Below are 144,179 nucleotides of genomic sequence, written 5' to 3'. Positions count from 1 at the left end.
TACTGTGGAATGATAACAGTCTGTCCTCTGGAATGAAAATGTGAATGAATCCCTGAATGCAAAAGAACTCTCACGTTTCTGAAGCTGTAGACAAAACTTCTGCGGCCTTTGGGTGCCTAAGCAATGTAAGACTAAGTACTCTCTACAAAAAATAACCCTTTGTGAAAGCCTTACTGAACTTGTGTTGAGAAAATATTATAGAAGTGACTTCCTGTAAGTCTGTTCCAATTGCTGAATGATCTTAAAGTTGATGGACAGTGCCATACGTAGGTCTTATTTTAAAAAAGCAAAAAAGACTAAGAACTTTGCAAATGCGTGTCTCAGAGCTTGGGTTTCTCTTCTTGCTTCCTCTCAAATCAATAGACATTGTGCCATAGGTTTGAATGGGAGCAGAATTGGATTAAAAAATGAGCAGCTTTGATGGGGAAGTGTTTGTACACATACAAATCTGTTTGTAGCAATGCTGATTTACATAGTAAAGTATCAGTTTGTGTAAAGAAGCATATTTAGACCCAGCTGTTCATAAATATTGTAAGGTGCATGTAAGTCTCCTGTTCTTCATTGCTGTTTGAGGTAGTCTGCTTCCATCCAGCTACAGCTGAAAACTAACACGATCTCTTTTGTCTTTATCTTCACCGCCCTACACCCCCACACCCAACAAATCCAGTGGTTTGAATAACTATGAATTATGGAAACTATCGTGTTGCTCTGCTGGTAAATCTTTGGTATCTACAGATAGCTTGCAGATAAGGTTCTCTCTCTTTTTTTCCCATGAAGTTGAATGGGTCAAACATTATTAATAAACTTACTTTATCTTTTTGTTTTGTAGATGGTTATAGTTGTTGTTTTTTTTCCAATGCATTAAGATGTATTGGTCAACATCTGTATATTTCTTGGGGGGTTGTGCAAGCATTTAGTTTGTTTCTTTCATTGGACACATTTTTAATTTTGAAAGCTCAAGTCACATCTAGTAACAAACGGGAATGATGCCATCATTGTCTTTCCAAGACATTCCCAAACTTCTGACTGCAGTTCTACTCTTTGAGCCATTACTAGTAGAAGCACAACTATTAGCAAAAATATCAGATTGAACTGAACTTCTGTTTGACTCTGAAAAGAGCTCCATGACTACATGACTCCACCTGGTGTCATGATCCCTAGTGTATGAGCACTTGCTTAAAATCTGCTTCCTCGTGTCACTCATGGTTATTAGCTCTGGTGTCTGGAAAGGCACATGTGGAGGGAAAGGAGGGAGCACTCTGATTCCCTCCCAGCTCCTTCAAGTGACTTTGATCCTGGGAACTATCAGAATTCAACCCCCTTAATCACCTTCAGTGGTTACAAAGGTGAATATCAGATACCGTACAAATTCCGTTTCAGCTAACCTTCTGGAGACACTGGTGTGGAGATAAATATTAGCTGCAGATTATCAATATTATTTCTATATGGCTAGAAACAGGTTTTATTTATATCAGGATAATGTAAACTAGAGCTGTCTTTCCACAGTCAGTTTGATCCACTTTGAACCTGACAGCTCTTTTTGTTATCTATTGTCTTGCTATAGATAAACCTTGCCATGGAAATAGAGATGTTTGTGTGATTTTGTTTCTTTGTTGTTGTTTCAGTATATGGTATTGGTCATAAATTTCTTTTTTTTTCCTGTTTATTTTGTAAACCACTAAGAAATGTCCCACTCCTTTTGTTTTTAATTCCATGTATAGCGTTCCAGGAGAATGAGGTGTTGCAGAAACATCTCTTTTGATCTGAGCAGATGCTTTTAAGAGCCAACAGAGCAAGGGGTGTGGTGTCCCATTCTCAGCAGCCTGAGTCATGAATCTCAGGAACAGGGCTTCTCTGCTGTATTGATTTGGCAGCATGTGGCCTCATAATGTCTCTGAGAAAAAGACCTATAAAAATCAGAATAAACTTTTGGTGCTTCTCAGAAGATAATGGTTTGGGCTGTGGTGCACTTCTTGGTCCGATCTTTGGAGAGAGCTGTAAAGCTCTGCTTCATTTTCTAGATGAAGCTAAGAAAGAAGAGGTTCCAGGCCTTGTTTGAAAAATGGCCCATGTGCTTTCCTTTGAGACAGGACAGACTACAAAAATGTGCCGTCTGCTCCTACAGTGCCATATTCCAATAGTATCAGTATAATCTTCAGTTTCTTTCCTTTTAGTTTCCTTGTCTTGTCTAATTTCTGGGCAAAGTGTCCTACTGTTCTTTCCTTGGCACAGCCACTGGTTGGAGACACCAACTTGCTTCAACCAATGGTTGAAACATTAGCCATTTCATGTAAAGTCTTAGGCCTCACCTCACTATCCCTCATAATTCAACTGAGACCTTACTGTGCCATTTTGGTGTATCCAGCACAGTTCAACTGATGAAATAATCTGTGAGTTATTTCTGCATGTTAGTATGTATTTATTTTGATGTGTCACTTGAAAAGCCTTAAGAAGTATATGTTTTCTAGCTACCAGTGGTATTGTTCCTGATGCAGGTATTCCCTTCCAAGGGGAGGGACTGAGCTGCCAATTCCTAAAAAGAGCAAGAAAACGTCACTGAAGGTCTCCTAGTAATTTTAGTACAGTTCTTGCTTAGAGAATGCAGTGATGACTTTGCATCTCCAAAGGTCTGAACCACAAACCCTTGAAAAGCTGTACTAGAAAGACTAGTAAAAATACTCCAAGATGTGAGAGAGATTAAATTATTACTGGGAAAATTTTCTGCCTTGTGCTAGGGGACAGCTTTCAAAATGTCATCTAATGATGGAAAACAATCTGTCTTGCCAAAATTCTCCCTATATATTTAACAGGATTTTAGTAAAAAAAAACAAAAAAAAAAACAAAAAAAACAACTATTTCCTATTTAATAACAAAACAGCTGCATTTTGAATGCAAGGTGACTTCACATTTTGCTGTTTGGGAAACTTATATTCAAACACTTCTGCAGTAAACGTAACCTTTTGATATGTTTCTCTCTTTTCCAAATGTAATATTAGTTATTACTGTTACTATTATTTGATGATTTCAGTATTTCAGTTCAGACAAATTAATAGCTGAGAAACAGCCATGTTGAACGTGAAAGTTGCATAAAAGCCTTTTAGATTTTCACCTAGTTCTGGTGTAAGGTAATAATTTGCTTCTAAGAAGTACGTTTTAGGAAAACATGGGGGGGGTACTTTTTTTTTTTTTAACATAATACACTTATTTGTATGAAGGAGGAATTAATAGTGCTGAAGGCATGGTGGTTCTGTATCAGGTAATGTTCCTTTGTACAGGGAATACACCCAATGCACTTGTCCAAAGGTTGCCATTAATTCAGTCTCAGATCCATGGTAGAAGGCTCTTCCTAATGTTAAAGCTATGATTTTTGCACCAGTTTTGCTTGTGCATGTGGATTTTATCTAGTAATTCTCCATGTTGAGCAGCATGTGAATTCGTGAGTCTCCGAAGCATTATAAATATTCCTCTCTGCTTTTGTATCCGAGAGAATAGCTTTTCACACAGGGCAGTTCAAAGTGATTTGACCACAGGGAGTAAGGAGAAAAGATAAATGTTAAGATTAGAGATTGTCAGACATTTTTTCGCTGAATGAAATCTAATCTAAATGTATCACTTTTCCAAAACATCTTTGGGACAAGGGAAATGGGAGAGGAAGCGGTGGGAGAAGAAAGATTGCTTGCGCTTAAGATATGAGAAGCCAAGTACCTGCTATGTCTGAGGCAAAGCAGAATTTCTTGCTCCAGGTCACTCAGAGTCTGGCAAGAAAAGATTTGATTATAGGGGTCCTGTGTCCTAATGAGGTCCCCAACATCTACCTTCTCGCAGGTTTTGATGGCCATTGCTGTTCTTCGAGAGGAGTTGTGCCAAATCATCCATGCTTTGTAGGACTTCTCCTGTTCCTTGTGCTGTGTGGAATTAGGAAAAAGAAAGAAAGAAAAAAAAAAAACGCAGTACAAGATTAAAAAAAAGAAAAAAAGTTGCCATGAAAGGGGTTGTTGTCCTTAATCTGTTCTGATTGGGATTGAGCCAAAATGTTCGTTAGATCTAGAGCTGACTCTGTTCTTTGAGAACGATCTGTGTGAGTGAACAGTGTTTACTGTTCTTGAGAACTTTTGGTTGGAGTAGTCTTGGTTATTTTTCTCTCTGTAAACAGGTGACTTTTTCTCCTGCAAGCCCTGTGTTTATTCTAGTCTTCATCACTGGAAACTTCAAGGAAGAAATTTTGTTCCATTTCACTGTGATTCTGGGGAAACCAGAGAGATGGTGATTATTGGGCTAACTGGTTTTCAAAAGAGTGAACTTAAAGTTATCAGAGGGGCAAGAATTAATGCAAAGAAGATGGCAAGGAAAACAGATGTGGAATAATATCAATTTTGTACTGAAGAATAACTAGTGGTATGTCTCAGCTATGCCTTGCAAGACTTTGTCAGCTATCCTTAACTGAGGGGAAAAAGTGGTGCTGGATGATAACAAGAACATACCAATGGCTAACTGTAACTAAAAACTCTCCCAGATAAGCAGCTCTGAAGTGCTTGCCCCAGAAGTGCTTTTACTATTGGCTTTTTTGTTGTTGTTGTTGTTTTTTGATTGTTACCCAATCAGCTTTCAAATCTCGATTATGGTTTTAAGTGGGGAAATACCACTTTTTGCTAGTATTCAAGAATCAGCTTGCAGGTTGTTGTGGTATCATTTGACTTCTGTGAGGCACTGCTCTCTTAATCCAAGCTTTTGGGAATGGAACAGAGGAATATGCCACTGTTGAAAGCCAAAACTCCTGTGGAAGCCCAGATCAAGGCCTTGTTGGCTGCATCTACTTCTCATGAGTCTCACTTCTAACATTTGCTCAGAATATTCTCGTTTCATTGACTTAAACCAGAAATCCCACCTCCCTAAGTATCAAATGTGTGATTCTCACACATGGTGTGGGAGGCTTAGCAGCTCTTCACTAACGGGGATGGAGATCTTGACTTTGGTTAATCTTCATGCAAAGTTTATTGGCTCTCTGAAGTACAGTCCTTATGTCAGTTTGACTGGCTTTCTTCTTTTAATCTCATCTATGAGTCTGGTCTAGTGTATGTCTAGTGCAAAACATGCTCTCAGTTATCTCACAGGTGGTGTTGTGGATACTATCCTGGAAAGTATACTCATTTTGTTTGAATTCTGTAAAGAAAAAACACATAGAGCTTGTGTTTTAGTTCAGTTTGTTCAGAAACTGTCCTTTAGTTATGCTTACTAACTGCAAGTTCTCTGTTATACAGAGTTGGATTTATGTAAGTACTAAATATTATACATTTACACATTCGTAGTTTTTTTTTTTCTTTTTCTCCCTGGACATCTGTTCCTAAATCTTTCTCTGGTGTCCATCACCACAAAGTCAAAACAGCTCACAGACGTCAACAAATTGTTTCTTGTGATACTACTGGGAGATAGATACTGCTGTTTCAGCTCTATAGATGGGTTACTGAGGATTAAGCAAATTGCTCAAAGAAAGACAGTGAGAGGAACCAGGAACAGAAGTGGAGTGTATTGTACCCGCACTCATATTTCAGACAGAGCTATACAAATGAGCTATCTGTTTATCTGATGGGAATCCACTCTTGTCTATGGCACTGTCTCCCTTCAAAACTTTAAAATATGTTAGAAGGCCAGATATCCCTGGTATATGCTACAAGACTTGGAAACAAATGTCTTTTTGCACTTTGAGCCTTACTCGTTCTAAAAATCTCAACTTTGAAAACTTGTTCTGCACAGAATTAGAGGCTCAAGTTTCAAAATGTGGTTCTCAATTTTTTGTCAATCTGTTGATTCTCTTCAGCTCTGAGGTTTGCTTTCAGCTAGTATGTAGCCATAATAAAATTGCAGAGAAGTCTTTTCAGAATGTGTGCAGGCCTTGGCAAAATGTCCTGCAACATTATGTGAGGTCTTTCCCTAAGAGAAAGAGCTTTACTGCTCTTCATATAATAAATACTTTCATTCCTAAAAGTTGCTATTACTTCTTTAATTTCTTTCAGAATATCATTTCTGTATCTTACTTGTGGAGCAGCAGTGCTTTTTAGGTTACTCTATGTAAATATTGTCCATAAATTCTCTTTCCCATTTAATTATGTGCTCATAGTTTTAGGCTATTAGCCTATTCGGGTTCTTATGATGAATGCTAGAGTAATTATAAATGATGATATATCTGAGAGAGTCAGTTCTCTGATGATGATAGCACCATTATTTTCTTCAATTACCTGGGTAGATTCTCAACAAGTCTGTGGTGCTGTCACTGCCCCAAGGCCACAGCTCAGGAAGTCAAGATTCAGTTTTGCATCCATTCTGATCCAAAATGTCAGCTGCTCCACCAAGTGCGAGCTGGTCAGTCTGGGAGCACCTCGAAAGTTCTTTCAGAAAAAAAATGAACTACTCTGAGACTACAGGGCATTCAGATAAAGAGTGTAGCTTAAAGGATCTTCACAGGCTTTACACTCAGCACAATGCATTTTAGCAAGAACTTCAGAAGATCTGCATACAGTAACTACAAGGATCAGAAAGAAAATCTTTGCACAACTTTCATTGCTATGCCTTGATTAAGGTTTATGCACCTATTAACATCCCTAAAGAAAGCAGATCACACTGCTTAAATTGCCTATGTGCTTCTTTGTTCATTAAAGGCATGTGTTTAATGTTACCTGGCTAGTCTATAGACTCAATGGCTTTATTACTATCTGGATTCCAGTAAGTCTTTGTTTTTACAGTGGAAAATACAAAGGTGTAGCTTCTCCCAGGAGAAGCTGTTCGTGTAGTTGAAATTAGCTACTGTGTTTCCAATCAAAAAAGATTTACCCACTTACAAATATACCCACAGTGATGCTTTTATGGTGAACAGTTCTTTATGACTTCTCCTAGACTCTTCTTTTTTACTCCTTTTTTACTTCATAAAACATCCACACTAGTTTCAATTTCTAGAGTGAGACTCCAGAAGGTCAAGCATCCAGAAACAAACAAAAATGCAGTATGCGGAGTGCGTAATTGGGAATTACTGATTTTACCTCTTTGCTTTGTCTCTAAGCTTTTCCATTCAAATCATCGGGTATTGAGTTATCTTGTGATATGTGAATGCAAACAATTACTGTGCAATAAACTAGGTGGTGCACATACAATCTGTACATATGCTTACACCCTTAGGAACAACCAGGTGGAAGATGTGCATGAAGCTTTTTTCCAGGATGTAGCTAGCTTTGTTCTTCCAGATTACCAGAACATCCCATCTCCAGAAAGTCACATTGGAGGATATAAGCTTTTGCTGTTTTGGAAACATTATCATATTGCAGTCCTACAAGCAAAGAAAGCAAACAGCAACTTCATAATTGCAGGGCTAGCACAGGAAGTATTCTTATCATCTTAAGGACAACATTTGCGTATGGATAGAGTGGTTCTCCTCGTTGGAAACAATGTTCATCATTACTGACCTAGCCAGTGAGGCAAGCTGTGGTGCTCCCTGCTTACCTTCAGGAGGGATGACATGCAAATCTCTGAGGGGAAGAGAAGAGGGATGGGGGGGACCATGTAAATGAGCAAACAATGACAATTGTCAGCCACGAACCTTCTGAAAAAGCGGCTGCAATCCCGGCAGGTCTGGCTTTCAATATTTGGCACTGGCTTGGCATGTTGTTGACATGGGCACTATTCCAGGGATTATCTCTTCCTGAGAACTGTCAAATGTGCTAGGAGAGGTACAAGCAAGCTTTTATTCGGCATCAGGCATCCGATGCATGTCATCTTGGTCATCTCTCTTTTGCAGAAATGTACCTATGGCTAGCGTGAGGTTGTTTCTTTGGCTCAAGTGTGTGTGGCAAAGCAGTAACAAAAAATATCTGAAAAATAAAGTAGGCAGGCATCCAAGCACAAATTCTTGAAGGCTTTGCAACCTCATCTGAAGTCTAAATTTGCATGTGAAATCTTTTTGTGTGTAATTGCCTTCTCGAACATGCAGTCAGTATTCTTGCAGGTTACATTTTCAAGTATTTGTGCTGTAGCTATGTAGACCTTTACACTTGAATTCCTTTCCACTCCCTTGTATCATTGTAGAACTTGAGGCTACAATGAAAAAGAATGTGGAGGGATGAAGTGTGTCTTTGTTTGTTTTTGTTTTTATTCTGCCCAAGCCATATGAAACATTCATGACCACAAAAAGACTTTGGCAGTAATTTGGGGGAAGGATGGGAAAACAAGCCATTTGATCTATTTTAGTTCTCCAAGATGGTAAAATATACCTTCAAAACTGCAACAGTAATCTGGAGGTAGGAGGTTTGCTATTTCCCCCTTGCATGCCACCACTGCTGCTCTAGAGACTTTTAAAAGCCCTGGGTGGCATGAAAGGTAGATGTGACATTGTGCAGGGCGTTACATATATACTCCTCAGAGAGCCTACTATAAGTAAACCTTCTGGGGGCAGCTGTTCTGTGTCACTGCTGTCATGTTGTTTAACTAGAAGCAACAATAATGAGAGGAAAATAATGCCACAGAGAAATCTGTATGCTGCCGGTCTTACGGGGAGTCTTCACTCTAGTTTGGCGAATAAAGAGAGTTTGACAAATATGAAGAGAATCCTAGTCAAAGTGTTAATACATTAATTCAGGCCTCTGCTTGTTTTACATCACTGTACTCTTCCATGGGACTGTCTTTTAGCTGTAACAAGTTACAAATGGCAAACTCCAAAACGGAGGGATGCTCAGTTTGCCACAGCTGCCTAATGGATCAGTAAGAGCCTGCAAGTCTCCTGACAGTCCACCCGCTTCCAAACACCATTGCCTTTCCAGTCTGTCTGCTACTCAGAGGACAAATGCCAGGACTTAGTGCTCAGAAATGTTTGTTGCCCTGTCTGCTAATGAAACCATTCATAGGCTTAAAGTTAAGTTGATGCTTTAAGACCACTTGATATATTGTGGGGGTGGGGAGTACTGTCTTGCATCTGGTTCCATTGGAATTGTCCTTCCCCAGTCAGGCACTTTTTAAGACACGTCTGATAATGCCTTTGTTTGTTCCATGGGTATTATACACAAGCAAAGAACAGTAGGTATTCTAATTTAATAAAATTGGCTGAAGTTTAGCAGGTAAGTTGGAAAAATTTTTCTTCCTTTTGAGTGTAAAGATGGGGATGCTGCTATGTTACAGTCCTTCCAAGGAACTTTGCTGACATTACATATATAAACAAAGATTTGGGGGTAAATTTTACTCTTTGGGTCAGGGTTGCAATTTCTTATTTTTCTGGACATCAGTACTTCAGATTGTATTTCAGAGGAAAAACATTATTTTGTTACTTCTGGAACACAAAGAGAATTTCCACCAAAGCTGATAAGATGGAGGGCTGACAGGCATCCAGATGCCTGAAGTGCATGTAGGCAACTCCGCAGAGTACAGCCAGAGGTGAGTCCACATCACACAAGTGGATTTCAGAGAGAAAACTGGATATCATAACAGTGATATTCAGCACTTGAAAGTAGGGATGATAGAGTCTCTCATTTAAGATTATAAGATTTTTTTCATGAATGTAGTTCAAGAGAACTAACTTTCCAAAAACCATTTTTAAAATGTCTCTCCTGTTTGAGAAAGACTGGATTGTTTGCGGTTATGTTTTATTATGTAACCGTATCTAGGAAATGAAGATTTGGGTTTTTCCCCTGAAATAACTGTTTAAAATACATTAGGAAAATGCTGTAATTCCTATGGGAGAACGTTTGTGGGTATCTCTTTCTGCTTACCCACTGGAATGAGAACATCAGTACTGACGCTTTCATTTATACACCATAATGTTCAATATTACTCTGAAATACTTCTGATCCTTTATCTTGAGGGACCAAATGAAGTGAAACCATTACTGTAAACACAGAAAACATTCAGCCGTGTTCCGAAGCACAGATTTTTGGCAGCAGTAAGCTCTCGCCAGATAGCTGCTTGAGAGTTTACAAATTGATCACGTATGAATCCATTTTGTGAACCTTACTCAAATTTGCACCTGCCTCCCAGAGACGGATGGAAAGGGGAGGGTATAGATACATTACCCTCTGCTGATGCTTCATTAAAGCTGAAGTGGAGTAGCCACGTATAAATGTTCTGATTCCAAACACGTTGGGTGGCAGAACATCATTTTGTTTGCTGGAAGGGAGCGCGCGGTGAGTCAGTTGTGGTTTTTGTTGTTTTTTTTTTCCCCTGGACTGTTGGGATATATTTTTTTTCCTGAATGAAAAGTAACTCTCTCCAGGTTATTTTTGTTGAGAGAGAGGACAAATACTCAAATAACAGACTGAGTCACCAAGTGGGAAAAGGATTTCTGGCACTGTTACATTTTTACCGGTCACTGGAGCTGATACTGGAATAAAGAGGGCAGCAGTGAGTCACGATTGTAGAACAGTTTACTAGGTAAAATTGAATGTTCAGGTAACATTGCAGAAACTTGTTTTGAAAGACTGAATGTTGAATCATGCTAAAAAACACTCCACAAAGCATATTTTTTCAGGTGAAATGTAGGCCATAATAACTTTTCCTGAAAAATTATTGACTTTTTTTTCCATGAAACATGAAGGTTTTTTTATTAATAGTATTTGGCAGGTTGTCCTGTTAACTTCAGCTTCTGTATCTGAATCTGAAACTTAGTAGAGGATTATCAAAAATAATTTATTATTATTTTAGCTCAGCAGCTCTGGGCATGCACTGAAATTCTTTTACGAGCTATATAGTCTTCTTAGATTCACGGCCGTTTCTAATATGCAAGAACTATTTCATTGCTGACTGTGGCAATCTGGACTTGCCATATTATTTGACTGTTACAGGAAGATTGCAAGTTGTTTTGTCTTGATGCTTTTCTAGTCCTTGTTGCAACTTGCTTGATGTGAGCAGCCACATTCTGGTGGAAATTAATGCTCTGTAATAACGAGATGTGTTTGAAGGAGTCATGCTGTGGTAACAACTTTTGGTGGGTACCGGCTAGGTCTGTGTGTAAAGCTTCAGAGTCCCATCCTGACTGTGCAGGAGGTTGGACGTGCGCTTGGCCATACTGTACTCTTAGTGATGGCCCTGCTAGCTTTGGTCAGACTAACCACACATGTAAAGAAGCGAGGAATCGGGGCCCTCACGTTCCTCTGATATGCAGTTTGTTAGAAGAGATCTCCTGAACCATTATATCCCTATGGGCTTTATTAAAAATGTATATGTGCGCATATATTTACATATACACACACACACAAAATAATTTCCTTTTAATTCTTTCTAAAGACCTTTTTTTAAGGCCAGCAAAAACATGAAGGTGAACTGTCTATTTGTTCTTTATTAATTCTAATATCTGTTTCTAGCAGAATGTCTTAAAGTCTTTCTAGGCTTTCTCTAAGTCATGAACGCTTCCAAATACAGTTTATGATGCAGTTTCAGAGAGGCTAATGTTGCTTTAGAGATGCATAAAACATTTGTACACCTGCATGGTGTTTCTTTAATAATAAAGATTTACTTACTTATTTTAAATAAATTGTTGGATTGTTGGATTGTATCAGCTGTTCGCCTTTTTTTTTTTTTTTTTTTAATGGCATGAACATTTGGCTAAAAAAAGATCGATGCAGCCTAGTGCTTTGCAAGAAGGAATGGCGAAGTTCCCTGTACGGTATGTTCTATCTGCATGGCAGTTTACAACAATGCCTCTTGTTTCTTCCCCGTGTTCTTTTGTGTTCAGGTCTCCTGATAAAGGCTTAGTTGTATCTGGCAAGGTATGAATAGCATCTCTTTCACACCTCAGCTAAATAGTTGTTCACATGGCAGCTTTAAAAGCCTCTGGGTTTATCGGTGGAAAAAATGCTAGAAAAGGAGAGATTTAGTACTTAAATTAGTTCTATCGGCACTTTTTTTTTTTGGCTGGGACTCGTTCTCACAGAACTTCAAGCTGGATTATTTGTGTTAAACTTCCTGACTGAATTCCAAGCAAGTCATCTTTCCCCACAACACTGACCTTTAGTACAAGGCCAAAATAATTTTAATTTGTTTCAAGTTTCCCTTATAAGCAAGAGAACAAGGAAAAAGATCCTTCTAAGACCTGGTTAGTTAGCTGCACAGCAAAATATTTTCAAATTCTAAGAGGAAAAAACCAATAAAGTTGGATATTCCAAACTGACATCCAAACTGTACACCCTTCCTGAGCATGGTTAATTCTACAGCCTTCCAGGCAACTGTTGTAAAAGTCTTGGAAAAATAATGGCTTTGAACAGAGATGTTAGGTAACTAACATGCTTTTAACCAGGATTATGCCCTAATGGAGTTGTCGCAGGTTATGCTGCAAACTCCTGGTGGCTGTTTCTGGCCAGCCGTGGCTGGGGGTCAGAGGTAATGTCTTAGGCTTTAGCTTGCTGAATACTTTAGACCATCAGCTTGCCCCCGAGCTACCCCCAGTCTCCTGCTGGTACAAGCATTTGTGTAGCTGAGTTGTGAGCTGGATCAGATAATTCAGCTGGCTGAACACAAATCTTTGTTTTCCTTCTTTTTTTTTTTTTTCCCTTCATCTTTTCCTTGCTGGATTAGTTTTAACCCAGATTGGTTCCATAACCTGCTTCACTGCATGATGCCTGTGGCAGCACAAGGGAGGAGGGGGTATGAACTTAGGAACAAGTGACTTGGAAGGAGCAGACCACGCTTTTATTTTATGACAATGATTAGATATGAGGGCAAGCAGTTTCAGGTCCTGTGATGGCAAGGAATTGCTGAGAGATGAGAAAGATTTGACTGAAGAAACTCTTGATGGTTCTGTGTTGGGAAGAGAGCAGAGTAAGATGGATGGAGAAGATGAGCTGGGTGGGCCAGGAGTGGGGGAGTGCAGTTTGAGTACCTTAAAAATAAGTGGATCTACTTGCTACTTAGCTTAACCCAGCAGCACAGAGGAAACATGCCATAGATAATGATCACTGAAGAATCCCCTGTCAGTATCCATGTCTGTTGTGTTATGTCTTGCATTTTTACCCCAATAAATTCAGATTAAGAAAATAAGTTTCCTGTGTGCAGAATTGATCAGCTGTTTTGCTCTCAGACTTGCTGCTGTCCGTAACTGGAAGTGCACAGTCTTGACTTTTGCAGAGACTTGGCTTTTGTTCCTTCTTGTCAGACACTTAGTCTAAAAGACACATGTTTATAGGACTGCAGAGGACAGTCACAAAAGTAGGGAAGTGATTTTTTTCCAGCACTAGGTGGCTGTATGGAGGCCTGCAGCATTCTGTGGAAAGTTCACAAAAACAGTTAAGGAACGGGCCATTTTCAAAGCAGAAAAGTTGCTGCCTTTTCATGTACCTTCCTCAGCGTGATTTTTCTAAATGTTAGAAAATCAAAGAATTTTTTTTTTTTACACTGATCACTGGCTGCAGACACTGTCATCTGTGGTGTGGAGCCCAGATGGGTGTGGAGCCCACCAGAGAAAGTGACTGGGCCCTGATCGCTTTAGCTGGCGGCTGCTGCTGCTGCTGTTTTTTCCTTAGAGGCTTGGATTCGAGCGTGTGCGTGCGTGTGAGATACTGGGCTCTGAGCTTTCCAAACGCTCGGCCTGCCTTGAGGCCCTGTGCTGTTCGCCGTGCGGCTTGAGGACAGGCGGGGGCAGGCTGCCGGGCGCCCCACGTGCTGAGTATGGGGGCGCAGGGCAGCGGGGTGGGCCCCAGACTTCGGGCGCTTGTCCGCTGCCGGGGCAGTATCTGAGGGCTTCAGCTTTGCTAGGAGGTGGCCTGCAGCTCTCTTGTTCTGGCACAGGATCGTGAGCAGGGTGTTAGACTGAATAATTAACTGCCAAGCCTTCAAAAGGAGAACAGTCTTCTCCGTCAGCCCTAACGAGTGCGAAGTGTGTTACCCGTCCTCATGCTGGCACACCCTGAGGCACTCCTTCCTTCCAGTGGAGCATTTAAATGCGCTGAGCACTGGTCAAGCCGCTGGCTCGGCATGGTCCAGCACGCAAGTATCTTGACCAAACAGCGGAGGTGATGCGCTCCCCTTGCTCGCATGCAAAAATGGCTATAATGGCCTGTGAAGCCAGGGCAGAAATCTGCACAACTGAGATGCGCTTATGAAGCCCAGACCTTAGAAACCTTGTTTTCTTTCCCCCTCGCCGTACTGTCTTCTCTTCTTGCCATTCTGTGGTCTAGTCTTTGTGTGTTTCCCTGCCCAGGAAGCTCCTCATCAGCAGCAAAGAACAAGACTGAGAACTGGTTTCGGCTTAAAAGGGAATATAAAATCCCAGTGTAGTAGCTTGTGCAGCTCTACATTTATAAAACCTGATGAGGCTGTGATTCAGTGGTACTCCATGGTGCCCTCTGGTTATTTCTTTGCAGTTAATTGCTGTGAAAGAACTGTTCGCAGTCTAGATCTTTTATGTGTTTGAGCTTCACCTGAATATTTTGTAGTGAACAGAGCTACTGTAACTTTCCACTTTTCTGGAGCTCTCTGGAGTGTAGTTCATACAGTTTTGCACTGAAAAGATGTAATGACACAAAATATTTCTTTTGCATTCCGATGGCAGCACATCCAATACAATGATACGTATTTTTTAAAGGAAGAGGTCTGGCTGAGGATTAAAGATCTTGGGGTGCTCAAAGGTGGTGTAAATGTTAAAGGTGGGCCATCTAATGAATTAGCAGAGCTGAGTAAACAAAAATCTTTAGTAGACTGTAAAGTCTAGGGACCTCAGTAATAAATTAGGTCTCCATTGTGCGGGGTACTGTACATGTAGAGTAAAAGGTTGGTTTGGGGCCCCCAGATGTTTTCTGTAACTCTCTGCCTAAATGTTTAAGCGATGTCTCTTTGACAGCCTTGTTTCATGCTTGCTTTCTCTGAATGCTCTTGAATGGATATCCCCAGGAAATAACAGTAATGTGCATGAGTATTTGTCCCCGGGTTTTTGCACACTTGATCAGACGTGAAAAGGAGATGCTGCAATGACTCATCTGACCTTGTAGACCCAAGGCTACGAAATGCTGATAGTGGTCTCTTGCTGAAGTCTCCATCACAAAGAATGCAAAGCATTTCAGAAGCGTTAATCAACGCTTATAGATAGTGGCTAGCAATTTTCTCACCAATATTATCTATACTGGGCAGGGAATGCAAAAGACTAATTGGGTAAACTATTGTGAGTTGGTTGTGAATCTCATTAGTTTATACTTGGCAAAGTAAATCCACTGCAGATATGTTACTGCTAGGAGCTGCTGTGATATATTTTTGTAAGAATGGCTTTCAGTGTTAGACTTTAGTAAGAAATATTTCCTATAGCAGAACTGCCATTACATCAGACCAAGACTTTGGCAGTACTGAAAGATTTGGTGGTATTTACTTGTAACCTTCGAGTTGTAGGGCTGCAAGAATGTCTTCCTTGCAATAAAAATAAATAAATAATTTAAAAAAGCTTTTTGCCCTCAGAAGCAAGAATTTAAGTCTAGACAGATGGGTACAAATGGCAGCCATAGTGTGCTACCAGTTCTAACTGGAAAGTTCGTTTCAATATCATGGTAAATGAGGGTATTAAGGGGAGGGGTTTAAAAAAGGATAATGAGGTAGAAAACTGCAGTTCTTTCTAAGCAGCAATACTTTATAATCAGCAAGGTCCTTGTAGGGGAAAGCATGTGAAAACAAGCAGGCAATGGGAGAGGGCATCCTGGTACCCGACTCTGTGGTCTGAGCTGTGTCACAGATGCCTGTGAATGACTGCGGTGTGATGTGAACCTCCGGCCTTAGCCAGGAATATATCAAAATTAAAATGACAGCAGGCGAGGAGAGAGGGCGAAGAACTTAAATACTGACTTATACAATCCAAGCTGCTCATATACATCTAAATTACTGTCTTAGAATACGTTTAAAAGTAGTTGGCTAAGAGTTTGTTTTTTGGGGGGGGGAAAAAAGTCAGTTTGTTTTAGTGTCTAATTTTATGTTGAAAGCAAACTTTCTTGTTTGCCCTCTGAAGTCAGCAGCAAAATGTAATGGGTCTCTGGGGGGGCAGCGGAGCTGACCGGAAGCGGCCTGCCAGTACTGCTCTGGGATTTGTTTTCTTTTGATTATGGGAAAAATAATCCGAGATATTTCTGTGCATGCAGAACATTCTTAATGCCTGAAAAATCTGTTGTCAAGTAGGGACAAGGGGGAAGTGCCATCTTGAAAGACAACACAAATGTGTTTGGATTAGGTTAAAAACCCAAACAAGTTTATTTTTAGTGACTTCCAGAAGCTTCTACTACAGGAAAACTGAGAGAGTCGCACAGCGAAAAGCTGGACTGGCTCTCCTGGAGTTAGTCGGGTTCACGGGCAATTAGCAGCGGCAGCAGGCACGGGAAGGGTTTCCTCCTCTGCCTTGGAGCGATTAATCAGTAATCCCTTGCAGCGTGCGTTGGGCGAGGAGGGCGGCAGAGGTGTTGTCAGGGCTCCTGCGGTCACTTGCACAGCGTGGGGGATTTGATAAGCTCCTGTGCAGCCGCCCAGCAGCCGGGTTGGAAGAGGCGGCGAGGGACAGGCCGTGCCGCGCGCGCCTTTTTACTGCTGGCCTGATAACTGGCCGCTGTTGCTTGCAGAGGGAGGCACCTGGAAGCACTGCGTACGCTCCTCAGGGGTATCTGCTTTGAAATAACTTTGATACTTCCACTGGAAAACTCCCTCTGGTGCCATTCCCGTGTCCTTCAAAGCCGGCACGCTTGGCTCGCGCGCGAGGCTGGCGGTGGAGAGCCGGCTCTGCGGGCCCAGGCGCCAGCCCCAGTGGTGGCGGCCCCGCCGGCGCCCGCGATTTTAGCTCAACGCGCGGCACTTCCATCGGAGCACCTCTCCGGAAGAAACTGGGATGGGTGCCTCTCGCTGCGTGCCTTTGACTGCGCTTTGGCACAGCAGGCGACAGCGTCGCCGCTGGAAAGCTCGCGGCCGGAGCGGCGCAGCGCTCCCATCCAAATAATTTGCCACGGTTTGGCCCGAGCTGGTGCCCCGCAGCGGCTGCGTTAGGCAGAGCTCAGGGGTCCAGTTTCTGCCTCTCTTGCTGCGTGTCTTGAAGCATGTCCTTGAGCACATATCTGAAACTTGAACTGGGAGAGTTTCCTCACTGGTAAAATAGGATATTTAGTAAACTTTGGCTGGAGAGGGAGTAAGAGTAATGTACACTGCCAGATAGGAAAGTGTGATGAAACGTGCTTGTGTACATGCAAGTAGTATTATTGCCTGCCTCCGAAGAATAATATTGGGATACATTTCAAATACATTGCAGTCCTTCGCCAGTGACTATCGTGTGGCTTATTTCAGTCTAAAATGAGATCTTTGCACAAAGCAGCCCTTCAGCTCGCACACCTAGAAGCAGGTTTATTTTTTATGTGTAGCGTAAGTTATAATATAATGTTATATATAATGTACACAATAAGTTTATATATGTGAGGTTTTGGGGGGGGCAGTCAGGGGCTGCTATTAGGACAAGCAAGAGCCGTTGCTGCTTGCAAGAGCAGCTGGAAGGGGCCACCTGCGGCGACAGCGGTGCCACAGTGATTTCAGAGGAAGCGTCAAGACTCCGCTCTGGCTGGTGCAGCAAGAGCCGGTGGGTTGCTCTGCTTTTCCTGTGCAAATAGGGGTGGCAGCCGGCTCCCCTGCCTGCAGTGCCGGTCAGGGAGGTTGCCGAGTCCCAGCCTGCCCACCCGCGCGGCTCTGCTCCCCCGCGGGGCCTGCGTGCTTATGCACGAGCCCGCAGCCGAGGATGCGGCTCAGAGACCAGAGGGCCGAGCTGCCTCCCGGCTCCGCGTTCCCTGGCGGCGCGTGCTGAGCGCGCACAGGAGTCCAGCTGCAGGGGACTCTTAGGCCTCGGGGGCTAACACAGCCACTACGTTTTTGGGAACGATCGTATGGAAATTACTCACTGTAGTGCAGTAGATGCCTGGTTTCAGATTATCATTTGGCTTGTCAGCAAATGAAAAGACTTTAGTTTTGAAGATGTTTTAATTAATGCCAAAAAATATTAAGTTCAAGGTTAGATTGTGTCATGAGATCCAGTATGCGTTATCAGAGTATTGTCTGGCAGCTGCCAGAGCCATTGATTTAGCAGAGCTTTTGCTGCATGTTACAGAATAAAATCAGAAACATTTAAAGGAAACTTTGTTTTGCCCTGCCTCTTTTTTTTTTTTTTAATTCAGTTTGGAAGATGCAATGATACATGCTTAAGGACCTCTGCACTGTTTCAGAGGCATTCCTGGGCTCTTCCATGTAGATATCCATGTTCATTTTTTTCCCCACTCCAGTGGGACTCCTGAAAAACAGTCGGCCAATTGCGTATTACCTGGAAATAAATGCATTCTTTTTTTTTAAATGTTCTTTTCTAGCTTTGTTTTTAATACGTTTTTGATTCATAGCTTTGAAAATGTGCTATGGGTAGGAGCGAGACTACCAGCTGATTGCAGTGGAAGTATGTTATTAAAAAAAAAAAGTTACAAACAATATTTTAAAATAGAGAATAAAATAATGTTTATAAACAACTAAATGCAGATTTTACTACAGCTGGACTTCTGTCTGTCACTTTTACCATTAAGTGCTGTATATTATAGTGCTAAAAGAACAAAGAGCCAAACAAACGGTAGGTATTGTTTTTATGATTTTGAAATCTAGACAGCAAATGATCAAGTCCAAATGATATGACATTGCTAGAAGCAATAGGATGTATCTAAAGTTACAATAATGTTTGTAGGACTCAGACTTGCCACTTTGATAAACAGGATTCAAATAGGATGAGCTGACCATTGGCAAGGGGTCTGTGCTCGGGCAGGGTGCAGACCTTCCTGCTCTCTCTCCCTGGGAAATGCCCCGATAAGCAATGGAGAAGTGAATGGTGCAGAAAGCTGGGAGGCTCCTTTTCTTTTCTTCTCTTCTCTTCTCTTCTCTTCTCTTCTCTTCTCTTCTCTTCTCTTCTCTTCTCTTCTCTTCTTTTCTCTTTCTCTTTCTCTTTCTCTTTCTCTTTCTCTTTCTCTTTCTCTTTCTCTTTCTCTTTCTCTTTCTCTTTCTCTTTCTCTGATGTAGGAAAGGAGAATGAGGAAAAAAACAGGACAAACTCCCAAGTGAGTTCCAAACCAACGCTAGCCAGGTGTGGAGGAGGAATGTTGTCATTGTCATCTTTTTGGAAGACTGTTGAAAGTTCCTGCTGCAGGAAATCAGCTCTCTCTCCCCCCCCCCCCCCCCGACCAGCTACATCTAAGAAACTGTGCAAAATTATTCTCAGATCCATATTCATTGGTAGAGGTAGGTGCTGTTAAATGCATGGCTTGCAGGTATCTCAGGTAATTCCTGTTGCTCTCTTCCTGGTGCTTGGCATTTTCGTTTTCTTCTCTGCTCCCTCACTGCATCTGTGTGTGTGCACATAGTGTGTGACCTTTGCAGACTTTAGGTGAGACCAGAGCCACACAGTAAGTGACCTTCAGAGAGCAGTTTATTGCTGCTTTATTTCCCCTCCGGTAAGCTTGTCTCATCTGACCCATGCAGCTTCAGCTGCAGGATTTGAGTGGTACAGGACACAACTTGATGTGATCGTTTTGTTTTCTGTTGAAATGCCCTGTGCTCCTAGGACATGGGACATCCTCACTTAGCATGAACCAGCTGGTTTCAGCAGAGCAACCCCCATTTGTGGCCGCTAGGAACTGTGCATGTCGCTTGGTTCTCTCCCTGTGCTTGGAAGCACAGACGGGTGCCTCTTAGTTTCATTTGCCTCACCAGAGCAGCCAATAATTAACTGATCAGTCGGCTTTAGCATTCCTGTAATAGCCTAAATGTGCCAAATTTTTAATGACCAGGATTTTTTTTTTGATAGTCTGTTTAACTGCTTGCATCACTGTAACGAATGCAGTACTTACTTATTCTTTGAGGTGATGACTGCCCTGGACAATATATGTACAAATGTGGGTTTTCATGGATTTTTTTCAGTTGTTGTTACACAAACATTTGAGAATTTGATCTTAAATGTATTGCTAGATAGATACTTATTTTATCAGTGCTGGCAAACCCGCTTGCCACATGGTTTCTTAGTTTTTATACATTTCTCAGTCTGCACTTCTCCTACACAGAGTGTGTGAGCACAGTGATTTATACAATCTAACACAAGGTATTTTCTTCTGGTGTGATGGAAGCTGACTGCAAGAAAAATGCAGGTAAAGCAGAAAGTGATAGTTCTTCTTATGTGCTTTTAATAAACAACATGGCAACTTAAACTTTACTTGCACTGGGAATGATGAGAATTGTGCATTGAACACTCAGGCTCTTAAATGAATTTTGAATAGGAAGAAAATATTTTTGATCTTTTGGAGTTTTGCCCCAAAATTGTGGTTAGCTTTTAAAATATGTAGTTTAGCTCTGTGCTGCTGATGAGCCCAGGGGTCTTCACTGAGACCTGCAATTTCTTCCAGAAGCCAACGTCCTCTGCCTGATGGGTGATACTCTCATGTCCACCTTACACACCCAGAGAAGACTGATGTGTCTTGCTCAGTGTCTGCCATTTTTTCCAGACCTTGCTTAGTAGTTTCTCCTTCAAAGTTTCTAGCATCTAAAAGTGATTCCCGAGCATGAGGTCATAACACCAGCTGGGGTCAGAGGCTGGCAAATTCAGCTTCATTCAATACTTTGAAGGCTGTATGAACATAGGCCCGTATGTGGGGCAGCAAGCAGGAAGAAGCTTGCAGTTTGCTGCTCTAAACTGTGTTTAGAATGAGTTCTTGGATGGGAGAATGACGGTAATTGCAAAATAGTGTTCTTTTTGCTTTTATGGATTTCACAAAAAAAGGTGTCTGTTGCCTTATTCCAAGCACTCAGAAATATATTTGGAGGATGTAAACTAGCTTCTGAATCTACTTTTTTTTATATTATTATTATTTTTTTAATATGGAAAGGTTTAGAGAAACTTTTCCACATAGGAAAAGTTTAAATGAAACCTGCAGACAGCTAGCTTAATTGCAGGAAGAATTTCCCATGTCCTGTAAAGTGTTGAGAAAGAGTTTGTCTCAAATTCTGTAAAGATCAATACATTGTTTATACATGTATAAAATAAAATGGAAATCCATAATTATGCACTTCCATTTATAACAACTTATTTGGTTTCTGAGCTTATTTATAGAAATTGTGTCAAAGCTGAAGTAAATAAAGCAAAGAGGAAAGGAGAGCAGAGATTCTTGCTGCTTGACTTTGTAATCATCCCATCCTGCTGAACTCTATGTCACTAAATAACTCAAGCAGTGCCACTGCTTCCCTTGGGCTATAGGCGGGAGAGTTAGGGTACCTAGAGTGCCAGTGTTACATGTTGTTTTAAACAAATAGGATTAAATAACACATTTCTAAAGCAAACATGCTAAGCAAACTGCAGCTTCCAGCCTCCTAATGTTTAATGGGAGTAGAGCCTTGAATTGTTTAATGTAGGAGATGATAAATCAGTGATTGAAGTGAGGGATGTTTTAGCAAAAAATGTCACAGATGATGTTTTCGCAAAGAACTGCACCAGCTAGTGTTTGCTACTTGGAGTGCTTGTACTTGAAGCAAAGGTGTTGGCAGCACTTTCAGCACAAACCTGTGTCCCCTCCTTTTTTCATTTGCTAACCTCTGGCTCCTTATAGCTGGTGTGAAGGTAAAGGCATGGTATCAGAGAGAACCAGCTGGCATCTTGGAAAGAAAGCTACAGCTCTAAATGTGAACATGGAGCAGCTGATATCTATCAGTTCACCACCTGGCCTGGATAGGAAATGCTACAGAGGTATGAACTGAGCCTGCATTCTAGCTTACTCAATATTTAAGGCATCATGCCTCCATCCATCCATCTATCCATTGATCCATCTATCTATCAAAATGAATATATATGTATGTATATATATATATATGGTGTGTGTGTATATATGCACACACACATATATACGTACTATGCATATATATATACACACACACACACACACACACACATATATACGGCTAGTTCTGCTTTGAGAGTGTGTGTGTGTGTGTGTTTGGGGTGTGGGGGGCTGAACCAGATGACCTCCTGAAGTCCCACCCAACCTCAGTTATTCTATGAATTACTGGGACTAAAAACTGAACAACAGGGACCTGACCTGAAAGCAGACTCACTAGTCTAGTTCATGTATTCCTAATGGTTCCCAGCAGTAGCCAGGTGTCTCTGGTTCAGCCCTGAGCAGGCTTGGCAGATCCTTGTGCTCATCTCCAGCTGTGAGTGAAAGCTGCAGACTGGAGGCTAGATGGCAAGGTGAAGAGCACGGCTGGCAAATCCCTCCCGAATAATCTGCATGCCAGATTAACAAGCATGTGTCATATAACAGCTTCCACAGTTATACACTGATCTACGGATCAGATGTCATGCCAGGGAGATGACCCGCCACTGCACACTTCTGTGGCACTCCCCTCTGGGAGCTGGGTCCTGACTCACTCTTCCTGCGATGAATGTATATTCATTTTCCAGCATGCGTTTCCTGTCAGGAGGCCCATGTGGGGCAGTTAGTATTTTAAGTACTCCGTTCTTTTCAACCAGTCTGGTTATGTGTTGTTATAAATACTTGATGCATTAAGATTATGTCGTAGCTTTTATTGACTACATTTGTGTCACCATCATGGTGATGCACGTTAAAATGCTTTACAAATTGGCAAGTGGTGGTTTTGGGGTTTTTTTTCCTCCCAAGGAAGGCATGAATTGCTCATTTTGAATAAATTTAAAAAATTAGGAGAGTGAGAAAATAGCATGCATTTGAAGGCCTTATGGAACTGGAGTACATCTGTTTTAAAGCACAATAGTGCAGACTATGTTCCTAAAAACAACTGTGGCATTCGTAACTCTTTCCATTCTGACCATGCATGAGAAGTCACAACAGAGGAATCTGCCAAAATAGACATTGTGTGACAGCCACCAGTAAGTTTCATTTGCAAATGTGTACTGCTGTCTAATTCACTTGTACTTTGCAAAGTCAGAGTGGCTTAGCTGCAGCGGGCACCTTTGGAGGAGGGTGGAATCGCACTGAAGTAGCAGCTCGTGAGTATCTGCCTTCTGGGAGGCACTGGAGGAAAGAGCAGCCGTGGGGATGGGACATTGACCAGCTTAACAGAAAAGAAACCCACTGAGAGTAAATATGCAGAAACCAGAAAGAAACTCATTCTTATACTCTTCCCTAGGCATCCATGTTTATCCCCACCTGGAGAAAAGATACCAGCCTCGATGAACCTTTCACCTGACAGGCACAGCTGCTCTTGCAGGACCACTGTGTACGGAAGGTAAATGTGATCAAGCTCCCATCTGCTCAGATGTGCCATGAAGTTGAAAGCAAGAAAGAGGGAAAGAGCTTCAAAAAGGTAAAATATATATGTAAAAAAAGCACCTTCTCCATCCTATCAGAGCTCTGGCCACTCTTAATTATTGTGACTTAGGAAGGAATGTGAGAAACTTCCCCAAACCAAAGTCCTAGTGCTAAACCCTATGCAAGTTCATAGCCCAGGCAAGTAATTCTCTTCTGGAAAGCTCCAAGAAATAACGGGAGTCTTAAAAAGGAAGTGTTCCTCAATACTGACTGTCCTACCAGCCAGACTGGTTAAAGCTTAATTAAAAATTGCCAGAGTGGCTAAATTCTTTTCTAAAAGTGCAGCTGCAAAACATTAGCTGTGGGCATATTTTAGACCTTAATTAGTAACACTTGCACTGGAGGACCAAAATGTTTCATGCATGCAGCTGCAATCAATTAATATCAGTTAGGCATTTCTGTAGGCAATACAAGGGTCTCCTGAAAATGCTTTAGTGCCCACCTGGATAAGAATATTTACTTATGTGCAACAAACTACAAAATCAAACATAACTACAAAATGTCTTTATTGAAAAAAAAGCAGATTATAGCATCTAAGGTTAAATGAAACTTCTGACTTTAATATTAAATAACTTAGGATGATAGCAAGTAGCTTCTTCTTTAGATAAATAAATCTACATTTCCCAATTTTTTTCTTCAACAATCAAGGGAATCAAACACTGAAACACAAAAACCACAAGTAATTCTAAAGACTAAATGACAGAAGCACATTGAAAGGTTTTACAAGGATATATACAAAAATAGTTAAACTAATGTATATTTGCAGCATGTAAACTAGTTACATGATATACAAACTGGGAATTTATATATTTCCTACAAAATAAAAATCAACGTTGGTCCAAGTTCTTGGAAGAAAACTATATTCTTTTAAAGAAAATGAAAATATTTCTCAAATGAAAACTTAATTTAAGTCAAATTATATACTCTAGTTACGGCATTAGTTACAGGATGAATCACAAACTTTTAAACTTTTCTTGAAACACAAGAAAGCAGCTTTTGTCTCCTTTCGAGCTTTGGTTTACTTAACTACTCTGGAATTTCTGGTCTTAAAGAGCTCCTCTAGCCATGCTTTCCTTTTGAAGCGCCACCTTACAAAATATATACACATACACACACGTGCGCACAAGTGAAAGGAAAATAAAAGAAACCCAAACAACCCCTTTTTGAATGCTCAATTATCTGAATGTGTTCTTTTGTTTTCAAATTATTATTTTGGTCCTTGCTTTGGAACTCGTCCTCCAGTGCACTAGGGACTCTGCAGCTCCTAAACCAGCTATGTCCTGCAGGGATTTTTTTAAGACTGCCTTACCAGAATGCAAGGGTGTATTCCTGATGCAAATGAGAACAAGTTGTTACTGTTGTAACTTTATGGAAATATTCTGAAACTTCAGGACACAGACAAGGCTTCTGCTGACTAATCACATCATAAAACAAACTCTAGAAAGTTTACATCTGTGTTGAACTGATTTAATATAAGAATATGCCTTAAGAAAACCATTAAAAGAAGCTTTCTCATTTACACAGTTCTCCAGACAGGAGGTAAAATGTACAGAAACTGTCACTAGCACTAAACAGTACAGCACACCATTATTTTAGATTTGTTTATTTTTCTCTGTTCCTTGATTAAAAACTGGCAAATTTCACTTAAGTGCCAGTTTTTATATTAAATGCTGGAAAAGCAAAGCTGTACTTCATTATACAGTAACAGAATGCACCTGTCTGTAGAAAAATACTGGAAGAACAACTGCTGCTTTCTGGTTTTAAACAAATTGCTTATTCTATATTGAATAATTAATTTTCAATATTTTCCTGTGATGATACTTAACACATTGGAACTGAGTAGAACTATAAGAAAGATGGACAAATTAACATGTGAAATTAAATATTATTCTGTTCTAAAGTATGATCATTTTCCAAAAAAAAAAAAATATATATTGTATGTACATGTTAGATACTGTGCTGTCCCCTGAAAAGTAATGCTGGTGTGGAAATTTAAACTTGCCCTTGAAGGAGGCAAAGTGCTAAGGAAGATAGTGACAGAAGACTGGTCTGAATGCCAGAGCAAATAGTCTTTCGCCTCTGGCTCCTAATGACTCCAAAGGTTTTGCTTCCATGCTGGTTGAGCAAAGCATTTTTCAATAGCAAGTACTGTTATGGGATGACTTGCTCACAGGAACAGACCCAAACCTCCTCTGTGTCTTTTAACAATTGTTTTTTTTAATTTGGTTTCCTTAAAATATATTGTAAAGACAAGCAAGTAAAAATGCCTCAAAGCTGAATGTGGTTCAAAGCAGCTTCCTTAAATGGAAAAGTATTACATTGTAGCTGATGCTAAAAGTTTATCTTGAAGCTCTGACAACTTCCACTTGATATTTTTATGTAATAACCTTAAGGAATTGACATAGGCATATAATCCAATTCAAGACAATTTCTTCCTGTTCTGGAATTTGCTGTTTGGGCAAGTGAGGCTCACATGCACTTTTAGCCTCCTTCTGAGGCTGCTCTGGTGACTGTGGACACAGAGATAATGTTTGCAAATGCAGAGAAGATGTGCAGGCACCCAGTGCTCACTGTCCTGCAGGCCAGACCTCTTAGGTGGCACTGCAGGAACAGGACACTAGTTGCATTGTAACACCTTCAAAACATGGCTCTTGCATTAAATACATTAATTATAAACTGATATATATTAATTACAAAACAACTGCTTAAAGGAACATGTGACTTGCCAAGCAGCATTCAGTAGGACAGGTTAATCTAGGCCAAAAGAAGTTTGGCAAAAGTTCAGAAAACATACCTTTTGTTTCTTCCTAATAGAGGGAAAAAAAATATTTAACAGGATTTTTTCCTGTCCCTCCCCTTGCCCCCAAAAGGAAATTCCAGACTATCAGAAAGTTCTGTTAAGGGAGTTAATTATTCCACTTAGGAATTAGTGTCTATTGGATCCCCTTTGTACTTTTCAACAGCACCACAAATGGCTTTCAAAAAATCAATGGAGCATAAGAAACTAAATGGCAATGGTGTTGCCAAATAAGTCAAGCCATTTCATCAGTCTGTGTGTTGAATTTAACATGTGATCGTTTCAGAGCTGATTCGTCAGATTCTCAACTTGTTGTGAACTGGCATGGAACTGTCTCCATTTCCACATGCTGAGAATCTGGTCTTGTATTTCCACTTCCTCTAGAGCAGAAGAATTTTATTTTATTGTAATTTTGGATACAGTTAAAGACAGCAATGATGGATTTATTTAAAATATAAATTCAGGAAGGCTGGATCAATTCTCATGAGAATGCAAGGAATTTTTTAAACATACAGATGTGTGATTTGCATGTAAATCATCAACACATGGTAGAAAACAAACCATAAAAAAGATTCATCTAACTTCCTATATGGAAGACATATATTTCCCCAGAGCTCTGAGGTTACTGTAAAAGCTTATGCAAAATATGAAAGTGTGTACATTCTATGTACATCTAATACTTGTTATAAAATACCAATGTTTCAGTTGTCTGACTTTCTAAATTATTATTTCTGCCAAATTGTACTTTGTTTTCAAATGAAGACAATCACCGTAATCAGTTCAAAAGTACATCTAGAAAAGAACACAAAGCTGCAAAGATAATACAAAACCACTGCCCCCGCCCTTTTTTATAATATTTTAACATACAATTGTAAAGCAGTTGGTAACAAATGAAGTCTTGTATAAAACAAGTAGCATAAAGACAAGTGTAACTTTGCATAGCCAAAGGGGCTGCTAACCCTATTAACAAAAAAACAGGTTTAAAAATGAATTTTTTAGTAAGTGCCAAATCATCAAGTCAGTATGAATGTGTTTTGAAACCATGGCTACTCTTGTACACACGGCAAGTAATTACAGAGGTCTATAACTTTCTTCGACTGTTACAACCCTGCATGTACCAATCTTTTAACTCTTCAAATGGATATATTCTTCTATTATGTGGTTTCTATAAGAGATGCTTGCCATATTTCTTTAACAAGCTATAGTCTTTGGATGACTGTGGAACCAAGCAGGATGGAAAGTTGGCCTGAAGCGTCTTCACAGAATACCATTATTTAACCCACGCTGAAAACTGTCATTGCTAAAAGTACTCATTTGCTTTCCTATTCACTCCTCCTGGGAATCTAAGTTTTTAAAAACATGAGACTGTATTCTCTAAGACCAGAATGCAATGAAACTAGCTAAAATGCTAGCATTTATCTTATCATGCTTGCTGCGATACGATAAGGTGCTAACTTTTGGGTAGTAATTCTACACTCCTTACTTGGGCAAAACCCCCACTGAAGGAAAGTGAATAGGAGTGCAGAACAGCCCTTTGTACCACTGTTTTTAGAAATGCTGCCCTTTACAGTTACAGTTTAGTGGTGCATTATTTGTTCAAGTAGACAGTGTCTCAGTGAAAATGTCTAGATAAAAGAATGCATATGTACAAGATCAGAAAGGACCCTTCACCTCTGATTTAAAAAATAAATAGCTGGTTTAGATGGTTATTACAGGAATCTCATCTTTAAGGAAACACAAAAGTCATTTTTAGATTTTTCTGTCTTCTCTTTTATACGGCTTATGGTAATGGAAAATGTCTTTCAGAGTTCTGTTACATGCATTGGATAGCTCGGAGGTGGATGTGATGGCAATTTAATATTAAGGCGCCTAATGTGACAGCCGTGGCAGAGCAAGTGGCCCTCTAATGGGTAACAGCGATGGCCTTCTTCATCATTGAGCTGCAAACCACAATCCTAGAAGAAAAACATACATTCTAGGTTAGTGAGTGATTCAGGTAAGTCATAACAGTGTTGAAGTGTCTTGCATAACCCTGAGAGCTCCCCCCAGTACTCACAAAGGCAGCAATCTCGGGAGTTTGAGATAGATGGACACTGACTATCTTGTATTAAGCAAACTGACATCACTGAAATCTAACAGGACAAGCTATAGCACCACCCTGGGCTGGTTCTAGCATTTATTTTCATTGAATCCCATTCTGGTCTCTTCATCTAGTAAATGTTGATGCAAATTAGACAAAATCAGGCCAAGCACAAACCCTCATTCAGAGCTTGTGCTGACATATAAAACACAGGACAGGTTAGAACAGAAAAGGAGCTGCTGGTTCTGTAACAAGATGGTGAGCAGGAAATGGGGGAGCATGAGCTGGAGAACACAAGGAGAACAAAGTAGAGAATGAGAAAGATGAGTGGGGAGGGGGGAGATGGAGCATGTTTTTCTTCTGAAGCAGAACTGACCTTTCTCTAATTCACATTGGAATTTAAAAAATTAAAGACTTCAAGGCCAATAGTCCATATTTTTAGTGGAGATAAGTTAGCAGTTCTGACAAACAACTGCAGGACAAAACGGGTGCACACCAGTGGAGGAACAGAGGCAAAAAGAAAACCAACAAAGCAAACAATCCTGCTTGCTGACTATTTATATATGCTGCAGTAGGTACAATCCTGTTCTCAGTTGTCATCATTACAATTTTGAGGGCATTCAAAAGTCATGCACTTTTGTGCTTGGATTTGGTGTTTCGACTATGGTAGGTACTTAAAAATTGTTATTGTGGCCTGTCCTGACAAACTAGAGGTTCTGAGTATGTGTCTGTGCACTTAGTAGAAGGAAAAAAGGTTGAAAAAGTTGGGCGTAGATCATTTTAGTATTGAAAATTGAGGAAAAGTTTTTAATTGGACATAAAATATGATTTTTCAAATTTCATAGCTCAAGTCAAAATCCTCAAATTTTATGATGTTTAAGTAAGAATGAATTTTAAAGTAAGCTTTAAAACTGGAATGTTAGTTTAGGGAGCTTTAATCAGAGCTACATCCAGTGTAGTTGTCTGTGACTATATGCTATTTAATAACTTATCACCATTAAGTTAAAATTTGAGTTCCTCATTAGAACTTTAATTCAGATGTGTCAAATGTTCGTAACATATCTCCTCTCCTCTCCAAAACTGTATTCCTTTTTCTGCAGGTAAAGGGGGGGGGGGGTCCTATTTATTTGCAATCTGGCTTGAACTCCACAACAGAAGCTAAGTTGTCATGCAAGAAGGAGATGACATGGAAAAGCAGCAAAGTTTCCAAAATGATTACTTGCTTTGCATGGCCAACAGGTGATGATGGCAACTTAACAGAGTTTCAGAAGTGGCTGTGTAAGTTTTCCTAGAGATTGGACCTTTGTAAAGTGTCCATTTGAATACCTCAAAATAGCAGCACTAACTTTACTAGCGGTATTTGGAGGTATCAGTGACCCAGTGTGTACAGTCTGAGAGCCTAATTTGAGGCTGTTAGGCAGCAACCTACTCCTGTTAACACATGGCTAACCCCCTAATTTCTGCATGTAATGCACTCCGCCATTCTGGGCAGATGTGGAGGCAGCTTGATGTGCCTCAAACTGGAAGGAGAATGGGGAACTGAATAATAAAACAGAACTGGAAATAAACCCCCATTGGGACATTCCAGTATAAAGTCAATAGGCTGAGAGAGAAGGGGAGGGAGCTGTCATCTTAGGTGAAGCTTGCACAAAGCAATAGATGGGGGAAGAAAGAGGAGGGAAGCACAGCTCGCTCTTTAAAATGCTTGGATTTTCTCTGCCAATTTCTCTTAAAAATTAATAGGAAAGGATGAAGTATCAGCTGTCTCCATTAGAAGGAGATAGCTGAATGGACTGGCTCTTCCTCACATTTAGGTTCATACACATTTCAAGATACCCTGAATTTTGCTCTCTTCTCCCTCATTTGAAAATCTCTTTATAAAACCCTTTTGTGCAGGAGTGCACGGAAGGAGGATTGCTCCATTTTTGCTTCTGGGGCTAAGATAAGCCACACTGGATGGCAACACAGTTAGGATCTATGTTAACAGATGCATTTTGTATCAGACAAACCTACAGTAAAGGGGAATTTTGGGGTTGATCCCAAATTAAAGAGTTTGTTTCCCTCGTCATAGTGCCTGACACAGAGCTAAGACTGAACTCAGCTCTCCTCAGCCTCCTTTTGAAGCAAGTTGACGTAGTCCACAGCTTGGTCTCTCTGCCCCAATAAATATGTAAGTGTCCTGCACCCAGCTTTTGAAATTAGTTTACTGAAAATAAAGAAACTAATTTCATGCTACTGGAGATGACAGCACCACTTGCAGCTCAGCTAGCAAGTCACTGCTGCATTCATCCTCCCTCCCTCCCTCCATGGAGCAGCGTGGCAGAACCCTACCTGCCCAGGCATGCGCAGGAGCCGGGGAGAGCACCCTGGGGTGCAGTCAGACATCCATGAGAGGTTGCTAGTTATTAGCAAAGACTTGCCGTGTCGCAGCCAGGCAGAGACGCTAGACACTCACCTCACAGTGATAGCATTCCACATGGTAGTCTTTGTCCATTGATACCACTCGAATGGTCTCCTCGGAGCCCTGTTTGGAAAGCACAGAGAATGTCAGACTGGGCTTGTAAGTTGTGTTTGTCAATATTCTTTCAGGGCCCAAACTGTAGCTTTGGAAAGCTCTTTCCCTGCAGAAACCCCTCTCCCTCTGCAGAGCAGCTCTGTGACAGCTAAAGGTCTTGTCCTCCTAGTACACAACACTGTACCACTGTTTTCACTGTGCAGCAGCAGCGTGGATATCTGACATATCTGAGCTGTAGAGCTCCTTTTGGAAGTGTAGCCAAAACTTTGTCCTCAAGAGAGAAATTTCTCTTGAAATCAAATCGTTTTCCAAAGGCACCCAGGATTTGAACAAATTAGCAGCCAAGAACTACAACCTGCTGATTGGGCAACTTCCTCTTACAGACATCCTGGTCTGATCTTTCCAGGACTGTATTCCCCTCAAACCAGCTGGTGCACAGCTATTTTGCACATGAACATGTCACCATATGTACCCCAGAGGGATTTACTTACCAGTCTGGCAGGTCATTATGAGCACAGGCCAAAACCTCAGCATGAGGGTGGATGCAGTGGAGTTGTGTAATTCCTGGCTGAGCCCCAGGCCCTGCACAGCAGCCCATACCCTTCTTGTAACCTCACAGACTCTTTTTGTAAGCCACTCTGAAGACAGAGCTCATCATTAAATTTTTTTCTCGCATTGTTTTCAGTTCCAGGTGTGGTTAGAGCACCAGATATGACGTAGACTATGTCTGAGAGAAGCTGTGGACAAGCTAGCACCTGCACTACTAGACTTGAACTAACCTATGAAATCTCCATGGGAAAGGAGGTGGAATCTATCCTGGTAACTATCAGATGAGTCAGCATTAGGACAGCTACACTTCTTTTTTTCTTCTTTTTTTTAAAGAAAAGTAACTTTGTAAAACACAAAACCAGTGAAATTTAGATAGGGCTTTTCTCCTCACTCCCCATCAGCAGGGCAGGCAGTTCCAGCTCACCCTTTAGAGAGTTTTTAATGCAGCTGAGACCTGGCCATTTAAAAGAACTAATAATGACAAATGAAGTGTAATATGCAGACTGGTGGAGGTGAGCATGCTGTACAATGCAAACTCTGGCTCTGTACACATGACAAGAGGAAGAGGAGGGAGGTACTGAGGCCCTTGCTTAAGAATAAGCTAGTCAGTGACTTGAGCAGTGGGAACTCAGTGGGTTCTGCACTCACTGGAATTAAGAGGGTGCATCACTGCGGGCAGATAGAAAAGGGCTGTGTGCTGTAACGCAGAAGTCTTACTGTGCTAAGTGTATTGTCAGGATGGGCTGAGGTTGCAAGCAGCAGTCATTCATCTGGCTTCCCTCTTAGCTAACTTTTCTACCTCCTTTTCCACCCCTTTAAGCACTTTCATTACAGTGCCACCCTGGGATGACAGGCTGTGTGGCCTTTTAACAGGATCAGGGTAACCCTCAGATGTCTTTTGACCTTGGGCATCTTAACAGATCCACATCAGAAATGCAAACGTAGCAGAAAAATAAAATTGCTACTTGAGCTAATGGGAGATTCTAAAAATAAACAGGGCTTTATTTCTTGGGTTGTTCTTGGAGCCCCAGTCAGAGCTTTCAATTAAATGAGATTTACAACAGCATAATTAAGACCTGGAAAGCACCCTAAAGATACAAAGTACTATGCTGTGTAAGTATTATGACTATTACAACCTCTGGGCATGTTTGGGAGTGATACTGCTGCTGAACTGTATTTAATTTTGTATCTGACCTACTACAGACTCTGGAAAAGGGAGGAAAAGTATCTAATGTGTTTTTAGAAAGTGTTCATATGCATACAACTGTCTTCCCTAAAGAGTCAGTGCGTATTAACACATACCTGTGCTGGTAGAATCGGCTGGTTACAGGAAGCACATTTTGGTGCAAAAACCCTATGGTGCAAGAAGAAAATGTTCAAATCCCATTCAAAGCTTCTTCAAAAAAATAAAACCAAAGAGGGCCATGTCTTCTTTTTAGCAAAATGTAGAGAACCAAGGGATTTGAAATATCTCTAAAATTTCACTGAAATTCAAGGAAAAGGAGATCTGGAAGAGAGGCTGATCTACCCCAGCTTTTTATTGCTTAGGTCTTCCTGATCTCTAGGCATAACCAATCCAACACTCTGCCTTCTTTCTTACTTTACTTTATTCATAAAGCCATTCACGTTCTTCCATGGACTCCCTGCTTTGACGCAAAGCAGCTCCTGACTTAGAGACTGTCATCAACTAATGTCAGGAAGACATGACCCTGTTAAATATGAGAGGGGCTGATACTGGCTAGGATCTACTTATTAAACCAAATAAATCAGCTGGTCTTACCCATAGCTGCATTTTATGACAATCATTGGGCCAACATTCACTCTACTCTTGCAGTGTGGTCAGTTAGACCAATAGGGTTGAGTTCAGAGAGATTTACTCTTGCTGCATAAGCTGCATTATTGGTTGACAGGAGCTAATTCGCATTGGCTTTGAGTGGGAGCAGAAGAGAGCCCAAGAGTAATCATTTAAACCTCAAAAATGTATTGCTGAGTGAGGCTAAAATCATTCTGACACTAGCTACTAATTACATGTCTACTGTCTCGTGTAGGTTAACATACCATATACTCCACTGTCATGCACTGCCAGAATCTGGACTCCTAGAAGCAGCCAGCAGAACCTACCATCACTTGCAGAATTAGCCTGGTTTAATTAGTACTAAAAGTCCTGAAAGAAGTAGAGAAGCAGCCCCCAGAAAGATACCCCCTTTGACACAGTTTGATTCTCAACCTCACTGGGCACCTCTATGTCATGTTGGGCTCACAAAGTGATCTTTAATACAACTTTCATATACCTTACAAATACAATATGTGGGAAGAGCACTAAGGGACATCAGAACAAATAGGACATCAGAACAAACAGGCACTTTTTATCTACTGCAAGGCTTGTAACAGTAATTTAATTAACCATTTTTTCAAAACATGCAATGGATCTGTGTACTTACGTGTGATAGTCTTTGACACAGTAAATATTGTTCTCCACATCTACAGTGAAGGGGACTCCATCCAAACATTCATTACATACCACACAGCGGAAGCAGCCAGGATGGTATGACTTTCCAAGGGCCTGTAATATCTTAGGAGGCAAACAGTAAAATGAGTGGATGCACAATTACATGAGATTCCCCCCCCTACACAGCTGTGTCTGATTCTTAAAAATGTACTTATTAGGTGAGTGAGAAATGCACTTCAGGACAAAATTACCACCCTGCAAATCTATCAGCGAGGGCCCTTTTAAAACCAATAAATTATTATTTCAGTAGGTTTATAAAAGGCTCTCAGTAAAGAGAGAGAACTGTGAAAAATCAAGCTAATGACCATGAGTCTTAGCTCTGCAGGACCAATACTGCCCAACAGATATTAAAAATGGCTTCCTAGGCTGTTTCCTGGAAAATCTGCTGCAGCCAAATACAAGTTACTGGGATACAGAGTTAATTTGCAAAACATAATGGGCTGTAACAGGAGCAGTCCGAATCAGTCAATACTCAAACAACAAAACATAAACAAATAAATCAGTGTCCTTTATTAGTGCTTCTGATCCACTAGATACCATTCATACCCATCAGTTTCAGTTCAGATTCCATCTGTATCAATGGATAATTAAAATTGTCCAGGCTTTTGCCATGCTGATCTTCCCTACTGCATTTTTAAAGGTTTCAAGGAAAGGCCTGACACAGTCTCATCTACACTGCTACAGAACAAATCCCCTCCTCCTGGCATCCTTGTACATAGTGCTTCGAGTGGCATGGGGATGTCAACAAGCATGTGCCGAGCCCACAAACAAACCTCTGGAAAGTGTTGTACATGGTATTTTCAGGCAGCTCTCAATGGTTTACAACACCAATTGCATGCATTTCAGGTATGAGAATCACCTTGGGGAGGTAATTTCAAAAAATATCTGCTAGCAATAGTGTTCAGCTTGGAGCTGTTAATAAGCTGGAGATGAAAATCTCCACAGGCCAAACTCTTACAGTCCTGTAAGTGTTTCTACAAATAAAGTTCCAATCACCAGGAAAAAAGGAGTATAGGAAAAATGCATGAAACCAATTTAATTTCACCTTTTTTTCCCTCTTATGAATCCCTCCAGTTCTCTGTTCAGTGACTGACACGAGAGTCCGATCAATCTGCAGGCCGGTTCCTATTCAGAAACAACTCCTCTCTGTGCCTGTTACTATCCAGGCAGCGATATAACAAGCTCTGTTAGTCCGGCCCAGCTCTGCAGCAGCTCTTTGCACAGAACAACTCCTAATTCAACTGCACTTTGAGCCCTTGAACAGCTTCAAGGCTTGCGCCCAAGCCTGTGGAGTTGCCGCAGTGCTCCTCAGCTGTGCACTACTGTGCAGGCACATTTGTTGTCTGTTCGCTCCTGGGGAGGAACATGAAGGAATTAGCCAAATAAGACGGCTTAATTCCTGGAGCTCCCAGTGCTATTTCCTTTTGTTGGAGCACACTTAGTGATGGGAGAAAGGCAGACGAGCACCTGCCAAACTTCCAGCTACTACACTACACCAATGAGATATTGTGGACTCTTGCCTGGGATTCTGCAATTAAGGGCCGGCTCAAAGCATGCAAGTCAGAATACCCTCCCCCTCCCAGCATGACACAACTCTAGAAATTTGCTCTTGGGCTAAAACGAACAATATCCTTGCCCAACCAGTGGTGCCAGGATATGAGCCAGAATCCTCATTAGTTAAGTCTCTGTTCCAGCTTCTACTGAACCTCCATGTTCACAACTCAATAGCTACTTCTGTTAGGCATGCTGATGTTCATGAACATTTTACAGCAAGAGGAAAACATCAATATATTATGATAATAGATCAGATCATGATATATGATTATATATAAAATAATAACATAATAATATCTCATAATAACATAATAATATATCATGATCTGCACTTCTTCAATGTGCAGTCTACTTTGTTTTGTTTAGGAATTTCTGCTTAGAAAGAACAGTCTAAATTCATCATACTTTCACCCAGTGAAATGATGCCAGAACTATCTGGCCCAACCCACAGCCCTTATTTTTTATTATAAAAGTAACTGACTGCTGGCTCCCTGCAAATGACAGTGGCAATAGTGCATTTTAACAGATGTGAAAGAAAAAATACAGAGGTGGAGCAAGTGGCAGAAGGTAAATAAAGCAAGTCTCAGAGCAGGCAACAAACTCAGGACTACAAATACGTCGCTCTCCTCAATGGTCCCTACCGCCTCCCTTTGATAGGGCTCTCACTATTTCATTGTCTTACAGAGCAGCCTCTTCTCCTTTACCATGTTCCCCTATGAAGCTGTTCTGCATTTTCACCTTTGGTATTAAAATTTATAGTTGGCTTTCTTTTACTGATGGGATAAACTGATGTTGCAGAACAACAGCCTCCCATCATCTTAGGAGGAGGAAAAGCCCAACTTACTGCACTTGATAGCAATATAGCATTTTAGCTTATTTATGATGCTTCCTGAATTTCAGAATTTAGCTTGACAATATTGGAGACACAACAGTCTGACTAGAGAAAAAGCACAACATGCCAAAGTGCGCTACCTGAAATACATCAAAAGAAATATATCCCACAATTAGGAATTTAGGTCTCTTACCATTTCCATTATGAGGTGTCCACAAACAAAGCACTTGTCCGCTGTTTGCTGAAAACCTGAATACTGTTCAAATGACAGAAAGGAAAGAATTATTAGTAGCCTCCCTCTAGCTGTAGAAAATACCTCTTAAGCAAATGCTGTGCTATTTTTCAGCCTGTGCTGTATGTGATAGCAACTGTACAATAGTTTTGGAAGATAGAAGCCTTCACTCTGCACTTGGAACATGCTCAGCTGCCAGCTTTGCATTCTGATGCACTGAAACATTGGCATTTGCTATATAACAAGATTATTTAAAGTTTTGGTTTTTATTTTCAAAGCCTCTTGGGGGGAGGCAATGTGGGAAATAAATAATATACGCCTCCTGACTCATACTAAAATTAATGATCAAATGCTTACTGGTATCGCCTTTGGGACCTCTATTTCACTCAGTGGTACATGCTGGAAGACAGGGCCAACTGGGGACTTAATTGCCTTGTGGATATCAAACTTTTATCCAGGGGAGAATCTGAAAGTCTAGTTTTAGGAGTTTAGGTTCCTTATGCAATGTGGGCAACAGTAATGTACCTCAGCGAGGTAAGAACTAACCACGAGCCTGTGCCTCAAGCCTGCACCAGGAAGGGGAAAGCCCAGGGCAGGCCTGGCAGCAGAGCCCTCCTGGTTTCAGTGACAGGGGCATGTCAGCGGGGAGATGCCTTTGTCCACTTGGAATCCAAAGCTCCGCGTTCCCTGCCTGAGTGCTTTACATCTCAGCTGTGTTTTTGGGTCCCTAAAGCAGGTCCTATTTCAGATGTCAAAGTCCTTCTTTAACCCTAGGTTTAGAGGCATATGAGAAAAAAAGACAAATAACATCAAGGTTATCAGGCCAGACAACTGACCTACCAGACAACTACCCTACAGGCAATCGGGTAGCATTTGCCTGAAGAACTCCAGCCATGTAATTTTGAAACTGGTATTTGCAGTGGCTGAACTTTACCCTTACCCACTACAGTCCCATATAAACTAATTGCTGCGTGTGCATTCTTTCCTGCCAGAGGGAAGGGGTGCCCAGTTATTTGCATGGTATTGCACAGTGATGTTTACTTCGACAATTAAGGTTATAGCAAAGCTCATCTGAAAAGTACTCTGGTCGCATAAGATAAAAGACACGGAATGGGAGGACAAGGGTAACTGGACTCTTCTGCCAGAGCTCACTCAGCTTAATTGGCTCAGAGCATCTAATGCATCCTTGTAGCCTCAGCCTACAGAGCCTATGCCTTGCTCCATTCCCCCCTTGATTTAGCGGGGATTAACTGTCCCCTCGCCTCAAAAGCTACTGGTTCACAGCCTAAAGCTGCCATGTTTTCCTTTTTATTGGTGTGAGGGGATTATATGTTATTTCAGATCAATAGGCTGGAGACAAAATTATTGTTGCTACGCACCAAAAGCGATTATGAAGAAAAAGGTCTCACAGATACTTTCATGGGCCCACAAGTCAGTAAATGATGCTACTGCAGCTGGCACAGCTCCCCACTTACTACACGCTGAGGAACACAGCTCATGCAGTCTTATGAAACTTTAAAACTTTAACTTAACAGTCTAGGGTGTTCAGGAACAAATACAGAGGTGGGCAGACCATTCTAGTTGGCTATTTCTGCAAGATATTATTCTGAACTGTGTAATGGAACTAGTACGCAAGTCTAGACATAAAAAAATGGTTGGGTTCATCTCCCCACTTTCAGGTAGCAGCTTTCGTATCAAAGCATTTGCTTTTTCTTCTCCTTACTGAGGCAGAAAAAAGGCCTCTCTCTACTTGGGATGCTTCTTGGCTGCACTATATCTGAGTAACCACCTGGCTAGACTATTTCCTAAGGTTGTGAACTCAGGGGTTACTGGAAACAGGTGGGTAGGTCCTAGCAGAGCAGACAGCAGAGGATTAACAATAGTACAAACCTAGCTAATTCTAAAATCCTGCTGGAATGAATTTACCAGTACCATCTGGCTGTCATTTGATAAGGAATGCAAAGGCGCATTTACCCAGGTATTGATTAAGAAGGAACATTATTCCCCAAGAACAGAATGGCTTAGTGGTCAGATTAATGTCATTTATTGCTAACTAGATTGTCATAAATTACACTGCTTGTCAGAAAGAAAGGTTTTGTTGACACAAAATCACTCTTTATGACTAACCCTATTAAATTAAAACCATGATTTGTTTTTAACAAGAGAATTGTTATTTGTCAAGCACATCCAGAGCTGGATTACCTAGTTAAGAAGATTTTGCAAAATGGCAGCAAGTCTAATAACAGCGATAAAATATTTCATGGGCTCGGAGAACTCTCCTTTATCACTACACTGTTCTCTTTTCTGATCACAGCATTGATCTGGCCAAACCTGAAACCGTCTGATTCAGTGAGAGCTGGCATTTGGATTAGGCTCTGCTCACCCTTTAAATCTATCTGGACTGGAAAAGAATAACAGTCTTGGATCTCAGCAGCACTGCTTTTCTACATGATGGTAGCACTGTGGATGCTGCTGTTTAAAGGTAACCAATAAATTACTTTCTTCACATTTTTGCATCTCACCTGTCAACTTCTGCTTTGCTATGTTTGCTTCTGTTCCTAACTGGAGAGTTCAGACATGGTTGTTGTGCTAAGTTTTCAGTTTTAAAAGCAGAGCTTACAAAAGAAGTCTTAAAATACTAATTAAAATGGGTAACCTCAGTCTTGAGGCATTTGATTAATATATTAAGCTTCACAAATCTTCTGTATGCAATGAGACAGAAGTTGCGACTTGCTCCAGACTGCAGACAAGGCAGAATGGCTTCCTTACTAACTGTCAGCACACCCAAAAGCCACCGTAACGGTGGTTCCCAGCACGGCCCGGTGGAATAAAGGGTCCGGTCCCCCCGTGTCTGTGAACTGAGCAAGTACAAGAGAAGCAGGGTTACGTTCTACACTTGTAGCCTTTTTCATTACTGACATAGTTGGAGGGGGAAGAAAAGTTTTTGGGCATACCAACCCGTTTCACAGCCTGGAGACATGAAAAACAGATTGAGGTGAAACAGTGAAACAATATGGATTGATAGATAGGATCCCAGTGCAAAAGACAAATCATAGTTACATTATTTTATACATACAATATCATTCAGGACATAAGCAGAACTAGGCTTAATTCTGGCCTGACTTTATAAGGTTCTTATAGGTGCCATTAAAAAATCCCCACCTATTTGGTTGGCAGACCAGTAAGAAAATGTAAATACAGACCAATCTCAAACTAGACAGAAATTTTCACAAGGCTACAGACCACGTGTAACTGTAACAAATAAGGACTGTATTTTTTTAACATTAACAAATATTGATTATAGATACTGATTAAGCATATATAAAAACATTGATAAAAGTTTTATAAAAAGGACAGCTCTGAAAATTAAAGCTCAAAATGAAGCATTAGCCTTTACTCTCACTTATGTGACTTAGAAATAAGATGCCAGTTACCAAAATGCAAAGAAGGCAAGTGAATATGGAAGAGCTGGTATTATTTTTCCTGATTCCTTAGTTTGGTCAACTGTTTTCTCCCATATATTACCTTGTCCTTCATGTCTCTCCTAGGATAATAAAATCTCAGTTAATGTGCAAGAACCAAGACTTCATAATCAAGCTCCCCAATGATATCTATATAACATAAGATTCTGAGAAGCTAAATAAACCTTGAGAAATATGTTAATTATGTTAAAATAGAAGAGTAAAAATACAGTAGAAGACCTGGCTGGCTGAACTTTTCTTTTGTTTGCTGTCCACTATACTTTGATTATCAAACAGGCAAAAAATCTCAAGTGATGCTGTCCAAAAGTCTTTGTTTCAATGGAAGAAGAAAACAAGTCCCCCTCTGTCCTGAATATTTGGGCCTGTTAGCGTCCTCCTGTGATAATCTTTGGGTTTATGAACTCTTCTGTCAAATGCGCAATATATCCAAAAGAAATTAACAATGAATTTTAAGCATACAATGAACAAATTATGCATGGAGGATAATCCCACCAGCTACTATGAGAAACAATTTCTCCTCTCTGCCCTCAATCCTTTAACCAATCTTGGTTGTCTACCCAGGATCTTTTAAAGTTTGATGTTCTCATCACCATTTTCAAAAGCAAAAACGTTCAGAAAAGAGCATGCCTAAAAAAGGCTTCAGGACCCAAAGTTTCTACCTTAGGCAACATCAGATCTTTGAAAAGACGTGTCGCTTCTTCTCCTTCGCATGCCTAACCGTGCCCAAGAAGGCTGATGCGCTCACTCCCTGCTGTTATGCACGCAACAAAACAAAACCTTCCTCCTGGAAACAGGCCCTGGAATCTCATTCAGATCCATTTTCTTCTTTGACAGGATGTTTAAAACCTGCTGCAGGTTTATGCAAAGATCAAGTGGGTTACACATTTCAGTAGGTGTGGCAGTTGCTGCTGCCGTAAGGGTATGAAGCCGTAATAACTACAATTCACTGTTACAGCATTACAAAGTCACTGAATGTGGTTGTTCAGCTTGGAATTGAGATTCCTGCTCTTCTATGCTTTAAAGGCTTTTAAGAGGGATGATCAGGAGTTTTTGCCAAGATGCTTCAGCCATTTAATTCTGAAAACTAATTTCTGAATTGGGTGCTGCGCTAATAATGTATTCCAACCCCAGGCTGCCTGTAATCCCTCACAGACTCTCTTCTCCTTGGTTTCCCATTAGCAGAGCATCTGTCTTCTCGCTGCTTTATTGTTTGCTCTCTGCATGGGACCCTTAGTACATGGGACACAACAATGTAAGAAATTCATGGGATCACGTTAAGAGGGAGGGAATACCAAATTTGGTTTCATGCAGATGGGTTCTTGTTGTTTTGTTTTCTACACATACATTTAAATGCAGCGATTAAACTATACTGAACAAAATGGGGCCGTCTCAGGCTCAAAGATATGGGAGCCTCATGGCAGGTGGCAGAGATTAAACTAAAGCAAAATAGTCCCAAACTTTATTTTTCATCTCCCCTGAAATCCTTTCATCTAACCTGTTGCTTTTTCTTGTCTTGCTGCCAGTGGGGAAACATGACTTATGAGGAAACACTAGTGCAGCAGCATCTCTTCTTGCTTCTGGTTTTCCACTTTATGTTTGAAGGACATGGGTAAGGCAAGGAGGGACTTCATGTTCTGCACAGAGGTAACAGTTGATTAGGCCGTGCACAAAACTGATGAAAATCAGGAATTCTGCTGGTAGCTAATTTTGCCTTAGCAGTCAGGCATTTTATAGCCTCTAAGGAAGAAATAACCATATACTTCCATGCTTTCTAGAGAGCCTAGAGAGATCCATGTACCAGCATTTGCCAAGGCTATTTTCTGTCTCACCAATTAAGAGCCAAATAATGATTTTCTTACCTAGATCTTCTTAGATAAACTCCTGTGTAAGCTTTGCAGTGATATGATCAAGAAAAAAAAAATGAAGGAATGAATTTAACTCAGCACTGCATTATACAGTGCACAGTCTATTAACTTGATTCGCATTGTACAGCGCTTTATATTGCACAGCACTGTACTCTTGCTGGAGGTTATTCATTGTCACTGCTACCATCTATTATGTATACTGTGAAAGAAACTGTCTACATTAGAACATATCTTCCTGAAAAAAAATCTGGATTTTATTCAAAACAGTTGTTGAAAGATTTCAATTCAAAACATACAGCAACTAATACCAACATTTACTACAGAAGTGGAAACACACCACTTTCTCACGTTTTTTTTCTAACTCTCCCATAGAAAAAAATTAGTGTTGTCTGCTTACAAGTGTTTGGCAGGAGTTATATACAATTAGAAAGAGCTCTAGTTCCTTTTTTAAGTGTGCTTCAGTTATTGTAACTTACTTTTCAATGTAGAAAGGATAATCTGACTTTTTGGATCCACATCTCAAAAGGAAATAGGGGGAATGACTATCTGGCATGAAACCAACTGGACTTTGTAACACACACTTCAAAACATTCCAGTAGCAAATGTAAAGTACAGGATAATTGCAAGAGCTAGTTCATAGTGATAAATCTCAGAAAAAAAAAAATCATCTTTTGCTTTCCTTGTCTATTTTGTCACATCCTAGAGAGTGATTCCTGGGACCCACCTAACAATCTGTAACCCAATTCCAGAAATGCTGAGCTCCTCTTACTGAATTCAGACCTTACTCACACATTTCCATTACATTCCATTAAGCTCATTTACATTATTAACTGCCTATGTATTGTTCTTTTACAGACTTGTGAGATTTTTTTGGAGTCTGGTTGGTCTCCTATTTCAAAACACCAGTTTTCTTCAATTAGCAGGCCTGCAGCTTGCTATGTGTGCAATGTTTGTCAGTGCTCAACCTTATGTTTCTCAGCCATGGTGCCAAAGTTCTTATATGGGCCCTTGCTTTAAAAATTTGTCCTCTGGGATGAATTCCTGAGAGAAAATCCAGACCTCCCCCCCCAAAGTCAATGGGAGCTCTGCCACCGGCTTCAATGGACATGTAACTTCTTGATATGGGATACAGCACTACTGTGTTCCATTATAATTAGAGGTGAATCCAAACTGCCAGCTCTACCTATTCCTTGTGGTGATTAAGATACAAGTCCAAAGTGCCCAGGCCAAATCAAGATCTGAATATCCCTAGAGACTCCAAAATTTACATTTTAAGCTCATCTGTAGGCTTGATGGAACACTTCAATTCAGAATATCCCAATAAATTAGCCTTATTTCACCACTGTCAAATCTGTTTATAAAATTAAACCAGGACCACTGGCATACTACAATTGTTGTAGTATGTACAACAGTACGTACTACTTTTTTTTTTTTTTTTTTTTTTTTTTTGGCAGGGAGGGGTTGGAGTGAGACACACACACACAAGTAACAACATGAACCCTCCTGCACAGATTACAGTTAACACACTATAATCTGTCTGTTTTTGTTGATAGTATTGGAGAGCAGAGCAACATTTGGCATTCATCATTCTTTTTACTGCATATGCTTTGAATCTGTCCACGTTTGATTAGTGGTACCAGTGCTCTGGAACTTGAAAGCACCTTCTTTCCTAACCTAGACTGGCCAGAGGCTTCAAAATGCTCACAGACTTCATTCAGCTTCTGTGTATCAGGAATATTGTGGCAAATTCCCTTCCCAGCTTTGATTCCATTATTCTGCTAAACTTATCATTAAACACCTATGTCTGCCTGTTCTATGACTGGAATGTGCATTTTAATCACAAGTCTTCTAAACACAACATTCTCACAATTATCTAAAACTATATTTGCTACGTGATTACCATTAGATATGAAACGGACGCAGGCTGCAACTTTAATCATTTACCTTTTCAACTGGAGTCTATTTTTTCTGAGAGTGTCTCCCATAACAGCGATGGGCTCTCTCACTAATGCACTAATCCCAGAGCTCACCTCCCGAGGGAGAGCTACAAGCACTTACACTCTCTGAGATGGAAAATCAAACCTCTGACTCCAGCTGACACTAGCTTCCATTACACTAAATAAAAACTCTCCTCCTAGGGCCCAGCATCCCTTCCTAGGGATGGGCCTTTTCCCACACTGCCAGGCTTGGAAAACAGCATGTGCACAAACTGAGAACAGCCTCGTTATTATTAATATTTACATTACAGCCATGCCTAGGGGCCCAAATTAGGGTGAGGGCGTCACTGTATTTGGTGCTACAGGATATGAAGATACAAGCCCTGCTCTCATGAACTGCCAGTCATCTAGCTATTCCTTCATTAATATCCTACTCCTTTCCTCCCTGAGAGGCTGGTTTGAGGGTAGATTTCTGTTTGCCTCCTCCCTACCAGTCCTATGCACCCTCACCCTTTCGGGTCTTCAAAATCATTGAAAGTTTTACAACTGTGGATTGAAGATAAGGCCCCATGTGGTCTCTGTAACCAGCTTCTGTGTTGCAGCGGCCAGTTACAGAGCAAAGGGACTATGCCTATAGCAAGGGAAAGGGTTACCTGAGCAAGTACCTAGTACTGGTGTAGGGGAAAGAAGGAGCAGAAAATCCCGAGGACTGGTCAGAGGGGAGAAAGAAGATCCAAGAAGCAGCTGGCAGGCTTGCAAAAAGCACTGCTTCGGTTTGTTGGGCGGCGCTGCCGCTGGCTCCTTGCCCTCCCTTCTGCCCTAGCCTCAGTTCTTGCCTTTCCCTGTGCTGAGTTGGGAGAGAGGGACCGAAGCCAGGGCAGGGAGTCACAGCAGCTAGAGCAACCCACGCTGGGACTGGCCACGCTCTGGGACGGGAAGGGGCAGAAAGGGGACACCCAAAGTCCTGGATACTTGCAATCTGTTAAGTCTCTCTTCACGGTTGGCATGAGCAAAATGAAGTTTTTAGAGCATTTTCCTTTCAGGATTTATGGGGAAAGTGACAGATCTTCCTCTAATCTGATTCACTGAAATAGCTGAACAGTTTTAGATGAAACTTTCAACAATAAATGACAAGAAAGTTAGCCAGAGGCAAAAACCTGGCGTGGAGAAGTTCAGCCTAAATGATTAATTCTGGCAAAGTTAAAAGACAGTGAAAGAAATCATCTTAGAAGGGGAAGTTTTGGATGACCTGAATGCTATGCACTGCAGCTTGTGGTGTCTGTAATAGGTTATTTCCATAGCATCTGAGTGCCTTCCAGTAGTACATTAAGCAATGTAACTAACATCTGTCACATGAGGTTCATTTTCCTTCTCATCTTCTCCCTGGAGGAAAATTCTCTCATTTCTTAACCTCTACTGGACCCCCACTCAATAATGTTCATTACCTCAAGAGAAAAAGGGAAAGCCTATCAAAAAGAAGGAAAAAAAAAAAGATAATAGATCTAAGATCCAGGCTGCTTTGGTGACATTTTTTAAGTCCTTTTTGCCAAGAAAAGCAGTAATTTCTTTTAAATTTCTTTACGTGATATTTAAGCATTGAAAAGGAAAGACAGATTAAAATTATTGAGCTATTTTTCCTTCACCCGTGATTATGCAGCAATTTATCAACAAAATGGAACAAGAACATCTGACTGGGATTATTTATTATACAGTAAGGCATTTATTTTTTGCTCACTTCACCAGGAACAGTTTCCCTGTTATGGCTAGTTAGCCATCTGTGTCCTAAGAGCTTTCAGGGAAGGATTAAACTGTCATTTGTTTTATTTCCTTTCAAGAAATAACTGTTGTAACAGGGCTAAGGCAAGAGCTGGATACTGCTGATCTTGCTACCTTAAGGTGGCATGGAAAAGAGCAACCATTATCTTCTGTTATCTTCCCTAGAACCAAAGCAAATCATTGTAAAGTTGCTGGGGTTTTTTTGCTGTTTCCATTCAATAATATCCAATCTTGATACTGAAGTGCTTCTACTAGAAATTGCAGAGATTAGACATCTCTGCACCATGCTTAGGCAGAAGTGGAAGTACCAGTGATTTTTTTTTTAATCTGATTTATTCACTGCATTTAGCCAAGACGGTCTGGGTTTAAGCACTGACAGAATTTACAGCTAATTAGGGCTGGAAGTGGGAGGCTGATAAAAATAAAGAAAGAAAGGAGAGGTATGCCATATCCTTATCATGTGGTAAGGGTTTACCAGCCCTAACGCATTCATTTGCAGCCCTGCATGCAAGAAGATTGGCACCATTCTCACAAGGACGATCATGGCAGTTCCATTTGGCATCTCTTCCCCAACTACAATTCCATCAGAGGGTCTAAAAACTTCTAGTACTTCTTCCCTGGAAAGAATGAGCAAAATAAGCCTTCTGATTCAGAGAAAGATAATCTGCACCCTCAATAAGAGCAAACATGTGGGAAAACTATTTGTTAGAAGAATGTACCTTGCAGCTATTGCCAAAGATTTTGATGGGTGTATCTGTGCTTTGGATAGCTTTATGGCTGCGCAGTGGAAATTGCTCATAATGAATGATAACATGTACTTTTCTGTAACACCTTTCGTCCAAAAATCAAAAGCACTTTACAAAAAAAAAAAAAAAAAAAAAAAAAAAAAAAAAAAAAAAAAAAAAAAAAAAAGCCCAGATTTTAAATGCTTGATGCTAGGAGCTCCTCATGTCACACTTACGGACTAACAGCTTGGTAGCTTACCATGCTTTAAATGACAACTGAGTTCTCTTAAAAAATGTGACCCATAAAGCATTTCACCATTGAAACGCAAATGCTTTTAGAGTTTGGACGGAGACACCCTTGAGTGGCTGGCACCAACTCTGTGCTGCACATTGAAAGGAACAGTTTAGCCAAGGAGGGCAAGCCCCACTGTTACAAGAGGTGCCAAACATTTATATAGACCAGATAATGTTGTTTGGTAAGGTTGTCTTCAAGAACCATAATAATATTGCAGTGAATTCAATGCATCTCCTTTGATGGAGAGAAAGAGCTGATCTGTCTTGAGTGAGTGGGAGTTAAAGAACCACATACCTTGTATGCACTACAAACTACAGTTCTGGAGACTGCTTCTACAGGAGCTGTTCTGACAAAGAGAACAGCAGTATTACAGGAAAATTAAAATATTGACACTTATGGGAAAAATTTAAACATTTCTAAAAGTTCCAATAGAGATCCATAAATAATCTCCATTCTTTCAAAGAAGTTTCTACATTGACTAGTTCACAGCAAGAACCGGTCCAGCTCTTTTGCCTGTCCTTGTTCATGTGCTATTTACTGTAGTCCCAGGGTGGGGTGCTGCTTCCTCCTGGTGTTTCACCTGGACTACTCTTGCTGGACATCCCCAGTATGGGGCAGGCTGACAGTGAGGAAGCACCTGCAGCAGAGTAACAGGATACGCAGAGGCAGCAGCGGGGATGGACAGAGCTCTGGAAGAATTACAGCCCCCACCACTGCCCCATGCTCCCTGTTGAGAGTAGGATTGGGACGGGCTCTCCGCCAGGCAGCAAGGAGGCTTTAGCCCACTTCAACCCCTGCCCCTATTTGCATCACGTCTGCAAGTCCGCTGCTTCCCATCAGTGTGCCTCTTGCTGGGAGGTCACATGGGGGGCTCATTCAAACCACTGCTACTTTGGAGGGACTGTGAGCCGTGAAACATCGCCACCTCACATCTGTCTCTCTGTGAGCGATGAAACATTGCCACCTCACATCTGTCTCTGGGAAACAGTGCAAAGATTACCCTGCTGTTGCTATTGCAAGTTTACAGACCTCTCCATTTATTATTACATGGATTTCACCAATGACCACAGCATGATAGGCACAGTCCCTCCTGCCGAAATTCTCAGGAGCTGCTCTGCTTCTAACTCCTGTTATGTTTGTAACAGACATGAAATAACCTGCTCACAAACTGCAGGGCTGTAGCTCCACGAAGCCATGACCAGATTCCCATACATATATGAGCATCTAACGTTTCTCATAGTTCCCAGGCAAAGAAAAGCCAAGTAAGAGAATGGACACCAGTGGGAGACCGTATTTTGTTAGCAGGAATACAATTATAATGTAGACAGGCTGCCTCCATTTCCTCCCCCAAATTAAAATGATCTTTTCCTATGTTGTTACCTAAGAATGCGGCCAAAATCTGATCCACTCTGCCTTAGACTGTATTTTAGAAGCCAAAAAGAGGCTACAATGAGCTAGGAGACAAGTCCCTTGGTGCAAGAAGTGTTGAAAGGAAGAGCGCATACTCTTGCTGCTACTCTAGCTCAGGACAGAGGCTTTCAGGGAGGGAGGGAGGGAGGAGGCAGGTCTTTGTGGGGTACCAGTGGACTCAGGCCTATGGGACAACTCAGGAGACTGTTATAATGTACAGCAGCTCCTAGAGCTCTGCTGGCTCTCTCTTCTGGGCCTGCAAAGCCTGCATGGCAGTTGTCAGAGGGCAAAATTAGCCTAACACATCCTGAGGCAAAGTTTTTTACTTCCCCCTCCTGCCCAGCTTCATTGCAAACAAGTGTCCCAACGGCTAGCTGACATGTCTAGAACTAGAGAGGGCCATGGGCTTGAGAAGAAAGGTGAGGAACAAGCCCTTTGTGAAAAGAGGGGGGACTAAACAGATCCCCTAGATAGTCTGTGTCCTATCTTTTACTTCTTTAATATCCTACTGTGGTGCTGTCAGCTGAAAATCCATATATAAAGCTGCACTGAGGTTTGGAGTTACAGCAGATATTGAAATCTCCTGTTACACAGAAAAAGCATTTGACTATCTGCATTGGACTTTTTTTTTTTTTTTTTTTTTGAATTTCAAAATGGTTAGGAGCAAGGCCTGGGAGTAAGAAGCTGTTAAAATGACTTCCTTATTAAATGCAACTTTGCAGCCTTTTCCTGTGACTGCTAGGCTTTGAGCTTTTCAGTCCACATAAATCTAAATTAGAATAGGCAAAGTTGTTTCATTTCATTAGGGAAGCAAAGCAATTCCTAGTATTCTTGCTTGCTATGATTTGCTGAAGGGAAGCTAAGAGAGGATGGAATCACTTTCTGAGAATCAGCTAATTTAACACTGTTAGGGACAATGTCAGAATTTAATTTCTTTTGCTGCCTTATGCAGCAGACAGTCCCTTGGCCTGCCTTTCTCACATACCCCTGTGCTACTGGGAACCTGCTAAGATGTACTAGTAGAAGGTTCAGGCTTATAAATCTGTGCCTTAAATGTCCAACAGTCCCCTAACTTTCAGGAAGTTTATTCCTATCAGGTCCTTAACCCCAATTTTCTTGGGAAAATGACTGCAAGTGTCTCCCTACAGAAGCCTACTATGGAATGGGCTAAAGACTTTTCCTCCCTCTGAAAACTGAATGTTATCCAAAAAGAAATTTAGATTTTTACATTTAAAATTGTTATGTTTAGGCTGAAATTGCAAGATAATAACAACAATCACATTGTTAAGTCTGTATGAAAGGTTTTGATCATGGGGAAAGTAAATTCTAACACAATTCAAAACAAAAATCTCAGTGTTTGAACCCTTTCATCTCATATTGCACCTTTTCCCCCTCTCCCTGTGTTTCTGCAGGAACACAGGAAAGAGCTGAAAAAAAGCATGGGAGAAAAAATAATTTTATCTCCAAGAAACAAGTAAAACAGTAACATATTTTAATTATAACAAGCAACCTCTTTTCTGTCAAAAATACAATTTGTTCTTTTCAACAGGCTCCAGCTGTGGGAGGCTGAGAGTAAAGGTGTAACACATGAAGGCAAATATGGTTTATATTTTAGGAATTTCCAGGATTTTTATGGATTGCATTGATGAGAAATGCATTTCCACACTCTGAAATGTCAATAACATTTTTGTTGTGGGATATACTTTGAGGAATTCCTTTGCAAAAAGGATGGCAATATACTCATTAGAAATGGAAAGTCATTCTTGAAGACCCAGGCTTCTAAATGAATGTTATTTCAATAAATAAAGGTGCTGTGAATTCAACATACTGATTCTCCAATTCATCCTATAAGCTAAAATACTTCATTCCTCTCTGATTTTACTTCCCAGCCACGTTGTCCTCTTAATCTTAATTATAAATGGTCTGCCAGTTATCAAATCTTTCTCTGTGTAAGTACTGCACAATCCTCACCCTTAATTGCACAAATATTTTATTTTTGGAACAACGCAGCTCAGCAACATGCTTCATTTTTCTTTTCATGACTCAGTCTCTATTAAAACACAGCATTTATAAAAGCTCTGGGTGTGTGGAGAGAAAATTAGTTGCTCCTCCGTGGCTAACAGTTTTTAGCTAATCACAATGCAGCTCCACATCACTCCTAGCAGAGCAGTGATTAAAACTGTGCCTGTAACAAAGCAACATTGTACACAGCGATGACGTGCTACGGTCAAAAACGTCTCCCCTCTTGTTATGATTGGTATTCCCCAGATGTTTGACTTTGAGCTCTAGCTTGGCAAGTGAGGCTTTGTGGCTGCAATTCAAGTCCAAAGCTTGAGCAGCTCTAGTGTTTATTCTCATAATTTACACTTTGTGATGGCTTATGGACAGTTACATACTTGGTTTCATAGCCACCACTTCAAACTAAGGGCCTGATCCTGTCTTCATGGAGTTGATGGTAAAAAGCTCTGCAATTCCAACAGAGGCAGAAGTAGGCCCCAGAAGACTAAACCGTTTCTCAAAGCAAACAAGCCAATATAAAAGAACAATTTGGTTTAAAAACAATGAAAAAATGCCTGAAATCTTACTTACTAGGAAGTCTTCTTCACAGTACACTTTACCATTGACATTGTAGAATGCTTTTCCTCGTAGTCTTCTCCCTGTTAAAATATTTTACCGTCAGAATTTTGTACTCTGTTTCCAAGTTTAGGCATTCAGGACGAAAAATAAAAAGTACACCCTGCTGTGCCCATTAACATGGCCAGTTCCTAGCTTTTTTTCCTCACTGGACTGTCAATCCAGATACCTGGGTGAGAATTAGGCTCTAGTCTCCATCATACATTAAAAAATTCCTTATCAACTGAATTTGACCTGTAGGTATGGGTTGGAACCCAGATGATTCCAGTTCCTGGTAAATTTGAAACCTAAACCCCCAAATGATTATTCTGGTGGGAAAAACTCATTTGCAAATCAAAGCAATTTTCTTTGCAGGTCAAGTCATACCTGGGATGAACCCAATGCATTTGACTCTGAAGGACAACAAGCGTGGCATACCAGCATATTAATGTTGCTGTCACCTTTCATTAATCAGTGCTACAACAGCTAGACCTGTAGCAACCTGTGATACTAAACCAGCACAAGGCACAGGGAAGCACAGAACAGCACTGAAAACGAGAAATTTCATTTCTGAGTTTGAACATTTGCCATTTTATTGGAACTAGCTGTGCTCTTATTTACTATGTATGTGATCATCATAAATTGATGGTTCCCTTTACAGATAAGAAATATACAAGATTCCAGAAAGCCTCAACAAATAATGTTGAAAAAAGGAATTCAGAAAACTACCAAATCCAACAGTTCTTTATATACGACTGATCAAAAACATCTCTCTCGTACACCAGAGTGGTTCCATTGAAGGCAATGACATTGTCTCAGTGTAAAACCAGCAAGGGAGAAGAGTAACCAGACTCATCCTGATTCAGCTTGTTCCCAGCCAGTGTCAGGGTCCTATCTGGCCAAAGTTTCCAAATATTTGAGTGTTCTCATTAAATCATTTGCAGCCTTGGTAAGGAGATGGCACAACGCCTAAGGGCCGCATATAAGCTGCCATTAGCAATGCACAGCAACAATACTGTTGGGGACACAGACCCAGAAAGAGGGCAAAAGACTGTTTTTACAGGTTATCAGAGAACTCTCTTTGAATTCACTGTTGAAACGTTTACTCCACAAAATAAGCTTGGGCTTCTCCCTAACATCCCAGGGATGAGAACCTCCACCATAAACGCTGCCTATCCTTGCTGAGAGTTTAAATCTCAGGGCTGGCGAGCTCAGAGCTAGCTGGCAGAGAGCAGAGTGGCAGAAGTGCTCTCCACGGTTTCCATAAACAATGTTGAGGAAAATATGATTAATTTTCAGTGCTTAAAAGTGTCTCTTACACGTTGCCACTGTGATCTGATCCTGGGAAACAGTGTGCGGCACAAAGAAGTTGGGATTTGGGCTGATGCTTTTGGGAAATCACATGCTGTATGTGGTTGTCTGGCGGTTTTACTGTCGTGGTTGAGGGAAATGCTTCTTTTGTGTGCACATTCTTGGGCTTTAGATCTCACCAGCTGCTGTCTCCATATTACTGGTAGGTGGAGTCAGTTATTGTTTGTCTTTCTTACTGCCTGGTAGCTCTGGTTGGGGACCAGGATCCTGTTACCCTGGGCAATACACTGAGACTACAAGTCTTCTCTCAGAGACTCATGTAAAACTGGTCCATCCAGTAAGTTAGTCACAGAAACAAGACACAGGGCTGGAACAGCTCTTAGGAGGTCATGAGGCCTCTCTCAAAAGAGACACAGGAGCAACTACCTCTAGATCTTCCCTATTATGCATCCAAGCTGTTCTTAAAACTCTCCAGTGGAAGAGATCCATGACCTCCCTTAATAGTCTGCCCTAGTTCTTAACCACACTTCTAGCAAGAGTACGGGGTTCTTTTCTTAATATCTAACTGCAATTGTCAAGGAAGCTGTAAATTTCTTTATATCCTTCCCCTGTGAACGTGGTAAGCAAGCCATTCTCCTGCCTGCCTGACTTATAAATCTTTAGGCTCACGACTTTTTGAACAGAGCCCTTTACAGAACTATAAATATGCTTCAAAATGACCTTCAGACTCTGATTCCTATGAGGACCTGCTCAAAATTGAACTTACAGCAGACATGGTGCATCATCACCAGTGTTTTGGTAAAGGACTAGGGAAGACACAGCCTCCTACCCAATGGAAAAGCTGCCACCGCTTTCAGGAGTCCTCTGGCACCCGTTAGCTCGCTCCTCTGCTCTTGCCTGCAGTGCCTGTTTCAGGCTTGCTAAAGAATATGGCTGATGCTCCTTCCCAAAGGCCCAGCTCTACAAACTGTTTTGCTCTGGATCCCTGAGACATACTTCCTCCCTGCTGAGTCCTGCTCAGCTGCATTAGTTCTCCACCTGCCTCTCCTCCCTGCCTGCAGAGCTGCCTTCAGGATACCTGTTCCCTGACTGCCCTCTCCAGCCACAACTGTTCCTCCCACCGCTGCCATTTCTTCCCTCTGGCTCAAAAACCATGACTTGGCTGTCACTGCCATCATGCTCTCAAACCTCCTCCACAGCTCCTCTTCCAGCTTTGGGAAGCTGCCTCCACCTCATGTACACCCTTGCAGCAGTTCCTAGAGCCTACCTGCTTTTCACCCTGGGAAGGACACACAGGTCAGTCACCCAGAAATCTGTGGGCCTGAAATGTGCATCCACCTCCAGACAGACTTGCCCCCCGTCAGCTGGCCCCAGAGCCATCCAGGCCCAGATGCACTCGTGGCCAGTGTCCTCACACACCATGGCAGGGACTGAACGGGCTCCAAGCACCCCAAGCGTGCGGAGACTGGTGGCAGCAGCTCACAGCAGAGGTGAACCTCTGCCTCACAGCCTTCCAGACACACGTTCTCCTCTAAGCCCACCACCTACAGCAAGCACCACCCCGGCTCTGACTGCACAGTCAGGACAGCAAATCATAAACCTCTCCAGTGCCTTCAGAACCACACCATGCAAACAAAAAAACATCATTCTTGTGGAAACATGAAAGCCTTGGCTTCATATCCATCTTTAATCACCTACTAAAGTTCTCTATTGCCTGACAGACTGTCCTCTGCTGCAGGTATTATTCCTAAGTCACACAAGCCACTGCGATCTGGGCAACACAAGAGCCTAGTTTCCAGAGGTAAGTCCCATTAAGAGTCACCCAAGCTTGCTCAACATGGTTTGCATGGCGTGTTGTTGTTGTTGTTGTAATTTCTTGCTGTGCCTCTAAACACACAGAGCTTGTGTCAGCCTGCTGGGAGTCACACCCAGCGCAAGCCCGGCAGTGTGGAGCAGGAAGCCTGTGCCAATCGCAGGCCCTGCGAAGGTGCGGGAGGCAAGCTGGCAGGGGCAGCGGGCAAGGAGGACATTCTGCAACAAAAGAAAACTCCCTGAAAAAAAACTCCGCTGTCCTCTGCCCAGCTGTGTCATGCCATCTATACCCAAATGGAAATAAAGGAGCTAATAATAAAATAATGTAAAAAGAAGTGAGAGAGAAAGGAAACAGCCAAGAATGGCTTTTTAAAGGATATGTTGGTTCTGCAAGACCCAGCAAGGACACATGATTTGCTTTCAGATGGTGGAAATAAAATGGCCGCACCCAGACCAGGAACTTGTCTTCTACATGCTGATGCAGCGTTTCCAAATTACTCACAGGGACTGGCTCAGTCAATGCAGAAAACCTGCCTGCTTATTTCAGATGGTAAACCTCTAGCCATCGCTCTTCCCACACACCCATTATGGTTAGAAGCAGCAGAGATAATTAGGGACAAATCCTGAACTCTAGCCCTGGAAGGATTTATGCAGGAAGAGAATGCCTTAAGTCAGGGCAGGCATCAGCATCCCCTGAGGGACTGCACAAGGTGTATGAAGATCCACAGATCCTGCATTGTATCCCAACATTTACCAGAGAGCCTGGTAGTGCTAACCTTGATGGAAATGCCCCAAATTCTGCTCCTGTCATTTCAGAGCAAAGCACCTACAGCAGAAGTCAATCAGGTCTGATTTTTCCATGACCAGGAAGGAGTGGGAAGCCTATGATCCAAAGCAAATAAGGCAAAATGATCCTGTGGACTCTCAGAGGCTTCTGTTATCAAACATTTGATGGGCAGCCGATCGCCCTAGGACATGAAACAACCTCAGCTCACTCAAGTGCAGTAAAGCTGCAGGCCCCCGTCTCAGCCACTGTACAAATTGTGAGCCCCTGCTTACTGATGAGGCATGCCTCTACAAACCCACCTCCCTGTCAAAAACAGACAACTAACCTCCCCTTTCTTATACCTGACATGATAAAAAAGCCAGTTTTATATTACACTTACAGAGCAACACCTTTCAAAACTGAGGAAAAATATCATTTTCCCCATTATACAGATGAGAAAACCAAGCCACTTATTAGGGAACTGACTTGCCCAAACTCATAAAGCAGGCAAGCAGCTTACTCATATGATAATTACTATTATTAGCAATAATTAATAAGATTGACAGGCCTTTTACCTTAGAGAAATTTCAATCAGGGGTAGTACAATAATTATCTCATAAACAAGAAACAGCAAGTTATCACACAAATAGCATGAACCACACTATACTGGCTTCTATATACCGAATTTTAGAAATAAAAGCAAAAATGTGTATTCTATTTGCCCTCCAGAAAAGTCTGCTAAATGACAGCATTGAGCAAAGTTAAACACTGAACTCCGTGGGTGCCCGGGTATCATAAATACTGCAATAAATAGAAAAGCACCAGCAATCACAATCAACAAGGAGACACAAACCAACAGGAGATCCAGGCTGCGCTCCCCGCAGCCCTGGCGCAGTGCTGGGCAGAGTTAACTGAGCTACCCTCGCGCTTGGAAGCCACCGAGCCAAGACGGGGGCCGTACCACACAGACTAGCGTAACTGCCTCCCGGCTTGATGAACCGGACGGTCGCTTGCACGGCTTTATTCCTTGAGGTGCTGGAGTAACTCTGGAACCTGCGTAGCAGCAGCCTGTTCCATGTGACCATAACCTATTATCATCGATCAGGCAGAGATTACAAGTCAAAACCAATAACACTGCTTTAGCCAGCTGAGTCAAGTGCTTGGCCAGGTAGACAAGGTAATACCATCCTGCATACTGGTACAAAGATCTGCTGCCTGGTTTTCTTTTCAATGATGGAGGAAATCCAAGTCCAGGTTACTATTTGCTTTTACAATTGAAACAAAAGCCAGAGTTTCTGACAAAACCTGATACAACTTGCAGATAGCTCATTATAATAATAACGAGCAGTTATAATGAGCAGCCTACCACAGAGTCCACAAATACGGGGTTTCACAAACACCGTGCTTCTTTCCTCCTCCTCTGCCTTTAGCTGGATACCCCCCTTGGCAGGTCTGCCCTGTCAGACCAGTTCTGTATAGTACCAAGGAAGAGCCTCAGTTTCACACCTGACCAGAAAAACAGCGGGTTGGCCTAGAACATGTGGGAGACCATGATAAGGGTCCAAAGATGGGGCAAAACTCCACCTAGCCTGCAGCTTATAGGGAAGCCCCTTTTTTGCCTGAGTGCTTTTTAGCCTTGCTTACTATAGAAAATAAAGCTTATGGGCTCACAGAGACAACACACGCCCACCCACTAACTTTCAGACTTGGCTGAGGTCAACAAATTCAACAGGGCAGAGAGCTCAAGGGTAACTGGGCTCCAACATGTTAGGTGGATGGCAGAGACCTTGTAAATGTCCAGTTAAGAGTGTGACGTTTCAAGTAGATCTTCTTGTATGTAATAAAGTGTAAGCTAGAAATCACTCTGTCACAGAAAAAGATCTCAAGTGGTGTTCACAAACAAGAAGACAAACATCCAAAGGAAACCAGGCTTTTTGGAACTTTTGTTTACTTTATAAAATAATTTTATCCAGTTTATGATTGTTCAATATTTAAAATGTGCCTAATAATTATTTCCTGCAGAACTTCTATGTCCCCAGTGTAGCAAAGCACAAGAGAAGAACAGAATAACAGCATGGCTTTAGCAAAGGACTGGGCGTCAGACAGCAAGTCAAAGATTTGCCTTGCAAAAGGCAAATGACCCACAGTTGACACAGGCTGTCCACAGCTACTCTCTCCAGTCTCCACAACACTTCACTGGGTAGTGCAAACACATCAGTCAGGAAGCCAAAATGGGGTAAAACTTTTTCCAATATTGTTTCAAAAGCTGCTCCAGGCCTCATGGAACAAAATGAGGATCAGACCAGCTTTTATAGTCTCAAGGAAGTGCTCCAAAACAGTAACAAAAATGTCCTGCTCCTTCTCCACTAGCAGTGAAAGCATCTTCAAAGCCCTTCCAGAAGAGGAAGCCTGCTGCTGTTAGTAATGGGGGTTTTGCCTATGGAAATGAGTTTATCGAATCACAGCCTTCAGTGGTAGGTACCCAGTCTCACACAGAAAGACGCCTCTCAACACCCCCCCTCCTTTGTAAAACAAGAGATAGCAATGTCTCACTGTCACAGCATGGTTGTTAGGCCTAATTACTGTTTGCAGAGTGCTTTGAAGTTTAAAAGTGCCAAGCATTATTATAGTATTTTAAGTACTTTGATGATTAAAAACATGCAACTGTTGGGTAATAATCATGATTTACTAGTATCGTAGTGTAAGCAAGTTCATGCGAGAAGTCTGCGTTGTCTCACGGGCTGACGCTGCTTACAAAGAGCTCCCCTCTGACACTGGCAACGCCGCGCTCTCAGCCTCACCTCCTAGATAACGCCCGACACATCTCCGAGACTACCAACGGGTTCAAAAAATACACCAACCTACTTCCCAAGCATCATAATCTCTGTCATGATATTTTAGATACATGTGCCTCTTCTCATAACTTCATGCAGGAAAGTTTCAGCATTAGACAGTAGAACAAAGCAAAGGATGACTAATAATAACCTTTTATTTCAAATGTTACAACTGTGCGTAACAAGAAGCCTGTACTTTACTCAGAAAAAGGTAATTAAAACATCCCTATATGAAATACAATCGAAGAGTTCAGCTGTGGGTATCGCACCTGAAGATAAGGAAACTTCCTTTGTTAAAGCAGATCTAATTAAAAGCTGGAACTGCCAAAGTTATCATCATGGAACAATATTCGAGTACCTGCCATTCCTGTTCTTTGGAGACATGCCTGGGTAGGTGTGAGCACACGCCAGCAGAGACCTCAGCTCTGCGGGGCTTCTCCGGAAGCGCCATCCCCCACTCACCTCCAGAGCAGGAGCAAGGAGCCGGCTGAGAGACGGGAGCATGCGGCACCACTGTCGCTCCCTCTCCAAGAGCCGCAACCCCTCTCCTGTCAGTTGCTGACCACAGCAGTCCCGCCTGGCACTTCCTCGAGCGCCCGGACTGCCCAGCTCTGCTTCCCCTCAGGTCAGTGGTTCAAGGGGAGTAGAGGATGCCAGCGCAGCACTTTGAAAACTGCACCCGTAAACCGCAAGAGTTCCCCACGTGTTTCAGAAGAGCACAAACATAACCCTGACATCCTCTTTAACAGCTGTTTCTGAAGTGCAAAAAAACCCACTTTTTTTTTGTTAAGATTTCTTCCCCTATTACGTTTTATTTTATGAATTTTCAAATCTAAGGCTAAGTGGGACATTCAATAAAGAATTTCTGCACTTTGGAAGTTTTGGTTCATGACTCACAGCCTTCTGCGCACAGCAGCCCCTGGCTTTTCATGCCTGACTGACTGATGAATTGTGCATATCTGTTTTATTAAGCAATGTCAAACATGGACCTAATCGCTTGTTAACAGCTTCAGATGCCATCTTTGCAGTGAATGATGCAACAGCATCATTACTGGTCTCATGACAGTATCTCAAGTGACAGTCTCCCAAAGAGTCCAGACTAAGTGACATGTAAACATACATGCAGAATTAATACACAACATTTGCTCAAACATTTTGCAGCTGCCATAATAGGGAAGAAAAATTCCTGTGCATTGCCTGCCCCAGAGTTCCGTACAAGTGTAACCAGACCTGACGCAAAGTAACTTGGGCTGAGCCAGAGTTGGGTTTGTGTTCCCACTGTCAACCCAGGAACAGCGTTTCCATCATTCCTTTAAGAAAACTCAGGCCAGAGGGCCAAACCCATTAACTTCGTTTTGAAAAAGCCCCTGGCGTAAGTCAGGGGCTGCCCTGATCAACAGAGAGTGCCACGGCTCTCCGTGGGCTGCCGAAGCTCCCAAACGCAGGAGCGCCCCGGACACCCCGCTACACCTTACGCTGCACCAAGGGCTGCGGTGGAGCCGGCAGCCGAGTCGAGCAGCGGTGGGGCCTTCCCAGACGTCCCCGCTGGGGCGCGTGGCGCCCATCATGGCAGTGCACGCAGCTGCCGCGGGCTGTAGCCAGGAGCTGTGAACGCGGTGGCACGGCTACCGCAGCCTTGCTGGCTGTGCAAGGTGCCGCCTGGTCTCCAAAGAGCACCCGTGTGCTCTTCCAAAGCACAAACTGCTTCCCCTCTGCCTTCTAACACCGTCAGACATCCAGATTTCAAAAATGCTGGGTTAAAAAACAAAGGTATACATTTTAATGGCTGAGAAACAAGGACCAAAATAACTCAAAAACATTAGAGGCAAACGAAACATCCAGAATCCGATCTGTTCTCTGCAAACCCTGAGGCTAAAAAATTACTATTTCTGAAAAATGGACGCTAAAATTTAAGTCATTAGATGATTCCAGGAGCTGATACTTCAAGAGAAATACCAGGTTTTACAAATGTGGAATAAATCATTGAAAATATTAAATATGAACTCACTTCTGTTACCTCCTCTGTCCAGTTATCTCAGGATAAAACTGATGCTGGATTCCATCTAGGAGATGGATTTTCTTTCACTGTGTAGAGAACACTTGCCTGCTCAGGACTTAGCGAAGTGCCAAAAGAAGACAAAAGCTTCCAATACTATTCATTTCTTTATTATCATTTCTCTTTTACTCACATGTGAGTTTGGGCCTGCAATTCCCCATCCCTCCCGCTGGCTTATCACTGCATATCTGCATAGAGATGTTCCTTACAGGGGGTTTCTGTTACTCCACCCGTTTGAAAACAGGGAGCACTGAGGCTGCTTTAGCCCCTGAGTAGCTGTTAATTAAAACTTTCTCCGCCACCTCCTCCAGGGCACTTGTACCAAGGCCCCAAGCAACGGGAGCACAACTTTCCATGGCTAAGGAGAGACGGGGTCTGTGCAGCTCCTTTCGGGGCCAGACCCCCGGCCTCCGAGGCGGGTGCAGAAAGGCGGCGCAGGAACCCTTTGTGCGGGGCAGCAGCTACAGAGGGAAACCGCACTCCGGTCCGATGCCCTACAAGTGGTGGTGGGGAAATTTCCATCCCCCACCGCCCCTGCCTAGTCCCCTCCTCACAATGCTCAATTGCTGAGGCTTTGTGAAAGGAGGGGTGAATTTCTAGGGCTTTCAGGGTTTTTAAGATAGAAAAAATATCAATGCCAAATTCCTTTGAATAGATGATACTGCATGTTGGCAGAAGCCACTTTTCACAGACTTCAGCCGTTTGAAATCTGAAACACTAAAAGTGGCTACTGTGGATGCGCTGTATTCTTCTTTTCAAAGCAATCTGGCACTCAGTTTTACTCCCCTGTTTCAGGACCCAATCCTGCATTCCTTTCACGCTCAGACTCCCATTGACTTTAAGGAATGCAGGATTGGATCCTAAATGTGTGCTTTACTCACACAATAGCTCCTCATGGTTACGATCTATTGAGAAAGGCACACTTTAAAAACCATTTGGAATTGCAGGCTCATCCAACAGGCTCGAATGCTTGTAAAGATCTTTCATTATTTCAGGAAAAATGCTTGGTGTGTGAATTACATACACACACATTCACACATTTTTCTGGTTTCAAGCTGCAGGCACAGCTTGGTTTGAGATGCATCAAAATATTTTGAGCACTGGCCTGATAGCTAATAAAGAACCACGTGTAATTTTAGTTTTTGAAAAAACAAAAAAAAGCAAAACTGAAGAAAAAAAACAAAGCAAACATATAAGCAGCTGAATCTGTAGAACGTTTTTTTCAGAGAACATTTGTAAAAGCCTTTAAAAGACCTGCAGTGGCTAAGACAAAACAGAGTCTTGCAATGCGATTTTTGAGGATGCTGTATATTGAGTTACTAGGCTATTACGATGCAAATCTCAAATGTACAAGCTTTTTACTTGGCCATAAACACAAAACAGTATACATTGTCCTTTCAGAAGAAAAGGTTTGCTGCTAAAATAGCAGAAGCCCTACGTAAATAACCAACATTCTTTCTGCCTGAGGTCACTGACTTGGCCTATTCAATTCCGGCCTAGTCTGGGATTTGACAATCTAAGCAGGGGAGAGGCCCTTTCCTTTTTTTCAAAAGAATGCTGGGATTTTATTTGAAATTTAAACTCTTGCAAACAAAAGGTGGCATCGTATGCTAGAGGCCTATGAAGGTGGAGTACAGGATGTGTATTGTTTTCTCCCTTTACATAGATTCTTTCAGGAAAGAGTATTCAGAGTCTGTGAACAAATTCTAATCAAATATTATCATCAGGTAGACAAATAGTATGATATTAATGAACAGTTTTAATAGATTAGATTTACTTTTAAAAAATACTGATCCACAGAAAGCATAAAAATCTAAGCGATCATTTAAAATAAATTATTTTAAAATTTTTAATTTAAAATTCCTCTATAGTTTAAGCTCCTATACTAAAACATATTTGTATGTAAAAAAAAAAAAAAAGTTTTCTGTGAAAATTAATTGCGGCTACAAAATCAGAGTTCATTTTCAATCTCTACCTCAAGTTGATCTTTCCTAGAGAGGCAGATGGTAGATAACTGTTTTTCTTTCTGATTGCTGTTTGCCCAGCTCTTATTAGGGCACTCACAAAAGTACATTCATGTATAATACAATTATTCAATTCCATTTATGGGTTGCTAATGAAACGCTGCACTGCTCTCTACTCTGTGTGACCTTTCCAGCAGTGAAATAGTGTGCAAGTTGCTATCACATCAAAATAATGGTATTCTACACCTCACACTGCACTTCATAGATTATATTAAGTTGAATTTGCAGCTGGTGTAAATCATCACAGCATCACTGAATTCATGACAATTTATACAAGCTGTAGACCTGCCCCAAGGTATTATCTTCACTAGAAAAAATGTCCGTGTTTGCTATGTGCTAGCTAACATGTAGTAAAATCCAGGTGAAAACAAGGCAGTTTATCATTTTGACATGTTTGTAGCTCAAGGTAAACTTTAGACTTTCCCCTGTAGTTTACCTTAACCTACTATGATGTCAAAATGAAAAACTTCATTAGCTTCTCTGGAATTCTGCATTTTGTGTTAGCTATCACATTGAAGAAAACACCTTTCTATCCAGAAATCAGGCCTTTGCTGCCAAGAAACCTTGCATTTTTGCAACGGGGCAGGTAATGTGCCACAGCTGTCTTGCTCTGACAACTGCACTCTGCTGCGTTCACAGCCACAGGAGCCTGCAAAATCGGAGCTGGGTGGAGGAGATGGGGAGGGTACAGTTCTGCCCCAACCTAGCTGCACTATTAGTCTCCAGCCAGATTATGTAGATAGCTAGCTAGTATCTTTTGTTACCTTGCTGGAAAACCCCACCTTTCTTGGCAGGGTATCCATAATCTCCGTGCCATGTTTACTCTAATGTGGAATTCTCTCTTCCTTTCTCTCTCCTCCTACTCTTCAGTCAGGTTATTTAACCAAAAGGTTCCTTAATGCTGCGGGGACAAGGAGATCTCTGACCTTTGGTACACAGGCAAAGCTTTCCTGTGCAGACCATGTTATAAACTTCACAGATACTTTCAAGATTCCATATAATTTGCAAAAGTTAAAATTTGGCAGATGGTTCCTTTCTCTCTCACTTCTGTATTTATTCTATCTCATACCACCCATCAATTCCAGGGTTAAGGCATAAATTATTTCCACAGAGCTCTGACAGAAGAACTTATGTTGAAAAGGAGTTCGTAAAACGTAAGCCAAGCATGTATTTAAAAAACAGAAATGCAACAGCCTGCACTGATCTAGTAGCTATTTATAGGCCTATATATATTAACATATATCTTAAAATATATTTCTTTATAAGCCAGCAAGCAGATACACTAACAGGGAAATGTAGAATAAAGCTCTAAAAGTACTTCAGTTAGGATTTCTTTCTGTGGGCAAATACAAAAAGCATGAAGGACAAGGACCACTGGGTAAAAGCCACCAGAGGCCTTCCCACCACTCAGCAAGCTGGAAGGAAGAGGATAGAGCAGCTCTTTCCTCAAGGTAGCTTCCACTGTGGGAAGCTTTCATGGCCCCAGCACAGATCCTGCTTGTCAACAGCAAAGAATTCAACTTTCCCAGCTGATGCCTGTAAGCCTGGACTTAAGAGAGTACTTGACCTATCACACTACCATAGGGTCCGAGTGCCAGTCCAGTCTATGACCAAACATATCCACCGTGAAATTGTAGTCTATTCCAATCCAAGTATTTCCAACTCTGCAGGATGCAAGCTTCCCAAAAAACCTTGCTAGCTACTACCCATGTAAATGCGGCGGGTGTTTTTTATTTAAGCTTCAGTAAGAACAACCATAATGGTACAACAAGGATCTAGCTCAGCATCCTATCTCCAACCGTGGTCAAGAGTGAAAGCTTAACGGGAAAGAGCATTAGAAACAGGGCTTGCACAGGGTGAGGTGTTCCCAATAACCTCTCAGCTTACAGGAACCAGCACTTAACATCTTCCTGCACTGTGGGTTGCATCAGAACTATTATGTTTAATAGTCTTGCTGGACCAATCCTTCTTTAATTTGTCTAATTCCTCTAAAAATTCATTTATACTTTTGGCCTCCACACTGTCCCTATGGCAGCGGGTTCCGCAATTTAATTATGCATTGTACGAAGCATTCCCTTTTGTTTGTTTTAAACCTCTACTGATCTCAGCTGCTGCATCCTACAGAATGAGGCAGTCTCTACAGCCGTCACAATCAGACTAGACAAGAGCTTTTTAAGTCAAAGCCTGAAATGTCAAGGTCTCGAACTACACCTGGAGATGAACAGGATGCAAACCACAGGCACAGCTGCTTTTTTTTTTTTTTTTTTTCCTGGTAACTCTCTGAAACCATGATCAGGTCTTCGTTGTATGGCACAGAACTGGACACATGTATAAATGGAACTGATAGTCCCTGATTCAGTTTGCACTCCATGCGTGATCTCCCTACAGGAAACATGAGTAAGCCACCAAGTACTACCTGAAGTTAATGAGCAGCCTTCATGAAGAGAGAACTGCTATAATCCACATGGCAGATAATTTCATTAGGAATACATCCAAAAGAAAAAGCCACGATCTTCCCGTAAAACTAAAGGGGAAAAAAAAAAAAAAAAGACATTCCATCCCTGCTGCTATCTGAGCCCTCAGAGTGGGGCAGGAATCCACCAGAGCCTCTACCTGACAAACTTAACCAGCAGAAGTTAGGTCAACTCTTTCAACTGAGGGCAATGCAGATCCCTCACCATTGCTACTAATTCTTTCTTCCAAGTCATTATCCATTTTTCATTCAAGTTCAGCCTCAACTAAAAATGATAGTTCAGTTGGGCTCTCAAGTACACCATCAGAGATCTATTTGGTCAAGAGCTGGTAAAGTGAAAACAAGACAGAGAGCTGAACATCACCTCTGAACCGTGAGCTGCAGCATCACTTTCTCTCCTATACTTTATTTATAGAAGTATGCTGAACAAAAGGAGTGGACACAGCCCAATCCTGTGACAACATGCAAGAGAGCCTCAAGGAATATGAGCAATTTCCCTAAACTATCTTCTAAGTTGTCTCAGAAAAACAAGAATGGATTTGCACAAGAACAGCTTACTTTCTTCCTCCCAGTAGCATCACATGCGTCAGCACCTCACTGCAAACAGCTTCAAAGGGTGCTGCTGGCGAACCTAAGCACACCGGCAATCCTTGATTTGAGTTACATCCAGAAAGTGCTCAGCAGCCAACATCAATGGCACCCATCCGTTTGTGAAATCAAGCTCACAATGCTCAATTCTCATTCACTCAAGATAAATCTGAGCAGCAAAAACATGATGATTGTTGAGATTCACAGTGCCTAGAGATGGTAGCTTAAACATTTTTCTTTATGCAATAATGGAAGCCCCATCTGGAAAGGGGGTCTACATACAATCTCCAAAAACAACAGGTCTAATGATTTTCTGGTGGATATTGCCAGTCAGAAGGATATGCGGCTAATTTATGACTGCTTTTGTAAAGTGTACCCCTTCACCTCACCCCTGAGTTTATTTAAATCTAGGACGCAGAAGTTTCTGTATTTGCCTACACACACAAAATATGATGTTATCAAGGAGAAGAGCTATCTAGCATCAATATAAACAGTTTCATTCATAAATGACCTAAAGACCTTTACAGCATAGAATTTTTATAGCCCTGAAATGCAGAAGTTTCCCTCCGCAGTTGTGGTAAAGGGGAAACAGTTTTGTTGCCTCATATACAGCTTTTCAATACATTTGCAATAAATGTATTTCAGTTACGTTTACTCAGATCAACTGTGCCCTATACAATATGTGAGAATTGGTCAAAGTCACCATAAGAGAAGCCACCATAGTACTTCTGGAGAGCTCGAGCATCGGAAAGCATTCTCCCTCAGCACCAGAAGTGCTAAGAAGCTTATAAAAGCGCACAGTGGTAAAAAGTTAAAATGTTCTCAGGATGGTAAAGCATTAAAACATTCTGAAAGTTCTGAAGCACATTCTTTGGGTTTAGATTATTTAGCAGTAAGTTTGAAAAAACTCAGCACAGAGACAACTCTTCTCCTGTTCACATTGGCGTAAATTTGGAACAATTATACTGATGCTAGTAATGCTACTCCAGATTTACCCTGGGTAATTTTGAGCAAAGCCTGACCTATGATCTCAGATATGTTTTAGATGATATTCCCATGTGTTTTGCTTTAGCTAAAATACAACTGAGAAATACAACTTTACTGAAATACTGAAATGAATTGGGGCTTGCTCAGCCACTTAAATCCTTGATGTTTTCTGGTGGACTGACCTATCAGCTTCCTCCACCTTTCTGGACAAGGTCATATTAGAACTAAAGGCACAAGCAACTTGCAAAACAAAGAGCTGAAAAGGTAGGACTCCTGATAGTACACTCACTTCTCTTGGCACTCAGGTACAATAAGGATATTGTTCCTTTAATGCTTAGCTTTCCTTTTAAGAAGTATGTGAGATTTCAGCCAATTCTCCCCAACGATTAGTTCAGGATGAATGTACTTAACTCAGGATTCAGCTGGAAAGAACCCAAGTAGATGCAATCAATTTTCCACTAAATCCACTTCCTTCCTCTCTTCCCTACCCAGCATGAGACATCAGCTTGCCACTACAGCCAGTGGTGACTAAGACAATGAAAACCTCTGCCTTCAGCCATGCTTATATCGAAGTTGGTTACTCCTCCTTTTGATTTTCCCTGGTTTTCTATTTTCTTATATCCTATTCACTAGCCCAAAACTTTGGGCTAGATGGAAAAGCAAGAAATTTGAAAAAGCAGCTATACAGCAAACCACAAACATCAAATGCATTAGCTGCTATAACCATGAAGTTAATCATTCAAAACTGCACAGATTCAGCTACATGAATTTCACTGAGACCAGGACAACTTTCACCTTTACATGTATAGAACTGAAACCTGCCCAAGGTTTTAATATGCTGGTACTGTAGAGCACCTGTGTCGGGCCATCTCTGTATTTAACACGAAATTACCACCACCACTATCTGAACACTGCAGTTCCTGAAATGTTAGCCACCTTCCACTCTGCCTGGGCCCCCCCCAGGCAGCATGGCCTGAAAAAGAACAGTTGTAAAGCCAGGGATGATTTGCTACTAGAATTTAACCAGGGTAATAAAAAATAGCATCTTCTCCTCTTTGAAAGACAAGACTTGGAAAACGTGATCTCTGGCTCTCACCTACATGCCTTCTAAATAGTTTAAGTAGATGATTTCTACACTCATCTCCCCAAGAGTATAAATTCTCATTTGTTAAGTAACTCATTGAAACAGCAAAACAAGTCCTTGCTGGTTGTGTCTTCTTTAAGCTACTTTCTTCTTTTCTCTTCTTCTAGAAGACTGCTGGGCTATTAAAACTGATCCAGCAAATTGTTTCCATAGGTTTGAATTTACACTGCTGTGGTTCCTAAGGTCAGTAATCCATGGACTTTCTCAAATAAATTATTTGCATTTCCTGGAAGAATTTTGCAGGGAACTCACTTGGAAGAGCGACAGTGTAGAATACCTAGGCAGCCAGCTGAATTAAGTGACTGAAGTCATATGACCACATCCAATTTAATACTAGGAACATGCCATACTTGTGTTTTAAAATACATTAATAGACGACCATTTGGACATAGCTATCAGTAATCAAAAATTATCGCTAGGCACTGAAAATCCATTCCTGTTTTTAAATACATATTAAATCAGGTGCCTTCCACTCTGCACAGGTACAATAAAAGATCTGGCAGGCCTCCTATTACTGGCTTTATTCTGCATATGCATAGGGCACTTTTGAATCACCCACAACAACCAAGTTAGCTGTGCAGTTAGAAGTCAGCAGTAACTTCAGCAGCAGTCATTTTATTTCTTCTTACAGAAGATATTTCAGAAGTTTCTCCCCTCCACTTCTTTGACTATTTGTTGCCTAGCTCATTATTCACTTTTATCATTATTATTCCAAACACACTACAAGTTCACATGGAGCATAGCAAACAGGAGTTAAATCTTGACAGTTTTAGGTAAGAAAGTCAGCTGGGGAAGGGGGAGGAGCAGGAGGAGCATGACCTGTGGAGGCAAACAGAGAAGGAAGAGCCCCTGTGAGCATCACAAGGAGAAGAGCAAGGCAGCTCTGCAGCCCCGAGCCCGTTCCCAGGCGCGGGCAGGCTCCCTGGCTTTGGGCACAAAGCTGAGGTGGTAGGAGATGACAAAGGGAGCAGTGAGGGGAGGGCAGGGCTGCAGATCCGCCTGCTGAGTCACAGAGGAAGGAGCAGTAACACCAGATATGCATTTGAGGCTGAGGTTATAGGAGGCCTTGAAGAGGAGAGGAAGGAATACAATTTGTTTGTGTACAAATGAAAAGAGTTTGTGAAGACAGACCCAAGCAGCATGGGCTGTAAAGCAGTGGGAGAGGAAACCTTTCTTCAGATGTCCAGCTCTGGAGCCTCCGTGTCATCTTTACTTCATGTGATATACAGGCAGCGGGACAGGAAAGTGTTTACGGAACTTAAAGCTTGTTGTCATGAGTCTGCTGCTAACACCACAATGCAGAGATCTCACAGGGGACTCGGGGAACGATTTCACAAGACCCCAGTAACCGCATGAACAACCGAGTCTACCACAGGGTTGGAGCCCTATCTCCGAGGCCACAACTGTGTCAACAACCTCCCCCTTATACCTTCCTCTCCCCAAAATCATTCCTCCCAAACTGCACAAGGGAACAAGAGAGCTTGCAAAAACACACAGCAGAAGACCGTTTGGCATGTTTGAGCAAAACTTACTGCCTCCCATAGGCTTCCAAGTCTCTCTAGTCATGTCACACACAAATTAAACTTGAAGGCAACCTAAACACTGTCGTAGAACTTCACTTATCACTCTGCTTTGTGTGCCAGCTGGGGCACAGAGAAACTGGAAAGCTCTCTGGCATTTCAGTGTGCAGGACAGACAGTCGTTTCATTACCAAAGGAACATGAATGTTATGGCTGGAAAGTGTTTCAGGCCTGAACACCCCCCAAAATGGTGTTGGGAGCACACTAGCCACACTAAATCAGATATTCGTCCTGCTAACCGCCAAATGGAGTCGATAATTTTATAAATGGAGGAATACCGACTACAGACTGGAAGCTGGCCATGAAGGACGCCATGACGGGGTTTTGCTTCAGGTTTGTTTCTAGTAGATATTTAATATACCTAATTGGGACGGAGTTTGCAAGCATGAAGATTTCTTATTTTGTGTCAGTTCAACACAAGGCACTTGCACAGAGGCTTCACTCTAGTAAAATACTAGGAGTTACTCGGTAAAACCACAAAATAATTCCTTACTACCAGCATAATCAAAATTAGACAATTACATTGCAAAACTACCTACTTTTCATACAAACACAGGGAACAGGCTCATGTAGAGCGAACCATGCCATAAAGCCATTAACGTCACTGTGATCAGATCAGGCTCCTGATGCTGAACTAAGACCTGATGCCGTTCCCCACAAAGTCAAGAATAGTTTGACAGTAACTAAAACTGGGTTTGGTCACTAGTGCTGATAAATCTAAAAAGTCCCAGTAGAAGTTCTGGTCAAAGGCAGGATTTTCAGGAAATGAGATACTTATTGGGGGACTTTCTGGCTAAGATCAAATTTACTGTGTTTCTTCCTGTGCTGTATTTTGAGGGAGAGACACAAAAATGGTGGGAGTGAGAGATTCTTCCCTAACTGGGTTATAACTAAACTAAAATTCTCCAAGAAGTCAAAAGATGAGAGACAGTATTGGTTGCTGGTAAATAACTCTGGAAATTGACCTCCAGAAGTCAATTTACTAGAACCAAGTTGGTCATTTTATAACGGTAAGTTTATAAGCAAGTAGAACATTCAGCTCATGTCAAATACCAGGGGTCAACTGAAGCACTTTCATTGGTGCCCAGGAACAGCCCACTGCAGCTATAATTGGCCCATCCTCCAGAGTCCCATCATTTAAATGAGAAAAAATTTATGGTTGTTTATGTAGGCCTCGCGCCAAGCCTGTTTCTCCGATAAGCTTCTCTGGTGCATTTGTGTCTCACATCCGATTTAGAGTCCTCTGAATACTGGAGACAGCATTCCTTGGATACTTAAAATAAATTAAAAACACAACGTTCAGCTTGGACAGAGGAATGGGAACGTTATTCATGTGGCCCAGGCTCTAAGAGCTCTGGGGAGTGGTGCTGGGAAAATAGTCTTTTTTAAATCTTACATTAGTCTGTGTATTTAATGACATATAATCCTCAAAATGGTCCTTCATAAACTGTACATATGCATTATTTGAGCAAGTAATTATTTTCAGTAGCATGCTGCAGTAGCTGCATGGCTTGGCTGGCAGATACTACAAATATCTCCTCCAGCTCATGCATCTATTTATTATATAACAATAATTAATTAACACTCTTCTCTAGTACTTCCATCCCAGGATCTCAAAGTTCCTTTCAAAATATTAATGAAATCAGCATAGTATCAAGCATGTGAGGTAGGTGAGAAGAATTATTCCCACACGGACAAAGAGAGGCATACAGTTGAAGTGATTTGTCCAAGATTACACAGGAAGACAGTAGCAGAGTTTGGAATAAAACTGTGGCCTCCTGACTCACTGGGCTGGTTTACCCCTTCTTAACAACCAGTCTATTAATTCTCCCAGCTACAAATTTCTATGAAGCTTGCTAATACCCTCTCTACCAGAAGGAAGCCTGAAAGACAGAACACCAAAAGCCTCCATTATCATTGTATGTTCAGGGACAATAATGCCAGGTCTGCTTCTACTGTTTAATCTATTTTATAAATGTGAAGGCAAATAAAAGTTCTTTTGTTAGTAAAGTTTATTTCTTTTTGTACAAGGCTAGGTTCTTCTGGGAAACAACATTCCTAGATGCCTAAGAAGTAAAAACATCTTTCAGATGTAAACCTTTGATTTGTAAAGTTAGTTTGTAAGATAAAACCTAGGCTGCTTTCTAATCTGGAACATCAGTGACTTCTCAAGCCATATAGACTTCTGTTCCTTGAAATAAGCAGTAAATAAGAATTATTATTAAGGATGAGTTAGTAACCCAGCCTACATAGGAGGCATGGATGAGGCACAAAGCAAAAGAGAGTCCTTTGAGAACACATAGGATGAAGGTAAAGCAGCAAAACACATTTTCGCTCCATGATGTGTCCTTCAGTAAGAGCTTCACAAAATATTTTACTGAGAGATCCTGTCATAACTAGGCAGGATTTCCAGAACAAAAGTAACAGATGGTCACTTGCTGACACACAAGAGGAGAGAGGAGAGATCCTGCTACCTCAGCAGAGAGCGTGACATGGAAAAGGGACAGCAAGAAGGCCAAGACTGGAGACGGAGAGCAGGACAGGGCATAACAGGGGGAAAAAAAATAAAAATAGAAAATGATTCTGTTGAAAGAACACACAGGAAGTTTGGAAAAGAAGGGGACAGCTTTGTTGGTGAGAAAGGACACACTGAAGCTTCCGCTGTTGCAAAGGGATATTATCTTGCCTCCTTGGTAAAAGATTTGTTGGGCTGCCAACAATCTGGAGTCTTTAAACCCTAGGAACTCAGGGATCCAGGAAAAGCCTAACATATGCAGTAATGCTAGTCAAAATGGGAAATGATCAGGGCACAGTAAAGCTTCCAACAACGTCAAGGTCAAGGGGGCCAGCTGATTGTCTTTGGAGAAAGAAGTACTGACACAATTAAATTACGATCTTCACTGAAGAAGCTTCTAGCACTCATTTGAAATGAAGAACAAAAAATTGTCCATGCAGAAGCAAAGCCAGAGCAAACGCAGGCAGAGAGAAGGATGAAGAACAAATCAAGGGAGATGGAAAGCTGGTCTCCCCTTCACAGAAGACTCAACTGAGACAAACTGAAGTCTAATCCCCTCAACACGGTAGAAAAAAAATCAGATAAAATCACTTTGGGGCATTCTAGAGCAATAATGGTGAGATGATGTCCATATATCCAAAGGGTAGGACAGAGGAAAGCCAGAGATTGAGATGATAGGGAAATACCCAACAGATATAAATTTAGAGGGGAGGCTACTGCCAAACACAGTAGCATGGACATGTTTGCATACATGGACAGATGTGTATGCAAGGACCAAATTTGCTAGGATAGGTACCAAGAGAGAAATGGTTAATTGGTCATGGAAGGAAGAACTTATTTACTGAGTGTTGAAGTGATGAAGGACAAAACTGACTAACTGGTATGTGTGGAGACAGAGTTGATTTATTGTTAAGGGAACAATTATGTATATTAAATTAGAGATGGTTTCTGGGAGCTGAGACCTTCTGGGGACTGGTTCTCAGATGAGTAAAGGACCAAGGAAATCACTAAAGCTTTGACTGAGCATTTTGCAAAACACATAGGGACAACACATAGCACAAACTTAAGTCATTAAAAATGACAGGAAGCAAAAAATCCATCTCCTTTCATCTGTTTTTTCTTCACTTTTTCTCTGCCCGCTTTTCCCTTTCTTTTTAGGCAATACTTAAAAAATACAGAACCTGTAAATAGGAAACTTAAACATCTGCTGATAATGTCAAGTGACTTGCCTGCATTCTGCTCTGGATTATCTGGATTTTTTCCCCTTGGGGAGATGAACTTAACTGCAGCACAAGGCAATCTTTTCTCTTGGAGAAACTGAGATGTGTTCCAAGAAAACATTTAAATGAAGGGAGGGAGCGGAAGAAAGAGGACAAGAGAGTAGAAGGGAAAGAAGGAAAAACTATGAGAGATGTGGGTTTCAAACTAAGTGAAACAAGAGCTGTGGATAATAAATGCTGATAAGGAAACAGTGAGATTTTAGCAAAGCTTGTTACACTAAACAATAGATGGCATTCCAAACACACAAAATTATGCAAGGAAATGATTATATTCTCTCTGATATTTACCATAGTTCTTAGAAGTAAAAAACAGAGGCAAAAACCTTGTTAATTAGAGTATATTTTTTGTACTTTATGTGTTTTCCAACCCCTGAAAGGATCACAGACACTGTCAGTGATTGGTTCCACATTATGAATACAAAAATATTGTGGGAGGAATACATCTATGGGTCAGTCAATCAACCGAGCGAAAAGTTTCCATCATTAGTTGCCGAGCAACCCCCACCAATTAAAATAACCATCAAAAGCCATGCATTTAATGCTGGAATAATTAATAGCAGAACACAATTAATACCTTTCAGAGAAACAAGGAGACAGAGAGAAATCACCAGCCAACTATTCATCATATGCCTTCTGATAATCAAAAATAGAGAATGGAAGTGTTTTCCATTTCTCTGTTGGCTAGCTATCTATCAAGAACACCTCTCCCTGGGGGTCAGCCTTCAAATCTGTGAACGCTAGTTGCTAAGACAGCCCTCAAAAATGAGAGATACTAAGACCCCTAATCAAACAACTTTAAGCACATGTTTATTTTTGAGCACCTGAGATACCTTCCCCATGGAAGTCAGGGCCCAGGACTGGTCCAGTCAGGTAAGTCACCCTTAAAAACAGGCCCTGTCCTATATTTGAACACGATTTAAAGTAATCACAGAATTGAAAACCTTTCATGACAATATCTAGCAGTATCATCTGTAAAAAGACACAACCAATGGACTGGTCTATTTATCTGAAGTCAAGCATGGCTGGACTAGGGCTTAGCTAGCACAAGAGAGCAATATAATCAGAGAGCAGACTGCTAAATGCATCCTAAGAATAAAAACAGCTAAAAAAATTCTAAATGAAGGAGATTTGGGGGAACATCTGTGTCAGTCCCCTCTCAAACATTTCTGATCACTCTTTTCCCACCCTTTTTCATTTTTCCAAAGCCTGAAATATTATCAGATTAACAATGGATCAAGATTAAGGAAACATTTTTACACCAATAGGTACACTAACATACTTGGGACCTTAGAAGAGCTGATATCCAAGTCTGACTTTTAATTACCAGGAAACAAGATTACATTCCATTGCTGACACTTACTCATGGGTTCAGAATCTTGTGCAAAGTGAATCAAAATTATCTGAAAGCAGTTGTCACCCTTACAATACTAATGCCTCTTTTTCAAGTGAGCACTTTCCCTTCAGCGAGTTTTGCATTAATGTATGTCTAGGACTGCAGTTACAAACATACCTGAAATGGCTTATAACTATGCATCTTGATAGGTGTTAAAATGGAGGGAGGTAAGCACGGGCTGTAACTTATCCCAAAGAAGCTGAATAACTCAGACAAAATTCAGCGCTCCTGTAGCAATGCTGCAAGTTATCTCAATTACAAGTCTACATAAACGACAGTCTTAGCAGCACATACAGCCCCCAAAAGATTATTGCTTTGTAAATCCTTTGGTCCTTTTTCATAACTGAACTTGCACATCTCCAAAGCGCTGGCCTTCTCCAATGAATAATATCTCCAAATAACTGCCTCAGACAGAGTGTGTCAGGACTTACTGCCAGCTCCAGTTACGGCCTGGAAACCACCAAACATTCAGGTAGCCGTGAACACAGTCTGCATGCAGGGTCTGCGTAGCAGATGAAGAACCATCTTCGTTAGGCAAGTTCAGGGCCTCGAGATCTCCTGCTTCAGGCCATGGGGGTCAGGAAAAAATGTTCCCACATGCACAGCACTGAATCATCTGCCAGCTCGCCCTGCCCTAAGCACCAGGTATTAGCCAATGGCTCTGGCAGGATTTCAGACCAAAAATCCCCAAATTCCAGTCTGCTCTGGACTGATGGCATGTGGTTAGAAAACTATAGGGGAAAGTGTGCAAGGACATTAGCTACCCAATAGACTTTCACTTCACAGCAATGTACCCCTCAAAGCAATGCTCATTAGTTCCTCGCCCTTACATGTTCTCACTGAGTCTCCTTGATGCTCAGAATAGCTTGCATAAAACACTGGTCATCAGATGAACAGTCAGAGGCTGAAGCTGCAACTGAGTCACCTAGAAGTCAGGCACTAGGCACTGAAGAGTTAAAAGCTAACACACGCACGCACACACACACACCACTATGATTACCAATGCTAATAATATATGTGGACACACAGTAGAGAACTCATAAATTTGTCACTAACTTTTGTTTTATTCTACATAAGCACCACATTCACAGAGAATTTAATTTAAGGCTAAGAAGCAAGTACTGGCAATGTGCAGTTTGGATGCAGTGTGACTCATACTAAACTTATAAATATGCTGTGGGGACAGAACAAATATGAATTAAAAACAAACCTTCCACAGGGAATTTGGGCATTTTAAAAACTCACCAATTGCTGATAAATATACTCTAAAGGGACGCAGTTTCCTAAAGACATTCTGTGCCTTACTACCACCAAGAGCAAACAAAGGTTCAACCCAGGGCAGCTAATATGCACAAGAGCATTTTCAGTGATACAAGAAACTTCTCCCTACAAGCAGGGACATGACCATACTTCCTATTAATAGACATTTACGTACAGTAGCACTCAGTGGCTTCAGTCAGAAGAGAGCTGTTGTCTACTAGATCCTATACAAACATAAAGGGAGGCTGCATCTAAACCTACAATCCCATTCTCCTTTTATACCAGTTAGAAGGCACAGGCTAATTCGGACCTGAACTTCATACCTTCAGGGTGACACTAACTGCTGCTGTGGTTGTCCCACTCGGGCCTTTTAGAGTTACCGTGCTGCCAGCCTCCACTATAATCCTTCTTTTAGAGAGGCTTGTAGCAAGGAGTTTTGTAAAGGCTGGAAAGAGGCTGGTGCTGAGGCAGCGGCAGTACTGCCAGTAATCAACCTGCACTTAGAGTGCACTAGCAAACTGGGCATTACTGCAATTATCCTGCAAGAAATCCTGTCATACTCTGAAATACTACCAAGGGGGGATTAGATGAGCTTTTCAGGCAGACATTTTTCTGCTCGTCTTCTGTAAGCAAAATCTGCAACCGAACTCTTGCCAAAACTAAAATTTTACACTTAACAGAAGGGACAGTGGATGTTGTTGGCTAAATTCTTTTATTATTTAAGACCCTCATTCAGCAAAGCATGTTTACATATGAGTAATTTAACACATTTAACCACATGTCTAAGTGTTTTGCTGTATCAAGGCCTAAAAGAGGTTTCACTAGTGTTAGAGCTGAGAGGAGATTTGAATCTTCATTTAAAAAACAAAAACAAGCTTCAGTTTTTTTTCTCTGAGAGATTATGCATCAAGATCTATGTTGAACCATTTGATCCCAGAGCATCAGAGAGCTTTGGCTTTTACATTACCTGATGTAAATTATCTGACCTATGAAAAAAGGCCTGTCTCAGGACCATGGCTTGTTACACAAAGCACTGGGGTTTACACAAAGAAACAACAAAAATTAACTGAAATTAACTGAGCAAAGTTCTGAGATGCTCATTAATGAGCCAGAAACACATCATTATATTTTAATACAAAATATCTCTGTCTGCTAGGTCATTTACTTTTCCTTTCCATCCTTCTCATCTCAACTCATTAGAGAGATTTCTTATTCTGAGGAGATCTGGTACAATACTGAACCAATATAGCACCAAGGTTTACCCAAAAGCTCTTAGAAACTAGGAGGACAATGAACAGTTACCATTTTACCAAGATGTCCAAAGGGGACAGAAGCCATCATTTCTTTTCTCTTTATTTACTATATCTCTGAAATATTTCCTCATCTTTCTGTGGTTATGTTTTCAAAGAACTACGTACTGTGTCTGTGAAACAGCTCCAAGAATCTGTCTGTAAGTTCTCACACTTCCATGCTAGCAAGGCTGGAGTCCTCACAGAGGCTCTTATTATCTGTGTATTTTAGATTTTCCTCTTAATTACAAACAACATAAACCTCTCCAGCAGTCTTGTGATATACTTTGACAGGTGTCAAAAAGGACACCACTGGGAAAAGTGCTGGTATGTCAAAAAGACCCAAGATGACATTTTGCCATATAGTGGCCATTTCAACCATAGCACCCCAATAAGATTGTACTGAGCACTGAAACCTAAGCGAAGCTTTAAGTGCGTAAGAAAGAAGTCTTACTTGAGGAGGATTTCCTCCTGAGGGTCTCTTCCCATTTTTCTGCATAGTTGCACTTTGCCGAGTTGAAAATACTCACTACTGAGTGCTGAAACGCAGCCCTTGGAGGCCCTATTATTCATTACTGCCTTTCAGTCTGAGTGGTCTCCAAACCACACTATTTCCCAAGGGTTTGATTTATATATATTTTTAATTGTAGCTAGTTAAATATTGGGCCCTTATCTAAATCAAATGTCTCCAGGTACAGAGTCTTTCTTCTTTAAGTACTGCCTTTTACTTTCTACATCTGTTATACTGAAAATGAGACTGGTATCTGCTGGAGAGGAATTTAGATCATTCTTGTTATTTGAGGGGGGAAAAAAGGAAAAGAGAAGGATAAACTTTTCTTCTTACTTCATTTTAGATTTCTAAGTAGACGCAACCAGTGCATATGAACTGTTTTAAGCCAAGGCACCAATGTATTTCTCTGCTCTCCTATCAAAGATTCAGTGTAATGCCCAGAAGGACTACTGGTTCATACGATGTGACCTCTTGCCTAACACAGGTCATTAACAGGTTCACCTGGTTACCTGTGTACTGAGTCCAAAAGCTTGGCTCAGCTTAAGACACCTTCCAGAGAGACATTTGGTCTTAATTTCAAAACAATGAGGAATGGAGAATCCGTCACTTCTCTTGGTACTTTGTTCCAGCAGTTATTCATCCTCATTGTATACAAACTGAATTTGATTTCCCATCTGAACTGTGTAGTTCCAGCCTCTAGAACAGATCTCTTGTGTTTGTCTCTAGTACACGAAACACCACTTTCTAATGCTGTTTCCTAGTAAAAGCATTTGAGCTCCAATCAAGCAGCCATGCCCCCCCCTTCCTGGGCTCATGATAAGCTTTTCTCCAGCCTTTAGTCACCTGCATAACTCATTTTGGACCCTTTCCAGTTCTTCCTCATTGTTTTTAACAGTGGGCACCAAAACTTAGCACACTCCAGGATGCAATCGCCATAGATATGACTTGCATGCCTTGTTCTGGATCCACTAGTCTTTCTCCTCAGGCATTAGCCTGAATTGTTCTTGTTTTCAGAAGCAATTCCAAAGACCACACTGCACCAAGCAAAGTGTGAAGCTGAAGAGTTTATGTAACATCCCCTCACTGGCTGTGTTCAGTGTGATACTAGTTAGGAGCCGAGTTCAGAGAAATAGCTCTGCTATTAGCTCACTATTGCATGCAACTGAACATAAGTTTTGATCAAGTATTTCACCTGCATTTAGAGCTGTTACTGCTATATTAACAGCCTATCCACCTTTTCAGTGCCTAACATAAGAAAGATTGCAGGCATTCTGGGCTACACACAACTGGCTTCCTTTTAGCGGGATTGTATCAGAGGTAGCAGACAGAAGGAAATCCAAGGGCTGCTTGCTTGCAAAACCTCCTGACAGCCGATAGCTGGGCTCTCCAGCCTGAGAACAATACAGAAGCAGCTCAGAAGACACGCAGCATTGTTTCCTAGCGTGTGTATTTGTGACTCACGGAAAGTTGTGTGAATCATGAAATTCTACCGGCACCATGAGGTGGGGCAAAAATACGTTTTGAAAGAACATGCCTGAAGTCACCTTCTGCTAGATGTACACTGGCCATACACGTCTCCAGGACAGTCAGAAAAGCTTGTTGTGCTTGTGAATAACTAAGTTGGAATTGAATTTTGCTGTTAAAATACATTCCTCGGCCTTTATACAGTACATTCCTCTGAGGAACAGAATGACCTGTATACAGACCCTTGCGGTAACAAACACACATCCTGACTACTTAAAATAAAAAAACACAAAAAACAAAAAGTGCCCTGCAGAGGAAGCTAGAATTCGCCTGTGCAATTAGGTTAGGTTAATGTTGACAATGACTGGATAGATATTATCCGATATCATATTCTGTAATCCTCTGCTAAGCAGGATGCTGGAGCATTTCATTCACTCTGGCAGCCAACAAAATAGCTGCTCATTCACTGTCAGACTTGAGCAGAGTCATGAGAAAGATCCCGTAAGATTTGAGACAAGTTTATTCTAGAACAAGATAATGGTCCACAGTGATTTATAAAGGTTACTAAATTCTATATGCAGGCTGTAGGTTTCTTCAACCAAACATTTATCTATGTGTACAAACCTCAGGAGAAAAAAAAATACACTTCTTTGACAAGTGAATTTTACAATGGTCTTTTCATTAGAAAGTTACTTGGTTCTATGTCAATAATCTTTTACTCTTTTTCTAATCCTTAATTAATCCCTTTTATAAACAATCTACACTCAGCATATTCTGCTGAGAGTAAGTCTTTTGCTAAGTATATACATCACAACAAGATTTTCGACATCCAGGCCAATATTTTCATATATTAGGAACCTAAATCCACATGTATATCAATAAATATTACCTGACTCCTAAAAATGAGCTCTGATAGTTGCCTTGAACTTGGTGGGAATTTGTGAACCCTCAGCACTTGCAGACAAGACACTTAGGTTTCCAACTTCTGTTCACAATGTCTGACTTATGTCAAACACTTCTGAAAGTGCTGCCCTGAATTTTCCAAGTCCTATGTTTTCCCTGGCAAAGCCATGACTTCCCCCAAATCACATAGAGAATACATCACTTCTATACACATGCAGATTTAAACAGAAATCTAAACAGGTCCCGAGAGCAGCAAGGAGGAGCCAGTGATTTACCTACACAGTTTTCCTCTACAAAAATAAAATACTGTAATACTTTAAGGTGTTTTGACCTGTAGTTTCTACTTTTTCTTATCACATTCAAACATAAACAATTTTTGAGCTCTGTGTATACACAGAAATGACAAAAATACATGCTGGACTGCACTTACATTTGTACATAGAAAGTGAAGGAAAGTATGCTTCTGACTGCACAGATTTTACAATTTTTCTGTAAAAATGATAAATGCACATTACAGTTCCATAAACTTTAAATCATAACTGATTTAAAACATGTAGTGCTTATAAAGGCCAGGTTGAAGCCATTTTGAAAATGCAGCCCTTAAAACAACCAAATACTACTTTTCTGGGCTGCTGCTTAAGAAAACACCATTGAACACTTACAGATGGCAAACAAAAAACAACTTTTGAGGCTGGAGCCTTGCGTGGGAATTTTGCCTCAGGAAGCCAGCGAGATGAGGTCTCACTTTGCACACTAGAGGCTAAAGGAATATATATCACAGAAGGAAGCCACTTAATAAGGCTATGGTAGATCCGACTTACCACAAGAGCAGCACGTGAAGCAGTTGGTATGATAGAGGTTACCCATTGCTTGGCAAGCCTGGCTCGCTCCATACACACCTTTTCCACATTTTATACAGATACCTAGGAGGAAGAAAGAGACTGAACGTTAGAATCCTCTGCAACTCCTATAAAAGCAGCTCCTGGCCACTGAGTCTTAAGCACTTGCTATATCCCCATCAGGCCCTAAAATCAATGAGCTAGTCAACCTGAACAGATTCAAGTACCAAAGTTGGCAGCAGGCAGCTTGAGTGAAACAAACACATGGAAATTAACCCAAATGAAGGGGCGGGGGGGGGGTAAGCCTCAGCTGCTGATACAAAGCATGGAGACTGAGGCTGCCTAAAGACAGAAGTCCTAGGGAGGCAGGTGAACTGAGAGAGAGCAGGAAAGCTGAATGCTCTCTGGAAATAACTCAGTTTGATCAAGAAATAATTTAGTGAAACCATCACAGCTAAGTGTTCCACCACATTACATTCAGTAATGACCAACAACACAACAATTAGGTCAAGAAAGAAAGGATTTCTTTTCTTTGCCACTCTCCAGTAATGCAAACAATAGTGTTAGTCCATGGTCGAAACCATGCAGCACAGCAAAAATGGGTCTGTCAGTCATATTTAATAACTATTTAACTTTCTCTGAATAGTAATATGTAACCTCAGAAACATAATCTGGCAACTTTAAAAGACAGAAAAGCAAGGCTTCTACCTTCCTTATGGTCTAAGGGCAAAAGTTCCCATCGGCAGTTTTGCTTCAGGGGTCAGGAATTCACCCTCACTGTCACACTGAGCAGAGTCGCAAGAAAGGTCATGATTTCAGTAAGCTCTGTAAAGAGGATTTTTTTTAACTTTTTCCTCATAATCATAGCTTTAAAAGTATTTTTGTCCATGTATTTATTTCTATCTGCACATAACCCCTCCAAATGCCAAGCCTGGCAGACAGATAATTCAGCAATCACTTTGCTTCCGTACCCCTGGGAACAGGAAATGAAATGCTGGGGAATCTCTGTCCTCGTTTCATATACTCAGAACCAGTAATTTTACGTTCTTCTGAGATGTCCATTGGTCTCTACCTGTCTGTAGTTGTATAGCATACCTCAAGATGAGGCTGTGTGATTTTGAAAACACTACAGAAGAAAGCAAAAATTGGAATTTTTGCCTCACTCAACCCTGTAATGAAGCTACTTATGTGCTGTTTGAATCCTGTTTCTACAAACGTACGCACAAGTTTAGCACTGATTATTAGTACCAACAAAACTAATACACCTAGAAGGTAGGAACTCAAGAACTACAAAATCGGGCTTTAATCATCCAGAGTCTTTCCCTGTTGTACTGTACACATATATGACAAATGCACAAAAAATACAAATACAAACTGCTTTGGGGGAAATTAGCATATTATGAACTGGCAGAAACTTTAGTAGCAGAAAAAACAAAGCTAAGCTAACAAAGCATTTGGTGTCTCAGCTCACTTTTGTTTGATTTTACACATTCCTTGTATGTGAATTATCCTAAACTGCTGCACCACAGAGAAAGAAATGCCATTTGCTTCTGACAGGTAACTGTAAGGACATTGGTAAAGCTGGCAGAAGAGCAATATCCAGTAATACTGCTGAGATTTAGCTTGGGCTTTCAAGGAGAAAACAGCTGTAGACAACATGACACCCATGAATATCTCCAGCTCCCAAGATGTTCAAGACATACTCTAAAATCCATTTCTGAAACCAGCATGTTTCAGCAGTCATACAGTCACCTGGATGGGCTCTGTAGTTTGATCAGTTTAAATGTGATACTCTCAAGCTAAAAAAAAATTATTGGGGGGGGTTGCGGGGGGAGAAGAGACCTTCCTGTGTTACTAATCAAACACTGAAATGGAAAGACCTTTCACAAATCTTGGGTTTCTTGGCCTTTATACCTTTTATGGACTCCCTCATTTCAGATTATGAGGAGATCAGCCTTTTATTCACCTACCTCAAAATACTAGCATAATGCTGCAATTTTGGACCATGAGCATATTTGTCAATTAAGTGTAACAATAATTAAAAATATATATATATTAATACTAGATTAAAAAAAAAAACTTTTCCAGAACCTAACTTCCATATTTCAGTGAAGCAGGAACTATCACTTTAATGTCATCAAATATCAGTGTCCCAAGTTAAACCTGTATTACCAAACTAGATGCCAGATAAATCCATCAGTTCACTGCAAACAAAATATTAAGAAAATGTTGGTCATCAGACAAGTTCTGATACAGGAAATTGAAATTTCAGAATATTTGTTGCCTTATTCAAGGTTCCCAAAATGTTACGTCTATTTATTTATTTGTAACCAAAGGTTACGAAAAAGGGCTGCTATTTGCCATGAGTTAATGGTTAATTGCTGATGAAAGATAGTTATTGATTACTGTGGACATTCTGATCTGAAAAAGCAGCCGGCTCAGCCAGCTAGTGCAGTAGCAGCTCCCAGCAATGGCAGAACCACTGTCAGAGCAGCAAGAACAACCCATAAACCTGCTTTCTGCCTCATTGCATACTATGAGCTCCAAAGCAACCGCGGTCCCTGTGGCTTTGTGAGCAGAAGGGGTTGCACATACAGCAGAGGACATGGCATTCGCTTTTGGAATGAGCAATCTGTTACTTTAGCCCAAAGCCTTGGTATTTCAATTTACTTTTGGTAGTGGAGCCAGAAGAGAACCCTTTTAGAGGTCCCCAGCTATCTGCACCCTTTTTGCCCATCTTTTTATGCCATCTGTGCACCCAGGACTGATGGATATTGATAGTTTGACTGTGAGGTTACATTGAGAGAGCTACTTTTTCCCATTTCTGCTTCATTTTGCTCAAAGGATAGCAGAAATCCACAGCCTAGGATTTTCTGACATTTTTCTCTATGAGGTCTCAAAAACAAATCTACTATAGCCATGAACCACTTTGACAGACAAAGTTATTGCCTGATTTCTTTGCCCATTGCTTCACTGGACTATCAGAAGCAAAAGATGGATTTACTGTGAATGTTAAACTTACACTGGCCTCTCCAGCAAGTGACTTGTTATGAGCAGCTGTCAGTTTGTTAACTTATTTTCTCTAAAAGACTGGTCATTAACTCCAGGAATGAATGACCACAGAGATGATTAGCATTCTAAAAAGGCATATATATAATTTCAGAAGTGTATTTTGGAAAACATATATGCAGCTGTGGTATGAGTGCAGCGTGAGCTCATAACTGCCTAGAAAAAGCACTGACTACATGGCCGTTCAGGTCTGGTTTTCCACCAGTCGGAGCCCAGACTGCACACTGTGAGCTTGTGAAAGCTTTGGCATAACAGCTACATTGCCTTTTTTTTTTTTTTTTCCAGATTTAATTCCAATTCTTGTTAAATCGCCTATGAAGAATGTTCTGTTACAGAGCAAGCATGTCTCGTTTCTGACACCTCACTTCAAGAGACTTTTTCAGTCTTTATACAATACTCTGCCTCTCCCAACGCCTCTATTTAAAATATTAGGGCAGGACCTTCTGCAGGTACAGCAGTTTCTTGACAGCTCTGGGTGAGACAGAAAGAGGTCCATTAGGTTTGAGCCTCACCTTAGATCCATTCCTTTGCTTCTACTCCAATTTACTACAGTAGGTCTCTTTTCTCACAGCCTCACTAAGAATCAAGCAGGTGCACAGGCCCACGGGCTGGGCACTGCCTTGATTCTGTGGCCCTCCCTCAGGAGACAAGTATCATCAAGTATCGAGCTCCAGCCCTTGGGCTGCTCTGTATTGGCAGAGTGGTACAAAGTACCCTCAGCAGCGCTGAGGATTGGGGACGTTGGTCTCCTAAGAGAAATTGTGAGCAGACAACATACATACTTCCAGTTCTTTAACACATCAACTACTGCATTTCCAGCCAGGTCATGAGATTTTCTAAACACCTGGTGTCTCTTTTTTAGCAAGAAAAGATGTTGCATACACCTAAAGTTTGATGAAAGGTTGGTTCAGCAAAAGCACAGTATAGCAGTGTGGTAAAGTGATGTTTGTGTCCTTACACAATGTTTAACTGAGCATGAGAGTAGAGACTGAACAAACACATGCTCTGTGGACCTCAGCAAAAGACAATCAACAAAAATAATGCTAGAAAAAGAAGGAACTTCCTGGGACTCCCCACTGGAGTTAGCTGCAGAACTTTGCCAGTGCTCCCCATACCTTTAATGGGTCCAATTCTTTGAGCTTAACAGCTTCAGTTAAAAGAGCATCTCTGCATACAAACAGGACAAGCCTTCCAACACTGTATGACAACACAGCAATGCTCTCTGGGTAACATATGCATTAACAAGATGCTGATTTAAGCACCAGGAAAAACAGGACCAAATTGTCATCAGCCCAGACAATATTTTCTGATGTATTCAATAATTTTGATCCAGACTCAAGAGACAAAAGGACAATGCAGCATAATGAGCAAAGGTACCAAAAACAACCTATAGAAGACATTAAAACTATGTGATTTTTGCTCAGCCTGCCATAACACACCTGTAAGAGTTCCCTATAGTAGTCTATGTGTTGGAAGAAGTTCACACTGGGATCTCAACATCCAATTATGGAATGATCTTTACCTTGGCAAGCCTTCACAATATTCTTCTGACCATGCAGGTGCAGGTTGCAGACTGGTACTTTGTACTGACTCCTCTGGGTACCTCAGAATTAGTACAAAGGCAGCAGGCTCAGGTTAAAAAGGATATGCACTAGTACAGTACTAGCACCCTGCTTTTAGCAATGCATTTCAAGGGCTGGCAGAAGTATGAATAGCCTTTTGGTCAAACATTGTCCTCAGACACATGCGGAATTCAGCCTGAGCCTGATACCACCCTCACTTAACCTGAAGTCAATAGCTTAGCACAAACACAAGGAAAATGGCAACACATGGTCTCTTAACTTCAACAAGAAGCAGCTGTATGAATCAGAAGGCAAATCTGGCTACCTCACTCTTTAATTTGACAGCATGCCACAGCTCAAGGATGAGCTGCAGCTTTACTGTCTTACCATCACACCGTATCTCCCTAGGGTAACTGCTACATGCTGCCTACAGTAGAAAACAACCATGCCCTGTCGTCATGAGCTATGGTAATGCTAGGATTAACAACTAACACATGGCACAGATGAATCCTGCCTCTGCGGTTCTATTCACGTTGCAGTGTTGGGAAAAGGTGGGGTGTGCTTCACTGGCTACTACAAAATCCTGTTTTCTTCTCTCACATAGGAAGAGACTGTCTCCATAAACATCCACAATAGGCTTTTCTACACCTTTGGCCTAGTCAAGGTGTTGGGGCAGGGAAATGAAAACATATAGCCATGAAGCAGTAAGAATAAAGGAGGAAGGAACCTTTAATTCAGCTCAGAGAAGTCTAACTGGGGCAACAGAGGCTGACCATTGAAAACAGAATGACTGTAGAGGGACTGCACTAAATGTTGCAGCTAAAGGACATTAGATGTTTTCCAACCCCAAGCTGCAATGCCTACAGCTTGGGATCTCATACCCGAGCAAGTTTTAAACAGAATGTTACTACTACCTTTAAAAAATTCTCCCAAGAAGCTGAGTAAATACGGAGGCATCACCGCTGCACTGAGCTCTGGGCTGCTGTACCTCTGCTGCTAACAGTGGCTACTGTGCAGACATCCTGGATTGCAGCAACTAGGATGTTGTGAGGTGACTTCAGGAGAAAAAAATGCTTCCTTCCTTCCAACAAACAGAGGAGGGATCTTCAAATACACACGTCATCTTCCAGTCAAAGACTGATAGAAAAAACAAGGTACCTACACAAGATGTAGGGCAGAGCCTTTTCCCAGAAGCTGGGGAGGATGAGTGAGGAAGGCAGACTGCACTTCTGGAAACTCTACTGGTGTAGTTCACCCAGCTCTCTGCCAGCAAAGGTAGCTCTTGCTGGAAGGTTATAATTTATCAACTGTCAGACAGCTGGCAAATTTTTCAAGACTTGATACTCAATGTAAAAAAAATCAGATACGCACATGTTAAAAACAAATATATTCTGGACACATTCAGCAGCAACATACCGATTGGATATATGGTAACAGTTGCATAAAGAGTCAACCTAAGACTTTTTGTGACAGGTAAAAAGCATGATGGAGGAACTGCCTGATTAACCTGCCTCTATTGCCTTCTCTCACAGAGGGAAGGCCAGAAGATACATAACTTGAACTAAGCTCGAAAATGACAGAGACTGAGAAGTACGGAAAATGCTCTCAGGTAAAAATTTTAAATTCCCCTTCCAAGCCACAGCGCATCCATGCCTGGAACCATGACACCTCACTGCCCAGCAGAGGCCTGACCCCATTCAGTGGCAGACCCCCGGTTTGCACAGTCGTTTACGGCAGTAACCACACACGCTCTGCAGCAACTGTGCAGGAGGTGAGAGCTGGTCAAACTGCACAAAGGCCACCCTAACACCTAGCATAAATCACAGTTTGAGCAAGGCAAGACTAGAATCAGGCTGTGTACTAGTAAATTTTGTACTGTCATTACTAAAATTTATTGAGATTGCCCCTACCCTTGCCATTCTCTTGATGGAAAGAGGGTAAAAATCCCACCAATAAGCTACGTAAACCCTTGAGATATCTATTGACTAACTTTAAAGGATCTCCATCAGTACAGTACCTGCCTCCTACAGGAGATTTTACTCAACTAATTTATAGAAGGGGTGTGCATGTAGAACTTACTGAGAAAATTAAAATTAGGGATGAATTTACATTCAGTTCCCATTGCCCAAAAGCCTAAGCAAGCTCTATGTTCGAACTCCAGCTCCTGGAAAAGCTTTCAATACCTCCACTCAGCCTATTGCTTAACAAGGTTGAGGCTTGCGTAGGACAAAGCTGCTGGGAAAGGTCACGGCCATGAAGAGAGTCGCTGGGACCAGTTCCAGGAAGGGCTTTTCTGATCAGGACACAGGAGTTGAACTTCATATACATGAAGGAATCTGTGCAGCCAGCAGATCAGCAGGGCTCAGCCTTAGCTTATTCTGACTTGTTTTGTTAAATACATGGGCTGCTCTTTTTTGCTGGAACCTTTCCAGAGTTTCAAAGGTAGATACAATAAAGATGATGGGTGAGAACTTTGAAAGCTACAAGGCTGTAGAAATCACTCTGAAACATCACCCTCCCAGACCCTTTACTTTAGCAGCTATAAGCCCAGAGAATGTCTAGGCTGGTGAATTAAACCATGACAGCTATAGGTCAAGTACAGCAGAGTGGAAGATGTCATGGGAGACGGTATCAGTTCTGATTAGCAGCTGTTGGAAACTGGAAGGCTTTTGTTACTGTTAAAGGAGAGCCACCCAATCACACAAGTGAAAGCCTGAAGCTAGCGCAGCAAATGCTTATTGCTTCATACAGTATGTGAAATTACTGCTCTGAACCATGAAATTACTGACACTATCTACCCAGAGTTCATCCTGCCTTGGCTAAAGCCGGCGTGCCTCTGCATAACTTTCTTTTGTGCGGATATCTGATTCTGCCATGGCGCCTCACCACGGCACAAGGCACCTCATAGGCCTACTGTTCTGCGCAGTGTTTCAGTTACACTGACGCTTGGTTTACAAATATTCATTCCTTTCTCTACTTCTTGATTTAGCGTGTGGCAGCTACAGGATGATTCAAACCTCTCACTTAGCTTTTATAAAAAAGATCTTTTGCCACCTAGGCAATAAACTGGGAAGACCAAGTAGTTCCTGTGGGCTACTCTATCATCTGTGATGCTTTGAGTTGCTTTGTCCATGATTCAGAGCTCAGCTGACTGCTCAAGCATCATGCCCAAGTTGACAACCACAGCTAGAAGCAGAAGGAGAGGGGACTATGCAAAGAAGTTTAGCAACAGAATTATTGACAAAAAAAAGGGGGGAGACAGAGGAAAATCCTACTTCTAAAAGCACCTTGGCATTCTTGGGATTATCAAAGCAAGGAAGCATGTATAGCTGAGGATAAAGGAGAGCGCCACTGGAAATGAATCATACTGGAAGGGAGAGATGTGTCAATAAAGCTCCTTCCTCGTCCTCCTCACCCTCCCCTACCCAGCATCTGAATGTCTCACTGAGATTGTGGACACACAACCTCTTACAGCTGCCTTTATGTTGATTATGCGGGTACCGTTTCACACCTACCTCCCACCATTTGCCACCACCCTCTGACCAGGGATACCACCTCTGGAATCTCTGAGGCCATCCCCTCAAATCTGCCAGCAGAGCTGTTTGTGTGACTGCTCCTGACCCCACTTCAGTCCAAAGAGCCAGGTCAGCCAGACCTTTCAATCTAAACTGCTTAACAACTTGGCTCATTTTGCCAGGAACAGATTAAAAGCGATCACACAGATAGTTCAGCCTATTTGAGGAAGAGTGGTGATTTCTAGCACTGGGGTAGTAGTGAGCAGGTAAAAAAAAAAAAAAAAAAAAAAGACAAGGGACAGTAAAAACTTGAGCATGTACAACTGCAGGCATAGAAGGACACACCACCATACCCAGAAGCTGCCTCCAGCCAAAAAAGCCTAACAGAGAGATGCAGGTAAGTTAGGACAGCAGGAGTAGAGTGACACTGCTGCTGGTCCTACTTTCAGTTCAGGTAAAGAGAGGTCTAAATACCAACATCCAAAGCTCCCTGGTGTTCCTGGGCATTTCTTGTTTGGTAGCCAGTGTGCTGTGCTGCTGTATGAGGAGTGCCAGGGCATTCAGCCCAGCTGTGCGTTCATCCTGATTTAGGAAGAGGATAGTTCTTTACACTGTGTACTCCAATAATAAGAGGTAACAGAGGAAATGAGAGTTCACAAATGATGATAGAATGGATTTCACCAAAAGCTTCAGATTGCAAATGCACTCACACATTAACACTGATACTGTAATTTATACTAATGCTTTAATTTGTACAAATTCATTTAGCTGGTTGCACCAACTGGAAATCATCTGAGCTCAGAGTTGAGACAGTTGTCCATGCCACTACTTTAGATTTATGCTGGCATAAAGAAGGTCAGAACGTGGATCTGCTATGTTTTATTTGGCTTTTTCTAATGGTAGATTTACAGACATCTTGAAACAATTTTATTACAGTAAATAATAAACTAAATATTTTAAGCTCATATTTTCATCACCTTTCCTTTGCACTTACTGTTATCATAGCTTTATAGTAGGATATTTATCTATACTAGCCAGGAACTCTACTATACTAGTTCCTTTTTCCAATTTTGACTTCCTTAGTTATCTTTAGCAAACTATTTAATTTCTCTGTCTTGGCTCCTTTATACAGGAAATGGGAGCTACTGATTCCTGTGCAAAGTCTTCAGAGGAAAGACAGTTAAACCTTCTGAAATAAAAGGAAAAAAGACAGAACCAATTCACATACTTCTATGTAGGAAAATCTGTGCAACAAGGTAACAAGAGTGATACTGAAAGCACCAACCATGCAGCCCAAATATCTTGAACTACATGGCATGTCAGATCCAAAAACATCAGCTACACACACGTCAAGTTGGAGAGACTTTTCATTACATTCTTCTGACATTGCATGTATGAGTCATCATTCTAATATATGGCAGAAAAGGTCATATATTACAGCTGCCTTACTTGACGTATTTAAAATGGGTTCATGATTAAACAGGGAGTCTAGTCTAAAAGTTTCCAGGTGCACTTTTCTATTTTCTTAGATAACGGTCTATTTCCAGAAGAAGCATGACATTCTGAAAAAGGCATGGCATTACGTAACTACATTTGGTTATAAATTCAGCAGCTCCTTCCATAAGCGCTACCCAAGCAATACACATCTACAACAGGCCTGTACTTCTAACACCTACTCTGCAAAGGTGCCACTGTCACTGGCTTGCTATTTCAAGCTGTGTATGGAGGTTCTGTACTATTTACAGAAATATAAATAGGTTTGCTCAAATGAAAGCATGCACATGAGTAGGTAGCATACCAAGCTATTCAGAAAGACTGAACTATTCACTTAAGGAAAGCTAGAAACGACCTATAAACCTCTGTCACTTCAATGCTCTGAGTGTCACTGTGAGTAAAGTGATTCAAGGATGTTTTGAGAACAGGGGGAATATACCTTCCTGTAAGGATATCCTGCAAGGAAGACAACTTCACAGAGTCATTTGCCATAGGTTTCTCCCACCTTCAGCTCATGAAAGACTTCAATTCTAAAATAACTATTCTGGCAAGCTCCATTTTCCCTGTCCCTGCTACAGTGAGAAGCTCAATCTTCTCTACAGTGGTAAGGCCCAAACCAGCAAGGTACTCGGCTCTAATGCAAGCAGTTAAACTCCTCTCTTCCAGTAGGACAGGAAGACTCTCAGACCCTAAGAAAAGCTTGTCCTGATCGAGCAAGATGAAAACTCTTGGGACAGTTAGTCAAATATAGCACTAACAACATGTAAACAGGATATTCCAATTTTGCCCGCTCCCTCCCCGGGAAACAGTAATGCTAAATGCTATATATGCAGAATCATTTCCTTCCTATGCATACAACTAAAGAAAAAAGAAAACTTAAAAACAGAAAATCAACACACAGCTAACTTCCACAGCATAATGAGGTCTCTACAGATCCGGACAGTCCTGGGTGTTAGACTGTTCTGAAATGGATGTCTGAGACAGATAAGCAGCAGTTGTTTCATGTTTTTGTCAGTCTCATGTTTGCAATGATTCTCACTAGAGGACAACTCTGTGCTCTGCACAGTTGTGAAAGTACCTGAGCTCGATTTTCACCTCCACTGACTTGCTCTCCAAGGCAGCTGTGGCCAGATAGCACTCTTTAGACCCTCAGGAAAGGGGTCTAAGACCTCTTTTCACTCAATAGTGACCCTTTCACTGATTGGTAGCTGTAGCACAGTAGATGAGGTTATGCTCCAGTGACAGAATAAATCCAGCTTTGCAACTCTTACTACCATATTAAAAAGATGACACACAACTTAAAGAACTGACTGTTAACTTTGCATTGGCAGGATTTCTGTGAGGTCAGGTATCATCTGTCTAAGCTGCTTTGACTTTTTGCTGGATCAGGTAGAGTCTGTCCTCCAGCAGTTGGCATGAACTGCATGGTACATGGTCTGTCTGGCTAATTCAGCAGAAATGTGAACATGTACTTGATCCAGATCCAATTAGTATTGCTGAATGACTTAGGAATACACAAATATCACACTCAGGACATCCTTTTCCCCTGCTTTGTCCTTGACTCCCTCACTCATATTGATGCAAAATGGGAGCAAAAGGCCAGAAAATGAGAAAAAAAAGTAGAGCCAGTTTTCCCAGATGAAAACAGTGGGAAATGGACAAGGTTGCAATAGCCAAGTCTGTGTGGTCTCTGTTTACCTGCACATACACTCAGCTATGCGCTGTCTCCCAGCTTGTGATAAACTGACATCCAGAGTTGTAAGACTGCAGGCCTAGAAATGCACTTGTTTTTTGCCACCTGCCTTTTATATGCACATGGACAGACTGATGTTAGAAGTGCTTGGCTCCACCACAAAAACTGGGCAGGAAGGAAAAAAAATGTCTGAGGCATTGATCAGTGAGTCATCTCAAAAAGGACCTAGCAAAAGGCATACCCCAAGCATAATGGGTTTTTGGCATCATCTGCTCTTTTTACAACCTACCCACCGCACCTGCAGCCAAACCCTTGGCCCATAACCTCTACAGAAAAACCTGCAACCACTTATCCTAAGTGCTAAGCTACTCCTATTAAAGAACATGTGTCCTGTGATAGCAGTCTGGCACAGAGATGCAAACAGTGAAATATACTTTGGCCTTAATGGCTAACGTTGAAGTCTATTTGCTTGAGGGGAGAAAGGATTTATCTTTAGAGACAATCACTTCACGCAGCGCTGGAACTGACAGCCTTAATGACTAATGAATCCCCTGCCTTCACAAAACAGACACTGGAGGCTGCCAACCAGCCCTTAGCACTGTGGGACCCAACCACACATCACGGCAGGCTCGTTTCCAGAACTAGCAGCTGGTGCGCTCTCCACGTATATCCTGCTCACTGTCTCCCTGCCCAGATAGCAAGTGTCCTCTTTTTAAGCTGAATTTTGGAATACGCATGCCATTTCTCTTAGAGCTGGATGCCAGACAAGTTGAACTGGTAAACAAGAGGTGAGAATCTCTCCTCTCCCAGTCCTAACTCCCTCCAACCATCCCACTGCCCAGGGAGCACTTATTTTAGTGAGTAATTCATCAGCTCCACCCACAGTCACAAGATAGGAAAAAAGATGTGGCTAAATTTGTAGCAAGGCTTTCAAAAATACTACTAAACCATCGTGGAGTAAATCTCTGGGACAATTATTCATTTCAAATCTTTCTACAAGCAGCAAGAAAACCTCAAAAACTATAAAACCAGGGAGAGAGTGAGTGGACAGAGAAGACTGAAGGGCTAGGAAGGTAATTTTCCACTGTGTTAGTTACAGTAAACATCATCTTCAAATAAATGTGACTTTATGTAATTTATCACCCAAACCTCTCTTCTGTTTTGAAAGGTTACATGACATGGTGAAATGTTAGTTAAAATTTACGTCTTGGAGGAATAGCTAAAAAATAACAGAAACAAGAAATCCTCTAGTTAATTATAAAGTCAACACTTAACTGATATGAGAAGCCTCTATTCATAGCAGCTAAAAGGAACATTCATTCCATTTTACATCATCCCTTGAATGTTATGTCTTGATGCAATTTTCAACAGCAGGTGAAATCACCAAAAATTGGAAACTGTGAATAATTTTCCTCTATCTGGTTTTAATTAAAATACTCGGCAAAATACAAACAAGTGATAGAGAGGTAACCCTTTCCACCTCATCTGTGCTGTCTGTTCCTCTTCACAGAGCATGGTGGGAAAACCTCATGCTATGCTAGTGCTAAATACTTTCTCTACTATTAAAGCAGTGGTTCAAGTTTAGAACATGACACAAGTAATAAAAGATAATTTGCATCTGATTATAACCTACATGGTAGGAGTTCAGTGGCCTCAACTTTAAAAATGTCCACCTGAGAAATGGGCAGCACAGTGGCTACTATTGGGAATGCTGGGTCACACCTGAGCTGCCGGGCAGGCTCATGCCAGGGGGTGTCTGACGCTCTGGGGCTGCATTCCTCTGATTGGGGACCGGTTAGAAAGCTGTGCATCTCCCACCTGACAGATGTACCTGTGCCAAGCAGCGAGCAGGAACCAGGACAGCACAACCCACTCTCAATCTGATGTGGCACAGAGCTGCAGCCAGGGCACGCACCCAGAACTGGGAACACAGAGAGGCTCTGGGGTTCCCCACTTAGACACAGACCTCAGGGGCTCTTCTCATATGTCAGATGCTTCAATGACTTAAACATCTTTGTGGCCCTTTGCTGGACTCACTCCAGTAGGTCCAGGTCTTGTACTGGGGAGCACAGCACTGGACACAGCATACCAGGTGTGGTCTCACCAGTGCTGAGTTCATGGGTGTGTGTGTGTGGGGGGGGGGGGGGTTGGAAATCACCTCCTTTGACCTGTCAGTCATGCTTTTCCTAATGCAGCCCAGCAGGCTGTTAGGCTTCTTTGCTGCAAGCACACATCACTGGCTCACATGCAACTTGTCCACCAGAACTCCCAGGGCTGTTTCTGCAAAGCTGCTCTCCAGCCAGTTGGGCTCCAGGCTGTACTGGGGCATGGGGTTATTCCTCCCCAGGTGCAGGAAGGCACTTCCCTTTGTTGAACTTTGCAAGGTTCCTGTCAGCCCATTTCTCCAGCCTGACAAGATCCCTCTGAATGGCAGCACAACCATCTGGTACATCAAGCATGCCTCCCAGTTTTGTGTCATCTGCAACCTTGCTGAGAGCTCACTTTGTCCCATCATCCAGGTCATTAATAAAGATGTTAAAAAGTACTGGACCCAGTATCAACCTCTGAGGTATGCCATTATTGGCTGGCCTCCAACTGAACCTCATGTTGCTAATCATAGCCCTCTGCACCTGGCAGCTCAGCCAGTTTTCAATCCACCTCACAGTCCGCTTTAGTTTGTGCTTCATCATTTTTTCCTATAAGATGCCATAGGAGACAGCATCAAAAGCTTTGCTAAAGTTGAGATAAACAGGCCACTGCACTCCCCTCATCCACCAAGCCAAGTCATCTCATCACAGAAGGCTATCAGGTTGGTCAGGCACAATATTCTTTTTGTAAATCCATGCTGACTATTCCCAAACACCTTGTCCTTAATACATTTCCAGGATTAGGGCCACAAAGATGATTAGGGGACTGGAGCATCTCTCTTATGAGGAAAGGCTGAGAGAGCTGGGCCTGTTTAGCTTGGAGAAGAGAAGGCTGAGAGGAGATCTTATCAACGTGTACAAGTATCTGAAGGGAGGGTGTCGAGAGGATGGGACCAGACTCTTTTCAGTGGTGCCGAGCGACAGGACGCAAGGCAATGGGCACAAACTGAAACACAGACACTTCCATCTTAACATGAGGAAAAACTTTTTCACTGTGAGGGTGACAGAGCACTGGAACAGGTTGCCCAGAGAGGTGGTGGAGTCTCCTTCTCTGGAGATATTCAAAACGCGCCTGGATGCAATCCTGTGCAATGTGCTCTAGGTGACCCTGCTTGAGCAGGGGGGTTGGACTAGATGATCTCCAGAGGTCCCTTCCAACCTCAGTGATTCTGTGATTCTGTGATTAGTTGCTCCTGCTTGAGCAGGGGAGTTGGACTAGATTATCTCCTGAGGTCCCTTCCAACCTCAACCATTCTGTGATTCTGTGATCACTTTTCCAGGGATCAAGGTGAGGCCAAGCCTGTAGGTTCCCTGGATAGGAGTGACATTCCCCTGAAGACAAGAGTGACATTTTCTTTCTTCCATTCCTCAAGAACCTCCCTCAATCACCATGATCTTTCAAAGACTGAGTGACCTCACAAAGACATCAGCCAGCTCCCTCGGCACTCATAAATGTATCTCAACAGGTCTCACTGACTTGTGTATGTCAAAATTGTTCAAGTGTTCCCTAACTCGATCCTCCTCTACCGAGGGTGCTTTCCTTGCTCTAGACTTTCCCCACTGCTTTCAAGGGCCCGAGACTCCTGAAGGTAAACCTTACCAGTAAAAAACAAGGCAAAAGTAGCACTTAGTACCTCGGCCCTTCCTGTGTTCCCCATCACCAGGGCCCCAGCCCCATTCAGCAGTGGACCCACATTTTTCCTAGTCTTCCTTTTGCTGCTCATACACCTGTACAAGCCCTTCTTGTTGCCCTTCACATCCCTCAACAGATTCAACACCAGGGGGGCTTTGGCTTTCCTAACTGCAACCCTGCATGCTCAGACAGGGTTTTTATATTCCTGAGGTCACCTGCCCCTGCTTCCACCTCTTGTACATTTCCTTTTTACTTTTGGGTTTAATTAGAAGCTCCCTGTTCATCCACGCAGGCCTCCTTCCACTCTTGCTTGAGTTCTTGCATGTTGGAATGGATCATTCTTGAGTCTGGAGGAGGTGATCCTTGAAAAATCAACCAGCTCTCCCGGATCCTCCCTTCTCTTTCCGAGCTGCTTTATAACTTCTTTGAGTCAGTAAGGTACTGAGATTAGATGCAACATCCTAAATCAGGACAGTCCACAGCTGCTACTGTATGTACTGCTAAGGACAGGGCTTCAGTCTTCAAGTAAAATTTTCCCTAACACTACATTAACACTAAAATAAAACAGGTAAAGCAAGAGCTACATGGATGTTTACTCATCTAACTCCTGTTTTAGAGACTTAACTTCACAGAGGTTTCTCTTCAGACTTCCAAACAAGCACAAATGCATTTGTGGGTCTGACCTTTAATCAAAACATTCAGGATCAATGTGTACATCACTCAGCTGGGATTTTAGTTCTCACTCTCTAAATCACTGCAGCACAAACGAAGTGCAACTGTTCCCTTAATTGCAGCAAAGTCCTTTTGGAATCTTTGCTTTCACTTAACCCACAAAGAAATACATTTGTAAATGTCCCTTTTATTTATTTATTAAACAAAACTTCTCTGTTGAAAGCTAGCTAAAAGAATTGGGATTTTTTTTTTTTGATTGGTGAAGCCTTTATCTCCAGATGAATCTAGCCTCTTCTGTAATTAAATCCATGGAAATAAGGGTAGCTTTTACTATATCAATGAAGAATTTCTCTACTGTGCTGTCTCTGTAAAGTTAAGTGAAGTACAGAATATGCACTGAGCTGGTGCTTTACACATCCTCTGCTCCTCTCATTGATGAAGGATTTTATCATTCCTGGAGAGGAGCTATTTGTCCAATTTACAGCACAAATCATTGTTTACCCGCCATTAAGCAGATTCTGTTTCAGTCTAGTACCAGTCACAAAAAGTCTTCCCTCGTTGTCTTCCAATGTAGCTGGGGGGGGGGGGGGAGAAAGAGGAGGAAAAAAAGTCTCTTCAAGCAAAGCAAGCAAAACTAAGTGTTAGGTTCAAATGGTTGATCCCAATTGGTTTTCATCTGATGGAAGCCTTAGCTTTTATCTTTCACTGATTTCAAGGACTCAGGCTGACAGGAATGGCTCGTGTGGGTTTCTGGCAGGATGAATGCATGCTGAACATGTCTCCTTGCTCTAACTCACATACCTTAAAAATGTATGATATCATGTAAAGGTTAGCTGAACAATTTACACCTTGTCTAGAAAAAAAGCTGCATCCTTTTACAATACTAGGTTTAAATCCTGATAGATAACTATCTTTTCTCTGCTAAAAGAGACACAATTAAGATCCGATATCTAATAGCAGGAGAAAGACCTTCAGCTCAGAATGGAGATACTAAATTCTCCAGTCAATGACTTATTTCATGTGTCCTTTCTCAAAATTCTCCTTTCCTCCCATACAATATTGCCCAATGCACTATCTTCTACTATTTCTCAGTGACCTGATCCTGGAGTCTTCAGGGCAGGGAGGAAATAAACTTTAAATATTTTATTCCTCTTCAGGATTAAGCATGTGGAATGTTCTGTTCACATCTAAGCTCCAGCACTGAAGAAAGGTGAAGTCAGGTCAGCAAGTTCCACACACTGTCCTGACCCAGGGACACCGGCCTTCAGCAATTCCTCAGCTTGTCATCTCACCTAAAAACAGGGTTAGAAATTCTCTGCACAGGCACCCTGTACAGACTGACCTATTTGGAAATGAAAGAGTTCTAAGCCAAATACTTGTTATTCATGGGGTACTCCATCAGAAAACCAAAAGAAATTTTACTTCCCCTGAACATTTTTCTGACCCTGCAACAACATAACATTGAGTTGCCCAATTCTGCCAGTCTTTAATCAAGCAGAACACCCAATAATTTCAAAAGGAAGCTCTGCTCATGAAGGAGTCCAAGAACAGCCTTAAGCTTGGGAGGTTTTTTTTTTTTTAATGTTTTTTTCTTTCCATGAGCTACAGAAATAAATTAGATAGCCACAATCTAGGCAGGGGTGCTCAGTTGGAGCCAGGCCACTGCTGAAGCCACCTCTGCAAACAGATGGCTCCGAGCTGCTCCACCCTTCCTGCCAGCAATTCCCTGCGAGGAAACCAAATGAAGCCCCTGCAAAGTGGCAAGCAGAGATATTAGGAAAAGGCAGAGCTTCACACACTTGCCCACTAGGAAACTGATTTGCAAGTCAGCATTTGGAAGATCTTCAAAGTTTTGCTTTGTGAATAAATGCAAATTAGCCTCTAGGGTTCACCTCTTTCTGGGCCAGTTCTTCACTGGCCTGTATTCCTCTAAGGTATGGAACAGAGGCTGAGAAAGCATCAGCAACTGTTTCAGCATCTTCCCAAGAGTCAAGTCAATTTGCTTTTATACACCATGGAAGACTTCTTCAGCCTAACCCATGCTACCTCTTCCTTTCCCCTACCCCTAATAGGTCAGGGAGGGTTTTTTGTTGTTGTTGTTTTGTTTTTAAAGTGTGGTCTGGCAGTCCAGATTCCTTTTACCCCAAGGCACAAATGCTCTGTGAAGCTCTAGGGGATATACAGGATTTGGCTAGCGGAGTATCTCCACCATGCCAGAAACTACAGCAAGGGGCAAATCTTACCTTACACCTGCCCTGTGCAGTGATCATACAAAGCTGACAAACTTTGTCAGGCTGACCAAACTTGCAATGAATTTGATTTTCCCTCTTTCTGAACTGGGGAATGACCCATTTGAAGGTGGTGCTCGTGTTAGTGCCAGGCAGCTCTGCTCAGTTCTGAGCCTGAGCAACACCTCATAGCACAGCTGTATTCCCTGACCCTGTGCAGTAATGTCTCTCTCTTTCAATATTTGAGTATAAAAATAACACTGAGAGATTCTGTTCATAAGCCAGGCAAAATGAAGAGCTTTTCACTAGTTGTTTATATCCATACCTGATAAACTCCGAAGTTTCAGGAAAACCAGTGAGCAGAATTTTATTATTTTGCTGCTAAAAAGGCAAAAAAAGAATGGCAATACTTGGAAGCATTACATTCACAGTAAGCACAGAATCAGCCAGCTCTCTATAACCATCTACAGGTCAAAGGGCCAACAGGCATCATCAGCATCACCCATTTCTGTCTCTGCTGCATACCTCCTGCCCAGGTTTGAGTCACATAAAGGTGTCATCACTTATGTTCTGAGCAGAAGAACGTAAGGAGAAAGAAAGCAGAAAAACCACAGAAACCCTTGCTGGGAAGAGGAGAAATACCACTTTAAAACACTGGGGAGGAAACAAAAGCTTAGCCTAAGCCCCTGACTGAGGGGACACCCTTTAAATGAAGGGAACTGAATTCTGTGCCCACAGAGGTGCAGAAAGCCAGCCCTGAGGGAACACGAGGTGCCTACCAGTGCTCTGCTTAAAGTGTCTTTGCTTTTAGGAAGAAGCAGGGACCTGCATAGCCAAACCTCCTCAGTGAATGCACAAAGAAACAGAACATGGAAGCTACAATCGTGGATCAGAGAAGGTGGAGAAGGGAGAAGAGGGCATTCACAGCCCTTCCAACTCTCCCTTTACCACCGCCCAGGGGAGCTGCCTGCCACAGCTGCAGCAACACAGCCTCCATCTGCCCTCCCAAAACACACATGCAGAAGAGTCAAATTCAGTCTCTGGATCTGGTCTCCTCAATCTGATCCTTTAGTGACCTGAGACAGCATGACCCCAGCTTTCGCAATGAGGAGTTTTCTTAGGATTCACATTCATCTTCCATAAATTCATCTTCTGCAAGCCAGCAGAATGATTTGGGAACTAAATGTTGATAGCTAGCTTTGTATGAGCTGAAAGAGGTCAAAAGAACTTAATAGAGCATTAGAGTTCTTTTTTATGCCATTAACTGCATCTGCTCTTTGTTATTTGTCATAATTTTGCAGAAAATAAATGTCTGTCAACTTTTCAGGCAAACGGCTCATAGCTTTTACAACTAAAACACAAAGCAGCCTTCTACCCAATTGCTCCACAGCGGAAACATCTCAGAAGGTGCAGAGAAGGATGGGTAGAAAAGGCAGAAAGAAAGGAAAAAAAAAAAAACAAAAACACAAAACCCCAAATACTTATTCCCCAGTCTCTTGTGGTGTAATAAAAAGAGCTGAAGACAATTCCAAGCTGACAGAAGCAAGTCAAACGTGCCCCCCTGACATGACTGTCATGAATGAAGGTGGTCTGGATTTTATCAGGTAAGAGCTACATTTTCCAAATAAAGATTAGTTAGTACCTGGTACATATTTTTATTTTGAGAGATGAGTTTGCTCCATTAAGTGAAATTCCAAGCAGGATCCTTGTTAAGTGTGACTAATGTGACCATTTTTTTTGTTAAAAATGCAACTGTTTAATTGTTAATTTTTCACCTTTTCAGCATTTTAAAGTGTGATCTGAGACTTTACATTTAGCACTACTTACAAGAAATTTGTATCTAAAACTTCAAAACATCCAGAGTAGAACTACAATTCCCTCAAGTGCCACTGCAAAACTTCCAAACACTTCATATATCATCTGCCAAAACACAGAGCTGGTGCATGGATTAAAAAAATTCTGCAGATGGCTGGGCATAATAAAAACGTACACACATGAAAATGCAATGTGCAGTGTTCTGCCAGATAAAGTTGATGTTGTCCTGGCCAGAAGAGCAAAGTTACTCCACTGAGTAATTACAGTTATTTAAAAAAGGAACTTTGAAGGTGCAGAGGAAAGAGCTGGAGCACATTCCTCCTCCAAGCCTTCAGTTAAACAGGTCAGCTCAAATCCAGGCTGCCTACAAAGTTCTCCTGCAGCACCTCACGCTGGCTGCTGAGGTGGTGACCTGATGTGGCAGAGCAACCTTCATGGGAGCCTTCGTCTCACCTCAATGCATGCTCCACTGGGAAGGGGCAGTCCAACTCTCCTGCATGCTCCCACCCTCTCTCTCACAGAGGAGGGAGGGTATTTGCTCAGAGGAAAGTTAACCTTCTAAAAAAATTTTAGTGTGTACATTCTGCATCTGATCAATAATTTAGTGAGACTTGCAGCAAGACCTCTGGATTACTTAGACCAGGCAAAACAGAGAGGAGCAAGATCTGCCCCCTCTTTCAGCAGCTGCTCTCCAAGATCAGATTAAGCACATCCAAGCTGTACCTACAGTCCAAAGCAGCTCCTCTGAACTTCTTCACTTGCCAGTGACCCATTAACAAGCCTGTATGCTAATTCAGGGAAGGATATAGACTAAATACTCAAATCTGCAAAAGCTCAACTTTGATTGGAAACACTGTAATTAAGGCAAAACTTCCATTATTCAGTTTTTTTGAGGGTTTTCTTGCTCAACAATACTGTACCATAAATAAGCACATCTGAAACCACCCAACAAAAGGCCAGTCTTCTGCCTCACTGAGCAGAGGGAACAGGATGAATAGGGACATGCAACAGGGAGAGAGGACACTCATAGCTCCCCCATTCTCACCACCTGGTAGAACTCACTCTCTGCATCATTTGACCAATTTGCAGCTCCACAATCACACTGTCTTCCCCTGTCTGTGAGAATCTGCCCTGATATGCAACAGGGCTTGGGGGGGGGGGGGGGACACAACAAAAAAAACAGATGTCTCAAGATTTTTTTTCTTCCTGAGTTAGGCCACTAAGGCCTGCATCTGAGCCATGATGGTTTTCCTCCAGTGCAAATACATCACTTGCTGTGGAACCACTCCTGACTTACAGGGCTGTAAGACAGAGGGTCAGCCCTGCTCAAGCCAAGAACAGGTAGAACAAGCCAACATACTTTCTAAAAATACCAGCTACTGACCTATGCTTCAGAAAATTACATGCTTATTTCTCAAACCAGCTCAAAATCTGGACTCCAAAACACTTGATTGTTGTACAGCTCTGTTTTCTATCGAGTGTTTAGATCTGAAAAACATGGCTTTGATTAAAAATGGGCAACCCACCAATTACAGAGAATTTTCACATAACTGCTTGGCAAAAGAAGAGCTGCAGTAGTATTAGCCATTCATTAAAACTTTTCCCTTGCCCCTGAGGAATTACCTGTTTCCCTTGTCGACATCTAATGACTGTGATACTAAAGGTTAAAAGCATGGCAACTGCCACAACGCAAAGATAAACACTCTGAAAGACCCAGACATACCAACACTTCTACCAATTACAGCTCTTTCCCACTGCCTGGTATAATCAGCAGTTTTGTGAGCCTCAGCCAATTTTGCTGGGCTCCAGTACCTTTTGCTGCTTCTATTTTTTTTTCATTTAAAAACACCAACATTCTCTTTGAATGAATCTAGTCTTGCAAAGGTGGAAAGAAGAGTGAGAGGTGAAAGCGTCAATGGAGATCATGGGTCTAATCCTGCTGTATTTCATGTCAATGACAAACTACCGAGGCAGCTGCCAATAGCAAATAGCCAGGTCAGTGAGCACAGTTCTTCTGAGAAGAGGAATCTAAGGATGAGAAACAAAGTCTATTTGTTACCCCACTTCTCAGAACCATTCCCCTCAGTGATTCTTTTCCATACATTCACTTACAGCAACATTCAACATCTGGCCCAAACAAATGGATTTTAGTAGGAATTTCACACCAGGAGCAAAGACAGAACACAAAAGCCAAAATTCCACTCTAATGCTAGTGAAGGCAATGGCACATTCCACAATTCCAGGGAAACAAGATCAAGTCATAGCATTTCAGCTGTCTCAATTCAGTCAGGTCAGCACTTAATTTATTACAGTAAAAAATAAACTTCTCTCCACCAAAATATCTCTTTTCAACAAAGATCTCCGACCAATTACATAAAGCTCTGTTTTGGTCACTGCAATCATCTGACCAAGTTCTGCTCCGTTACATGACCGCAACTCTACTGCTATCACAGGAATACAATGAAAGCAAGATTTGACCCACTGTTTCTTCTCATTTCTTTATCAAATGCTGACTACACTGGAAGGTAAGTTTCAACATAAATCACATAACCTTTTTTAAGAAATAATAAGATAGTTCTTTAAAGAGCAAGATCTACATTACCAAACACCCACCATGCCATACAGACTGCATACAGACTCCTTTCGTTTTACCTACACCTGCAAAAGTCATGGATGTGCTTTTAAGTTGTATGCGTGCTGCAGGTTTGCACACACAAAGGCCAGGCACACCTGGCCTCACTGCTCACAAATGGACCTCCAGTTACTAGCAGTTTAATCCAGGACATTCAAAAGCAGTCACCTGGCCAAGTGTTTTAAATCCAACAACATGCCCTGCTGACCCACCAGGCACCAACCTTGTCTAGTGCTCCCTGAAATCCTGCAGGCTGGGATCTTCATCACAGAGGTAATATGCAAGGACATTAAGAAGAACACAGCAGAACCACTGAACTTCTGGCCCATGAGCTTTACTCATGGGAACACAATTCTCTCCAGTGCGTACACTTAGGGATGAGTTTGCAGCACAGGAGAAAAGCTTATGCAATGACCTCCAGAACGAAAGGGTATTTCCCATGCCTGGGAGAGGCCACGGGGTCTCCATGGACCACAAGAAATATGATCCAAGTGAGCTGAAGCAACTGCAAAAGCATCTAAATTCACATGACTGTCAAAATGCATTTAGGAATGGCTTTTCTTTTCTCTAACGTTGAAGTTTTCTAATTTTTTTTCCAAGCAGCCATATTAAAAGGGAGAAAACATCTTGTTTTCACTTTCCAGAAATTCTGCAGTGTCTTAAGTGAAACTGTTAGCCAATTAAATGTTGCGATGGACATGAAAACATGAGAGAATCCCCAGCAGATCTTCTAAAACTGTATGTTCCGAACTGAAATGCATCTCATTCAGCCAAACACTTAGAAGAACAATGACATATACCCAAACCTGACCTTGCGTAACCTACTACATGATTCTTCATTGTTCATTTAATCCACTCCCTATTTTATGATATGTGGTATTAATACTCTTTACATTTGCACGCTGCCTTCCCTGCAGATCTCAAAGTATTCACAAATACATAAATTAATCCTCACAACAAACTAGACTCATTTCAGTGCTACTGCCTGCAATTAAAGACATTAGAATTATCTCACCCGACTAGTCTTAAGTATTTGTGTTATTATTCCAACCAGATCATATCCCTGTTCAAAATCATTTGACTTCTCATCCCTACAGTTTGCCCATCTTCAGTACAAACTTCTAAGGAGTCAATGCTAGAAGCCATTTACACTCCTACTTTACTTTTCTTATAAAGACAGGGCTCTGGACAATCTACTCAGGTTACTGTGATTTATGGACACTTTGGCACTTGGAGGATTTCACAATATCTTTGTTAAGCTCCCAAAAAATAAGCATAGGGGAAACTTGGAGCACATCTGCACCACGCACACAGGGAGTGGCATCAGTGCTAGCCAGCAGGCCCCACGCTGGGCTGATGGCATCGGCAGCACTGGTCATGGCAGGGCGAAGAGCCATGCTCAAGCACAGAGGTGTCCCTCTCCAGGTGTGGGACTCAAGTCATTTATCTCTGCTTTGACCTGTATGAGATAACAGCTTCCTTGGAGGACCCCAAGCAGCTTCGTCACTCTTGGATATGGAATATATTAGTTACGTAACAGCGGAGTCCTCCAAGCCTTGTGCTTAAATTACCAAGTTGAAACACACCTTACGCCTCACATCCTCCAGGACACAAGTGCTCAGAACAACTCCTATCACAAGGGGTAAAGCCTCTTCTTCCACAGCCACTAAACCAACCAAACAAGATCTCTTCTTCCAAATCACCTGATAGCTGCCACCATTGCCCTCTTTTCCCAGAAATGGAAAATGGTCAAAACTTTCAGCTAAGCCACGCGAGACAAAATGGGTAAGCTGCACTTGTCAGCGCACGTGCACAATTACAGCTTGAACACAGGCAACGCCAAGGTTTAAACCCAAGTGCCTACAAGTTTTAGGCACCCAAAACCTGCTGAGTGGGATTTTTCCAGGATCTCAAATTTGGAAGTAGGTGTCCCTAGCAATAAATCCTTACCCCATCTAAGTCTGCTTGTGTAAGTCCCTACATGTTTTATATGTACAGTAGTTCTCAGCTGAGCATTAAATGAATGTTTGTGCTCTGATGCATTGGGCTCCCCCCCCCCTTAATGAGTCATAGGCCTTTTCTTAAAAGTTTGCTGGAACACATAAATGTGACAGTAGAGATTTAGTAAAACTGCTCCAAAAACAAGGAATGAAGTTTCAGACAATGTGAAATATTCCAGCTGGAAGAGATATGGCTTGTTTAGCCATTTTCTTGTGCTCCTCTGTCTCACAGTGCATCTAACAAATAAGGCTACACTGATAGGGAGTTAAAACAACAGTGAGGTTAATAGAAAGAGAAAACCCATACCACAAGAGAAATATCTGCTGTAGCGTGTGTGTGTAGGGGGGGGGAAATCACTTTAAGAAATGGCATCTACACAGGCACAGCAAAAAATTCATATAAAAATCCAGCCAAGCACTGACATTTACTGGTCAATAATTAGCACATCTCCTAATTTTGTTAAGAGTTGAAGGATGGCTCTGCTCCCAACTAAGTTAACAAGAATTCTGCTACCAGCTTCAATGGGAGCAGATCACACCCTTGGAATATCTCCAAGGGATGCCACATCACACAGGCCTGAGAGACCTATTTTCTGTCAGAACTTGAACACTGCAAGCAGTTGAATGCAGTACTCTGAAATGATTAAATAGCAAGAGCATTTCTAAGCTAATAATAAAGTTTGCAGACACCAAACGCACATTCCTGTTTTTCTTTTGTTGCTTCAATATTGCTTTACATCATATACTCCCAGCGCTGTCAGAAAAGAGGCACTTTGTCCAGGTTTGGCACAAATCATATACTGTATCATACTCTAAGAGACATTCGGTTTCTTCAGGCACAGATTAAGCAACACTTTTGGACACAACTAATTCCAACAGCAGAACTGCCTCACTGCTTAACGCTGCGACGACCAGAGCCCCGGGAGCCCTGTCCCTGGGGAAGGGAGCAACAGCCTGAACAAGACATCACAGGTTTACAGCCCCTCCATGAGCACCAGAGCCCTGCTCCAGGACTCACGGGGCACCATGCCTCCTACCAAACAGGGAAAGCCCTCTGGTGCTGCACAGCTCAGGGCTGAGCACGTGCTCACGCTGCTGCAGAGGGGAGCCCAAGAGAACCTGAGACCAACTCTGCAGATGCACCACCAAGACAGTCAAGTGTTGTCCTTCAATAGCTTTCAGGACATGAGATGTAGGTAGGAGGCCAAGCCCAGAGCTTTTTGTTTACACATGCAAAACTTAAGTTTTTTTGACTTATCGCTTCTGCTATTTCCCTTCCATTGCTGAACAACATTTTTAGACATCTGAAAATTACTTTCCCAGCCAATTTTTTTAAATTACTTTAGTATTTTGTAAAACCTCTTGCTTTGTAGGCTTTCTAAATATTCACCATCCATATGGCTGTACAAGAAACACTTGTCTCCTAGTTTATTAGTCATAGATACCAAGGATTTCAGACTAGACTGGTATCTCTGCTGCTGCCACAAAACCAGCAGAAGGAGCACAAGAGCAGAACAGAAATCCTGATTCAAAGGCACTAGGACTATTCTTTTAAATGTAGAAATTACATAATTTGAGGGAAACTTTCCACTAAAAAGTGTTAACTTTGATCACATTGTAACTGCAGGTACTTTGACAACTGTCTGTTCCTTCAAAATCCAGTCTTGTTTCTACTCTTCCAAATAGAGTGGCCACAGAATCTATTAAATGATATACTCCCAATTCACACACTAATGCATATGAATTTTTAGTGTGTGATTTAACATCAAACTGGGGGATTCATACATATACATCTTTGTGGAAGGTCAAGCACAGAGGCTAAGCAAACAACTGCTCATAGAAGCTAAACTCAGATAAACAGTTTTTCACTTTGAATGTCGCTTAGGATGTTTCCTTGACCCCTCTAGAGGGTATACCTGGCTGGGCTGACTTGCGTGGGAGGGAGGGAGGGAGTGTGTGGAAGGGGGGTGGGGGTGGGGTAAAAGCCTGATATTACTTCTGGGAATTTGACTGGCTCTTACTTTAGGAACGCAGTATAAATCTGGCTTGGAACTTGTGACCGTGTCCTAAAAAAATGAACAGATCTAATGAATTGCTTAGTGTTTATACAGAAGCCCTGTGGCTTTGGAATTACCAATTGCTTAGCACACTCCAAACCAAAGCAAACTAAAGCATGAACTGCACTCAACCCTTGCAGACCAACAGCCTTTTCACAAGGATACAGACTCTTTGAAACAGGCAAAAGTAAATTCCTTATCCACATACATTTTGAATGCAAATGATCTCCTTTATTTCCGATCTGTAGAGCTGTGTGGATCGTCCCTCCCCTCCCCCTTGACACATGGGCTGTATCAGCGCATGGCCAAAAAAAAAAAAAAAAAAAAAAGGCAGCTGTGATGTTCGGAGAGGTATGCACACGGGTAGATTTTCCAAACCATATGGTGACAGAAAAGGCTAACAAAATAAGACTTGTTATATCATGACAGTGCATATGCTCATACCAACTCTATAGTATATCCAAATCTCTATCAGAAACCTTATGTTAGTGCCAATAAAACATGTGGCTGGTTTTTTTGGAAATCACCATCATCCTTTGCATCCAGTGCTTTTTAATGACAACACAGACTGAGCCAAAGGTTAAAAGCACACCCAACACATACTACTATGGAGAGGAGAAAAAAAAGACAAAAAAAAATAAGCCATCAAATAATCACCCTATTCACAGCCAAGCTTCCTGCAGCTGAAAGGAAGAAAGCAGTTGTGTGTTTATAATAAATGCTTCTGTGATAGTTATAGTCACTCAACTTTCTATTTAATACACGTTATTTGCATGCATGTTACACAACCAGTACACACACTGAAATGCAACACATTCATTACATTCTACATCTCTCTTCTCCCCCTATTACATGTTCTATCACTTCCCAACTTCATTTAGAGTCAGGAATATATATATGGCTAGCAGGGATTCCAAGAAACCAGCTAGGGCCACTCCCACATTTTCATATGACATTTCATACTACAGACAAAAGTAAGGCTTCTTTTTCAACAGCAACATTACTCTGCTGACTTATCACTTTTTTGCATCAGCTTCACTGCCTTTATGCTCTCTCCCGCCACAGCCTCCTATTCCTTCCTCCCTTTGTATTATCCTCAAGTTCCAAACTTTCTCATTTAACATACTTTTCACCACTAATTTAGCCCTTCGCTCACTCTCTTCATCTCTCCTCTACAGCCACGCATATAGTCCTATGCAGCAGCATTACTCACTCACTCGTACATGCGCACGCATCCAGAGACCTGTACTACACCGCCTTTTGTCTCCGAGTGCAAGATCAGAGAGAGCTCACAAAAGAGACGTGAACGTACAACACTGAACTTGCAAGTACATTCCAGGGCTCAAAAGTCATTCTTGTCATGCCAGCAAAATTTCTCAATACAAAGAAATGGATTTGCATGGATGACTAAGTACATAAAGTGTAGAAAAGGTTTGGATGGGTCTAGGTATCTACTTCCTCCCCTCACCTACACACCAGGCCAAAGGCTTTTCAACAGGATGTTATCAGCAGTGTTTCCTGGTGGTGCTCCAAATATGTTTGCTAGTACTAGTGGGTGGCCTTCTGGAAAGATCCAGGATATCTAGAAACTCAACCCTACTTGTTAGAGTAAGAATTCACTTCTACTAAATAGATTACTACAATTATAAACAGAATTTGGACTTTGTATCTCATCCCGAGACATCAACTGACCCCCTGCTTTGCTTATTGCGACCTCTTACTGGGTACTGAGAAAGGCGCTGTCTTCCTCAGGATGGCAGAGCCACATGGAAGTACCTTTGGAAGACAAAGAAAGGTGACAGCTCATTGTGACAGGACCAGTTATTTCTCATTATTAAGTACTTTCCATATTCTGCACATCAGAGACACAAAGTAAGAGATATCGAAGATAAGGCAGTAAGCAGCAAGAGGCAGGAAGGCACTCTAGATGCCCAACAAAGCTGGGGAAAAAGCTCTTAACAAAGGAACACTGCACAGTGTATTAACATCATCAAATATACTAACATCAGAAAAATTGCAAATACTGCTTGTCTCTTTAGACTTTGCATAGACGAAAACAATTTCCTCTCTCCCCACCTCCCCACTTTCACAATGTCCTTGCCATTTCCTCTTTAGGTCAAGATGGTGAGACAGTTAGTAAATCACTTCTTGCACTGGATCCCTGTACCCTGACCAAAACAGCAGACAGCCCTCTTTGGATGATGGCTGCAGCACAGCATGGGCAGCTGCAATGGCAATGCATGCAGGGCTGCACAGAAGCATGCAATTGCTGCCTATGCCCCTCTGTCAACTCTCCTTCAATTTTTGACAGTACACCTGGGGAGCCACAGGACATACAGAGATCTTGTTCTAAAACGACCGCCACATCAGCATGACTGTTTAACACAATGACATTTCCCTGCTTGGTAAGTGACAAGCAGTAGGTTTACAGGCAGTCTCAAAAGGACTGTTTTGATTTGAATGGGCATGCCAAAAGTCCATTTTTGCCTTATACTCTTTTTCAACGCCTAGACATCAGACTGAAGAGTTCGACAGAGTACAGAGAATTTAAGTTAGTGTCTGAGCTGATGAGTTTCCAACACCCACAAATGTCTTGTTGACACCTTAAGAGGTACATTCAATTTAAAACATCCAGGAAACAACTTTGATAATTTAGCCCACCACATATGAAGGCCCAGCTGAGAACATTTATGAAAGTGAGTGAAATTACTTTACTGCTTCTCTTCTCAGCATCTGTCACTAAACTGAGCATATTTACCAAAGTGTCAATACCTTGAAAGAGGCCAAGCAGGGGGTCTCTCAGAGTTGAGTATGAAGCAGTTGGGGAAGGGGCTGCAGAGTAAGCAGGTACAGCTACAAGGGAACTGAGCCTTACAGCTTTAACCAGTCTAACTGCAGGCTGCTGCCAAAGGAATGGCCTCACCCTCCTGATGCCCTTTGCAGCCACCTTTTCCTCTGGGTCAGATCTGGCCATCACATGGCCAGGGTGAATCAGAACAGCTCACTGATCCAGCTGAAAACAAACCCTTTTCCCCTCCACTTCCTTTTTTGCAGGCTTGGTTTTCAGTAAGATCAGAGTGCATGTGGCTGCAACATGCTGGTGGTAGCAGTTGGAAGCAGCAGGCTATTACCTCTCAGCTGTGCAGCTGGGGGTAGAGAAGATGGAGAGATTGCTCTTTTTGCAGCACTGTCATCTTAGGTCAGATTAAATCAACTGTGGAACGATGTTTTCATTCTCTCTACAGATATGCTCAAGCCTGCCATAAGAAAGGAAAGGCTGGAGAAGGTGAGGCAGGAAAGAGAAGCCCCCAGCACGGTGAAAGACGAAACATTGCTTAGAGCCGTTCGTAGAAGTGTAGCACAGGCAGGCCTGGCTGCCTGCTTTCTGGACCTGCTGGGCTGCCCACTTCCTGGTTCCCCCAGAGACCCTCCTGAGGATCAGACTACTGCACGCATCCCTTCTACACGAGGTCAGCTCCGTGAGGCCTGGGGTGCCTGGAGGGGTCCTAGCTGACTTCTGGAAGGTTGCCCACCCTCTTAGGGCACAGAGGCAGCCCCCCATGTGCAAAAACACAGCCCAATTCCCCACTGCCTGGGAAGCATTGCTAGAGGACCAGTTCTTGCCCCTTCTCTTCAGGTACTTTTCCTAAGGCTCCTGTGCTTTCACTTAGTGCAGACACCAGATCCACGAATGCCTCTTCTCCCCTCTCATTTGCTCTAACAATGCCTTGTGGTCACCTGCATTTTGGTGACTTTTCCAGGCAGAAGTGGCACACAGAAAGCCCAACCCCTTCACCCCCCCAAAAAGAGAGCTGCTTGCACTTCCTCAGGGATCCCCATGTAAGCAAAGAGAAAAGGCAAGACTACAGCAACAGCAGCTCCACCATGTATTTTTTTTGCCCCAGATTAGAGATTTCTTCTGAAGTGGAATAGCAAAGTGTGGGAAAGCTGCCAGGCATTGCCAGCACTACTGTGGTTAGGTTTGTGGTTAGACCCACAAACAAAATGAATGCAATGTAGAATTATTCCTCTTCCAAAGAGGACTGATTAGTCTCTTGACCTCAAATTCAAAATAATTCACTGTTCAATTTTTCAAAGTTGCATTTGGACATAAGACAAAATAGAGTGGCCTGTGGACAGCATAATGGAACAGCACCATGTAGAGTAGCCCTCACTTTAAGCAGACAAAGCAAGGATTGTTTGGGGCGGGGGGTGGGCATGGTAAAATTAGCAGTGTCACAATATGAGCATTTACTCACTAGACAATTCATCTCATCTAATTAAGGAGTATTAAACCATCTGCTCTGCTCATGCTACTTTGTTAGACTGTGAGGCTCAGCATTTTTGTTTTTCAAGAGTATCACAGGTATCTGAACTCCTACCAGATACTCTGCGACTGCCTTCTAAGCATGTCAGACAAGCGCTAAGGGAGGCAATGAACAGGCAAATGAAGACATTGGGCTGGGATATGAATCAATGCATTTCTACTGGCTTTCCTTTATTAACGCTATGTTTAAAACTCTCTCAGAGAAATGAGTCTAAGTAATCTGCTCTAATATCATTCATAAGCAGACTTCTCTCCCCTCTCTTCTCATTCTCCTCATCTTTAACCCTTCAGCCTGCAGTCATACTGGGCCAAACCCTGACATGCTTACTTAGCCAAAGCTCATCCTTCACCTCAGCAGCTGATTTGAATCAGAACTGCAGGATCAAGCGCATCAGGACTTATTAAAACATCAGCAACTCTCAGAAATCGATCCTCTCTTCTATGGCACCCCAGTTTTCTAGGTTTTAAGTGCTTATAGGGTGCAAGTCACAGTAGCACTTCTATGTGCCACTACAATAACAAATACCTACAGGGCAGCTGGCACATACACTCCCTAGGCACAAAGGTGTAAGCTTACTACTGCTGAACTGACACAGACCACATCTGCCGAGGCTTAGGGCATGTTGCAACACGTTGCCAGAGAATATACCTGCAGGTAGCGATACCTGCAACAGGCAAATCCTTACAAACTGAAAAAAGGAGAAAGAAAAAGAAAGAAGGAGAAAGAAAAAGAAAGAAGAAAAAAGAAAAACCCACCCCACCCACAACACACATTCCCCAGGCTCTTCCTGGAGTCCCCAATCACACCCAGGCCTCCTCACTGCACACCCAGCTTCTCTGGCCACAAGAAACCCTTCCCAGAGGCTCAGGGCAGTTATAACTCACACTTCTTACTCTAAATATATCTGGGTTCTCCATCTTTCACTGCACTCCACTGAAATTTAGGAGGCAAACATTTTTTGGCACATGTTAATTAACACCCCCGACCAGCTTCTGCAGATGCTCAGAAGTTATCTGTTATTATACTCAACTGATTATGTTCCTGCAGCCCCTTAAAACCTCACACCAGGTGCTAGACATTGCAAAAGATGCAGCAGATGACAATCAGCTTTCTTATTCAGCCCCACACTAAACAGAGGAAGGATGGTAAGACTGAGGCAGTAAGCAGGCACTGTATTCAGCTTCGTCTGGGCACAAGAGCTTATAAAAACAATGCTATGCAGTTAACAAAAAAAGTTTACCTTGTACTAGAGGGTACTTGCTCAACTGCCTCAGATGATCTTCACAGATCTGTCTTTCTTGCATTGCAGATCACATCTTTGCACTTAAAGGGCCTTGCAACTCCTCCCTTTCATGCAGGGTATACTAATACTGAATTGAAAATGGTCTGAAATCTTTTATTAACTTAACATGCATCTCCATCCTCAGCAACACTTGTGTCAATCAGAAATCACACCCCATCAGTGAGGCCTCTCTCCTCTCAGCACCCAGCAAGCACACGCAGGCTGTGAGAGATAACTGTCCCCTCCAAGGCCACAGACTTTGTACCACTGATTCACAGCGGGCCACGAGCAGGGGACTGACACATCAGCAGATCCCCTTGTCCTTCTGTGCCTTATTCTTACTCTCCTGCTATGAAGAACTGCACACAGAGCCCCCAGAACCCACATGCCTAATTCAAGCAGGGGACACAAGCCACTTCTGAAGGTCACCAAGGTCCTGCTGCCCTAGCTAGCAGTATCTAAGGACTTATCCTGAAGGTCCCAGCACCTACGAGGAACAGGGCAGTATCTGGACATGTGGGGATTCTTTGGAAGGCAGGCATCTTGTCCTTTTCCAGCCATTAGAAAATAAGAAAGATGAGGGAGCTTAATCTAAACGGTGCAGCTACAAAATGCATTCACTTGTTTCAAGACCTTGATTTTGTTCTACAAAGAAGCAATAAAGACGTTAAGGAGACAACTCCCCCCCCCCCCCCCAAACAGCCTGGCTAAGCTTCACCAGGGACAGGGAGAGGGATTCTCTCCCCCAAACTCCTCTCACTTTTCAGACACAAATCCAAACTCTGCCAGACTCATGTGATAACTAAGAGAAGCCCTGCAAGGCCTCACAGGCCAGAAACAATGCCATGGGCTCCTACAAGCACTCTGAGCGAGGACAAAGATTTTACTGAACTAGGCACTAAAAATTGTTTCACCGGTCCAGCTCGTCTACAGAAATTAAATATCAGTTGGCCCAAGAACATGACTGAAAACACTGCAACCTCGAGGATGCCGGAGCTTATTGTGGAGGCTTTGACAGATTGAAAGGCACACAAACACAAATCAATCCAACCCCTAATCGCACAAACAGCTTCTGTGCTTCTTCAGACAAGTTCCCTATTTCACCTGGAAGGGAAAACACCGGAAGACCCAGCAAACTGTAAGAAACGGGCAGGAGAGAGAAACACCAGGTAAGAGAGTCTCAGTGCAAACACTGCTGACAGCAATTAGGAAAGCGGTACGTGGCGATCCAGGCTTCTCTACCGGCGACCAGAGACTCCAGCGGGTAACGGGTCCGAGAGCAGCCCTGAGCACCAGATCTCCTCAGAGGCAGAGCTACCCGCGGCAAGCGAGGCCCCGCGGGCGGCCACCTCCTCGCTGGCCGAAGTCCCCCTCTCCCCGGGGGGGCGCGGGGCGCCCCGCGGAGCCACTCACCGAAGTACTCCTTCTTCATGTGCATCTCCAGCTCCTTCTCCAGCTCCAGCGTCAGCGCTTCCAGCCGCCTCTCCGCCTGGCTGGGGCCGCTCTCCCGGCACGGCGTCACCTGGTAGGGAAGCTTGAATTTTGGAGCCGAAGCGGAGCCTTTGGTCGGGCTGTAGGTGTAGGGGGGAGCCGCGTCGGGGGCCGGCGCGGCCGGGTGCTGCTGGTCGCGCCGCGGCGGGGACTGGGCACGGATTTTGTGGTACACGTCCGCCGGCTCCGGCGCGGCGCCGTCTTCCTGCAGGCCGGGCCCCAGCAGGGAGGCGCGGGGCGAGGGCAGCTGCAGCTCGGGGTAGGCGCTCATGGAGCCCCGCGAGCTGCGCGAGCTCTGGCTGGAGATGCTGGAGCGCGGGCTGACCACGGCGGCGCCGCGCCCGGCGCCGGGGCCCTCGGCGCCGCACACGCTGGAGCGGGGGCTGGCCACGGAGAGCCCGGCGGCGCCCGCCGCGTCCGGCTCGGCGCTGCCCGGCGGGCCGTACCTGGAGTCCGAGTAGCTGGAGCGCGGGCTGGCGGTGCCGGAGTACTGGCTGGCCGTGCTGGAGCGCGGGCTGGCGTGCCGCTGGTCGTAGCCCATGCTGATGCCGCTGGTGCGGTTGCTGCTGGGCTTGCTGCCGCCGTCGTAGCTGGTGAGGCTGGCGCGGGGGCTGGAGTGCTTGCTGGTGTCGCTGGCCGTGCTGGCGTAGCTGGAGCGGGGGCTCAGGGCGGCGCCGTCGTACTGCACCAGGCTGGCGCGGGGGCTGCCGTACTTGTCCTGGCCGGGCACCACCAGGCTGGAGCGGGGGCTGGAGAACTTGTCGTAGGGCAGCGCGGCCGCGCCGCCCAAGCTGGAGCGGGGGCTGGAGAACTTGCCGTGCTCGGGGCCGGGGGAGGCGGCGGCCGCCAGGCTGCCCCGCGGGCTGGCGGCGCCGTACTTGCCGTCGGGCGCCCGCCCGCCGCCCTTGGCCACGTAGCCGGCCTCGTAGGCGCCGCAGCGGTAGCCCTCGGCCGAGTAGCGCTTGCCCTTGTCGGCGAAGCCGCTGTAGCAGGGCAGCGCCACCTCGGAGCGGGTGCAGAGCCCCTCCTCGCAGCACGGCGGCCCCGCGGCCGGCGGCGGCTCGGCGGCGGCGCGGAGCGGGGCGGCGGGCGCGTAGGCTTTGCCGCCGGCGAAGGCGTCGGCGGGCGGCGCGGCGCCGTTGGTCCTGCGGCCCCTCTGCTCCGCCGTCATGTGGGCCGCGATGACCCGCTTGGTCTCCTCCAGGTCGGCGTGCAGCGGCAGGTCGCGGCGGCCGCCCCGGCCGTACGCCCCCTCCGGGCACGGCTCGTAGAGGGACAGGTCCTCCAGGAACTTGCTGGCTTTCAGGGCTATGTCTTCCTCGTACTTCTCCATGCTTCGCCGCGGGGAGGGAGCAAACGCGCCGCCCAAGGAAAAAAAAATAAAAAAGAGGAAAAAGAAAGGGGGCAAGACCCCCCGAGCGCCCCTTCCCGCAGTCCCGGCGCGGAAGGCGCCGTCCCTCGAGAGCGGCCCCGGCGGCGCGGCGGAGCGCGGCGGTCACCTCCGCGGCATCCCGGCTCCGCGGCGGACGAGGGCGAGCGCAGACGAGGAGCCCCCGTGTCACTTTCCAGCCTTAAATAAGTTGCTGGGTCCAGTCAATGGCGCGCTGCGCGGAGGAATTTGCGCTCGGCGGCTCCCTGCCCCCGCCGCCCCCGGCCGGCCGCCCCGCGGCGGGGCCGCGGCCGGGCCCGCGCCCGCGGGCGGGGGGGCGAAGGCGGCGGGCGGCCGGCGGGGTCGGCGCGGCGGCGCGGGCGGCGCGCGGGGCGCGGCGCGGCAGGGACTCCTTTGTGTGGGGCAGGAATGCGAGGAAGGAGACGGGGCGCTGCGTCCCGCTGGAATGTAGTTAATGCCGGAGCCAAACAATGATTCTCACCGAGTCAGGCCGGGAGCGGGCGGCCGAGGCGCTGCTCGCGAGCGGCCCCCCCGCGCGCGGCGCCGCGCCCCCGCCTCCCGGGGCCGGGCCGCCGCCGGCGGGGACCCGGCCTCCCTCGCACGGCGCTCGCCGGGCCCCGCGCTGCCGGCGGGCGGCTCTGCTGAGCGGAGTCGCTGGCAGCGAGGGAGCGAGCGAGCGGGCATCCGCGGGGCGGGCGGCTTGTGGCGCTTCCCTCGGAAAAATCCGTGAGGCAGAAAGAGGCGTTTTAAGGAAAACTAACCGCGTCGCAGCGCTCGCGGCCGCGGGGGAATCCCCGGGCGGGCTGGGGCTGCCGGGACGCCCCTTCCCGCCGCCGCCGCCCTGCTGGAACTTTCCGCGGCGCGCGGGGGGGGGGGGAGGGGGCTGCCCCGCCCGCGACCGTTAAACCGCCGGTCTCACCTGAGCGGCCGCTGCTCAGCCGGCGCCCGGGCTGAGCCCGGTGCCCTTCAGTGAGGGGGCCCGGGGGGCGCTGGCACCTGCGGCAGGGCCCCGGGCCTGCCCGGCTCCAGGGACCGGACCGGAGCTTCGGCACAGCTGTTCATCTAGTCTTTAAAAAACGGCAGTGATAAACATACCATTAATGTGTTGTGGCCCAAAGCAATCTGAGCTGACGCGAGTTTAGAAAAGCGTGCTACTGTTTGTACAGCCCTCCGAAGGCTTTATCCAGCCATCCCAAAACAGGCAAGGCGGCGCGGCTCGCCATTTGGATTTGTACATAATGTCAGAAAACACCTCCGAAGTGGTTACTGAGTCGAGACCTTCCATGCGAAACCATAGCCGAGAGGAGCTTTTCCAGCTCAGCCATGGATCCCCTTGGCGGTTTGCATGTGCCACCGAAACGCTGACGTAGCCTTGGCCGAAGCTACCTGAGCGGTGCCGCGTGCAGCACCCCGCAAGGGGAGAAGTGTGAGCTGGAGGCACGTGGTGCTGCCAAGAACATTTTATCCAGTTATCATACCTAATTAAACATTAAAAGCAACTGTGTACTTAAAAATGTCCCCAGCTGTGGAGGGCAATTGATTGGCAATCTATTTGTTTATGTGTGCGGGGGGGGGGGCAGGCTAAAAAAAGTCCAACAAACCATCTCAGTGTGCAGAGCAAGACCTGAGAAGCACACCTGAGACAGTGGGAGAGGCAGCTCACTGCCCGCGTATTTTTCTAAGGAGATGTATGTGCAAATACAACCAGTCCTGGAGGTCAAGCTCTGCTATGTTTTTACATCTCTAATGTTTTCATTGCACGTTTTGCTGGTCTCCTAAGCGTGTGGTTGCCTTGTGCTTGTGGATGTTACCACTCCATAGGTTAGGCTTCGCCTCTAGTTTGCAGGCGTTGGAAGTGCCTCTTGCAGTTGTGTGTCCTGGTGCATGCTGCTGTCCGTGCAGACAACAAACACGACGCAGGCCCTGGGTGTCAGCAGCAAAAGCATTCCAGCAAACGCACCGCAACGCTGACCCGGATCAAAAGGGCGGTTCAACTCCCCGTCCCACTCAAACCTTGGACTTTCTGGTAAAACCATCAGCAAAGACATGAACTATGCTGTCAGCTGTGCGATGCCAACACGTGCCATGTTACAGCACCCAGCACAAGTTACTGCCACAGAGCCCATGGAAATCGCAGTTACTCTGAGCCCAGCAGGACTCCTGCCCCAGGTTCACTTGGAGGAGGGAGCACCTCGTGGTCCACTGCCTGCAAGCGCGCAGGTGCACATCCCACCAAGAGCACTCCCGAATTGCTTGTGGGGCCTTTGCTAGGATGATCTGCATTATTTTAAATTACTTACAGCCAATTTTTATAAGATTGCCATCTTGAGCAACTATGAGAGGCCGTGGGACAACCCGGGCCATCAAAGCATATATGGAGGAAAGCTAATATACTGTCTTTCAAGTTTTTTGTTTTTTTTTTTTAAACTTTTCAACATTAGGTGACTACTATTATTCTAATGGAGTGGGTAGGACTTCTCTGGGGGGAAGAGCAGCTTCCTATCCTCAGGGGTGGCACGGGGACGGCAGCGCTGGTGCTGGGCGAAGGCAGGAGCCTGAGCACGGGTGCCTGCCATCCTTCAGCAGCTGGGGGCTCGGCGCTGCACCGTGGTCCTCCTCCAGCCTTCTGAGGCAGCTCAGCTCTGTACTGCCTCGTGCTGCCAGCAGGTAGCAAGTTTGTATGTTAAGCTTCTTGGTACATAAGTAGTTAAAGCATCTGCTTTCTTTAGTATGAACTCATGGAAAAAAAACATACCGGGGACTGAGAGAATCTGGGGAATCTGAAAAAACAGCCCCTTTTAGTAAGCAATTTGGATCAAATGATTAAGAATCACTTACTGTTACTGTTGAAAGCTTATGCTCAGTAAGTAAATCCTCAAAGCAAGGCCCAGGCAAATCTGCTGCAGCCCTGGGCCTGAATATTCCTGTACAATGTTCCTGTCTAAGCCCTACATCGGGGTAATACTACAAACCAGCTCTTCACCAGTAAATCATATCCTGTCATACACATAATGAACATAACATTTATCCACGCTGCAGCCACAGATGTAGCCCATGTGGGTAAAATAAATATGTTTGCAGTGGTACGTAACACACTTGAGCACTGCTGCGTTTCTCACAGAGGACCATATGTGCCAGGCCTTGCAAACAGAAAGTTTAGAGTTAAAACTGCTGTTGCAAGTATGTTCTCCTTCCTGCTATATATAAGAAAAAAACAAAGTACCAGACAATTACAATTTGACAATCCCAGCATGTTTTCCTCTCAACTGTATTTAAAATATATTTGCTTAATTTTAACAACCAGCAGCAAAGTGTACGTATTGTAAAAAGACTCATTCTTACACAAAGAAAACTCCTCTTCAACAGCTGTCATAGAGCTACCTGACAGTATTATAAAAGCTGAAATTCATTTCGTAATTTGGTGTGGTAATCCTTACGTCTGATTTTAAGTTATATCAGTAAATCAGATATTAAGGAAAGCCAGCTGCTTCTGTTAAATAAACTCCTTTGTCTAAGATTTAAAGGGAGCAAAAAAGCCAGGTGGAGTTATTGATCTGTGAATATCAACCGGCTGGGCCTCACACTCAGTGGACTCCTATTTCTTCTAATTGCCAGTGCCTTCAAGGAAACTCTGGCCAAGCCAACTTGTAGAGAGAATTGACAGGCTGCCTGGGGATTTTGTCTCCCTGGGCTGCAAATAGTTCATTAAGAACAAAGCAGAGAATCCGTAAATATAAGAATTCACTGGTGCGGCTTCGGCCCTGTTGAAGACAATGGCAAAAATCCCACTGACTTCTGGTACTGCATTTTATATCATACCTATTTTTACTATCACAATACACAACAGATTTTTCTCACTTCATCAATGTAATGACTTGAAAATCATGAAGCTACTCCACAGATTTGCTTATCAGATTGGATATTACCTGATTTTTTTTTCAACTTCCCTCCTTCTCCTCTACAGCATTGAGAAAACAATGAAATTATACTTTGAAGTCCAGAAGGTGAAGACATTATTATTATTTAGGGAATTACTGCCCTGCTTTCCATTTTTTAAATTGAGCAGTTTCTTGGTAATGTTTCTTGTAATGATTATTCCTTCTCCTCTGTCTGTTTTGTTTTGAACCAAGAATAATAAAAAAAAGTTGTGTTGCTTATATCCCATTACTTTAGAATATAAATGAGAGTTCAAGCATCACAAAGACTTCATTGCTTAAGTTTTGGGACTTTCACCTTGCTCTAACATATTTTTAAAAATACTCGTTCTCAGATATCACAGCTTTAAAAAATTGGAATTACTGAATGTGTTTTAGGGCACCATCTTCTGGCAGAAAGAACACATTGCATTTGAATGGCTACCTTTGACTGCTAGGCAAAACTATTTAAAATATTTTTGACTAACTGCTCTGCAAGCTTGTAGATCATTTCTCATGCTAAATCTGCAATAAAACACTAACATTTTTTACATTCTTCTTATTCTCTTAATAGTTCATTGTAAATGCAGCTATTCAATGTACTGCACGAATATAACTAGGGACAGACCCTGTAGAATTCCAGTTACAACAGTTTCTTTGTAAACACATTATGTTAGATAGGCAACATATGTCCAAGCTTTTAAGACTAGTACACTATTGTATCTTACTTCTTTTATAGTTTCATCTTTTACTTCCCTTAGATATTTCAAATAATAGCACTTCTGAACAAAGCAAGCTATTGGCTCAGATTTAGGAGACTGCACGTGGTCTTAGTCATACTTCCTTGCAATCACAGGACATAATCAGTGTTTATTCAAACACAATCAGTAAACTTAATAGCAGCTACTACATTTGCATAAATGTATACATTTAAGTTAGCCAGCTCACTTAACAGTGTATCCACTTAGTACTCTTAAGGTTAAGTAGCTTATTTCAGAGACTTGAAAATATAAAAACAAAGATTCTCCAGAGCTAAAATTTATCTTGACATGATAAAAAGAGAGTCCCGATTACAATACTGTAAAACCTCATCTGGCAAAGAAATCAGATAGCATTAGTGAATTTAATAAAAAATAGAAACACTGCATGAGATTCAGATTCCTACACACACCTCCCCCTGGTCTCTGCTGGTGACAACTACCAGCCTGACTGTACATGCCTCTACACAGCATTCAACAAGCGTGGCCGGCCCTGAGCACCCATCTCCTGACCTGACAATACAATGCGCTTCAGCTGTCATGAGAGGGATCATTTTAGGAGAAGAAAGGGGACAGCAGTTTGTTGAGAGTACCAATTACTTTTATGTTTCATGGTATTTTCCATATAAGAAATTACATAACATTATAGATATAACAGTTGTTAACTGAAAATATTAAATGCATTTGTAAGAAATAACGAGCTGTTCCATGAGCAGTGGAAGCAGCAAAGGCTGTTCTCCTACAAGGCTGTTCCAGATCCTTTGCATCCTGCAGCTCCTTGCCAAATCCCCAGTAACACTGCAGTCCCGTTGCCCCCTTTGTCCCATTGAGCTCTCCCATGGCTACACTCCCCAGGACCTACCAAACCCTCAGCTGCTACATGCAATACCTCCAGGTTCCCTCCACTATATCCCCCACATCCCTCAGCAGGCTTGTCATCTCTCTTCTGTCTGAGAAGTTCCTTCTCTACATCTTTAATTCTCTCCCAGGTCTATCTTGAGGCTTCCCTTTATAACATCCACAGCTGCTAGCACTTCCCAAGCTTCTCATTAGGTCTCTTAGTGCCCTCTTTCCCCAGCATGCTTCTGCTACCCCCAGTGATCACTTGTCAGATGGGCAAAATGCAGCAGACTCCCATGTGGCGCTGTGTACCGGCTGCCAGCAGGTGCGCGAATGCCGCACGTCTCGGCTGAGTTCTCCCGCAGGAGTGCTCCTGCGGGTCCCTCTCCCCTCATCTACAGACACTTACTTGTAGAACTGCAGTAGCTTTGAGATCGCAGACAAATGTGTTTAACATTTGCAAGTAGCTTTGAACGCTTTTGGAAAAGGCTGGCAGAGCAATTCCATATGTATCTTTTCTTTAGGAAAACCATACTGAAAATGTCTCACTTTTCTCTCATACGTGAATGAAGTAGTACGCTGATGAGAAAGACAAACATAATGACATATATAAACAGCAACATTCTGTTGTTAATATAAACTGATATCAAGCTATATCTAAATTTATATACTTTACCTCATTCCTCCCTTAAGAACCATCAAGGCCTCCACATTACGGCTTTAAACTGCCTCCTCCTCCTCCTCTCCTTTTGTCTGTAGGTGTTCGATCTCTGTAATCATTCTGCTTAGACACTAGCTCAGAAAGTCTCAGGCAAACAACAAAACAAAGACTTTTGGCTTGTGTAAGATTTGTTACATTACTTTCATCCTAATTTCCACATTCTTGCAAATTCAGGAGTATTTCAGATATTCAAAACTGAAGCCTTTTGTCCTTATAGTTGCAAAGAGAAGAAAGAAAAAAATCTCTGCCTGTGCTGACAGAAAAACAGAATACAGAGAGGACCCCCCCCATTTATATTCCATAATTCAGTGTTTGTTCAGTTTTCTAATCCAAATTTACAACTTTGGGGTAGTAGAGATAAGGCTCAAAGCAGACAGTATCAATGGTAAATACTAACTGAGCACAACCTTATTGTACCTTCTGAGATCTAATAAATGGTTAGCAAGAGGTCATTGTGTAAAGGTCACAACTTGAAATGGCACATCAATCTGCTTGCCAGCTGTCAGAGTCAACAGGCCAGGAAAGCATGCACATCTATGGGGCTCAACGCTGAAATGGTTTCATAAGGCAAAATTAAAATGTCGCAAAGAACTACTACAAGCATTATATCAGTATCTACAGGTTAGAGTTGCTCTTTAAGAAACAGTACAAAGCTGTCATGTCATGGCCCCAAAAGCTCTTTCTCCTGACTTTAATGGTTATCAATTGCCCCTTGAAGGAACAAGTACTGTACTCAGGTGATCCTCTGAATGTTCTGAGAATCAGATAGGTTGTGTTTTTGTGTAAAGTTTATTTTTTCTTACAATAAGATTGTGGGAAAGTCCTCACAAATTTCTTCACTATAAGTCAGAAGAGGTTCAGGAATCTCTAGTTAACTGCTGTACAGGTGGTCAATATTCCTTTCCATGCCCCAGTGCAGAAAAGGCATATTGAACTAATAGCATACAAAGACAGATAATAGATACCTGCACTCACAACTGCATTTAACAACATTAAAATATTCTACTAATTCCTAGTCCTTTTAACACACGGCACTCAAGTTCACTAAGTGAACAGAGAGATACAAGCATTATGAATCATATTTACAGAAAAGCAGCCAGAAAGGCTCGTCTACATTACAGAATTTGCAGCAGTATAAACAAACAACTAGGGAAAGCTGTGTGGCAGAAGAGCCACTTTGTATCACTGCAAATAGCAATTTGTAGATTGATTTAATGACCCTGGCTCAGAAATCATTAGTGGAGACAGAACCTAAATCAGGACTGCCAAGCTAAGGCACTGGGGAGAATTTCTCCTCCATTTTAATGCTTAAATCTTGTGTCTTCCAACTGTATTTCCTTCTATGTTAAGATTACTGCTATTGGGGCTATAACACAAATGTTGAAAAGTGGGTTGCTGGGTTTTTTAATTATTTGAAAGCTTAATAAGTGCTTCATTTTATAATCTGCTCTCAAGGGCAAGAGAAAGTGCAAACTGAAAAATCCTACACTAATACAATGTTGGTGACTAGTAGCCAATTAAGGATACCGATACTTCCATCAATTTTGAAAAACAGTTTTTCATTTAGCAGAGGCAGTTTGCATTTTACTGGTTCATTCAGTATTACCAAACTTAGTAAGAACCTAATGAAATAGCCACCGTTAAATGAGCCGCCTGTCATCTGTTCTATAGAAGCAGCCTGTTTAGTGAAAATGTATTAAAAACTGTCTCATTTTAAAATATTTTACATGAAGGATCTTGGAACATTTATAGCAATCTAAATATTTTCTACCCAAACAAAAGCAGCACAATTACATCTCCTAAATATATCAACATGTATTTGCTTATGTAATTAAATTCTAGGTTACCTTTCATGCTGCAAACCAGACAATAAATAGCTGAAATTCCAGGCTTCTCTAAAATCTAATCTAACCAACCAGCGTCCTGCAGTGGCCCCTCACACCTAAGACAGAATGCTTGGTTAATACTGAACATTTTTGCAATCTGGCTTTTTTGACAGAGTCAAGACAGTTGTCTACTACCCTGACAGACTATTACCTATGTCTTATCAGACATTAGTATCCCAGATACTTTGAGAAACTGTAATCTTACACTAACACTACACATCAGCTTAAATGCTAGATAACTTAAGTAGAAGGCAGCAAGACTGAATAAAAATCCCCCTTCTCACCTTTCTCTTTTTACCTGCCAAATTTGTTGGTGCTGCATGTTATTGTAGAAATCTGTTTCAAATTAGCTCATATCCCATTCAACTTCCAAGTCTTGAACTCTCAACATCAGTAAAACCGATATGGTAAAGTTACCCAGAATTACAGCCTTTACTGTAACTAAACTCCTTTATACAGCCCTGTGCAAGCAGGGAAATTTCTCAGGTGGTGAATGAGATAGAATCACACTATTTTAGACACATTACACATGCCATCTGCTTAGATGGGATTGTGCTCCTCATTGGGACAGGACAAAGCTCTATCACACAGGTAACAAGCAATTTGACAACTAACTTAATAAACCAATAAAGCTTTATTTCTAATAAAGCTTAAAAGAAAAATGTCAGTTTTAATTTTCCAGATTATGTCAATCTGCACTTCAGTGACATCTGAGATGTATGAAATTCTAGTGCTTTAACTGCTTATGGAGAAAACTATAAAAACTTCCCATATAGTGTTGAAAATACTTTTACTCCATTCATTTACATCTTTACCTCTCAGTCTTCACTGATGGTGGCCAAGAAGCAACTAACTCAAAAGGATTTACAGTTTCACAGCAGAGAGGTTTATGTCTCCAAACAAGCCACTGCATATGACTATTATTACCTAAAAGAAGAGATAAAACATTAATTGCACTGTAGAATCCTACAGTTCTGCACCTCATTGGCAAATTAATACTGATTAAAAAGTGGCTTTTGCACTAGGCAGAACCAGATGCAGAACTGAAATCTAAAGAGGTGTTTTTGTTTTGTTTATATCTTCCTTCTCCATTGTTAATATTTTGTTTAAAATTCAGTCATTTTGCAAACTAAAATAGAATAAATCTCATTTGCTTAATATCTCTGCTCTCTAAGGCTAACACTGAGTACTTAAATGTTAATAAAAGCAGTTCTGGTTCATTGATACACCAAAGTCTGCAAGTAATTTCAGCATGGTGATGGTAGTTATGATGGATTAGTGTATTCTAAGAATTGACACTGATAATTTTGACAGCTACCTAAATATTTACAAAAATGCAGTAGCTTCAAGATATTGCTCCTAAAAATAAACACTTTTGCTCTGTGCACAAAGTGTAGTATATAAAAGACCAGTGCTTTCTCTTTCTAAAAGCATGAAGTGGTGAAAGCATTTGTACATGGTGGTGTAAGTGCTCCAGCTGAAGAGGCCAATAATTGATTGTCCAGGAAGAAAAAACATTCACAAAAGTTTTATTAAAAAAATCCCCTTTCACCTCAAACAAGTGAAGCTTAAGTCCTGTACTGCTAGGTTATGTTTAAAAAAATGGAAATAGTACAGTAATTTTTGAAGGCTATACATTGTAAAATCCCATAAATCAGCATTAACTTGGACTGTGCAAGCAAATATAGCAAGTATTTCAGATGTCATTTATTTGGTCCATCAGATGTACAGTATAGTAGTAGTATCTGAGTTTACAAAACATCAAATATAAATAACCTGAAACTGTAACAATACACAAAAATTTTGCTTCTTACACTGACATACCAGGCAGTACGAGCTGAAAAACTTGAGTAAATTAACAGTTTTACAGTAATGTACATAGTGCCAGTTGAAGTTTAAGAACACTGTTAAAACATGGCACTAATTTGCTTTAGTGAATTTTGTCCTTTACTTGAGTTCAGGGTGTGAAAAATATTTAGGACTAGGCTAAAATACTTTTCTTCAAGCAAAAAAAAAAAAAAAAAAAAAAAAAAAAAACACCTTATAAATTTGGGTATCAAATGATGACCCTTTACTAAGCCAGGGTAGTTTTCTTTGTCCTATTGAATTATACCTAAAAGGTATTTACACAAAAATAACATGCTTTTTTTCTCATGACCTTTTACATAAATGCTTATGTGTAAGTTTTTATAGACTATGTTTCTACTACATTTAATATACCATATGGAAAAACTTCTAAAGAGTCTATTGAGATGAAAGCTTTATCATCAAGAAGAACAGACACAAATTATTTAAGCCAGCGGTTTGGTATTCCCTTGGAACAAAGGTCTTAAAATTAGCCTAGTTCTGGACATTTTTCACACCCCCAACATAATATGCTGTTACTGTATTACATTATCTGAATCATTCTGTCAAGGGGCATTTGCATGTTCAGTCTAATGCTATAATTTCATCTTGCTCTTCTGTCTGCTCTGTACGCACTCTCTTAGTACTGACGCACTCTTTATCTTCTAGTTTTCTCTTTCGGCTTTTATTTTCCATATCATCATCAATGTTGCTTGAAGGACCTTCATCTTCAGAATCAACAATCAATAGATCATCTTGATCTGGAGCTGCAAAATACATGTTTTTAATTCCAATGGATACTGCAAGGATAGTTTACCCTCAACCCAAATTTCATGTCATAAAACAAAAATAAGAATATCTCTAATACAACAAATACATCTTGCAGCATTCTTTGTCCACATCCTGTGTCATTCAAATGCAATAATACTTTTCAATTTCCTTGAAATCCACATAAAAAAGGCTTTTCACGTTTCTACCTCTTCACTAGAGGTGAAAATATCACAGTCATCCAAAAATACGGGAAATGCATTAGTTAGCAAGATTTTCTTGCACATACAAAACAGAAGAATTGCATACTATCGCTGGAGTCCCTGAGGAAAGAACCTTTACACACACTGAATCACAGTCCAGCCTCACCTTTACTAGCGTATTCAACAGAATTCCCACCAGAAGCCAAATTCCCTGAGAGAGAGAACACGAAGAAGAAAAGGAGTGGAAGGGGGAGCAGATTTTTAAAAAGACCTAAAGGATATCCACAGATAGTATAAAAAAGGGAAAAATAAAACCAGACAGGAACTTTCAAGAAACCTGATCAATTTTTTTTCTTTTTAAATAAAAATTCACTGTAAAAACTAATTTTATGCTATTTTCTAGAATGAGTTTTTATTTAACTTTAAATAAATTAGTTCAATGCTCTAACATTTAGTCTCCCCTGAGACAAGTAAGATGCAGGTATCTTAAACAGGACTATCTGACAGGCAAATGAACATCATCCCAAAGCGTAAGACAGAACTACAGATATTCAGCTTACGTGTGTCACAACAAATATTCAAATTTATATGCTATCCCTATGTAGCAGTAAGGTGTTTCCAGTACATTAGCTTTTAATGCTTAAATATCTGTAGTCATCTGAGTCAAGCTATTTTGAATAGATTTAAAGAAACACTATATTAGGAAGGCGATGGTATTTTTTCCTGGATAACAAATACTGTTTTTGCCATGCTTTGCTCGAGGGGTGAAAAATAATTAAGTTATTTTGTAAGTAAATAATAATTACATCTTCTTAAATTAATAAAATTAACTATGATCAAAGACAGCAAAAAAGTATTAATCTGCCAGGAGAAGCTGACAAATCATCTTTTTCTTCAAGTAACAGAGTGACCATCAGATAGAATGGGACTGACTTTATTCAAATCACTATGCAAATGATGCACATCAGCCAAATCCAGCCTCCTCCCCAATCTTCTGCGAGTTAAATAATATCATTTCAAGGTGTATTACTGTAAACCTTTATAACAATCTCAAATATACATTTTTACTATTCTTTATATATACAAAATGCATATATGTAGAACTATATATTTATATAAACCAATATACATACGTATATGTGAACATATATGTGTAAATATAACACACAGAGGTAATTTAGATCCTCTTCATTTCATATTGGCAAAAAGAAGTTATGACCTAATACTAAAGACAACTAATGTTTTAATCAGACTGCACTACTGAAAGACTGCATTTCATTTTGTTTAATATTAATTTCTATTATTTACCTGTTGATGTTGATGGTTGCGCTCCATCATCACTACCATTCGTAATGTTCTTGGGTGTTGGTTCTGGCGGTTTAGGGCCAACTTTTTCAGGGGCATCACCAACAACTTCAAATTCTACATCTTTTTCTAGGTCTTCACTGTGGAAAAATCCATATTCTTTTAAATAACTAAATGAAAATAAAAAACTGGCTTTTTAAAAAATATATACTTCATTCAACTATTAGAGCACCCTACAACTATGACAAAATAAGAAAAAAAAAATTTAAATGAGGAAAGCCTGTTCAGTCCTCCTTCATAATTTATGTTTTGTCTATTCATAAACACCGTTTCACCCACTGCCATGCCTTAAAATGCTTAGGAGAGGGGGAAAAAAAACCAAAAAAACAAAACCACACATTACGTGAGCTTACTTTTGTTCCTCAATTTCACACTCCTATTTTCCCTGGAAGTGTAGTGTGTTAAATTATTGTATATAATATGTATACCTCTTATCCACCGTTAAAAACACAGGCCAATTATTTTAAAGTGATTTTTATTTGTGTTGTTACATCCGATCACAGGTAGTCAGGCAGATGATCTATTATTCAGCAGGGTTTTTTGGTCTTTGTTTTAAATCCTCTGCAGTTTCTCACTTGTTGGCAGCCCCAAAAGTAAATTTAGTTTTGCACTGCATTTTTACTTTATGTAATGACCACATCAATTCAAATAAAATAAACTTTTTCCAATTACTGTTATAATAAAAAACACTCTAATTATGTCAATTAATAAAAAAAATTCCTCTTTAACCTCAATATTTACTTTCAGCAGCTTAATCTTTGAGTTTTATTGTGAATTTAAAATTCTGTATTGGAAATTCCATATGAAACTATTTAAAACATATACATGAAATAATTATTTCAGAATCCTTACCTATGAAGCACATTGATTAACAGTGTATAGTCCTGGAGGAAATCATCCGCTTGTAGTCGAGTGCCGTTTCGAATTCCAAAGTCTGATAATTTCCTATGGTTATTTGCTAGAAAAATAGTGAAATACTGTGGTGTATATGGGTATCTATATTAAGATTTTATTTAGTATTAAAATTCAAAACTATCCTTTACACTTGAATAAATTTGATGAAATGAGTACTCCAGAAATTTTATGTAGGAAAATAAGACTAACGTTTATCGGCTATATTTAAAGTAAAAGCTGGCATTTAAGCCTATGGGGAGTTAAACCTATACGTTTAACTTGTTTACCCCTCGTGCATCCTGTTCAAACACCTCATTATTATTACATTTAGGAACGTTGTCTGGAGAAGATAATATTTGTATTACAATAGTGTCTACAAGCATCAGTCATCATCCATCATAAAAAGATCCTATCTATGAATCTAAGAACAAGAAAAAGAACAGGATTACAAACAGGAGGAGGTAACTGGAGCACTTCTATAGCTGAGTATTTACTCTTGAAGGAATTCTGATGCTCAAGGTGAAAGAACTTTATACAGGAAAGCCAAACACTACTCATAGGCATGTGGACAATACCACTAGCTATTCTCAAGCCATTTACATACACGCAAGTCCAGTTCTCTTCAAATATTAGTCCACAGGATGCTATACTTCTATTCTGTACATCTTAGTTACTTCCTAGCTTTTATTTACTCTTATTTAAAAGTTTCAGTATGCATACCTTCTGTTTCTCCTTCTTCTGAAGAGATAAGGATAGTTCCTTTCCCATCATCTATTTGCACATCTGGTGCTACCATAGCAAATTTTTCTTTCACTATCTGAAAATATGAATATGACTATTACTATCTTACTTATATATACTACTTATGAAGGAAATAACCTTAAATTATGATGATTTTCCTATCCCAGCCCATGTTCATTAAAGCATCTGCTAAAGCCTATAAAATTATTATTTTTCTTTTTTTACTCCCATGAACAAAGTAATTATCTTTTTGCTATTTGAAACCACAAGATCTAGCCACTACAAAAACCATCTAAAAAACCCGTGATCTTTCCTTCAGAGGTTCAGACATTATGCTGAAAAAAATCTTAGACTACTTCAAAAAAAATTACAGAGTTACAATTCAGTTGTTACTACAACACTATAATGTGGCCATTATACTTTTTAACTGAAATACAAATTGAATTTTTTGCTGTTTGGTACGAGTGGGCTTTAAAAAGATCAAAAAAATACAAAATACAAGCATTCTTTCACAGGAGTCAGAAGGATACTGACTAATCTAGCTTTTCTTGTAGCTGAGAGAAATGCAAAGTATAGAGCAAATATAAACAGCTAATGTACAGTGAAAAATATATTTAACAAAACACAACTTTAATCATGTACATTACAATCAAAATAAAAGCTGTAGTTAATAAGATTTACCTTATCTTGGAGCGTTAACACAGTAACTTTGTGTACATTAAGTTTCACAGTCACTTCTGGCTTACTTGCACAAACATAACAGTTAGGATTTGGTGGATCCAAAGCACAAGGAACCAACAGCTTCTTTCTGGGATTTGGTTGCTTGTTCAGAAAAATCTTGAAGGAAGAAGAAAAAAATTATTCCTTAAGTAACAACAGTAATAAAACTTAGTTTCCTAGAGATTTATTCTTAATCTCATAGGATGTTCTGTTCCCTAATCCTCTCTGACATGCCTGTTGAGCAGGAGAAAGTGCACATTATGGCCAGACCACAATGACACCTGTGCTGATTGACCAGCTATTGCCAAATAGACATGTAACATGAAACAGCTGTGTTTCAAGTGGTGTCAGAGTCTGGTTCTCTCCCTCCTACCCAGCAGCCAATTTTCACAACATCAGAAAGAACTTAAGGGTCCTTGAGACTTCCATTTCTCTTTCCACTGCCGCTGAAACTTCCCAGCACATTCAGGATCTACTGGGGTAACAACAACGGACAGAGAATAAAACTGCACACTAGTCAAAGCAGGTTAAGCACGACTGTTAAATATATAACGAATAACAACAAAATAAAAATATCTTATTCCCACTTACCGTTCTACACTGATCTATTTTTCCTGATAAAATCTTCAAACCCTCCAGCACTATCAGACCAGCTATTACTGCATTAGTAGTAGCTATAGCTGGGATAATATTTCCTGCCATTGCTGCAAAATAAGCAAGAGTATGCAGATTTTTAACAGTAAATGAAGACTAGAAATTTTAGATATCTTTCTATTTAAGTAAAGTGAAGGTATATTTTATTCTTACATTTGATGTCAAATCTGCTCTTCATATTCATACTGAAAACATGCATCCTGAGGTTTGCAGCAGAAGTGACAAAATCCATTGCAGAAGGGTCATCCTGACAAGAAGTTAATGCAAAAGTATTTAAAATCAGATTATATACTGGAAAAAAGTTTGCAACAGATGGTTTCTAAAATTATTACCTTAAATACACTTTAAGAAAGCGTCTGTATAAATCCAGTTCAAAGTTAATACACTGCCTCTTTCAAATGGTATGTTTAGGCAGAGCAGTAGTAGTTTAAATACAGGTTTAAAAATTGTATTTAGCATTTAGTACTGAATTAGCATATTAGTGTTAATGAAGTGTCTTGTATGTTCAAAATGTTTAAGTACTAAAGCTTGTAATATTTTATGCTCCGTTTCAAAAACAGATGTTTCCGAAGTCACAGTAAAACAAGTATTTCACTATCTGTTGTAATACCATTCTACTCTTGTCTCCTCTGTACTTACACGTTACTTTTTTTGTTTTATGCCAAATAACAGCTGACAGCAGGAAGATCACACTGTCTCTGGAGCTAAAACTGAGGCAACTCTTTTGCTTTTCATTTTTCTTCAGTGAAACTCATACTACATCACATGCCCATGATCAAAGCTAATTATTCTGTACAACTAAGTGCACAACTCTAGCTACACACCACTGTATAAGAACATATTTTAGAGAAAGCTAGAGCAAAATGAAAAATGAAATGGCTATGTATGACAACTACTTCTGAAGTTGTGCTTTTTAAAGTTATTACCTTTCATCTCAATACTTAATCCTTAGACTAAATGAATAATAAAACATTAAGTGTCTAAAGCATACACTGGTTTACATACAAAAAATGTTTTTAATGAGATGCCAGACATTTTTGTTCAAAGTAGTACTATTTTGGAGTGAAACTTTTGAGTCCAGTAATATTTGTACTACATACACAGTGTGTAATTGGTTCTTACGTGTTTGGGGAACTAACCTTATCCCATATAAGTTCTGCTCCATCACCTTTCTCAGCTAGGTGAAGTCTCAGGGTTTCAACACTCTTTGAAAATAAGTGTGCATAGCTCTTTACATCCAGAACCTGCTGATCTTTCAAGACTGCTGAGGACTCATTTTGTTGGTCAGATACATTCTTCTCTTTGGGAAAAGAAAAAATAATTAAGACCAGGAATATTTAGAAATCCCAAAGAAGTTCTCTCAAAGAGCTACATTTTCCAATTTCAGTAAAATTAGATGTTTTCTAAACCAAAAAGCAATGTCCTTAAACAACAGCAGCCCCAACATTTTACAACAAATCTGCATTTAAAACTGCAGTCTATAGCTGTATTTACATTGATCGCCTGGACATGCACTAGTTATAGTAACTGTACATTTTCAGCAAAACTCAGCTGTTAAAAGATAAATGTATCTGTGTGTATGGGAAGGCATCCCAGAATAAAGTGGCATACAATTTTGTAAAATGTGAATTTTGCACAACCAGTAGAGTATCCGAAATAACAATTCCAAAACAGTTCTAGAAAAATTCTTTTCTATGTAGAGAAGAAATAAAAATCTGCTGAAATCACAACCAAGTAATATGTTCATTATCAGTACTCAAACTGTGACAGTGAGAAAATGTTCATATCATAGAGATGCATTAACTAACAGGAGGTATGAATTACAGATATACCAGGGCAGGGGAACAATTACCTTGATTTTGTACCTCAGCCCAGTCCAGTGGCACTGGAGGCTTTCTTTTCCTCCACAGCTTATCCATTGTCAGCAGATATCTAATGTCATCTTTGAAAAGCTAGGAAATATGAAAAAAAAAAAAAAAGAGGAAGAAAAAAAGACTTATGTACTTTACTTTTCATCTGCTTTGAAGTTTTTGCTTCTCACCCTGAAAATATTTTCAACTGCATAAATAAATCAGACTACACAGAAGAAAAAAAAAAACAGGTACAAAAGTACAAAAAAGTTCTTATTCCCCATCCTCTAACACTTATTGCTTCACACAAGAGAGACACAGCTCTGATGATTTTTTTTTTGTTTGAAAGGTAAAGTAAGTCAAGAAACAATAATCCAAGCAGTGGGTACATCTGCCTACTGAAGCCATCACTGCAACTATTTGTATACTCTCCCTAAGATATTCTTATCTATATGTCAATGAACAAATGAGCATCCAATTCCAAGGAAAATGGTTACTGCCAATCAATACTGTATCCCATACTCCTTTCCTGTTTATCCACTTGTGGCAGCTTTTTAGAAGAAAAACTCCTAAAATAGCTTGTATTTCCTTACGCCAGGGTCTGATTATACGCTGGGGGTGAATGATAGCTGTTTCACCCTCAGGCTGGGTTGTGATTAGGCACAGTGAAACTCCTGCAGGATTCAACAGTTTGAATTTTTTATATTAGAAGTAATTCAAAGGAAGCTTTCTGTGTACAATATGGAACCAGCTGCTGCACAGACGCAGATGGAACACCATAAAAGAACCAAGTGTTGTTAAAGACCAACACTACAGCAAAACTGGTGGAAGTCATGACATAATTGCATAATTGATGGCTAGCAGTACGCATATAAACTGTGTTTGGGGTTAACTTTAAAGCAGTTCACACACTTCGAATACAGACATTTATTGGGGGCAAAAATGATACCTTAGTAAAAAGTTTAACTGGATCGTATCCAGTTGATTTAGCCCACTCCTTAGTTGAAACACGTTTAATCTCACCATCTTCACTGGATGTTCGTGCTCTGGCTTCCGCTTCTGCTGGCTCCCCTATTAATAGAGTGTTAACCAAGTATTTAAATTAAAAAACAAAAAACAAACAAAAAAACCCCCAAATCCACAACCAAATACCTCCCCTAGAGTCAATAAACAAAATTACACAGGGACCATAACATGGCTTTACTGTGCCCAACAAAAGCTGAATTAGACACAGCTTGACTGCTCCTGTTTGTTTCTGTAACTACCATCCACTAATTTAACTTGATGCCACCTAAATCCTTTATTGGCAGAAACAGTGAATAATTGTTTCCCATTTATTTTCTCCACATTATGTTGTGATTTCATAAACCTCTAATGATCCCCTCTTAGTAGTCTCTTTTGCTGGTTAGAACTTCAACACAGAGAATCAGCTTCCCATGTCTGATCCTCCCTGCTGCCCTTCTCTGTACCTTTTCCAGTTCTACCATATCCTTTCGGAGATGGAAGGACCATAACCATACAAAAAAATTCCATGTGTACAGACACTATTCATTTTCTGTTTCTTTCCCAGTCATGTCTAGCACTTGCAATTGTGATTCCTAATAAGCAGCAGGCTGATGTTTCCATAAGTCTATCTATAAAAATCTCAACTGAATAGGAACAAGTCAACTCAAAGACCATCATTTTATATGTAAATTTGGGAATGCTCCCACCTTCTTCACTGATGCATCACTTAATATTTATCTGCACCAAAATTCCTCTATTTTATCTCCCAGTTATTCTGTATTGTGCAGCTTTCTGCAACACTCTGCAGTTAGCCCTCATCTTTATTATTTTGAATGATTTTGTCTAATTATGTATGTTGAACAGACCTGGTCCCATCCACAACCTGAGAGACTCTTCTACTCACCATTAATCCCTATCACTTAAGTACTTTATCCACATAAGGATGGACCTTTATCTTTCTTCCATGGCCACTTAGTTCCTTCAGGTTCCTCACCAACAGTTCCTGAGTGCCTTCTGGAGATTCAAAACTGTCAACCAGATATGCTTGTCCACAGGTTTGCTGATTCCTTCAAGGACCTGAATAGTCATGTAAGGCACGACTTCCCTTTACAAATGTTGTGTTGACCCTTCCCTGACACACCACTTATGTCCACTGCTTTTAACCAACATTACAGCTACTGCTAGTTTGCTCAGTACAGGCATCAGCCTACAGCTCAGTTCCTGGAATTTCCCTGGAATCCCTCTTTAAAAAAGTAGCATGGCATCTGCTATCTTAAAGTCTTCCAGAAGCAGTTGTTTTAACTGAGTTATGGACCACTCTCACAAGGTTCAGTTATTTCATTCTGCACTTCCTGGAGGAATACTGGTGGGTGAATACCATCCGATGTTCAGAGAATCTGAAGTATCAGAGGATCCCCTAAGCCTGCTCTCTCAAATCCATTCACCTATCAAAGGATCCAAAAGGAGAAGCAGAAGATGCTTATTCACCTATACAGTAACTACAGTTACTGTCATTACAAAAAATACAGGATAGGTACAAAAACATCACTCAAAATGAGCATATTTCCTGTGCATATAAACATGGAAGTGTTTCAGACCAGAAGAGTTCATATATAATCCCTGTATTCCCTTGCAAAACTCTCAACTAGGAGTGAAAAATGAAGAGTGACTACAAATATTGCTCAGTTCTCTGTCCTCAGTTCAAAGGACAAGACTCCCAGCTGCAAGGAAGGAAGCACTCCCTCAAATCCAAGCATATAGGATCTCCACCCTGTGAAGATGAGTAATATTTATTTTTCACTTCCAGTTCACTTTGCACTTCAAGTTTCTGCACACACGGTGAAGACAGTTTGCTCCACAGGCACCAGGAGTCTCTGAATATATAGTGAAAGCCTCTTCACCTAAATCATATATCTTACACCTGGATGTGTTAACCCAAACTTTATAATTAGTAAGGGTATGACTGTTCCTCACAGCTGCTCTACCCACATTATCTCTGACACAACTAATGAATGCCAATGACCTGTATTACACTGTAGTAAAAGAGTTTTCACAACAGCTGAACAAATCATTTTATTAACTTTTAGGCTGCCCATACAGCCACAGTTCTGATAACCAAGCCTATTAAACCAACGGCCATTTTGAAGAGTATTTTTTGCACGCTGGCCACAGTTAAACATCTGTGACACACTACATATCAAGGAAACCAAAAGACACTGAAATTGTTTCATATTTCTATTAAGTGGTAGTAAGCAGGCACTAAATTATCTGTGGTGTACAAAAAGGCCTGTAAGGGAAACAACTGTTAACACACCCCAAACTCATGTAGCCCATGGGCATTGTAAGTGCAATCCTCTTAGAAGGAAACAGAGCTAAACTGTCCAACTTTAACTTTAAGAAATGGATGGAAACAAGTCATAATTTCTGAAATAGAACTTTTAGTAATTGGGCAGTACTCAAGTAAGCTACCAGTTTATATTACACTCACAGGCAGCTTCAGGATCAGCTCTGTCAGGAGAGACTTCTTGATCAGCATCTTCTTCTCCAAAGAGTTGGCTATATAATAATTAAAAATAAAAACATAGCACTAGATTTTCAACACATCTGGTTAAATACTAAAATATTTCCTAACTGACATGCATCCATCTGAGAATTCTTACTACCAGAGCACCACTTCATACATTGCTTTTTAAATTGTTGGAATTCATCACATGTAGACTTAACACTGACAAAACAAAAAGTCCAATAAAAAAAAATTAAGTAAAACAGATCTGTATAACTTACTCAATAGTTCATTTAGACTTTTATATATATATATATGTATATATATGTATATGTGTGTATGTGTGTGTGTGTGTATATATGTGTGTGTGTGTATATATATATATATATATATAAAAAACTACTGAATGCATTGCCTATACCCCCTCTGTAAGATCCTAGCAAACTCTACAACTGTTGATACAATAATTATACTGAAAAATGTGTTAACTTCACAGGAAATAAGTGAAGGATAAAGTAAGCTCTTAACAACCCACAGTGCTGTACCAAACTTCTCTGCAGATTTTCTGTGATACTAGAACAAGCCCTAAGTACTAACAGACATGCTATGTTTATATTAAACATACAGGTGAAACAACAGAAAGATTTCTCGACAATCCACAATCATTTGCAAAAAAAAAGCATGTCCGTTTTGTTTCTCAGACTGTAGGCATCCCATTTAAAAAACAGAAAACTGTGAATCACAGTAACTATTTTCTTTAAAAAATGACTTACTTGAACAAATACTTGGCCCACACAATACAATGGATCGGTTCTGATGGCGTATTGCGGATTGTGCAGCCTGGAAAAGTCTTCTGAGTTGGTTTAGGATGACATTCATAACATTCTGTCACTCCCTGGTGAAAAGTGAAATATTTATTTGTCACACTGTGAAGGCTACTGAGAGTATATGTTATTACCAGATGAACTGGAAGTGTATCTCAAAATATCCAACACTTGGCTGTCTAAAATAGCCAGTGATTTAAACTTTAAGAGACAAAGAGTAATATACAACCTAACCTTTTTAATAACTGTTACTTGTCCAAGGTAGCCTGCAGTTCCACTCTCTATAAGAGGAACATCAGCAGCCAGACACATCCTGTTCACATGGTTACGGGCCGCTGCAAAATGAAGTTTTCAAAAAATCATTTGAATAAATAGAAAAACATTTGACTTCTCCAGACTCAAACCAGCCTCCTATGCAAATATTTATCTAGAATCTGCCTTATTTCATTGTACACAGAACTATAGCTTTTTAATAAAGCCAATCTTGTAATTAATGCAAAATAGACTGACACTATTAAATACAGCAAGCTCAACTGGAAAGTTATATATGTACATACAATACTCATCTGTTCCCATAAAACAGTAACATCAAAATTAACGTTTACTTTACTTTGTAAAAGCATTGACTACACTTTCAAATTTCTAGTGATGCACACAAGTATTAATCAAACTACCGATGGATTAAGAGGACACCAGTCACTTAACTGACATTGCAGAAGTACTAATAGCATTTTAATCTCAAATATAAAAGCATAGTAAAAAATTCACCTCTGTTATCCAGAGCATTCATAACCAATGTAAACTGGCGGAAGAACTCTACATTATAGTCAGGGCTACAGAAAAGAAAAACAATATTCAAAACATTATATGAAAGTTGTTGGTTATTATGCCACAACAGAAACTACACGTGTGCAAAGTAGACTGATATTCACATGATACATTACACATATTATATTTACTACTAGCCTTTAACTACCCCACATGTCTTCTGACCATTTTAAAGCTGGGTAAAAGCATGAATTTTATACTACTGGAAAGGAGCTACTCCAATTAGTACTAATTTGACCAATGAAACAGGCAGAAAACAAAAAAGTAATTATACTGCTTTGACCTAATGAGTCAATTGGCTGAGCTGCAGTAACTGACCTTAAAAATCATCAGCTGAGGCTAAAAGGTTCACACTGTAATTACCACAGCTCATCAGACTGTTGATAATTCATTATGCTGCAATAGTTTAACTGATTTTGATTGTGTCTCCATACACTTAAAGTCAAGACATGGGATTTTAAAATCTTGACACTTTCATATTTTACATTGCATTTTTCTAATCAAAAAAAAGAAAAAAAGATGGCAAAGAAGAGCACGAGTAAAGAGGAAACAGGATTAACAGTTTTACAGTTTCAGGAAAAGGATGCAACCAGTCAATGTTTTGATGAGTAACAACAGCAACATCACACCTCAAACCTTAATATTAAAAGGGCACGACTTTTCAAGAAACTGGAAAAATAGAAATTAAAACATGGGAAATAGCTAATGAAGAGGCACACGATTTTGTGCTTTACTAATTTTCTATGGATCGCTATGATATTAACTAGACTTTAACAGTTTTGGACATGTATAAAAGATATTCACTTACACACACACATACAGAAACTTCACGTTTTGTTTAGATCGTGGACTCAGCATTCACATTTATTTTCATCTAATTATTGCTCAAAATATCGGGGCATCCTTGCAGTGTAGAAACTTCTATATTAATTGTTGTTAATAAAGGGGAAATTAGGCACAAACAAGTAACTACAGCTTACTAACAAAGCATAAGAAAATTCATGCAAAGTCTACATTCCCACTCAAGTGTAGTCTTAAATTTACAACTATTTCTTCTTACTGAAACAGCTTTGTAAAATATCTTAAAGCACCCCATTGTAGCATTTAAATAACCCAGTATTTGCAAATCAAAACGTGTAATTAGAGCTTAAAAACAGACATACTTCATGATGCTATCATGATAAGCTATAATATTAGCTTCTGGATAAAACTGTAAGACGCTTTCCTTGGCAACCTAGAAAAGAACAAAAACAAAACATGCTTATTTCCTTCCTTCTTTCTAAAAGTAAAAGCTCAATACCAGTTCACTAGCACCTTAGAGATTTAAATACATTTGAATGAAGTGGGTAGCCACAATCAGCCCAACACTTACTTTAGCAACTATTCCACACAGAAGACAAAAATATTGTAAGCAGTAGCATGTATAGTAGAAACACAGTTGTGACGTATTTCTAACGCTGACCATAAAATAATAATACTGAATAAGAAAGACTTTTACTTTTTCTCACCTGTGATTTTGATCTTCCAACATGTTTCTTTTGAAACAAAAACTGCCTGTTGAGATTGCTGACATCAATAGTATCCAAATCAATCTATAAAAACACAAGAGGCAGCCATTTCACTTTTATAGAAATAAAAAGAATAAATTCATTACTAGACTTCAAAGCAACTGTGATTGAGCAAAGAACATGAACTTTATAGGTCCATTTTCAGAACTGCATACAAACAGTTATTACATTTTCATTACAACAACCACTGAAGCAAAAGTGATCATTTAATCATCTTCAGAAATAAGCAGATTGTAAATAATTATTAATGACGGAAATGTATCTCAAAAATACAGGGCTACATGACAACAAACTATTCAGAAAGAGTCCTTACTAAAACGCACAGGAAGTGTTGAGATATATATGCAGAGCAGTTAGCAGAAGTTAATAAAGTGATTCCTGTGGTTACCACCGATGGAGATGTTAGTGAGAATTCACTGGGAACACCAGGCAGGAACTCAGAGGAGATGCTGCAGAAGTCCGTGTAGCTCCAGTCAGGCTTGCAAACTCCAAGACCAGACTAACCATCCCGAACGCAGGCTCTCTGCCACGCTCCCCCCCAAGGCCTAAGAAAGGCTGCTCAGTAAACTAACTAGTACATCTGCTTCTAGTTTGCATTTGAACACAGCTTAGAGCAACTGAATCAGTAAACTGAGGGCTGCATTGCCATCTAATTCATACACTGCAGGACAAAACCTTTTACTACTTGTCACCAGGACTGATTACTTAAACGCATGTTACAAAATTATGAAGTCTAGTTACAAAAAAATGCAATCAAGACATTTAAAAACAGAACACCCAAGGGGTACAACCTCAAAGGCGGCCGTGACCTTGATTCCCCTAAGAGCCATGTTTCTATTTATTAACATATGCACATGAAGCTAGTATTTTAAAATGGCTTTACCTTCCCCTTGTATATACTAATGCTAGAATTAAGAAGGTTTAAATCGAACTTTGAGAAAACATATTCAAGCCTTTGTTGCTGCTACTTTAAATGAGAAAGGCTATCCGGCCAAGTGCTCTGTTAAAGGTCCTCTCCTGTCCCTAGCATTTTTAAGTAGGCAGGGGGAGGGAGAGGATTTTTCTGAACCTCAGTGAGACATTTCCCCCAAACTCTCATCGATAATGCCGGCACAGTCAGCACTGCAACACTTCCAGCTTTATGGAGAGTATTATCAGACCGACTGCAGTGTTAAGTTTAAACAGGACCTACTGAGCATGCTTTCGTTTGCTTTTAATTTTATTAACCAAACTTAAGTAATGAGAAAAAGTATGCCACACACTTCCCATTGAGGAGCCGTGGCATGCAAGGGGCAAGTTCCAAACTTAAACTTCCTGTTGTCTGAAGGAGATATTTTTAATTTAAGAATTATGTTTTAATATACTAACAACAGTAATAGCCAAAGAGTTTTAAACACCAAAAAAAAGCATCTGCACACATAAAAGCAAAGAGAAAATAAAATATTTTAGAAACGTATTTTACAGTGGAAACTGTTAATCTTTATTACACACAGTATCCTAGTAATTACAACTTGTCATGAAAAGGCTGTTTGCACAAAAACACCATTCTGCCTCCTTTCCTTTCTTGTAAAGCACACTCAGAAAACTTCCTTAGTCCAAAGCTAAAAAGTTTGAGCGTCTCAAGTCAAATGGATTAAGTGCATAATTCTGTTAGCATTTCCATTTCCCAGAAAGCTTTTAATATTTTAATTGGTGATGATAGTATGTGAAATAAGCTACAAATGAAACCTGATCTTAAATAGTACTGTCAAGACAAAATTAAGCTAAGAAAGTTTTTCCCCAAGAAGAATATTTGAGACCATCAGACCCCAAAGGAAACTAGTTAAGAAACTCTAGTTAAGAAGATTTAGCCATCTTTATCTGGCAGTTCCCTTAAATTAATAACTTTACACAGCTCCCATTTTAGTGAATTAGAAGGAAAAGACCTCAGAACCTTCTAAAAAGATGTATGTTAATGTTCTTATTTCAGACTTGGATTTTGTCTAATTTGATTACGTCCTTGACTCATGAGGACAAAAACACTGTACTTTTCAACAAAGCATAGTTAAGTTACATATTTCTGAACTGTATATTCAAAACTACTAAAACGTTTATTATTGCTTTGATAAAAAAAAAAAAAAGGAAAGTCTGCCATGGCTTACCTATAAAAAAAAGAATTTTCTTGCATTCAAGTTTATTAGTCCTTTTTAATCAAGGAAAACCTACAAAAATATCACAAACACTAACAGAAGCAATTTCTTTTCATGATAGCAAAATTCCTCTTTGCATAACAATTCTCTTTTTGCTCTCATCTTGTCCTCTGCCCACCCATTTCCTACATTATCAAGATGCTACGTTCTTGCATAAAGCACTGCCAATAATACTTTTAAAAGAAGACGGGCCTGATCCAACATCTACTTAAACTGATGGAGTCCAACCAAGTTGGGCTTGAAAACACAATGCAAAAAATCCAAGTATAATATGTGAAGCAATAAACACACCCCAAACAGATTTATTGCTGACAATTAACTGGAAAGTCAGGAGATATTAATTTTCTATTTTAACGGACTGCAGGAGTACACAAATGGCATAGGAAGGGAGAAAAAAGGAGGGAAAAGCAGCACAGACAACGCAGGCCTCTACTTTTCTTCCTGTGTTGAATTCACCGATACAACGTTAAAGTCGGCCGGGCTCTCAGTGGCAGACAAACCACAGGGGCGACCTGGAAACACACTTATCATGTTCTACAAGTCTTGAGATGCAGCTCAGCAGAAAGGTTTGAATTGTTTGAGTTACGAGGCAAAACAGTAACTCTTCTAAAAGCTGAAATAGTTATGGACAGAAGCAGTTCCTAAAACGCTCCGCTCAAGAAGCGCGAATGCAAAACCAAACCGCTTGCAGCTCTTCACACGGAATTTTCAGACGCGGCTCCCGGCAAAGCGCACGCAAACAAAAACGCGCCGGCGAGACGGGGCCGAGCGCGCACCGCCGCGGCCGCGGGGACCCCGCGCTGCCGCCGCCCCCCCCCCGCCGCGCTCGCTCGCTCGCACACGGGCAGCGGGAAACAAAAGCGAAAGCGGCAGCGGTAGCCCGCGGGGAGCGACCGCCGCCGGACCTGCGGCGCTGACAGCTTTACAGCTCCGCGCCTAAAAATACCGCGCGCCGCCCACGCGTTTTGTTTTCCGCCGCAGTCCCGCGCCGGAGCAGCGGCCCGGAGGTCCGGGATGCGGCTCCGGCCGCCTGAGGCGGAGCCGGGCGCCGGGGCCCCTCGGCGCCGAAGGGACGCGCCGGGGCCGGCGGCAGCCCCGGGCGGGGGGAAAGGGGGCGCCCCGGGGCCCCGCGCGGCGCCGCCCTCCCGCGGCCCGGCCCGGCGCGGCGGCAGCCCCGGGCGCGGCCGCCGACGCCGCCGCCAGCCCCTCGCCGCGGCCCGCCCGCCCCAGGCGGCGGCGGCGGCGGCGGGGCCCGCGGCGGCTTTGGCGGCGGCGGGCGGGGCGGCGCCCTCCCGGCGGGGCGGCTTTGGCGGGCCCGGCGCCGTTTGAAACCGCGCAGACAATGCGGCGGGGCCGCGGCCGGGCCCGCGGCGAGCCACAGCGCCCCCGCGCCCGCCAGCGCGCCGCCGCCGCCGCCCCCCTCCCGGCCCCGGCCCCGGGCCGCACCACGTCGATGTTGCCGAAGCCGGTGAGCACCAGGTCCTTGAGGAGCTCGCAGCCGATGCCCCCGGCTCCCACCACCAGGAGCCGCGCCTGGGCCACGGCCTCCGCCAGCTCGCTGCGCAGGGGGCCCGACACCGGCGCCGACATGGCGGGGCGGGCGGCGGCCAAGGGCGGCGGGAGCGGTTCCGCGCGCCTCGCCTCGGCCGGGCCGCGCTCCGGACAGCGAGCGTCGCCCGCCACCAGAGCGCCGCCCGCCGCCGCGCCCGCGCCGCCCCCTGCCGGCCGGGAGGCCGAGGAAGGCAGCCTGGTGGCGCCGCGCCGCGGGGGCCGACGGTTCAAGTCCCGCTGCCGCACGGCGGCCGCAGCCGGCAGTCTAGGGGCTCAAGTTATAATTTACCCCTAAAGAAGCAGTTTTGCAAACATGCTCCGTCCTTTTAGTGTGTTTTTTTTTTTTTTTTAAACCCACGCCCAGTAGACCTATTTAGGCTGTGGCATTAAGCCCGTACAAAAAGCTTCAGGGACGCTTACTTAAATTACTCCTCCCTTAAGTCAATTAAAATACAGCAATTTAGCCTAAGCCCACAGAGAGCTTCACAGAGGAGCCGAGGCTGTTTTAACTAAAGCAGTCTGATCAGTCTGTAAGTGAGCACCCGACTGCGATAACAAGCCCAGTGCTGCACTAATTCCTGTCTTCCTGCATCTGTGAGAACAAAGGCGCTAACGAAAACCTCCACCTTTCCCCAGCCACAGCAACACACATGTCAAAGCTCATTTAGCCATATAACTTACCTCTTAACTGGAAAAAAAAAAAATGTAAAAAAAGCTTCATCATAAGTAAGACTAGTCACAACAAGGCCCTTTCAGCCACTGCCCACTGAATCTTCAATCTGTGGCCAAAACGAGTAAATCCAATTTGTTTTTTAAAATACTTACATCAAGTTTCTGACTGCTAGATAGTTTCTACAAACTGGATCCTAGCGGTATAACACTAGCAGTATAAGTAACTAGCAGTATAATAAGTAACTAAGCACAATTGGACAATCTTTCTCCTTTGCTTTCCTCCCCAAATGTTTAAAAGTGTAACTACCATCATAAAACAATATCCATGCTTATTTTTGCATGTTTAAACAAAGCAAGCAAGTTTCCTACGCCACCACTGCATTTTACAAGGCATGCTATATGTATTTCAACCAATTATTATTGGAAATAAGCCCCACATCATCAAATGAATTTAATTTTTCCACATTTAGCAAAAAAATTTCTGTTGCATAATTACACATGTTCAACTGCAGTAAAAAAAAAAAAAAACCACAGACAGACTTTCCATACAGGTAGAGAAATACATTTTATTTAAATAATTTCTGATCTGGGTCTTCTTGTACAAAAATAAATTCTTCAAGAGGGGTTTGATGATTTGTTGGCCAACAGCTCCTCTCACACGTGTAAACTATAGCAGTTCCAAATTCCACTGATAGATCTAAAAACAAAACAATAAAGGTATGTACTAGACATTTGATACAGGTAGGGGTTATTACTTATTACTGTCCTTGCATTTACGTACAGACTCGCACAACTTCCTTAACCAATTGGTCACTTACATAAAGTTAAGTTTGGTCATTTTGGGGGGTTGTTTTAGTTCAAATATCTGTATAATAATTCAGGCAGTCAGGCTGGTCCGGGCTAAAAGAATTAATAGCATTAATGTTAGCTACCCTAATCAGTACTCACAGTGATCTGATGCAAAATGTACAAAATGCAGACAAGACCACTGTAAATCTGATGCTAAATGATTGCCAGAGTACTTTACTACCAATTTTGCTCAGTTATACTTAATGCTCTTTTAATCTGAAGGATGGTAGTCTTCTCTCTTATGTTTGTGACAAACCCATGGCTTCAAAAAATGGGGGGGGAAAAAGCACTTGCAATTTGGAAAACTGCAAAAAATATATGTATTTCTCTCTATCTGGAGCCAGGATACTTTTGAAAAAATTGTATTCAAGCTACTCCCACTCCTCATGTGGAAGGTTGGTTTCAAGAGTTTAGAAGACCAGTATCATAAACTCTCTTTCCATAAACAGTTTTTTTTATCAGCTTCAACTTCTGCCAATTCAGAGAATATTCTTCATATTTA

At 41.9% G+C, this 144,179-nt stretch overlaps 3 protein-coding genes across 5 annotated transcripts in view; all 3 read right to left on the bottom strand.

Moving 5' to 3' along the window:
• Positions 1 to 23,810: 23,810 nt before the first annotated feature.
• Positions 23,811 to 114,618, bottom strand: WTIP (WT1 interacting protein). Its single transcript, XM_067302487.1, has 8 exons — positions 113,062 to 114,618; positions 79,504 to 79,605; positions 50,469 to 50,536; positions 36,351 to 36,413; positions 33,704 to 33,834; positions 32,565 to 32,616; positions 30,654 to 30,722; positions 23,811 to 28,073 (listed from the first exon to the last, which is right to left on the bottom strand). Exons 1-8 carry the CDS (start codon positions 114,470 to 114,472, stop codon positions 27,921 to 27,923), a joined length of 2,049 nt encoding a protein of 682 aa, XP_067158588.1. The 5' UTR covers positions 114,473 to 114,618; the 3' UTR covers positions 23,811 to 27,920.
• Positions 114,619 to 124,161: 9,543 nt separating this feature from the next.
• Positions 124,162 to 142,247, bottom strand: UBA2 (ubiquitin like modifier activating enzyme 2). Of its 3 annotated transcripts, none has more exons than XM_067302484.1 (17): positions 142,052 to 142,247; positions 138,357 to 138,440; positions 138,012 to 138,082; positions 136,789 to 136,853; positions 136,255 to 136,355; positions 135,970 to 136,091; positions 135,182 to 135,249; positions 132,638 to 132,759; positions 131,691 to 131,790; positions 130,978 to 131,138; positions 129,992 to 130,085; positions 129,776 to 129,888; positions 129,146 to 129,301; positions 128,444 to 128,540; positions 127,682 to 127,787; positions 126,773 to 126,909; positions 124,162 to 125,260 (listed from the first exon to the last, which is right to left on the bottom strand). In XM_067302484.1, the coding sequence occupies exons 1-17, from the start codon at positions 142,193 to 142,195 to the stop codon at positions 125,079 to 125,081; spliced, it is 1,923 nt and encodes a 640-aa protein (XP_067158585.1). In that variant the 5' UTR covers positions 142,196 to 142,247; the 3' UTR covers positions 124,162 to 125,078. The 3 variants fall into 3 exon arrangements, with proteins under 3 accessions (XP_067158585.1, XP_067158587.1, XP_067158586.1); XM_067302486.1 differs by lacking the exon at positions 142,052 to 142,247 and adding an exon at positions 138,805 to 138,914; XM_067302485.1 differs by lacking the exons at positions 138,357 to 138,440; positions 142,052 to 142,247 and adding an exon at positions 137,657 to 137,769.
• A 1,127-nt stretch (positions 142,248 to 143,374) lies between these two features.
• The window catches only part of PDCD2L (programmed cell death 2 like), a 6,327-nt gene continuing 5,522 nt past the window's right edge, over positions 143,375 to 144,179 (bottom strand). The window contains exon 7 of the mRNA XM_067302483.1: positions 143,375 to 143,525. Coding sequence (XP_067158584.1) covers positions 143,395 to 143,525 — 131 coding nt within the window. The 3' untranslated portion in view covers positions 143,375 to 143,394. The remainder of the gene's footprint in view (positions 143,526 to 144,179) is intronic.

The sequence above is a fragment of the Apteryx mantelli genome, chromosome 10, assembly GCF_036417845.1.
Source record: "Apteryx mantelli isolate bAptMan1 chromosome 10, bAptMan1.hap1, whole genome shotgun sequence".
NCBI lineage: Eukaryota > Metazoa > Chordata > Aves > Apterygiformes > Apterygidae > Apteryx > Apteryx mantelli.
The sequence above is the reverse complement of the archived record's forward strand: the minus strand, read 5'-3'. Positions and strand labels throughout refer to the sequence as shown.

Bases quoted from the DNA above. Each gene is read 5' to 3' on its own strand.
- WTIP (XM_067302487.1), bottom strand. From the start codon at position 114,472: ATGGAGAAGTACGAGGAAGACATAGCCCTGAAAGCCAGCAAGTTCCTG. The intron at 50,537-79,503 runs GTAAGTCGGATC...ATATTTTAACAG, and splicing joins CTTCACGTGCTGCTCTTGTG to GGAGAAGACTACGAGGAAAA. The intron at 30,723-32,564 runs GTATGTGTTAAT...CTTTCCAAACAG, and splicing joins AGCCGATTCTACCAGCACAG to GGCTCCGAGGAGACCATTCG.
- UBA2 (XM_067302484.1), bottom strand. From the start codon at position 142,195: ATGTCGGCGCCGGTGTCGGGCCCCCTGCGCAGCGAGCTGGCGGAGGCC. The intron at 138,441-142,051 runs GTGCGGCCCGGG...GTGTTTTTATAG, and splicing joins GCTTCGGCAACATCGACGTG to ATTGATTTGGATACTATTGA. The intron at 135,250-135,969 runs GTAAGTCATTTT...ATTATTATATAG, and splicing joins TGGGCCAAGTATTTGTTCAA to CCAACTCTTTGGAGAAGAAG.